This window comes from Eublepharis macularius, chromosome 12 (genome assembly GCF_028583425.1).
Source record: "Eublepharis macularius isolate TG4126 chromosome 12, MPM_Emac_v1.0, whole genome shotgun sequence".
NCBI classification, from domain to species: domain Eukaryota; kingdom Metazoa; phylum Chordata; class Lepidosauria; order Squamata; family Eublepharidae; genus Eublepharis; species Eublepharis macularius.
In genome coordinates, this window is record NC_072801.1 from 53829413 (window position 1) to 53945978 (window position 116566).

At 45.2% G+C, this 116566-nt stretch overlaps 3 protein-coding genes across 10 annotated transcripts; all 3 read right to left on the reverse strand.

Moving 5' to 3' along the window:
* Positions 1 to 1589: 1589 nt before the first annotated feature.
* On the reverse strand, positions 1590 to 36448 carry LOC129338728 (uncharacterized). 4 transcript variants are annotated; one of them, XM_054993166.1, is made up of 15 exons: positions 36332 to 36448; positions 26569 to 26932; positions 24146 to 24187; positions 21658 to 21867; positions 21199 to 21282; positions 19241 to 19330; positions 17053 to 17394; positions 14761 to 14871; positions 12598 to 12828; positions 10403 to 10501; positions 8445 to 8675; positions 7143 to 7202; positions 5759 to 5854; positions 4473 to 5027; positions 1590 to 3876 (listed from the first exon to the last, which is right to left on the reverse strand). In XM_054993166.1, the coding sequence occupies exons 1-15, from the start codon at positions 36350 to 36352 to the stop codon at positions 2009 to 2011; spliced, it is 4404 nt and encodes a 1467-aa protein (XP_054849141.1). In that variant the 5' UTR covers positions 36353 to 36448; the 3' UTR covers positions 1590 to 2008. The 4 variants fall into 4 exon arrangements, with proteins under 4 accessions (XP_054849141.1, XP_054849143.1, XP_054849142.1 ...); XM_054993168.1 differs by lacking the exon at positions 21658 to 21867; XM_054993167.1 differs by lacking the exon at positions 19241 to 19330.
* A 3449-nt stretch (positions 36449 to 39897) lies between these two features.
* On the reverse strand, positions 39898 to 64792 carry LOC129340682 (uncharacterized). Of its 2 annotated transcripts, XM_054995614.1 has the most exons (10): positions 64578 to 64792; positions 59644 to 59959; positions 57150 to 57356; positions 55739 to 55957; positions 51278 to 51319; positions 48713 to 48931; positions 42665 to 42802; positions 42089 to 42232; positions 40862 to 41034; positions 39898 to 40443 (listed from the first exon to the last, which is right to left on the reverse strand). In XM_054995614.1, the coding sequence occupies exons 1-9, from the start codon at positions 64611 to 64613 to the stop codon at positions 40877 to 40879; spliced, it is 1479 nt and encodes a 492-aa protein (XP_054851589.1). In that variant the 5' UTR covers positions 64614 to 64792; the 3' UTR covers positions 39898 to 40443; positions 40862 to 40876. The 2 variants fall into 2 exon arrangements, with proteins under 2 accessions (XP_054851589.1, XP_054851588.1); XM_054995613.1 differs by having other exon boundaries at positions 39898 to 41034.
* A 19227-nt stretch (positions 64793 to 84019) lies between these two features.
* On the reverse strand, positions 84020 to 101727 carry LOC129340202 (serine/threonine-protein kinase SBK2-like). Of its 4 annotated transcripts, none has more exons than XM_054994838.1 (4): positions 101640 to 101727; positions 88236 to 88410; positions 87179 to 87381; positions 84020 to 86025 (listed from the first exon to the last, which is right to left on the reverse strand). In XM_054994838.1, the coding sequence occupies exons 2-4, from the start codon at positions 88399 to 88401 to the stop codon at positions 85468 to 85470; spliced, it is 927 nt and encodes a 308-aa protein (XP_054850813.1). In that variant the 5' UTR covers positions 88402 to 88410; positions 101640 to 101727; the 3' UTR covers positions 84020 to 85467. The 4 variants fall into 4 exon arrangements, with proteins under 4 accessions (XP_054850813.1, XP_054850812.1, XP_054850814.1 ...); XM_054994837.1 differs by lacking the exon at positions 101640 to 101727 and adding an exon at positions 98052 to 98113; XM_054994839.1 differs by lacking the exon at positions 101640 to 101727 and adding an exon at positions 92392 to 92460.
* Positions 101728 to 116566: the final 14839 nt, after the last annotated feature.

The window sequence follows — 116566 nt, forward strand, 5'->3', positions numbered from 1 at the left end:
TGTTCCAACCTTGAATTGCTTTTATCTGCATGTATTTGAGAATATTGGCAATAATGACATGAACTATGTAATTAATCTCAAGATGGTTCACAGGGTTCTGTCATCCTTACCACCATTATAGCCATTTTTTCCAGCCTGCTTCCAGTTGGTTCTGCAGAAATTGCCAGCAGGTATTCCTGGGTACTATAGTTGACCAAACCTTGCTTGTTTCCTTATGCATACAAAACACATCTGAAGGACTGTAGTCCAATACTGGCATTACAATGACTTCCCACTGCATTCTCTTTGGTGTGCTAATTAAATGTCTAGACATACCTGGTTGGCAACTTAAAATAACCACAAAGTCTGTCTCAGTAAATGTATTTTACAGTCAATAAAGCAGCATAAATAAAATATCCAAAATGAAAGACTGCAGATGTTGGAGAAGCAGATATTTCCCCATGTCCCCCTTCCTACAGCAGCCTACTGCTTCTCAAAATTGTCTGAAGGGTCAGAGTAACCAATATAAACAAAATACACTGCAGTACAAGTGACTGCAGTAAGGGAGAATGATTCCAGCAGGTACGTTTCATCTGAATATTATTAGAAACTTGATTTTGAAGTCGATAGTTTCAGCAAGAGGTAGAGCCATTAAGCAGCTTTGGATCCAATCTATTAAGATGATTAAAAAGAACTCAATCTTAATCAAATCAATAAATAGACTTTATTAATCAACAAAAGAATGAGGTCAAGGTAAAAACAAAAGGAAGCAAAGATCATCTCTGGAAAAATTGCTACTCTTAAGCATACAAGTGGGTGTAAATCCTTTGTATCACTTTCATCATATCACTTCCTTTCCCACAATAGCACCAAACGCAAATCACTATCACATGGCTCTCATTAGATTCAATAATGAAAGGTACAATAAGACAAACTAGTAGATCTTAATCTAGAATGTACCTTTTAATTTCAAAAACAAGCTTGAAAACTTTATTTTAAAAAGTTCTTATCCCTCATGACTGCCAGGCAACCTGATAAAAACACATGGAGCTCTCACCTGATAAAATCAGAGAGGTGCAGGACTAATTAGGATTTCCAGAGCTGAAAGGGGCTTCAGCACTCCATGCATTAATGGCAAAATTAGGTAAAATATGTGCAGATTAATTTCAACTATACAATGCACACAGATGACAAAACTAACGCTCTCGATGCAAGAGTAATATTTGGCTGTTATTTAGCATACTAAGGACACGCCAAAAGACCGCTGCTGCAGTCCAAAGCTTTATTCACAAATGCCGAGGGTCACATCAAGAAGACGGGAGCGCCCTCACTCTCCGGCTGCTCCCGGCGGGAGATTGGCAACGGGTTTGCCTGGCTAAATTGTCCCGTTTCGCAAGGCTCACAGCTTCATCAAAAGCCACAAATAAATTCTTAGTGTAAAGCGTATTTCTTTTACTGAAAAATAACCTGCTAGAATCAAGTTTCTTCTTAGTTTTAGTTGAACAGAATTTCCTCTCTTGTCCGGCCAATCTCCTGCCGGGAGCAGCCGGAGAGTGTGGGCGCTCCCGTCTTCTTGATTTGACCCTCGGTATTTGTGAATAAAGCTTTGGATTGCAGCAGCGGCCTTTTGGCATGTCCTTAGTGTGCCTTTGCCTTGGCGTTTGGGACCGTTCCCCCTGTCCTTTTGCCTTGTTATTTAGCATAGACATCATGCCTTCCTAGTGGAAAACCTGGCCCACTTCTGTTTTGGACCTTCCCTGGCTGCAGGGGATCTCCCTGTTTGATGCCTCATCAAGGGAAGCACACCTAAGGTGCCTGTGGAATGATGATGAGGCTCATGTGGCATCCTCCCATCCCAAGAATGAATTGCAACATCCATACATGAAGCAAGATTCCCTGCTCCTTGTATACAGACAATCGAAGCCGACAGGATGTACCAAGCTGTGCGGCTTGCGAGTTTTGAATGCACTAAAAGACAAAAATATCTTTCCGTAAGTTTCATCGCAGGGCACCTCAGAACTCCTTGTTCTTATAGTATGACACATCTGTCAGAGTTTTGGGGAGGTGGGCTAGTCTGGAAAGCGTAAGGCTTTGTTGGCTCCTGCACGTGGTACTTTTGGTTATCTGGCAAAGTGAACCAGTGACTGTCTCGTTCACTACCCTCACTGGAAATTCCTGGCAAGGTTTTTCTTTGGGGGGAGGCATCATAATCTGTATTAGCTCTAAAAGAAAAAGAGGAGGGCTGGTTTGCCCTCCTGGCAGGGGAACCTCTAGAAGGTAACAAGGGGGACTGCTGTGAGTTTGAAGAGGCTAAGGCAGAATTCACAAGGGTGTGGTGTGGCTGAGGCATGGAGACTATGGGCTTAGAAGTTTGAGTATCGGATTCAGTGCAAATATTAAAGGGAGAAGAGGCAGACTGATGGGATGCACTAGATTGTGTACTGGTGGTGGTTACAAGAGAGTTCACAGAAACATACTGCTTCTGACATACCGGTACTACAGGCTTTGAATGTAGTCTGGCTGAGGGTGCAGCAACCACACTATTATCAGCTGTGGAAACTGAGCTGCACAACCTGGTATGGTGAACACATTCTGAAGACTCGACAGAGTGGGATTTGAAGGGTTGATGGCTGGTTGGGTTTACAGAAGGCGAAGAAATAGGATGCCTGTCTGTAGAGAAAAGAGGAGCCGGGCTATGCTTTTGCAGCTGTGTACTGGAAGCTCTCTGTAAGTGATCAATCCTGTGGGTGGTGCGAGTACGGTCAATCTGTTCCATACGCCGGATGGGAGATGTCGGCTGGGCAGGTCTGCTTTGAGGCACTGGCTGAGCAAGAGAGGGATTTGCAGAAGTTCCTGGAAGACGTGTGTCTGGTGGATAGACAACTGGCTGTGCCATGGCTACAAAATTAGTAAGGACAGGCTGAAAGAGGGAAGGAACTGGGATGTTGACAAAAAATGGATTAGCTTGAACCATGGGCCTGGATGGAAGGCCATCTGATGTACAGTCTCCACTCAGCCTTTTAACTTGGGGCTCTATGGGGAAGACCACAGGGGAGTGGGGAATCAAAATATTCTTTCTTGGCCTGACTCTGGCCTTTACATTCTCTCCCACAAGAGCTACTGGCTGGGATGGCCTTGGGAGCTGAGAATCTGGAAGGAAAGAACTCTCCTTGTTACTTGGTGCTCTGACATATGCTGATGTTGAGGAGGCAGAAGGATACAGCTGAGTCACAGGCTCCGCTCCAGCCTCAGAAGAGGAAGGCTTAACGCTAGGTTTTGGAAACACCACAGGTGCAGGCAAAGAATAACAAGGATTCATTGCAGCTTCTTCTGATTTACACAAATCAGGCTGACCTCCTAAGCTGGCTTTGGGTCTTACAGACTGCTGTAAAGGTGTCCTCTGGAGTTGCCCCTTGGGGAGAACACAGTTCTCCTTGAGGTCTGGTATTCTGAAGTGGTCTGGAGCCAGGGGCAGAATAGAGCAGGGCTGAGGCTCCACTGGAGTCTTGGGAAGAGAGGGCTTGGAAGCCACCACAGGTTCAACTTTCACCACAGGTTTAGGCAAAGTATAATCAAGATTCACTGAAGTATTTTCTGATTTACACAGATCAGGCTGGCCTCCTAAGCTGGCTTTGGGCCTCGCAGGATCCTGTAAAGGAGCTACCATTTTTGCATCTCTTGGGAGTTGTCCCTCAGGGAACACACACTTCTCCTCCATGTCCGGTGCTCTGGGGTGATCCAAAGACGGAGAGCAAATGGAGTGAGAATGAGGCTCCACTGGATACTTGGGAGTAGAAGGCACGGGAAGAACCACAGGTCCAGGACTTGCCACAGTGTTAGGCAAAGAGCCAGCAGGAACCCTTGCAGCGTTTTCCACCCTGGAAACAACAGGCAGGCCTGAAAGATATAAAACAATTACTGTTGAGAGACCACACTGCAGACAGTACATCAGCTGCAGTTAAGCCTGTGAAGGCAAGGAATCCCCGGGACATGTGTGCCTTCCCCAAAGCCCAATACAAGGAAAACTGGAATCTGAAGCAAGTGTTGGGCCCATAGAGAATGCAATGAGCAGAGATCCCTCCTCAGGCCAAAGCCAGGAACTGCAGTCCCAGTTCTGGGACTAAAAAATGTGGTAGTGATTATTAGGTGCCAGGCAGGGTTCTAATTTGTCATTTCTGTCTCTTTCTTACCATATCTACTCAGTCAAAGGGACTGCCAAGCACTAGTAAAATAAGTAAGCTTTATTTTTGCTGGGCACTCTTGAGCCTTCAGACTGCCCCTCCAGTGCCCATTTAAGTTGTTTAAGTTGACCGGGGGGGGGGGGTCATACCGTGGAGGCCGCCCCAAGTTTGAATGAATAGCTCCCCAATTTGTATCTGGCCCCATTGTAGGGTTTTTTTAAAAAAAAAAATTAGCACGCTGCGAGTTCAAAATTAGATGTAAGATGTAACTCACACAGAATGTAAAAGTAGATTGGGCATGATGGCACTTACCAAGTTTTGGAGGTAGTTCTTCAGGGGATACAGGGAGTAACAACGTCTGAACCCCGTAGCCCTTCATGCAGACGATGTCTGACATTTCCAGCAGACGCTGCTTGGCAGAGGATGCATTTCCCAGGGGCAGGGGATGCTGAAAGGTGATGCTGTAGGCAGCACGGAACTGGAACAGTGACATGCCCTCAGGGTGCATGGCGAGGATACGGGCTACCTGCCGTTTCACCTGCTGTTCACTCAAATCTTCAAAGTGAGGGGGTTTGGTCAGGCTGGATTGGCTTAGCAGCTGGGCATCTGTGGGACAGGATAACTCTCTAGCTGGAGGCGGTCCGCCAAAATGGCCTGCACTCGACGGCTGGGCTGGAATATCAGAGGGAGCCTGAAATGAACTCTTAGCCTCGCCGGAAGAGGCACCATGGTGCTCCTTAGAGAATGGATGGATTGGAATTGCAGTGAATGGGACAGGAATGCTGGCTTGAGACCTCTTCTGTGCTAAAATTTCAGGAACAGAGACATCACCAAAGATGAAGGAAGGCTTGGAGACGCCTCCAACATCTAGGAAGGGGAAAAAAAAACAATTATTACCAAATTAGCAGGCAGAGGGCACTGGAAAAGAATCTGAGTACCTATGTCCTGTACTAACTAGTACAATAAAATAGACCCTAAACACCAATCCAATCGTCACTGAAGAAACACAAAGAATTTTCACTTTCTAAATCATCATCAGCCATTCCCTCCCCCCCCCCCCGCCACCACCACAGAGCAAATCTCAAGCAATCTACAATATTCAGTAAAACCAGGTAAATGATAGAAAGCAGTATCAGCAGTATGTTCTGCCTAGGAGTTCTCAGGAGCAACTGGCTGGCCCCCACTGAGAAGAGAACAAAGGACTAGATAGATCTCAGTCTAATCTAGCAAGGCATTCTCCTTCTTCCTAAACAAGAAGCATTCAGTCTCCATCATTCAGTTAAAATCTGCCGATCTGCTTCAAAAACAGATCACAGAATTAGGGGTCAGAAATCCACACCTAAAGTGGAGAAGGGAATGTGGGAGCAGAGGCGGGAAAGAATGAGGAGGATGGTATTTCCCTTCCCCTGAGAAGCAATGCCAAGGCTGTCTGTCAATCCATAAACAACAGAGCAGAGAAAGACCTGTTCAAAAGCAAGTAATCATTTGCACAGTTCCTAGTTACCTTGCTGAAAAATCTTTCCTGTAAGAGCCATTCTAGTCAAGAAACAAGCATGAAGAACTGTACCCATCAAGACATTTGGAGATTGGAGATTTACCTGGTGTGGCATTTTGCGGTCCCACTGTTCTTGTTGGCTCCGCCCCTACCTGTGGCTGGACATCAGGCGAGGGAGGGACAGAGTTAACTGCAGGACCTGACAAGGTGAGAGGAATTCATCAAGGGTCACATTAGCAAGGAAAGATGACTGCATGCTCCAGTCATTGTATAGGATGGAATACAGATTAAATTGTTTCCAGCCACACAAAGACTGCCCTACAAACATGTATTTTCAATCACTTGATTTACAGTGCTGGTCTAAGAATATTTGCCTAGGACTGAGTCCCACTAAATAGATATGAGTAGGATTCTGCGAAGACTTACTTAGTATTGCACGGCCACTTAACTACCTAAGGGTGGAAACAGACTTTCAAAAGGAGTCACAGGGTTCTCAAACCCGTATTTTCCTCCTGCAAGGCAGGAAAATTTGGTCCTTTTGTCGGCGGATTCTCCTCCTTGAAAATGCCCACCTGGCCTCTGGACTAGTCAGAGGGGTGAAACAAAGTGCTTCTGACTCACAGTTCTTGACTGACAGCCTACAGCCCTGAGTGAAAAATATCAGCCAAAAGAAACAGCACCATCTCTGGAGAACCTTATAAAACCACTAGCCTGCCTCAGGTGTGTACTAAGGGCCTGTTGTGTCATTCTTCACTTAACTGCATTTTATTACATCAGCTGGGCTGTATCGACATGCCACTGGGCATTATGAATAGCAGTCATTCACAACAGCATTTCCCTGTGTGGAAACAAGCCAATCCAGTTGTAAATGATGGCTGTAGTGGAACAAGGATGCAATATCCCATGAACTGTGGATGCAGCCCTGCACGGAGTCTCCAAAGTGTGGGAAAAATAGGGTAAACATTATTTAAACCAATGAATTAAAAAAACAGGCCTGTAGGGTTGAATCGAACTAAGCTGATCAGTCAAAGATTTTCCACCCCAGGTTTCTTGATATAGCTCAGCTTCTTAACTGCATGAGTTTTTCCCCTCCCTGGGTCATTGCTCTCCTGTTCTTTTCAAGTTTTTCCACTTTTGGTCTAGAAAAATGTGGGGAAAATATCTGCAAGAGCAACAAACGGCAAGTGATGCTGTCTGAAAGAGAAGGGGAAACCCAGTGCAGTTACGAAAGCTAAGCTGTATCAAAAATCTGATGTGGAAAAGCCCTCAATATAGTAAGGTAGCAGTCATGACAAAGTAAGGAGGAGGTTGACTGATCCCATGGTACAGAGGGAATGAGGCTGCAATGGGTTGGGGAAAGCCCTGGAAAAAATGAAGAGATAACAGAAAGGCTGTTATTACAGGCTGTGTCGTATGGCACTTCTGCATAGATTACAGTGAAAGGAGATTGAACTGTGCATAGTTAACATTGCCAATTGCCAGCTTACATTTTTTTGTTTTCTCTTGAGAACCCTGACACTCCTCCTGCTTCTTCCTTTTGCTTTGTCCTAAGACCAAGAAAAGAATTTCCTTGTTCAAAGAAAGTCAAAATAATGAAGTCAAAATAATAACAATAACATTGAATTTATATACCATCTTTCAGGACAACTTAATACCCACTCAGAGCGCTTTACAAAGTGTGTTGTTATTATTATCCTCACAACAATCACCCTGTGAGGTGGGTGGGGCTGACAGAGCTCCCAGAAGCTGTGACTGACCCAAGGTCACCCATCTAGCTTCAACTGGAAGAATCGGGAATCAAACACGGTTCTCCAGATTACATTCCTACCACTCTTAACCACTACACCAAACTGACTCATGCTCAATTGCAGCTAACCTCACACAGTCCTCCAAAATCAACCAGAGCTAACAGCAACCTATTGTTGATCAACTGAAAGTCCAAGAATTGTTTCCTGAAGATCCATTTGCTAGAGTAAATTAACAGTGCAATCCTGAGCAGTGTTACCAAGCCCACTGACGTCAACAAACTTAGGGAAAAACTAGATGTTACTAGTTCAGACTCGGCCCTCAATGTAGTGAGTCCAGATAACCTTGTTTCCTCCCCCCTGCCCTTTTTCAAATTCTGAAACAGCCATGGCTGTTTCACCTCTTGAAAAAGTGTGAAGGAGTAGAAGCAAGCTTGCTTGGGCCTGCTTCACTGTAGACATGATTAGGATTATGCCCTCTCAGCATTTCTAAATGGTTAAGTTCAGTTCTAAACTGGTGTTGACATCCATAAGTCGGACCTGTGGATACTGTAATGGGTATTTTGGCCCTTAGGCAAGTACAATTCTGCTTAGGGTGGCACTCTAAATAAACTTTTACTGAAAGAATAGAGCAAACAGAACCTTCTAATTCAAGAAATTCTTTCTAAGATTATTCCCAACAGTCAAAAAGCACAAATAGTGTCAATGCAATGACAGGTTGCTGCATTTTTAAAAAACATTTTATAATTATTTGGAGAACAAATATTATCTGACTGCTGTTGTAATGGTCTACTTGTATTACACAGATGGAAACGAGAATTACAGGAAGTCAAGGGTGCAAAATAACATTATTGAAACAAGGGCTTCACGTTGCAATGCTATCACTAATGGTAGTGGCTCAGCATCACGAGGCACTGAATCATGGATTCGAGTCTAGGAGGCATTTAGGATTTAGAAGCTTTAAGCAAGACTAGAAACACAAGGTCAAGTAAACTGGGTTGCAAGCTGTAAGGAACTTCATGCTTTATTCCCTCCTTGCTTTACCTGCTTTTATTTTAACAACACACTTGAGTCGGTTCTCGTCGTATCTGATCTTTAATTCAGAGATATGGTGCTCTAAAAAATCCAGTGTGTCCTTGTAGCCTTGGGCAATGCTGAACTTCTCTAGATCAAATCCCTTCAAAGTTAGAAGGAACTTCTGCAGTTTTTTAACACACAGTCCTGATTCATAGGAATGTAGGAGATCAGTGACCAATGCCATGACTTCTGCTGAGGCTGTAAGATGGGGGAGGGGGGGAAGTATATCAATAAAAAATTCTGATAATCAAGCATACAGACGGTCAACATAACATTTTCTTTACAGACTCCTATGAATGCTGAAACCTTTCACCAATTAGGAAAATTATCAGCAGATTATATGCACACGTAGCGGTTCTGTACCACTATCCAGGAATTCAGACAAGAGCTTGCTAGCAAAATTAAGCTTGTAAGTATTACAAAAAAATCTCAGAACTATGTTGTGAAGGTATCTGCATGAACATATGAGAAAGAAACAAATGTCTATGATATCAGATCCAAGTTCAAATCTCCATCTTGCTGTGAAGCCAACTTTGGACCAGGCACTCTTTCAACTTCACCTATCATCTAGAGTTGTTGTGGGGATAAAATGGAGACAGGAAAATCATTTATGCTTCCCTGCATGCCTTGGTGGAAGAGTAGGACAACCGTGTACCACATAAAACTCAGTACATTCCACTGAATGTTTTAGGCTGTGACCACTGGGCATCTGCCAGATAATAAAATTTGAAGGGGAGGGATGGCAAACCCCGTAACAAACTGGTGTGAAAGAAGGGCAGGCCCACGGGGAATACAATAGAACAATATTTCACAAACTATTCGATCTTTAAAGTGCCAGTGCTGTATGATTTAAACATTCATACATATTTGTGTTGTTCTTACAGGAACAAGAGTAAATCCCATATACAAAAAGTGCATTCAAGATAAATATACAGAAAGTGCATTCAAGGTTATTGCAACATGTCCGGGTGTAATAGAGTTTGTATGAATATAGATCCTTGCATTAGACTCTTTCCTTCTTTCTGGTGTCTTTTCCTTACACAGAGCAAATGCAGAGGTGGGAGAGATGTAAAAATCCTCCTCAGGCCCAATCTGGGGCCGACTTAGAAACCTCAGATTTCGTGTCCTCTTCTACGGGAGCACTGCCTCTGGTTCCATGTGGTTGAAGATTCTCATATTACAACAACCGGATAGAGCGGCCGTCTATTCATACAAACTCTATTGCTGGGCTATGAGAGTTCCACTCACACTGTGGCATGGATTTGAAAGAGGGGCACTTCCATTTACAGCCAGAAAGCAATTTTTATTTTCTTTTATTTCTATTAAACTCACATATTATGAAATGAGTTTTCAGTTTGGCAGCCAAAAAGGCAGCTTCCTGGGCCTGGCTATTCTTTGAAAAGCTAACTCCATCAAACACAAGCCCACAGGGACAGAACTTAACATTACCCCTGTATTGTAGCCTAACTTCGTTTTTAGAGAAAACCAACTTCTATGATAAAGTAAACGTCAACCTTAAATTTTGAATATGAAATGCAAAGATGTCCTTTTTTCAGGTGTTTCTAGAAGCCTCTGTATCTTTTTGTTTATGTACAAATCTTCAGCTTTCTGAGTAGACTGAAAGCACCTTAACCCTTTTTGGTGGGGGGGGGGCAGCAGGAAGGGAAATGCAAGATGGGCCTAATACCCCACTCAAAACCAGCACCACAAACTGTGATCTGGCCCAATCACTATTATACATTGGCACAACAATGAGAGAGAGAGAGAAAGCAGTTTTACATTACAGATATTTTTTCAGCAATACTGAGGTACAGCCACTGAGGAGGGCACTACTAAAAGTACACAAACAAGCAGGCCCACATATTAGCTCTCTTTACGCCTGAAATTAATCCTCAGAATCCTTCAGAGTCACAACGCAATCCTACCAGGCTTCTTTTTTAGTACATTTTGGTTCACGGTTTTAGACTTGCTTGCAGAACCAGCATTTAGTTGGGATGCAGGAGAACTGGTGGGATCTGGAAGAGCTGAAAAGTGAAATGAGAAATGTGGGAAAACATGACGGTGCGCGCACACACATGCACACACACACACCTTTAGACAAATGTGTGTGTTCTATGGCACTCTACATCTTCTAATCAATACCTCCACTATAACAGTAATATCAATAGTATTGGGCCTATCAATAGAACAGTGATATGTGTGCGCCCCACCCCCGGCCAAAACATGGAGAACACTTTTGTAAATTAAAATATACCCAGCCTTCTCAAAAATGGGCCCACAAGTACCAAGCAGACACACTGTATCCTCCAAGAGCCGTGGAATGTTTATGGCAGTTGGAGCAGCACTTAAAGAAAACAAAAAGTGGCGGGTAGGAAGATACTAGTCTTCTCCAGTCACTCACACACAATGTATAGTATGTGGAGAGCTGGTGGGGATTAGAGTTGAGAAATGCAGGCAGTGAGGTTTCCTTTGATATAATTAACTTCTCCCAAAGGGATCTTCAGCTGTAATGAGGGGGAAAACTCCTAACATATTCTAGTATCCAAGAAAGGAGGGCAGGGGCAGGGATGTGTGCTCAATCTGAATTCTTCCACCAAGCCACCCCCATTCTATCACAAACAAGAAGAAAAGGAAATGGGAAAACAGCCCCAAGTGTACAGGAATGCCCAGGTTTTGTGTTAGAGCTCTGAGCATTACAGCGCAACTGCAGTGCTTGGCTTCCAAGGTTTTGGGCTCGGTGAACAGGTCTACAGCCAGATGTCAGAAAACATGCTATTTGTTGTGGGAAAAATCTCAAGTGCTTATTTCCTCACTCATCACCCACAATTCCTCATGGACGCCCTACCCAAGTTGGATCACTACTGCTGCAGAAAGTAGTAGAAAAAACAAGAGGAGAAAACCTACCTAAAAGCTTAGGGAAACAAAACTGGCTCTCATTTAGCATTTACAGGATAATGAAGTTAGTGGTAGATTAATGTATTTAGGGAGGGAGTTCCACAGCCAGGGTACCACCAAAGAAAAAACTCCTTTCATGGTAGACTACAAACTTTCATCCAAACGTAGAGGAGCCTAAAGTGGTGCCTCAGCTGAGTTTCTTAGTAGTGGTGCAGAAATATATACAAACAAGCAGTCCCTCAAATGCTCCGTGTCTAGACAGTTCACACACTAAACCTAGGAGCCAGCATACTGTAGACATATTACAAAGTATGGGCAGTGAAAAACTGGATTGCAATGATATTCATCATCCAAGTACTGAGGCATACTTTATGAGGTGGGTTTTGCCAAAAATTACGACAAGAGGCCCACAAGCCAGCTCTCATCTTCTGTTCCTGTACCTAGTGCCCAGGCCAGATCCCTTTAGAGTTACAATGCAATCTTACCAGGATTGTTTCCTAGCACAGTTTGGTTGAGGGTTTTAGATTTGCTGGCAGAGAATTCCAAGTCACAGGAAAGAGAAGCATTGGACTGGGCTGTTGCGGAGCTGTGGGAGGCTTGAGGAACAAAAAAGGATGACGAGGAATACGGAAAAAACTTGAATGAGCGACTCCTGCAGGAGGATGTCTAAAACAATGGAAGATGATGGTTTGTGCAAAGAAGAACCGGCACTGAGTGACAAGGCTGGACATCTAAGGCTATGTGAAAAAAACGGACAAAATCCACAACAACCACTGGACCATATAGTTCAGAGGTGCCATGACATACAAAAAAGTCAAATGGAGACCTGGCATATCAATCAGACAGTACATTGTGTCACTGTAACACATAGCTTGGCTAGAATTGTCCAAGTTGGACCCACACTTCTACAAGTTCTAGACCATTTGGGTCGCCTCCAGAATATCTAGGATAGGCATTACAGCCATTTCCACTTTACTATTATACAGATGGAAATGGCAACTGCAGCAAATCAAGGGTGCAAAATACCATCATTATTCAAACAAGGGCTTCATGTTGCAATGCTATCGCTAATCGTAGTGGCTGAGTCAAGAGGCAGTGAATCATGGATTCGAGTCTAGGAGGCATTTTGGATTTAGAAGCTTTAAGCAAGACTGGATATACAAGATCAAGTAAACTGGGTTGCATGCCGTAAGAAACTTCGTGCTTTATTCGCTCCTTGCTTTACCTTCTTTTCCTTTAACAACACATTTCTCTCGGTTCTCGTCATATCTGATCTTTAGTTCAGGCATTTGGTGCTCCAAAAATTCCAGTGTGTCCTTGTAGCCGTGGGCAATACTGCACTTCTCTAGATCAAATCCTTTCAAGGTCAGAAGGAACTTTTTCAATTTTTTAATGCTCAGTCCTAATGTATAGTTATTTAGGACATCAGTGACCAATGCCATGACTTCTGCCGGGACTGTAAGATGGGGTGGGTGGGTAGGGGAAGCATATCAATATAAAATTTTCACAAACAAGCATACAACCAGTCAACACAACATTTTCTTTAGAGACTCCTATAAATGCTGAAACCCTTCACCACTTAGGAAAATTATCAGCAGATTATATACACATGTAGCAGTTTTACAGCTGTCCAGGAATTCTGGCAAGAGCTTGCTAGAGAAATTCAGCTGGTAAGTATTACAAAAGCATCCCAAAACTATCTTGTGAAGGTATCTGCATGAACATATGAGAAAGAAATAAACCTCTATGAGATCAGATTGAAGTTCCATCCTGCTATGAAGCTATGAAGCCAGCTTTGGGCTAGTTACTCTCTCTCAACCTCATCTATCATCTAGGGTTGTTGTGGGGATGAAATGGAGACAGGAGAACCATTTTACGGTTCTCCAGCATGCCTTGGTGGAAGAGTAGGACAACCGTGTACCACATAAAACTCAGTACGTTCCACTGAATGTTTTAGGCTGTGACCACTGGGCATCTGCCAGATAATAAAATTTGGCTGTCTAACCCAAACCAGTTTGACAGACTGGTTTCAAGAGCATGCTGTGGCCCTCACTCCACCACAACAATTTTTTTTTACCTAAACTCCTTGGGCGATATAAAATAAGAGAACCAGGATATTCCACAAATCGTTTAGAGACGCTTCAACTTCACTAACAGGTTGACTGAGCTATTATAGTACTTTCCCATTAACTTAGAGCCTTGAAATTAAGTAGACATATTCAACTGAAACATTCAAACACGTGAGGAATGAAATTTAAATCTCATAATACAGGTCAACGTTAAAGCACAGGAACGAACAAATGGAAGCCAAATTGCTGGGCTATGAGAGTTCCATTCACACTGTGGCATGGATTTGAAAGAGGGGCACTTCCATTTACAGCCGGAAAGCAATTTTTATTTTATTTTGTTTCTATTAAACTCATATATTATGAAATGAGTTTTCGGTTTGGCAGCCAAAGAGGCAACTTTCTGGGTATTCTTTGAAAGGCTAACTCCACCAAACCCAAGCCCACAGGCGACAGAACTTAACATTATCTCCACATTGTAGCCTAGCTTAGTTTTTAGAGAAAACCAGTTTCTATGATGAGGTAAACTTCAACCCTTTCAATATGAAATGCAAAGATGTACTTTTTTCAGGTGTTTTCAGAGCTATAAAAATGTCCCGTTATCAGATTTTTCCAGTATTAAGGGTGCTTTGGACTATACTGGCATTGAGTATTGCAAAGCAACTACAGTGAAATTAGGAATCCAAGATTTAGGGCTCCGTGAACAGATAGTTAATAGTCTACAGCCAGTTGTCAAAAAATGTGCTATTTGTGGTGGAGAAGCTCAAGTGCTCATTTCCTAACTCTGCACCAACAATTCTTCATGGGCCCTCTCCCAGGTTGTATCAGTATTGTTGGAGAAAGCAGTAGAAAAAACAGGGAGTACAATACCTAGCTAAAAGCTTTGGGAAACAAAAATAGGCTCTCACTTAGCATCTAACCTATAATGAAGTTAGAAGTAGATGGATGTATTTTGGGAGGGAGTTCCACAACCAGAGTGCCAAAAAAGAAGGAGCTCCATCCCTTTCCTCTGAAGATGGAGGCGCCTAGAGCAGGGCCTCAACCGAATTTCTTAGTAGCAGTGCAAGAATACATATGAACAAGGAGTCCTTCAAATGCTCTGTATCCAAACAGTTCATACACTAGACCTAAGAGCTCACACACTGCAGAGCATGGACACTGAGTAACTGGACTGCAAGGACATTCATCAACTGAGTGCTGATGCATACCTGATTAAGGGTGGATTTTGTCAAAAATTGTGGCAGGTGGCCCACACGCCAGCTCCCCTCTTCTGTGCCTGGACCTATTACCCAGAACCCTTCAGAGTTACAACGCAGACTTACCAAGTTTCTTTCTCATGCCATTTTGGTTGAGGGTTTTAGATGTTCTGGCAGAGCATTCCGAGTCACAGGAAAGAGAAGCATTGGACTGGGCTGTTGCAGAGCTGTGGGCAGCTGGAAGAGTAAAGGAGGAGGAGAAATATGGGAAAACTTGAATGAATACACACACACACTCCAAAATCAAGACATCTGCATAACAGCAGCCACACTGGTGTAATACTGTAGCTACTTAAGTACGGAACAGTGAAGCATCCATCAAATCCAGAATTTCCATTTGTAAAAAAGAACATGTTAGTAGTCCACAAAATCTCTGGGGAAAAAACTTGATCAGCTACTTGCACAATTAGAAGGGATCCGATTGGAATGGTGACTGGCTAGAAAACTTCTTGGAAAGTTCACCATCATCATCACCTTTGGTTGCTTTATGGATGGGAAGGTGCACATTTTTTTCCAGCTCCCACCCACACCGACATCATTTTCCCAACCTCAGTCCCTGTAACAGCCATTCTACCCTCAATCACTGGAGAAGTGTTATTTTTTTAAAGCAACTCCTATAGTATTATAACATTTTGATGATGTACTGCAACAACATCCCAGATTTCCTTTAAGTATCTAGCCATTTTGGTTGTTAAGTTATACAGGGAAAGGTACTGGTTGAACATTTCACCTTATAATGACATGACCAAAAAGGCTTGAGATTTACTTTATTTTTTTAAGGGGGATGGGGAAGCTGGGAACTAGTAGAGCCAGTTTGGTGTAGTGGGTAAGAGCGTGAGACTCTAATCTGGAGAAGTGGGTTTAATTCTCAACTCCTCCACTTGAAGCCAGTCGGGTGACCTTGGGTCAGTCAGCTTCTAGGAGCTCTCTCAGCCCCACCCACCTCACAGGGTGTTTGTTGTGGGGATAATAATAACATACTTTGTAAACCACTTTGATTGGGTGTTAAGTCATCCTGAGGGGTGGTATATAAATCATATATTATTAGATTGCTGTAAATATAGTTATTCCTAATTAATTTTAAACAAAGTCAGTAAAAGCACTTTGCGGAAGGAGGGAAATGGAAAGTATGGAGGGTGAGGCAAGGGAAAGGTAGGGAAGACTGCCACATAGATGGTCCACTGTAGGGGTGCGCATGCCAAAAATATTCGGATTTCCTGCTTTGGGTTTACCCGAAGCAAGAAAAACATTCGGAAATACCCAAAACCCGAAGTGGCAAGACGCTTCGGATTTGGGTATTTGAATCACTTTGGAATGCTCCGTAAATATTTGAAGCATTCCAAAGTGATTCAGGGGGCTTGGTTTTCTCCGTCTCTTTGACATTGGGGAGAAGCAGCCTGGCAGCGCAGACCTCCCCGGGGCGAAAGGGAGGGGGGATTTCCTCCTCTCTGTCACACCGGGAAGGTGAGCGCTGGGCTGTTTCTCCCTGGTGTCAAAGAGACAGGGAAAAAACTCCTCTCTGTCACACCGGGAGGGCGAGAGAGTTCCCCAGCCCCATCTGTGATGGCTGAAGGGCATGCCCGGTGGGGAATCGCAGGCATTTGCCTGCATCCCCACTAGGCGCTCCCTTCAGCCACCGCGAACGGGGCCAGAGAGTTCCCTGGCTCCTACAGTGGTGCCGGCACTCAGCTGATTGTTGGGGAAGCCCCTGATGAGCAGCTGATTCAGGGGTTTAAATACCTTTCCCTGCCGCTGCGCAGTCGCAGGGAAACGGGCATTTAAACTCCTTGACCCAAAGCTTTCCGAAGCATTACAAATGCTTCGGGAAGCTTTGCTTCGGGACTTCCGAACAGGGGCCAGCCTGCTGGCCCCTATTCGGAAATCCTGGAGCTTTCCAAATCGGGTCCAATTCAGGCATTTTACCCGAATCAGATTTCCAAAGTGCACACCCCTACTCCACTGCTACTGGGAATGCCTCTACATTTGCAGCAGCACAAGAGCTACTCATCTCCATGCTGAAGCAACTATTTTCTACTCATAAAATAATTTTATTGTTTTGAACCACTTTGAAAACATGAGGGTTAAAGAGCAGCACAAAAACACCTCAAACAACCAGCTTAGGGGGCAATGTCATGCAGGTCTTGGGCAACTTTTAAAAGCCCTTCACTGATTATGCCATGGGTTTCCACATCACTCCTGGAATACAAAACTCTGTTTGGCAGCCTCAGAAAGAGAGAAACCTGCAGCTTGTAAGGCAGGGCAGCAGTCCTCATTCGTATCTGTCATTAATTCAGTCTTGCTTAGAACTCAGGTTTGGTTGTAAAACAACAAAATCCCCTTCAGATAAGGAGATTGCACCTGGCTTTGTCTTCATCAACTCCTGCGGGAGGATGTCTGAACCACTGGAAGGTAAGGGTTTGTGCAAAGAAGAACCAGCACTGAGTGGCAAGTCTGGACGTCCAAGGCTATGTGAAAGAAGCTGGACCACACAGCTGAAGGGTGCCATGCCACACGAAAAAGTCAAATGGAGCCCTGGCATTTCGAGCAGACAGTATACTGTGTCATCGTAACCCATATCTTGGCTGAAATTCTCCAAGTCGAACCCACGCTTCTTCAAGTTCTCCTTCAGCGTTTGTAGATCTAGACCGTTCGGGTGGCCTCTAAGAGTATCTACGATAGGCACTAAGGCAGCAGCCAAGACTGAAAAGATAAGAAATATTATTTCATTCTCTGAAGTGTTGTGTCAGCTTCTTTATAAATGGAAGGCATACACTGGACTTGCCATGAAGGTTCCTTTTACTTGAAGAAGAGGAGAATTCTCAAATGATCAGGTAATCCCCTGCCCACAAAGATGGGAGGCAGGAAGGCTGTTGCTTTTGTCTCCAGTAGGGAGGGAGCGCCCACCACCCTCAGTTCAGAGACTTCCATAGCTAATGGAGCTCCTCATAGAGTATGCCTTATCAAAAATGAAATGTGACTCTGTAGAAGAATATACTTACAGAGTGTAGCACACAAGAGGGAAAACAGCATGTAGGGGAAAAAAGAGTCTCAGCCAACAGAGACAAGTATAAACTGGAAGAATACACTCAGAGATTAATAGTAGTCAACATGAACTGAACTAGCCTTGATTCCTCCCCCCCCCATCATGAAGCAACACCTCCCCCCCCTCCAAACCCAGGGTGGGTCCAAAGTGTCTACCTCTTCTTCAAATGAAAGGAACCTCCATGGCAAGTCCCATGTTCTGTTTTCACTTGAAGAGAGCAGAACATTCCGACAAGTGGCATATTACCAAGCAGAACACTCAAGATTAGGGACAGAAGAAGAATGTCGGCCAGTCAGTAAAGCAGAGGAATCAGCCCATCACCCAAATGCTGCAGCTACTGAGGCAACAGTATTTTATGTTTAAGGAATGTAGAAGCTGAAGCCCACCTAGCATCTTTAAAGGTATTGGAGACTGGAGCGCTGGTGTTGAAAGCGACAGCAGTAGCTGCACATCTGAGTGAGCTCTGCTATCTACTGGAGCCTGAAGACCTTAAGAACATGACAAAGCTATACACTCTGTAATCCGCCTGCATAGAATTATCTTATACACTTTTACTCTTTTGCTATTGGTTGGTAAGCCACAAAACACACAGTCTGCTTTTCTGAAAGGAGTGGTGTGCCTGATGTAGATATGCAGAACCCGTCTAAGGAGTGCCAGCTCTTTTTCCCTTGGATGAGAGAAATTTTAGGGTGCAAAGGATGTAGATTGATTTCCTGTGAATGATCACTTCTGAACAGCCTAGTTCCTGCCTCCAGGAAGTAGGTAGGAGATGCCCAGTTGTCAAAGTGTCCTCATCTCTTAAAGTGAAAATGGGTTCTACGTAGATAAACACTAAATTTTAAGGGGCTTTGCAGACCTGTGGCATAGCTGAGAGGTTTAGCAGCACAGTAGAAATTTCCAAACCTTTACTGCCAGATCCAATGCACTCTGGCTTGGAAGAGTGTCTACTGAGTTCAGTGGGATTTCCTCCTGGGGCATAGGACTGCAGTCTCAGGAACACAGGACTCTCCCTAGCTGTATTGATAACCATCAATACAAAGTCTAGTTGATGTTAAACACCACCGATAGATGATCCTTTTGCTCATGCTAATATAAACTACCGATATTGCTCCAGACCTAGATACTTCACTGACCAGTTTCAGAATTATTTGTTACGACGTCTTTTGACCTTGATTTTGTCAATTTACTCTGCTTTTATTTCGTACATTGTGATAACCACAAAGAGCTGACAACAAACCTTTTAAACTGCAGCCTCAGTATCACAGCATTCTTTAAACCCAGTGCAGGAGAGATTATCAGCAGCTTTTCTGCAGGCACATAACACGGTGCACTTTATCACTTCTAAATGCCTGTAGTGTATGATCAAGCATTCATACAGCACTTTAAGCATGCAAAACGCTTCATAGACGTTATCTCAATAATCCTACAGGCAAACCATTTGTGGAGTGAATCCCAAATGTTATGTTACTCAGAATCCCCTAAGGTCCAAAAATGTGACTTTACCAGCTTTCTTTGCCTTCAACTCCCAGGCTGCAGTGTTGAAGTTACAGGCAGAGAAATCGGTGTCCAAAGAAGGGGTTGGGCTAAGATATTCTACCAAAGAGAAAGGGGAGGGAATTAACACAGAGTCCAGGATGATAAAAAGGAAGGAGCTGTTGCAGTGAGTTACCAAACAGCTGCTGCAGGAGACACAGCCAGCCCCCAAATGTCTGGGAACTCTTCAGCAGGTAAAGCAAAAGCTCTGCTTAAAATGATGCCTTTTAAAATGAACATATTGATTTAAAATATTTTCTTCCATACACACAGCTTTCCTTCATTCAGAGTGGAGGTGCCAGTGCTGTGGTGGCAGTTATTGCTAAAGCAAAATCTGCGCAGCCAAGCAGAAGGACTCTTGAGCAAAAGCCCCACTTGGCCCCATCCACGTTCTATGGTTAGTGGCCGTAACAGGCCCACACTTTAACACATGCTGCCCGGCAAGGCAGGAATACAGTTGCCATCTCCTGGCTAGGAGACTGGAAAGGTACTGAACTGCGGGGCCATGGGAAAGGCTAGGCAACAGCCCCTCACACACCCCAGAGATGGGCAGGTTTGCAGATCAAAATAGTCATCTTTCTGCAGTTCCTGAGTTATTCTCTCCTAATCGCAGGCACTCAGGAATCCAAGTGTTTTTCCTGCCCCACACTCAGTGAGTCATCAATCAGCCCTTTTGATAGCAATAGATGGGCCTGATCAAACCTTCTATTGGTTTAATGTTTTACAGTAAATCAGTAAAACAACCTTTTGAATTATTGCGATAGGCAAAAGGTTCCATCCTGCCCAAAAGCATGGGCTTTACCTTATAAAAAGGGCAGCTTTCTAGCAGCCATGTGTGTCCTGGGATCTTTCCCCACGAACCCTCAGACTTCCAGCTGATTCCCCTCCTTCCCCTTGCCACGGAGTGCTGGTCTCTCAAGGCTGCTACTCTGCAGGACGTCCTGCCTTCTCCTCTTTTCGACTGGTAACTATAAGCCTTCCTTGGAACTGCTTTCCCATTTACTCACTGTTTTCTAGTTAGAACTGTGTGCATTCTGTGCAATTGCTCTCATCTTTAATTAGAAACCACTCCTGTTGAACATCTGCCTGTTTCTTGAAAAGTTCTCTAGAGGAAGCAATCCTTGTAGACACTGGTGAAAAGATCCTAGTTCCCTCCTCTTGCAGCCTCTCCTTACTACTAATTCCCTCAACTCACAAGGAGACCATCTATTTGGGGAACACTACAAACACTTGGCAGGCATGAGGAAAGCTGTCAGTAGGCACTATAGCACCTGTGGATACCACATTAAGAACCCCTCAGCTAAGCTAAAGAAGCAGAGCACAAAAAAAAAGACAAAAGCAGTCACACAGTAGAGAAGTTTGTGCTCAGTCAAGGAAAGGGGGCATATCAGTCAGTCGCAGACGGGGACCGGCATCAGAAAGGGAAGCTCTGACTTACTTTCCACTGGGTCAACATTGCCATCACCACTCTGGGTGTGCAAAGGTGGTTCCCACCTCCAATGAACAGGAAGTCTTGTCCACGTTGTAGTAATTTGGTCATGCTTATCTTTCATGCTAGCAGGACTCTGTATGTCAGCCACGTGTGTCCTTCCCCCAAACGGACATGCTAACAGCACCAACCCCCCCCCCTCCACACAGCTCAAGAGACTGGATATACCAATCGGGCCAAGAGGATGTGGCTTTGGCTAGAATCTCCTTCCAGCTCCTGCGCTACTCCGGCAGAGATGCAGTAGCATTGCTGGACAGAAACCTGCATAGACAATCCAACATCCTCATTTTGCAAAGATGCGACAGGTCTTACTTGAAGAAGGTTGTTGAAAGAGAAATACTCCCTCTAAAGGGTAAAGCTGACTCTTCTTTGCTATTTAGTTCAATACACATGGCAAGGAGATAGAAAGATGTTTACAGAATCCCAAACAGTGCCTCACCAGATTTCTTTCCCATCATCTTTTGTGGTACGGAGTTGCACGCAGAGAAATCTGTATCCAGGGAAGAAGCAGGACCACAAGGATCTGGTAGAAGACAGAAAGAAAGAGCATGAGATGCAATGCACGTTCTGCCCACAAAGTAGCCTATCAGACTCTATTTGTATCCTTTGCAGGGGGTGCATCTGAGACTTTCCTGAGTTATAAAACAGATCTATTTTGTGCATTACCACTGAGCTCTGGCTAAAGATGCAAACAGCAGAAAGGGAAAAAAACTATGAATGGGGTTCATATCAAAAACCAACCCAATAGCTGCTGGCTCTTAGTAAAGCCCACCTCACCTAGCTTTGCTCTACTCTTTTATCTTCTGACAGGCCATCTATTCTGATAGAGCGGCTGACTCCCATCTGCCTATCGACAGAAGGAGCCACTCAGTCAGTAAGATCATAACTTCTGCCCCACCTGATTGCCGCTGGATGACCCAATTTTTGCGCTTCTGGAGAAGGAGCCCAGGAATCCCCTCCAGTAAGGATAATGTGTCCTCGCAGCCCAGAGAAACCCTGAATTTCTCCAGGTCAAATCCGTGCTTTTCATTCAGAATCTGCTTCAGTTTACTCAGCTTCAGTCCATGGGGATGCTCTCCGATGACATCCCGGATTAGCACAAAGCTGTCTGTAACAAAGACAGATGTTTATCTACCTTCCAAAAGGCCACTCTATAGAACACGGCTGATTCCCAACTTCATATCATAAGGAGGGAGCCACATATGACAGCATCACATACGGCAGCATCACTTTAGTCATCTAGTCATTTACCCTGCCTGATTTGAAGAAAACACCATAATTCCAGATGACATTGCAACTTTGGAGAAGCAGTCCAGGAATGTCTTGCAGACAGGACAACACATTAAAGTAGACCAGCGTACACAGGAATGTCTCCAAGTTAAATCCATGCTTGTTTATCAGGGTCTCCTTTACATTGCCCTGACCTGGATGGCCCAAGCTAGCCCAATCTAATTGGGTCTTAGAAAATAAGCAGGATCAGCCCTGTTTAGTACTTGGATGGGAGGCCACCAAGAGATTCTAATACACAGAGGCAGGCAATGGCAAACAAACCACTTCTGTCCAGCTCTTGCCATGATAGTCTCATGATGGGCCATCATAAAGCAGCTGGGACTTGACAGTACTTTCCACCATCCTTTAGATTCTTTAACTTCAAACCACGAGGCTGATATTGAAGAAGATTCCAAACTGGCATCAAGGCACCAGACGAACCTCTAATGAAGAGTGGCTTCAATTCTCCGGTCTGTCCTACATGCTTATGTGTAGGTCACGACCTTTTCAGTCTCCCTTTAACCCTCCAGCCTGGTGCCAAATTTATCAACCTCCCACTGCCACGTCAATATTCCTGTATCCGCCCAGCACTCTGTAAATTATTGATTTTTCTGGCTCCGGGGTCATTTGCTTATTTGCATTTTTTTAGCATTAGTTTAGAGCCAAACTAAAGGCGATGGCAGGCACAGGGACAACCTGTGGCTGCCAACACCACTGTAAAGGAGAATTTAGCCATTTAAAAATTGCTGCAAGACAAATGCCCTCCTGCATTTTCTGAAGTGCTGAAACAGCGGGGGGGGGGAGCTATTTTAGCACTTTAATTGACGCAAAGGTGGGACGAGATCATCTATTGCTGCTGTGCTGAAGATCGGGCCCTCGCAACCATCTTTAAATGCCTAAATTCTCCTTCAAAATGGTGTCAGAAACCATGAGGTGTCCCCATGGCCACCCTCACATCTATTTTGGCCTTTAGTTGAGGTGGTTTGGTTGCCTTTTATTACTGTTGTAGATTTCCAGTTTTGTGCTGTTTTCTGCTTGTATCATTCCAACTGCTTTCACTGTTTTTACTAGAAATAAGTAGCTCACTCAAGTTCCTGGGCAAATGCAGCTTAGAAGAACATTCATGAGGGGAATACATATCTAGCATAGCCAGTACTGGAAAAGAACCTCATGACCTGAGAGTGGGAATAAATAGAGGGGGAAATTAGCCATGGATGCCAGTCCAGCTACCAATCACATTTCCATCCTGTTTCTCTGCCAAGGAGTCCAGGGCAGCATTTGTGATTTCTCTCCTCATTATAACCCTGTAAGTTAGATTAGGCTGAGAGAGAAGGACTGAGCTTCATGGCTGAAATAGGGATTTAAACCTGGGTCTCCCAAACCCTAGACTAACCACCACACTACTCCACCCCTACAATGACAAGCTCAGGGAAGCTGAATTGGCAAAGACAGAGAGAGAACTATTGCAGTATCTAATCTAAATTGGGTTGGATCCAACAACCTTCCTTCCTACTGCCCCCATCCCATATTATTAACACAATTTTTATTCCCTCTTTTTGCACTCACAGGGCCACCAAAGTGGCTAACACATTAAAACAAAGATTAAAATTATCTTAAAACCCCTTTAAAACAGCATACAAGTGCATCATTAAAACAATTTAAAACCAGAGATTAAAATTAGTACAAAAATAAAAACAAAAGTTAAAACACAGAAGAGTAAGGAGGGATCACTAAGAAACAAAAACTGAAATAAAAACAGAAGACAACAATGGATTGGGACAGGTGACTCTCCCTCAGGAGAGAGTCCCAGTGTTTTAGTGCCACTACCAAGCAGGCCCTGTCCCAAATTGCCACCCACCAAATCTCTTCTGAATAGGGCCTCTGAACATGACTGCAGTAGCTTTTGTTCACACAGGGTCAACTATTCCCAGCACAGCCTTTTTGACCATCAAAAACGCTCTCTCCTTCCTTTTTCACTCAAATAAGAGCTACTTGGATCCAACCCTTGATCTGTGGTCAATTGGCCAGCGCGTAGGGGACAGCACGGCCCCACTGAGCTATGAAACTTTTCAAGCATATCTCCCATCACCACCTCCAGCAAATGTTCAGTGTTGTACCTGGTTCTTGGCTTCTTGGTCCTTCTGTAAAACACCAACTTCCTGCAGAAATGGAAGCAGCAGTGAGAACAAAATCCTAGTAAAAAAAATTTTTTTTTTACAGGATATATCAGCACAACACAGTTGATAACTTGGAACAGAAAAAGGAAATCCTGAAGTGTACAAATTGCTGTTGGTTGCCCAGTAGTGAAGGAAAAGACCCTCCGCATTGTTTTTATTTATTAGAATATTTATACCCTACCTTTCCATTTTGTACTCAAGGGATGTTAAAATGTTAAAATCATATAAAACAGTTACAAAATTAAAAGCAGCAGCCATTTTTAAAAATAACTTGCCAGCTCCACCTGAGCTGTTTCATACAAGGGGATTTGTGAGAGTTCAAAGCTTAAAAAACAAGGGGATCCAGACACGGAACCCAGATCATCATATGACTGTTCCACTTTACAATAACACTTGAAGTGCAAGTTTCAGTCACTCACAATGCAATCCTAAGAAGAGTCACTCTAATCTAAGCCCACTGGAATTAATGGTCTTAGACTGGAGTAACTCCTCTGAGGATTGCACTGTCAGAGTGCAAGACTGAAGCTTAAAATGTGTGGGAACAGACACACACATTGGCTTGGATCCAGCCTGCTTTCTTGTTCAAAGTGGCCCAGTCCCCCTGCTTGCTACAGTCCCTGTCTCACATCACTCTTTGTCCCAGGATACTCTGCATAGCCTTTTTGGGTGGTCAAAGAGTATCCTATTGTGATGAATGGAAAAGCAGCTTGGATCCAACCCATTAACTTAATGAAGCAATCAAGGATAAAAGCAGAAGTACCCCACAGAAAGAGGCGTTACTCCAAATGCGCTGGATTTGGTACCTTCTCTTAAATGGTTTGCTACTCACTGTTTAAATTTCTGCCGTCACCAGCTTTAAGACACGCTTTAAGTAACTTGAAAATCTTATCTAAAATTCACACTTCCAAGTGTTGAATTTTCCATGAAATTACAGCCAAAACACAAATTTGAAAATGCTTGTTTTAAAATTAAAGAGAACCATTCAGGGATAGTTCTGGGTGATAAACACACAACCCTTTATTGAGTCCGTATCATAAGAAAGGGCTCCCATTTATTTTTAGCCCTGTGACGAATTGTATGAAAAGAACTTACACAAACCGAATAGGCTGAGTGTCATTCACCATCTCAAGCCAAATTCTAACATACCTCAGGGTAGTCAAATGTCCAAATACCCAAAGCCTTGATATGCACTTTCATGTAAGGCAAAATGTCTCTGTTTTAGACCCAGCCACTCACAAACTTTCTGTGGATCATTAACCAGTCACTTTCTGTGAACTGAAGAAGAGGCTGTCTATTCTCCAGAGCTCTCTCCCCTGAGCTTCCCGGGATCGATATTCTCTCAAAAAGCTTGTGGGAGTGTTTTCACCCAAATATTCACAATGCATCATCTTGGATAACACATTCACCCAACACAATCTAATGGAATCACCTGGGGGTAAAAAACCAAGATAAAAACAGATGATTTTTGTATAGTTTTTATACGGGGGGAAAAAAATCTTGTAAAAGATAAAAAGTTGCACTTTGGGGACATTGTTTACTAATGTGCAGATAGCAATGTCCTGAGAGGACACAAAGTTCTAGAACCACATGTGTATGCATTCTGCCAAAAAACTCCAACTAGGTCAGGAAGGATTAGAACTATATTATAATGAAAGAGCTCTGAAGGACATTTTTAGAAGGGAATAGGATTTACTCTATTGCAATGGTTTTGTATGGTTTTTTTGTGTGTGTATTCCCAGTTCTCCTATATCTTATTTCCAGTCGTTGTATCTGCACTTTGGCTGTGAGAGAGATATTCTGGTCCCAGTTTCCTGTCTTGTTGGATTAGGGTTGCCAGATCTGGGTTGGGAAATTCCTGGAGATTTAAGGGTGGAGCCTGAGGAGGGAGAGAACCTCAACAGGGTATAATGCCAGAGAGTCCATCCTCCAAAGCAAGCATTTTCTCCAGGGGGGCTGATCTCTAGTCTGGAGATCAGTTGTAATTCCAGGAGATCTCCAGGCCCCACCTGGAGGTTGACAACCCTATGTTGGACAGGTGCTGAGCGATGTGACAAGACCTGACAAAGAATGACCTGTATGTCCCATGCATCCTTAGCAGGGAAGTTGTTTTAGACAATCCTTTCCGGTCCTCACACTCACTGTGCAGAGAGAGCAGCCAGCCAATGGTCACTGTGCTGGATCCAACCATTTTTTCCCCTTTGACCACTGAAAAATGCTATGCTGAGAATCCTGGGACCAAACCCATGTAGGATAGGGGCTGAAATAAGGAGAATCGGGTGAGATGGAGCAAAAATGCTGGCTGGATCCAATCCATTGTGTACAGCCAAATCTGGCTGCCAGCTTCTAGCAAATTATACATTTACCTGCTTCATTATCCATTTCATCTATCAGGCTCTGCATTTCCTCGTCAATGCTGTCCAATCCTTCTTCAGAGCTGCTCCATCCATCTTGTTCATCGAACCAGCGATTAAGATGAAAGCCATTGGCCACCTTGATTACTGTTTCCAGGGAATTCTTTTCTAGAACCACCATGTCTTTCATGTCAGTCAGCAAGAACTTGAGTGAGCTATACCCATGAAGAGCCAGTTGGGGGTGGTGACCATGGAGCTTGTAGAAGGCTCCAGAAAAATCGCCATATTTGATCCCCTGAGGGTGTCGGAGCAACAAATGCACCACATTGCGCTTCAGGGCACCAGCGTCTACCCCATCCAGAGCCATCAGATCATCCTGAAAGAAACAGATGTGTCAGGAGCATCTGGCATAGCTTAACAACATGATTGAACGTCCTCCCTGCCATATTTTATCTGGGCACATGACCTAGCTCTAAGGCTCTAAGAATAGCTGAAATATTCCCTGTACCTGCACACTGGGAGAACAATGGGAGAACTGAGAAACATTTTTTCACGGCTGTGTCACAGATGATAGACTTCTCCTCCCCTGAAATCTTGCCAAATCTTGCCATTAATTCAACCTAGGCTTTAGAGGCCCAAGGTGAAGTTGGTTCATACAGCATGTTCATTCATTCATTCATTCATTCATTCAATCATTCATTCATTCATTCATTGCCTTTCTCACCGAGACTCAATGCAAATTACTGAATATAAAATCAATACCGCCAAATAGCATAAAACATCCAGCAAACAATGAGACAGGACTAGTATTACAAAATTAGAAGGCAATGAAAAAAAAAAGACGCTGTAGGATATGACATACTATAAACCACAGATAATGGATTACAAAACTACAATGTAGAAAAACACGAAACCCATCTGTAACTGACTGTAAGCAATCAAATGAAGTAACCCGCTAACGTCAGACCAGCCATTAAACTATAATGTAATAAAAGCAATATTATTGTAATACTTATAATAAGCAGTTCAATAGGCTACAATCCTATTTCCTTATAAATGCCCTCCTCAACAATTCTATTGTATACATTCTATGGAATGATAAATGTGTGGGAGCCTTCCAGACCCCTCATGTACACCATTCCAAAAGGTGGGGTGTGTGACAGAGAATGTTCAGGAACAGGCTGCTGTTGTTTCCAGCCATTTGCAACAGGCTTTGCTCAGATTAGCAAATGTGTTGCAGGAGACCATAGCAGGAGAGACAGCCCTTTAAATATGTGAGTCCAAAGCTATGAAGGACTTTGTAGGCAAAAGCCAGCACCTTGAACTGAACCTGATAATTCACTCGTAACCAAATGAGTGACTGAAGAATAGGGGCAATATTCTCCGTAGCTCCCAATAGTACCCAAACTGCACCAATTTGTACCAAGTTGACTTACAAGGGCAGACCCATGTGAAGTATATTATAGTAGTCTAGTCTCAATGTTAGTATGGCATGAATCCACAACATCTGCCTTTTCAGGCTTCAGTTTCAGCTTGTTCACCTTCAGCCATTTAACCACAGCAGTCAGCCAATCCTATTCAGTGATTTGGATAAAGAAATAGAGTTGGTTGTCCCTCTTTTATTGAGGACAGCCAAACATAAAACCACAAACATTTCTCCTAAAAGCTTTACATGGAAAATAAACAGGAGGAGGAAATAACATGGGACCTTGGGAAGCTCCACAAGACAAGTCTGTGGGAGAGGTGAAAAGTACATTCACAGTTCAAATCTATGCATTTAGTATACTCCACTGAGTTAGCATGCATAGGACAGAGCTCCTGGAATAGAAGGAGCACCCTGAATACAAGGTTGAACTTAGTTCCCAGTTCCTTATCTGAGAATCCAGCCACAAATATTGATGATTGCAATCCCACTTGCCAACCCTGTAGCCTGCTGCGTGTGTGATTTTCAGCATGTTTGAAAGCTGCACGTGCAGTTCTGACTCCTCCTTAAAAAGCTGTAGCAATACCACCAGGTGGCGTAACAGCAATCATCCTTTGTTGGAAAGCTGCAGGCAAAATTAGGTGTATAGCAAATGCCAGACCCCACCTTTCTCCCCAATGAGGACTTAATGCGGTTTATGTAATTCTTCTGCACTCCACTTCTTCCTCACAGCAACAACCCTGTGAGGTAGACTAGAGTGAGAGGATGTGAGAGGCCCAAGATCTCCCAGCAAGCCTTCATGGCCATTTTGAGGTAAGAACCTGGCTTTCCTAGATCCTGGTCAGACAATCTAACCAGTACACATGCTAGGATAGTTCAAGGGATATTCTTAAACCCTCTTTGTTTCATAAAAGGAGGGAAATACATTCCATTCTCCACATCTGCGCTGTCTTTCTCCCCAGTGGGGCTTAAACAGGCTTACATTATTCTCCTTTCTGCCATTTATCCTCACAACAACCCTGTGAGGTAGGTCTGGCTGTGAGTGCTTAACTAGTCCAAAGTCAGCCAGCAACTTTTCTTCTAAGAGTGGGGATTTGAACCTGTACCTCTGGGATCCTAGTCCAACCTTTTAACCATTAAACCAACAGGATCTGACAGTCCGGGGAAGTTGTTAAACTCCCTTTGTTTTGTCACAAACTGATATTTTCCACTCTCCCTATCTGTGTTGTCTGCATTTTCCTGGCTTCTCATGAGTAAGCCTTTTCTTCCACTGCAAATACCAGAAGGATGTTGTGAAACTTGTGTGCGCCAAAATAAGCTCCATAACATCTTCCCTTCATTTTTGGCACTTCCTTTTTGACAGATGTATTCTTATACTATTATTCTAGATGCTTCAAAAGCTATGCATCCCACAATAAGCTTTGAACTCTCACAAATCATTCTGCTTTCTGCATTCTGCTTTCATAGTGACATGTAGTGGTGCCTGGTCCAAAACATGGATTTAGCATGAACTACTCCATAGCAGAAGACATTAAAATTAAACATCTGGGGGCAACTGCATCCCAAAATATAACTCAAGCAAAAAAGCTTGAGACATGTTGCTCTGGGAACTCAAAATCTTGCCCTTGCCCAAAAACAAATCCTTGAATTAAAATCCGCCTTTTAATGTTAAAAGAAAACTTTGAGAATTCTATACTGCTTAGCAATCATATTGTTCACCCCTGGAGCCTTTCTGCCAGTCCTGGTAAGTCCATGTAGATAAGGGTGTCCTTGTGGCTGCTAAGTCGAGTAGCAGTGCACACACACCGAGGAACTCTCTTCTTTATTGCTTTCTTCTGGGACTCAGTTCTGCTTTCTTGTCAGAATAAGCCCCACAGAGCTTCATAGGACTGGCCTGAAAGTGTACACAAAGATAACAGCAACCCTACACCCATTTCCATGGGAGGAGGCCCACTGATTACAGCATACAAACATCCATAAGCAATCCTATCCAAAAGCGATTATTCTTGGGTCCTAGCTGCTACTGCCTGGCATTGCCTGTTTGCTTTTCTCCCTCCTCAGGGCAGCATAGTTAGAGTGTCAGACTAGGATCCGAGAGATCCAGGTTTAAATCCCCACACTGCCATGGAAGTTTGCTGGGTGACTTTGGGCCAGTCACACCCTCTTGGCCTAACGTAACCTACCTCACAGGGTTGCTGTGGAATAAAATGGAGGAGAGGTGAATTGCACAAGCCACTTTGGGTCCCCACTGGGAGGAAAGGTGCAGTATCAATACAGTAAACAAATAAAAAGGGACGTGAGAAATTAGACTAAATCCCAAATCAAACAGCTGATTCCTCTGGCACACAGCTACAAAGAAGGGAAACGATGAGTTCAGAGAAACCAGGGTTTTTCAGAATCCAGAAGATCTCCTGAAATTGCAGGGGATCTCCAGGTTACAGAAATCAGTTCCCCTGGAGAAAATGGCTACTTTGGAGGGTGGACCCTATGGAACTATACCCCACTGAAGTCTCTCTCCTCCCCAGGCTCCTACCTCCAAAATCTCCAGGAATTTCCCTACCGGGAACTGGCAACCCTAGCTAACTCCAGTGCGGAGAAGGGGGTTCAAACTAACCTGGACCGTAAATCTACAAGCAAGTAACAGATCCAAATGAAATCAATCCCCTTACCTCCCTTATGCTCTCTACCTCCCAGCCTGAGACATCGCAAGGCTTAAAAACAGGAAGAACCGCATAGACAGCAGGAAAAAAAGGGAAGCCGCGGCGAAGTTTCGTTTTGTCACGTGACCGTGAGAGCAGCATGTCACGTGACCAAACAAGTGACGCCCAGCGCAAGCCAAAAAGGAGGAGGTGGCTGCAAAGTCTGCCTATGCGCGTCTCCCCTCACTACCTTTTGAGCCCCCTTCAGTGGCTCGCTTGGTTTTCAAGCCGGGAGCTTGAAGGGGCTTGGCCTGCCTTGAAAATAAACGCAGCTGTAAGAAAAGCCCTGCAGAAGGTGGTTGCATCCAGTCGAATATCCTAAACCGCAGGATCTGGGCTAACTCCAGGGGCACCTTAGAGACCACCAAGAATCTTGCATCTGACGAAGAGAACTGTGGTTCTCGAAAGCTTATGCTACAGTAAAGTTGATTAGTCTTAAAGGTGGTACTGAACTCTTTACCAAGAATCTCAGGGCATGAGCTTTCCAGAGTCAAAGCTCCCTTCCACTACCTTCCTCTTTCCAGCATCCTGTTTTCTCTCAATGACTGTGCAGATGCCCCCTCCCTGAAGCCCACCAGGAGGGTGTCAAGACTGCATGCCATCTGTATGCATTCAAGGCAGTTCACAACACTTGCAAAGCCATTTGCAATAATTTTAGAAGGCAGGATCAAACACACAGCAAATGGAGAGCGAAGTGCCACCCTCAGTCAGGGAGCAGAGAGACATTAGGTCTCTGGAGAGGCAGCACACTTAAAATTTCTAAATCAGTATTTTAAGATTTATTTTTGCATGTTTGGACAACAAACTAGTTGCTTTAGGTTTTGTTGAATGGCTATCACATGAAAACTTGTCCCCCCTCCCCCCACAAATGTGCAATAGCCTGTCTTGGTATGACTTTGATTTTTATTCTGATTGTTGCTCTCTAATGCCTATTTTCATTCCTTTTATACATGAAACTTGTTTTTTCCCTCCAACCATCTTTCCAAGGCTCCATGCAACCTCAGCCTCTCTGTAACATACTCTTCTAATGCCCCTTGTAACTCTTCCTCTTTGGTTTTCCCCCTTCTACCAGCTCTTCTCATATAACCTTGTGTGTCTTCCTCTTCCTGATTAGTTTTTTAACATGTTCAACTTTCCTGACATCTTTCACAGCAAGGATTATTCTGAAAATGAGTCATTCACCTTCTAGGTTTCTGGAATAGTTATGGCATGACTTTTTCAGTTTCTTCAGATAGTGTTGATTACAGTCCATCTGTCCCCTCACACACCTAGATCCCTTTCCTCTTGATCTCAGGCACAACACAGAAACAAACCTCTTTGGTTGTCAAGATTGATCTACACAGGACAGCTAATGGGACATATGTCCTCACTGGTTCTCCTGGGCCCGTCAGCAGTCTTTAGTACCATTGAGCACGGTATCATTCTCCACTGCCTAGGCAGGATTTGTTTGTACCACACTATTTAAACACCAGTTCTGCTTTCTTAGAGCTGTGCTCTTTTCTCCCTTTTGTTGTTGGCATTGTGCGAAACCAAATTATTCAGGACAGCTTTCTTACACAGATAACCAACCGGCTGTACTGTAAGGAAATGGTTCAAATAGATGCTTTTACATGGGATGGGCTGTAGACTATATTACTGTGCACTGTTTGTTACTGTAAGTTTGATCCTACTGGGTTGCTTCCACTTCCTTTATTTGGTTGTGTCAAATTGCTTATGTTTGTTTCAACGTTGTTTCAGCTGTCTGATTTCTGCTTGTTTTCAAATTTCTGAAACCTATAATCTATTGTAATGTTTACTGAACGTCCCAACTGCTCATTGTTTGAATATGTAATTTGCCCTGAGCATCAGCAAGAAAAGCGATCTGTAAATAACATAAATAAATAACAATCTGGAACGGAAATATATTGTCGAAGGCTTTCACGGCCGGAGAACGATGGTTGTTGTGGATTTTCCGGGCTGTATAACCATGGTCTTGGCATTGTAGTTCAGTGTCACAGTGTGGAAAAGGTATCTTTTCCACACTGTGACACTGAGAGATCTCTGTCTTTTGGTGCTACACCTCTGAAGATGCCAGCCACAGCTGCTGGCGAAACATCAGGAACTACAATGCCAAGACCACGGCAATACAGCCCGGAAAACCCACAACAACCACGGAACAGAAATGTTTTCACCCTCACCCCCTGCCCCCAACCGTCTGGAGAGACAGGGCCAGTCTCACTGCCTGTGGGAAGGAGTATCACAACCTGGGGAAATGAGAGCTGAAAAAGCATTCCCTCAAGTCCCTACCAATCTTAGACAAGGCAGGTTCCCACAGGAGGGCACTCATTTCACCAGTCAATCATGTTGGTATAGCTCCCCCTTTGTTACTCCTAGAAATTGGTATTCAAAGGCAGACCATCTCTGAATGAGGTTCCATCATGTCAAATAGTGACAGAGTCAATTGTCTACTTCAGTTTTAAAGATGCCTGTGCGGTGCCCAACAGGATAACCTGTGGCAGTCTGTTCCACAGGTTAACCATTTTATTTATTAGATTATCTCCCACCTGTCAGTCAAACATTATATTCCAAAGGAAGCTCCTAGGAATTGAATTCTCATAGAAACACTTCAAGTTCAGTACAAAATGTTCCTCAAGGAAGCATTTCTGGATTATGGCCCAGTTCAGGAGAACTGCCTGTTTTCTCCTTCTTCTTGCCCTCTTAGGGCCAAGCTACACATGACGAAAGACACTTGCCTCGCAAGTGGATTGAGTGGAGGGCAAGTGAACAGGGAGAAATACACTTGCCATTCAAGTGTCATTTGTCACTTGTAGCTTGGCCCTTAGTCTTGCTGGGAGATCTCAATCATAAATGGATCCATCATAATACCTAGGCTGTGTGTAAAAGAATGCCTTCATTTCTATGAACTGAAACTGTTGTCTTATTAGGAGGCTACAATGGAGGAGAGGGGAACGTCAGCCAATTTGGATCCCTATGGGGGGAGAAACGTGAGATACAATTGAAGTAAATAAAATAAATTATATAACCCTGAGTGGGTTATTTTTAAAAGAGGAGTAAAAAAAACTACCACTTATTCTCCTCCCCCAGTATAATTTTATAAAGCTCTATCATTCCCGACTGCTCACCATGTTGCCTTTTCTCTAAATTAAGCAGCCCCAAACAGAATCATAGGGTTGTTAGGGACCTCTAGAATCATCTAGTCCAACCTCCTGCACAATGCAGGAATGTCACAACTGCCCCCCTAATTGCCCCAGTGACCCCTGCTCCATTTCCAGAAGATGTCGAAAAACCTCCAGGATCCCTAGCCAAACTGGCCTGTGGAAAACTGCTACTCAACCCCAAAGTAGTAATTGGCATTACCCTGGGCATCTAAGAAGGGCCACGAAAACCAAGCACTGATGCAACCCCTTCTGCCCTTTCTCACGATCTGCCCAGGTTCACAGAACCAGCATTGCTGTCATATGGCCATCTAGCCTCTGCTTAGAAACCTCCAAAGGAGAGCCCACCACCTCCCGAGGAAACATGTTCCACTGAGAGACCGCTCTGTCGAGAAGTTCTTCCTAATGTTTAGCCGAAAGCTCTTTTGATTTAATTTCAAGCCGTTGGATCTGGTCTGAGCTTCTGGGGCAGTGGAAAACAACTCCACACCATCAGGGCTTTTTTTCAGGGGTACGCGGGGGAACGGAGTTCTGGCATCTTTTGAAAATACTCAGCAATAGTGCTTGAAAATAATACGATTTCAAAGAATCCCGTGTGTTTCTTCCTCATTTCCTTCAAAAGTTCCACCACCTCTTTCCCCAGAAAAAAAACCCTGTGCACCACCCTCTATATTGCAGCCCTTCAAGTATGGGAAGATGGTTATATCACCTCTCAGTTGTCTCCTCTCCAGGCTAAGCATTCTGAGCTCCTTCAACCTTTCCTCATAGGTCTTGGTCTCCAGACCCATCACCATCTTTGTTGCCTTCCTCTGGACATGTTCCAGCTTGTCTATGTTCTTCTTAAATTGTGGTGCCCAAAACTGAACACAATACTCTAGGTGAGGTCTAACCAGAGCAGAGTAGAGCGATACCATCACTTCTCATGATCTGGACACTATGCTTCTGTTGATACAGCCCAAAACCGCACTTGCCTTTTTAGCTATCACATCACACTGCTGACTCCTGTTCAGTATATGTTCTACTAAAACTTCTAGATCCTTTTCAAACATACTACTGCCAAGATAAGTCTCCCTCATCCTATAATTATGCTTTTGATTTTTCCTTCCTAAATGCAGAACTTTGCATTTGCTTCTGTTGACATTCATTCGTTTTAGCCCAGTTTTCCAGCCTGTCAAGATCATCCTGTATCCTTACTCTGTCTTTGATCGCATTTGCCACCCCTCCCAACTTAGTATCATCTGTAAATGTAATAAGCATTCCCTCTATTACTTCACCCGAATCCAGTAGGTGGTCTTCTAGATGAACAGAGCTTTGACTCTGGAAAGCTCATACCCTGGAAATCTAATTAATCTTTAAGGTGCTACTGGACCTGAATCTTGCACTTCCAACAGATTTGGCACTGCAACTACCTCTTTAAATGTCCTAGGAGCTTCGATCCAGGATTGTGGCAGGAGAACGGAAAATCAACTTAGCACAGTTTTGCTTGTGCAAGCAATATCGCAAGCACGACAGCAACACAGGGCACTTCAATATACTTTTGAAGCAAACAATGTGCACACAGAGAAGTGGAATTCAGTGCATAACAGAAGTTTGCAGTTTTATTTAATTTGCTTTAGAAACTGCATCTGAAGTACTTTGCACACATGGAAAAGGTAGTTAGGGGTACAATTTTTCTTTACTGTAAGCAGACATCGGGGGATAATTTTATTTATACCCTGCTTTTCTCTCCAATGAAGAGGACCCAAAGTAGCTTACATCATTATCATCTTATTTTATCTCCTCACAAGAACCCGGTGAAGTGATTTTAGTAATTGGTGCACCATCAGAGAGGTTTAATAGCACAGTGGGGATTCAAATGAAAGCCTCCCACATCCTAGTAGACACTCTAACCACTAACCGTGCAAGAACAATCGCACATGCGTATAACCACCCTCTTGTGAACTCCAACCCTGGGGTCTGTCTCTACTTTTGATGCAGGACTGCACGTTTTCCCTTGCTCTTGCGCTTTTAAAGCAAGTTCAGCAAGAGAAGCTTTCGCTACCATGATGGTAAAAGGTGGGGCAGGGAACTTGGTTTTGACTCCTGCTGCCCAAAATAATCTTTGAACCCCTCCAAATCATGTACTCCCAACAAATTTTGCTGCAGACCCAGTTGTTTGCATACAGGATAAGAGAGGCAGAGATTTTTTTAATCAACGTTCTTTTGTTTGTTAACTAGCAAAATGAAAAAAAGATACTGATTGTAGATGCAGAGGTGCCAGCCTGGAGATTTAGGGCGAAGCCTGGGGGTATGGGGAGGCGAGGGACCTCAGCGGGGTATAATGCCATGGGCTCCGCCCTCCAAATTTGCCATTTCCTCCAATTGATCCTGGTAACCTGGAGTTCAGTTGTAATTCCATGAGATCTCCAGTCCCCACCTGGAGGATGGTAACCCTGTGAGGAGAAAGAGACGCCTAATGAGTTCCAGACCCGTCTCTGGCTTTCCTTCCCGGGGCTTACCTTTAAGCGAGGCCCCTTCATCCTCCCACAAGGGCAAGGAAGTTTTGACAAGGAGAGATATGGAGCCTTGCTATCCTCCCCTTCCCAGCTCAGAGTTGTCTGCGGTGGTTCAGCCACTCAAACCTTTTACACTCTGGGAAATCTCGTTGGTCCAAAGGTGCTCCCGGGCTGGAGTCTTGCTCCGCTACCCAAACAGCACCATCGCCCAATCAGCTGACTCGCTGCACTTTCGCCTGGCAACGGCAGGGATGCGCATCAGTCTTAGGTTTCGATTTCGTTTTCTTCATCACAGCAGGAAAAAATTGTTCACGTCGGTGTGATGAGAACGCGTTCCGGGCAGGGCAAGTTGCGCAGCGGATTTTGGCTCGCCGCAGTATGAAGGCAAACAAGCCTTTAAAAAAACAAACAAACTGGGTGCGCTGCTGGACCTTAACCTGCAACTTAACACAGACCTTTAACAAGTGGGTTTGGGACGGGGAGGTGATGAATAACGTAAAAGAAGTTTTCCCTACTTGAAGGAAAGCGGATTACGTCCTAGTTAGGACAGTGAACAGTGCATTCTTAAACAGACTGACACCAGTCTAAATCCTTTGAAATCCTCCTTTTTTCCCAATTACAAGCACTGCCTAGAGGTCCGTCCACCCTCTTTGTCTCTGTGAAATGGTTAGTGCTTAATAGTTAATAAAAATTAATCTTATGTTGTACTGCATCTTGGATCCAGAAAGTTATTTATAATGAATGTAACACACTCCTGTCCTCCCCCACTCCCCTTTCTAACACTTATTTTTAAATGAGGAATTGTGTTGCTGTGTTATTGTGTAAGTGTCAAACTTAACCCTTTCAATACCAATAATCTCCGAAATTCTTTATGGGGGGGGGGGTTCATTTTTGTGTTTATTCCTTTTTTTAAAAAAAAAAGATGGCACTATAGAACAAATGCAAGTCTCAGATGTAGCACAACTTTTTTTTTAAAGGAACTGTTAAAAGGTTCTAGCACTTATTCTCTGATGCAAAACTTTTTTACAATACACTTACAGCAATAGAGCACATGAGTCACAGAACTGGCCAATCATTGGCCTTCTGCATAACAACAAGCTACTTTGAAGAGCATTTTGGGTGGGATTTTTGAATGCCCCAAAAGCCTATACAGCGAATCTGCCATTTCCCCGGGGTAGTTCTTGCTAGGCAAGAGATGCAGAAATGATGTCTGGGCAGTGAAAAACAAGGGGTACAAGGATGTCATGGTGGGAAAAGGAGACCAGAGATTTATTAAGTTTTTGGGGAGAGGAGAAGGTACAGAACACACACTGCATTTCTTGCACCAGAATGTAAGACTGTTTGAGAGAATAGCAGAACAAATGCTGGCCTTGGATCACAACTGTTCTGCATTTCGGTGCTTTTCACTACTTTAAGGAGTCTCAGAGCAGCTTACAATCCCCTTCCCTTCATCTCCCCACAACAGACACCCTGTGAGGTAGGTGGGGCTGAGATAGCAGTGACTGACTCAAGGTGTCACCCACCTGGCTTCAAGCGGAGGAATGGGGAATCAAACCCGGTTCTCCAGATTAGAGTCCTGCCACTCTTAACCACTACATAACTGCTGCTCTTAATCACGACACCAAACAGATTCTCTGAGGCTAGGAGTTTGGAATACAAGCACACTGTTGCCCACAATGGGTGGTCTGGCAACACCTTTAAATGTGCCCATTTTATAGGAAACTCGGGATCCATCTAGTTCTAGGGGATGCCAGTGTTAATCTATCTATGTATTTACTAGCAAAAAAGCCTGTTGTAGGAAAAAATACAACGGGCTCTAGAGAGAGGAGGGTGGGCAGGCGGGCATTCCCTCCTCCTCCGTCTCTGATCCTGGATGAAGGCAGAGGGTGGGCATGGCCACCCTCCTCTGTGCCTGATCTCAGCTGGGTGAAGGGGGGACCATCACCTGCTCCATGCTGCAGTATTGCAGCACAAGCTGTGCTCACGACCTGAGTTCGATCCTGGCGGAAACCAGATTCAGGAAGCCTGCTCAAGGTTGACTTAGCCTTCCATCCTTCCAAAGTCGGTAAAATGAGTACTCAGTTTCCTGGGGATAAAGTGTAGGGGAAGGGAATGACAAACCACCCTGTAAAAGTCTGCCAAGAAAACATTGTGATGTGATGTCCTCTCCATGGGTCAATAATGACTCGGTGCTTGTACCTTTACTACCCCACTAAAGTGGAGAGGACATTGCCGCCTGCTCTGCAACTGATTCTGGCTGGTTGAATTGGGGGCGGGCATTGCCTCCTGCTCTGCACCTGATCTTGGACAAGTGAAGGCAGGGAGCAGGAATTGCCACCTGATCCACTCCTGATCCCTGCCGGCTGAAGTCAGGGGGGCAGGCATTGTCACCTGCATTGCACCTGATCCTGGCCAGGTGAAGGGGGTGGGCATTGACTCATGCTCCACTCCTAATCCTGGCCAGGTTAAGGGGGTGGGCGTTGCCACCTGCACCTCGACTGATCCCGGCCAGGTGAACTGGGGCAAGTATTGCCGCTTGCTCTGCTCTTGATCCCAGCTGAGTGAAGGAGGGGAGGGCATTTCCTCCTGCTTCATGGCTGATCCCATGTGAAAGAACTTATGTCCCCATAAATAATATCAATTCTATAAATATTATAAAAATATATATTTTAGTTTTCAATTAAAGTGCAAGGTGCTAAAAAATCTAAATGAAGGGGGGTGGGCATTGCTGCCTGCTCCACGGCTGATCCCAGTCATGTGAAGGGGCCGCCTGCTCCACACCTGCTCCTGGCCAGGTGAAGGGTGGGCAGGCATTGCCTTCTGCTCAACACCTGCTCCTAGCTGGGTGAAGGGTGGGTGGGCATTGCCTCCTGTTCCACACCTGATCCTGACCGGGTGAAGGATGGGTGGGCATTGCCTGCTGCTCTGTGCCTGATCCCAGCCAAGTGAATGCAGGGGGCGTGCATTGCTCCGCACCTGATCTTGGCCAGGTGAAGAAAGGACAGGCAATGCTTTCTACTATGCATCTGACTCCAGCTGGGTGAAGTGAGGGGGGCATTGCCGCCTGCTCTGCACCTGAATCTGACAGGTTGAACGGGGGGGAGGGCAGGCATTGCCTCTTGCTCTGCGCCTGATCCAGGCTTGGTGAAGGGGATTGGGCTTGATCCTGGCCGGGGGAAGGGCATTGTCACCTTCTCATCGCCTGATCCTAGCTAGGTGAAGTGAGGCAGGGTGGGTATTGCCACCTACTCTGCTCCTGATCCCATCTGGGTGATAGTGGGATCTCGGCTGGGTGAAAGGGGGAGCAGGCATTGCCACCTGCTTTGTTCCTGATCCAAGCTGGGTGAAGAAGGGTTGGGCATTTCCACCTGCTCCGCTCCTGATCCCAGCTGGGTGTATGTGGGGGCAGGCACCGCCACCTGCTTAGCACCTGTTTTCAGCCTGGGCTTCCTGCCACAGCATGCTCTCTGGAGGTCTGGCTGCCTCATCTGGGTTTCCCTCCACAGCAGCGCCCTCTGGAGGCACATCAGGGTAGGAAGTGTGTTGTCTTGAATATGCTTAGACTTTTATATAGTAGGATGAGAAGTGCTGTTAACACTTTGCACAGCCTGGGAAAAGCTCTGCTTCGGCAGCAACAACCGTCAAACCCCAAAATGCAACAATTCCTTCTGAAAACAGCAGTCAGTCAGACAGGTCCGGTTACCCCAAATGTTCCTGTGTGGGAAGATCCCAGGACCGCCTCACACTCAAGTTTTGTTGTGTTTCTCTAAAACAGTTTCATGCCGTGAAGCCAACAGCAGTTGTGCATGTTTCAGGAAAAAAATTTTTCGTGTTCCTAATGTTTGTACAATTAAAGAAGTTGATTGTTTAGGAGTCCAAAATATTTTTATTTAAATTCCAACTATCAAACTCAGTATCTGTTTTTAACTCTTAAATGCGAACCATATAATGCAGAAACTAGGGAAGGTTTTTATCGGGGTCCTCCTGTCCACAGGACAGAGTCTCAGCAGTTTCACTTCTCCTCTCCCTTTCATTCCTCTCCAGGATCCTCAGCCGACCGCTGTTTTGGGCAACCCTCTTCTCAAGACGAGACATCCTGGTATGAAACTTGTTAACTGTAAAGGGAAAGGGGGATTCCCTTGAATATGCTTAGACTTTTATATAGTAGGATGAGAAGTGCTGTTAACACTTTGCACAGCCTGGGAAAAGCTCTGCTTCGGCAGCAACAACCGTCAAACCCCAAAATGCAACAATTCCTTCTGAAAACAGCAGTCAGTCAGACAGGTCCGGTTACCCCAAATGTTCCTGTGTGGGAAGATCCCAGGACCGCCTCACACTCAAGTTTTGTTGTGTTTCTCTAAAACAGTTTCATGCCGTGAAGCCAACAGCAGTTGTGCATGTTTCAGGAAAAAAATTTTTCGTGTTCCTAATGTTTGTACAATTAAAGAAGTTGATTGTTTAGGAGTCCAAAATATTTTTATTTAAATTCCAACTATCAAACTCAGTATCTGTTTTTAACTCTTAAATGCGAACCATATAATGCAGAAACTAGGGAAGGTTTTTATCGGGGTCCTCCTGTCCACAGGACAGAGTCTCAGCAGTTTCACTTCTCCTCTCCCTTTCATTCCTCTCCAGGATCCTCAGCCGACCGCTGTTTTGGGCAACCCTCTTCTCAAGACGAGACATCCTGGTATGAAACTTGTTAACTGTAAAGGGAAAGGGGGATTCATTAGAGAACTCTCTCCCAAAATGCCTTCTGTGGGTGGCCATATCAGTTTCTAAAATTAACTGTCACCGCTGGCAGACTTGGAATTCCTATGATGATGTCTTAATAATGGTCACATCATCATTGCAGTATGAGCCAAAACAGACGTGACGAGATACCCAGGTTCAACTCATGTTCTCTTACCTCACGGTTTGTTGGGAAGTATAAGCGTCCTTACAGCTTAAAGTTTATGCATCTCCGAGCCGCGCGGCTTCAGGTGGGGGCCAGGCAAGCGAGGGGGAAGATGCAGCAATGCCCTCGCCCAGCCCCCGCAGAACGACACCAGGCTACATGGGGAAAGCAGGAGGAAAGGCGCCCAGAGCATTGCTGCATCTTCCACCCCCACTCCCCGCTCGCCGCTCGCCTGGCCCCCACCTGAAACCGTGCGGCTCGGAGCTGCATCGGAGCTGCATCGGAGCTGCATCGCCGTCGCTCTGTGGGGGCTGGGCAAGGGGTGGGTGGAGCAACGGTCCATGTGATCGGCGTAAAGGCAGAGCACGCCAAGCTATGCAGCTCTGGGCCATGTGGCTTTGGGCAGGGGCCAGGCGAGCGAGGGGGGGAGATGCTCTGGGCGCCTTTCCTCCCCGCTCTCCCAGTGCAACCAGGCGTCGCTCTGCAGGTGCCAGGCTGGGTGAGGGGGGGAGATGAAGTGATACTCCATGTAAGCGGGGAAGGGAAAATGCCGCGATGCACCTCGAGAGCGGGAGGAAAGGCGCCCCACGCCTGCACTTCCTGCTGCTCTGTAAATGCTAAACTTTAAGCTGCAAGGACGCCTACACTTCCCGACAAACCTTGAGGTAAGAGAACACGAGTTGAACCTAGGTATCTCATTACGTCTGTTTCGGCTCTATAACGGCAGAACACCCATGAGATATAGAAATCAGAGTTAGGGAGACATTTGTGTTTGCTTCCTGATCACTGACTTTGAAAATTCCTGCCAAGCAAGATACTCTTAAGACCAGGTGTGTGGTCAGGACATATGCTGTTGAACTCACATGTTTGAATCATGCGTTGCTCCATCCCCACAATGGTGGCGCAAACATCTTCAAAACCTTTTGCTGATGTTGAGGGATTGGTCACCTGCCTGCTTGTCAAGGGTCTTGATTCTTGGTCCTCCACCTCATCTGGAAGACTCTGCCCTGTATTATATTGGGATTGATAGTTCAGGTTGTTATATCTTACCATAATGACTGCACTGAATGTGCCTTCTCTCCAGATGCCAAGCTGCTGTATTTTAAAATTCATTTGCTGAGAACCCGAATTTGGACTACAATGTCAAAACAATGGAGATCACCTGTTAACAGTTTTTTCCCAAAAATCCAGCCATGTTTTTAATTCTTGAATGTGTAATAAAGCTGTCCAGTCACTGGAAAATAGCTGGGACTGTTGCCTGACCGCAGAGGGGGACAAAGGGCCACAAAGTCACCTACTGTAGGCCTGCAATTTGAGGGGCAGCTGAGGGACAGAAGCATTGAGTACCACTGTGGCACACACATGACAAATTAAATCTGATATATACATTCTTTCCTGAAATGGAGAAATGACCTCGAAATCAGTATTGGCAAACCAACCTCTGGGAGCATCAATGTTCTCAGGTTGCTCTTCAAGAACAGGACTGTCACCCACTTTCTGTTGCTGCACTTCCGCCCTTTTGGAGTCTTCCTCATCTTGCCTTCCCTCTTGTGTCCTGTCTTGTCCTCGCAGAACAGCTGTGAAGATTGTGATCAGCAACAGGTCAAAAACATGAAACAGGCTATTGTCAAGTAACACAATTAATACTTACCAATCTTAGTTCTGCATAAGCTTCTGAGAAACACTGCTCTGTTTGTCAGATCCAAATGCATCTGAAAAATGGAGAGCAGTTTTTTCTAGAAGGCTAGAGCAAAAATGAACTTGATTAGTCTGTACTGGTGCCTCAACAATGAAGCCACCATTTCTGAGAATAAATACTTATTCTTGTATTGGGGCCATTTTGGGCACATACTCTAAATTTCCCTGCCCTGGTACAGTGAAACTAGCCACCTCCTTTGTAGGTGCTATGATTCCCCGTTTTTTCCTTGAAGGGTTCTGTTTCTCCTTTCTTACATGGGCATGTATAGCAGAATATCAATATCGTTCTTTTGAATTAATTTTCCCTAGTAAGATTTGCACAGCCAACCTGAGTATGATTCTACTTTGTTGGGGCAAGGACCTGTGGTTGCTGAGTGAGTGTGGTGAGACGGTGGCTAGTTCCCTCTGCATGAAATTAGCTTAAGAGTGGAATGCCACATTCCTAATGTCAACTTTTAGGAAACCTCAAAATCCGATGAGTCTATGATTTCCTGCTAAAAAGGGAGGTGGGGAGCATGCACCCATTGAAAAGCCGTAAGTAACATCACTTGAGTAATGTAAGAAGGGGGGCAGTAAATACACAACCCTTATTCAATCTCACATCTTTCAGAAAATATACTCAGAGGCATGACGATGGCCCTGCCAACTTGGTCGCCTGGCACTTTCCCACAACCGTATCATCGATGTGAAATATGGAGGTTTGCCACTTTGTCTGGGAATGCCCTGCCAAGCCTCCAGAGCTTCAAAAAAAGAGAGGACTTCACTCTTTTAAATTTAGAGCGGCATTGCTTGGCCGTTCTTGGGTAGTCCTGCTCGGAAAGTTTATGAGCAGTATTCAAAAATATTGTCCTTGTAGGCAGATGAGTGCTGCTCATTTGGTGACTTGCTCTCCCTGATTGCAGAAGCAATGAAAGAAGGATTTCCATCTCCTCGCCTTTCCAGAAAACCCCTCTGCACTTTGCCATTATTTCTGCAATGAGAACCTCTGCCTAGTGCAAATTTGGTAGACCATTACTGAGCATGCTCCCAAAGGTGTGAAATAAATCACTGCATGGGAGATGTAGTCCCTAAACCCCAGATTATTAGCCTAGTAACTCCTGTCACTTTTTGAAAACGGGATATTTCCCCTGCACCACCACTTTTCTTCAATGAGTTGAATGTGGGGGTACATTGCAGTGTTGTGTCATGTCTTTGAAAACTCAATCTGCAATGTAAGCATCCCTCTTCAGCTTTGACTGTGCCTAAACCCCCAACCTATGACTACCCTTTTCAAAATATTCCAGTTGTGTTCTGCCATGGTTCTTGACGCCCCCACGGCATTCCACAATGGAGCCCTGCCATCATCACAGCACTCTTTTTGGCGTTGGGAAAAAAAAGTTTAATAAATTTTTAATTCCCTCTCAAGCCCACCCTGGTTCCTCAGGGGCTCCTTTTTTGCATGAAGCACATAAAGTGCTGATTTCTGAAGAAAGTGCACACTTATGCATGGGTTGCTGCCATTCACGAGTGTGTTGGGGGGAGGGAATAACTTGAAAAATAGCAGCTGCTCGCTATATAGAGAGGTCTGACCTGGTTAAATAACTATAATCACAGGAAATTATTCGGTTGTCATTGCCATTTTCAAAAAAGTGGTACTTTTGCTGAGAGGAATGGTTTTAATCTTGCCCCACAGACAGGATGTCTGTATTCTTCATCCCATTAACAAGGCAGAGTGGTTCAACATCAGAAAGATTTTAGTTTTAAACAACAAAGAGAGCTGTCGATCCATACTTGACTAGTTTAACTATATACAAGATGTTTCAGCAGGCAGACATCCCAAAAAGGCCACTCATCCCCTGGCATTTGCCATCATAAATTCTGCTAAGGTCTCTTGGACAACTTTTCCCTCTTTGAGGTCTCCCCTATTGTTGGCAAAAAGCTCCTCCCCTCCACTGGAATTTGCACAGGTGTGGGATCTCTCATGTCAGTTATCAAGGAATTTCCCCTCTCCTCCCAGATATTGTAGAGGATAACACATGCTGTCACAGTGCTGACAATGTTCTTTTCTCTACAATTGAGTCATAAGGCCAGGCACCACCATCTCGCCTTCAGACATCCAAAAGAGCAGTTCACCACATTTCTAGCCTGGCATAGCAACCTATCAAAGTTTCTGTGAGTACCAGTGACAACAGTTGACCCATAAGGCTTCATCAGCCAACGCCTAAGGGGGTATGCACCGTCCAATACAAGTAATGGTGGCACAGATACGCCATCCAAATTCAATGTAGGGTTTCCCGGAATGAAGGTCCCTGCATCCACTGCAGCCCATATTACTGAATTCTTAACAACAAAAGCATCATGGTTTTTACCACTCCACCCGATTTCAACGTTGATGAACTTGCCACAATGATCAACCATTCCCTGAAACAATCTTGAGGGGTAGTTTTTCCTATTACCATCCTGCTCCGGTCTACCACCAGGAGCACATATGAGAATGTATGTCCCATTGATCTCACCCGCACAGTGCAGGAAATCCCACCAGCCCCAGCTTCTAGGGAAAACCCAGCAGTCCCTGGGTTCATGTAGCTCTGCCAAGGCATACTAGGGTTGCTAGGTCCCCTCAATCTCCCAGCGGGAGATTTGGGGCCCTGGCTCTTACCTGGGAGGGTGGGGGTGCGTGCGCATGGAGTGCGTCCTCCAAGCACAATGACATCACATTGAAGTGACGTCATCATGCAGCCCCCTGGCTTGCGCCGTTGGGGGCTGCTGCGGAGCGCAGGAACGCTCCTGCACTTCCCAGCAGCCCAAAATGGGCTCAATCCATGCCAAAACGAGTGCGTATTGGGCCCGTTTTGGTGCGGATCGGGCCCGTTGTGGGCCCCTGCAGAGTGCAGGAACGCTTCCGTGCTCCGCAGCGGCCCCGATCCAGGCCAAAACAGGCCTTGGGTGGCTGTGTGCGGGGGGGCGCAGCACCGCGAGGGGCACGCGCATGGAAGGTGCACACACCCCCACTGGTCAGGTAAGTGGGGCGGGGGTGGGAGCGTGGGGGCGGGGAATCCCCCGCCCCCACCAGGGGTCTGGCAGCCCTAAGGCATACCATCTTGTTCTAAGCCTTCGTCTCCTGCCAAATCCGCAACATTCTCTCTATTTCTGCCAACAATGTTGGGCAACTTGGAATTGGACATAAAATTTCCACTTTCTGGCAATGTGTTGGAGACAAGCCATGTACAGGTTCAGTGAGCTCTGGATCATCAGGAGAACCAATTGGGCAACCACAAGCAATACTGCCACGTGCGGTGCCATGGTTGAGAGTATACATAGCTGTGGATCTCCAAAGACAACGGCTCTTCCAAGTAGAAAATTCCTTTTAATCAGTTCAAAACTTCTCCAAACAGAAATGCACCAAGGGTTGTTGTAGGAAAGGGGCGGACAAAGCCTATCATGAGTTTTCTGGGGAGCGGAACCAATTTGGGTATATTGATTGATATAGTGCTATTCTAGCTTTTAGAAAAGAAAAAAAGAGTGCCGCTGTGATTTCGTCAGCACTGACACCAGCGAAACCAGCAGAGAAAATGGCACTCTTTTGAGTGGCATGAGTACATGGGGAAGTGCAACAGAAGCGGGATGTTCATGAGAGTGGACACAATTACTAAAAAAAATGGGTTTGATAATAGCGCTACCGTGCTGCAAAAATAAGGCAGTGTGGAAATGGCAAATGTCAGGAAATGAGGTTATGCATAACTCTAAAAGTAACTCATCAACATTCCAAGCAGAAGCTCAGTTTAACAGGATACCTATTAAAATGAAATGTTTTTAAATGTTTTCCTGCATACACAGTTTTTATTCATGCAGTAAAGATGCTAGTACTTTGGTGGCAGCCACTGACAAAACAACATTTTTCAAAATCTTCAGTCAATCATATATCCATTGGCCAAACAGAAGCCCTGTCGAGCAAAAGCCCTACCTGGCCCCACACACTTTCTAAAAACACTTTAAGGAAAGGCATCAGCAGGCAATAAAGTGCTCGTGGGAGCCACACTGGAAACTCCTGGCCTGAGGTAAAGTGGCAGACTGTGAGGAAGAGACAAAAGCAGTCACCCAGTAGAGAATGTCAGGGCTTGCCGCGGCTGCCGCTGGGCATGGCACTGGGCGGTCTGCTCCTGACATCACAGGGGGGCCAGGGACTCTGCAGGACCCTGCTCTGTGGAAGGAGGGGCGGTATACCTCACCCAGACTCCCTCTCAGTCCACTCGCTGGCCTGCTCAACCTGGCCTGCTTACCCTCTGCATCCTCCTTCATCTCCTCCTTCCAGAACTCTCCTCCAAGCCTCCACCCTTGCATCCTACTGCTCTCACTCCACATCATCACTCCTCACTCACACCCACCACCTCAGAGCTCTTCCTAGCCACCTTATATAGGGCTTCCTTTCCCCGCCCCACCCTCCTTCTAGGCTTGTGCCCTCTCCTGACTTGGCCCAGCTGTGCCTTCCCTCGGGTGTTTCCCTCCTACCACTAATCCCTTCTTGGCTTCCTTGCCTTGCTGGCAGGGTGGGATTGAATGCGAGCCATCCCCAGCTGAGGTCTCCTTGGCCTTGCTCATGAGGAGCTGCCCCAGCCGGCTTCTTTGCTGCTGAGCCTGCCTGGCCTTGCTCACGAGGAGCTGCCCCAGCCGGCTTCTGTGCTGCTGAGCCTGCCTGGCCTTGCTCGCGAGGAGCTGCCCTGGCCAGCTTCTGTGCTGCCTGTTCATTGATGCCAGGCAGGGCTACCCATCTCCTCCCCCAGAATGCCTGTGGCAGCTCCACCTGGAGGGGCTTGGCTCCTGGCACCTCCTGAGCCAGGCTGCTGTCCTCTAGCAAGGGTGTGGCTCTGGGCTGTAGTGGCTGCTTCTCCTCCTTGGAAGGTACGGGCTCTGTTTGGGCTGTTGCTGGGTCCCTATTCCCCTTGCCTTGGCCCTTTTCCTCTAGCCTGCTTAGCCCCCTCTCTTCCCCATGGGGGGTGGGACTAGCTGGCTTCTCCCTGCTCCCTCCAGCCTTCTGAGGCTTTGGCCTTTCGCCCCTTCCCCCTGGAGTAGGCAGGTTCTGGCTCTGTTTGCCAGACAGAGCGGTTGAACTGCTGTCTCCCGGCTGCCCCCTGCTGCTGTCTGTCAGCAAGTCCGGGGGCTGGGCTGCTGACCACGGACAGAGAACTTTGTGCTTAATCAAGGGGCGGGGGAGGCATTTTATCCAATTGCAGGTGGGCACCGGGGTTGGAGAGGGGAGCACTGGTTTACTTTCCACTGCATCAATAGTACCATCATCACTCTTGATATGCAAAGGCAATTCACACTTCCATTGTACAGGGAGTGTTGTCCACATTTTAGTAATTGGGCTGTGCTTTCCTTTCATGCTACCAAGACTCTGTCGGCCAGCCAGTTTATGAAGAGGTTCATCCTCACATGGCCTCCCCAAAAAACACACAAAAAAGCCACACTAAGAAAAGCCACCCCTGGCTCCCCCCCCCCCCAATCATGCACAGAGCAAAAGGGTAATGCTGACTTTTCTTTGGTATTTAGCTCAAAACACTTGCCAAGAAGATAGCAAAATGTTTACAGGTGAATTGCAGGTCCCTCTTTGTTACACAGAATCCCAAACAGAGGCCCACCAGATTTCTTTCCCCCCATCTGCTGTGATACAGAATTACATGCAAAGAAATCTGGATCAAGGGAAGGAGCAGGACTACAAAGCCAACCATTCTGACAGAGTAGCTGACTCCCATCCGCCTCTCAACGAAAGGAGCCACTCACAGTCAACAGGATCTCAATTTCTGCCCCACCTGATTGAAGCCGGATGCCACAATGATTGCGATTTTGGCACTTCTGGAGGAAAAGCCCAGGAATCCCCTCCAGGAAGGATACTGTGTTCTTGTAGCCCAGAGAAACCCTGAATTTCTCCAGGTCAAATCCGTGCTTTTCATTCAGAATCTTCCTCAGTTTCCTCAGCTTCAGTCCTTGAAGACGCTTTCCAATGATATCCCGGATTAGCCCAAAGCCATCTGTAACAAGACAGAAGTTTACTTTCCAAAAGGCCATGCCATATAATGTAGCTGATTCCCATCTCCATATAATAAGGAGGGAGCCACATATGACAGCATCACTACCTTTGCCCTGCTGATTTAAGGAAGACAACACAATTCCAGATGACATTGCAACTTTGAAGAAGCAGTTCAGGAGTGTCCTGCAGACAGGACAACACATTAATGTAGCTCATCTCCAGGAATGTCTCCAAGTTAAATCCATGCTTGTTTATCAGGATCTTCTTTACATTGCCCTGATCTGGATGGACCAAGCCAGCCCAATTGCATGGGGCCTTAGAAGATAAGCAGGGTCGGACCTCATTAGTACTTGGATGGGAGGCCACCAAGGGAGTCCACTACACAGAGGCAGGCAATGGCAAACAAACCACTTCTGTTCAACTCTTGACCGGAAAATTTAATGATGGGTTGCCATAAGTCAGCTATGACTCAATGGCACTTTCCACCATCCTTTAGATTCTTTAACTTCAAACCACGAGGTAGGTATTGAAGACGATTCCAAACTGGCATCAAGGCAACAGACAAATCTCTTATGAAGAGTGGCTTCAATTCTCCAGTCTGTCCTACATGCTTATGTGAAGGTCACGACCATTTCAGTCTCCCTCTCATCCTCCAGCCTGGTGCCAAATCTATCAACCTCCCACTGCCACGTCAATATTCTTGTATCCTCCAAGCAAATTGTTGATTTTTCTGGCTCCTGGGTCATTTGCTTATTTGCATTTTTTTAGCATTAGTTTAGAGCCAAACTAAAGGTGATGGCAGGCACAGGGACAACCTGTAGCTGCCAACACCACTGTAAAGGAGAATTTAGTCATTTAAAAATTTATGCAAGACAAATGCCCTCCTGCATTTTCTGAAGTGCTGAAACAGCTGGGGGGGGGAAGCTATTTTAGCACTTTAATTGACGCAAAGGTGGGACGAGATCATCTATTGCTGCTGTGCTGAAGATCGGGCCCTCGCAACCATTTTTAAATGCCTAAATTCTCCTTCAAGATGGTGCCAGAAACCAAGGGTTGTCCCCATGGCCACCCTCACATCTGTTTTGGCCTTTAGTTGGCAGTGCTTTGGTTGCCTTTTATTAATGCTGTTGATTTCGAGTTTTGTGCTGTTTTCTACGTGTATCATTCCAACGGCTTTCACTGTTTTTACTGGAAATAAGTAGCTTACTCAAATTCCTGAAAAAGTGCAGCATAGAAGAACAGTCATTAGGGGAATACATATCTAGCATAGCCAGCATTGGAAAAGGACCTGAGAGTGGGAATAAATAGAGGGGGAAATTAGCCATGGATGCCAGTCCAGCTACCAATCACATTTCCATCCTGCTTCTCTGCCAAGGAGTCCAGGGCAGCATTTGTGATTTCTCCCGTATCCATTTTATCCTCATTATAACCCTGTAAGTTAGATTAGGCTGAGAGAGAAGGACTGAGCTTCATGGCTGAAATAGGGATTTAAACCTGGGTCTCCCAAACCCTAGACTAACCACCACACTACTCCACCCCTACAATGACAAGCTCAGGGAAGCTGAATTGGCAAAGACACAGAGAGAACTACTGCAGAATCTAATCTAAATTGGGTTGGATCCAACAATGTTGGCCAAACTCCCTTCCTTCCTACTGCCTCCATCCCATATTATTAACACGATTTTTATTCCCTCTTTCTGCACTCACAGGGCTAACACATTAAAACTAAGATTAAAATTATCTTAAAACCCATTAAAACTAGCATACAAATACATCATTAAAACAATTTAAAACCAGAGATTAAAATTAGTACAAAAATAAAAACAAAAGTTAAAATACTGAAGAGTAAGGAGGGATCAATGAGAGAACAGCAACTGAAACAAAAACAGAAGACAGAAATGGAATGGGACAGGTGACTCTCCCTCAGGAGAGTTCCAGTGAAGGCCTTGTCTCAACTTGCCACCCACCAAATCTCTTCTGAGGGCCAAGCTACACATGACGAATGACACTTGAATGGCAAGTGTATTTCTCCCTGTTCACTTGCCCTCCACTCAATCCACTTGCCGTTCAAGTGTCATTCGTCATGTGTAGCTTGGCCCTGAGTAGAGCCTCTGAACATGACTGCGGTAGCTTTTGTTCACACAGGGTCAACTATTCTCAGCACAGACTTTTTGACAATCAAAAATGCTCTCTCCTTCCTTTTTCACTCAGATAAAAGCTATTTGGATCCAACTCTTTATCTGTGGTCAATTGGCCAGCACATAGGGGACAGCACGGCCCCACTGAGCTATGAAAATTTTCAAGCATATCTCCCATCACCACCTCCAGCAAATGTTCAGTGTTGTACCTGGTTCTTGGCTTCTTGGTCCTTCTGTAAAACACCAACTTCCTGCAGAAATGGAAGCAGCACAGAGAACAAAATCCTAGTCAATAAAAAAAAATTGTTCCAGATATAGCAGCACAGCACAGTTGATAACTTGAACAGAAAAAGGAAATCCTGAGGTGTACAAATTGCTGTTGGTTGCCCAGTAGTGAAGGAAAAGACCCTCCACATTGTTTTTGAGCAGAACCACAAGTGACAAAAGGCACAGATTGGACACTTGTCTGCTTCCCTCAAGTTTTGATGGGAAATGTAGGCATCCTAGTCTTGCAGCTTGGCTCTCTGACTGCTGTCCAATGGACTTTTCAACTGTCACTTGTCCAGCATTCCGCCAAGCTGCCTACATTTCCCATCAAAACTTGAGGGAAGCTGACAAGTGTCCAACCTGTGCCTTTTGTCACTTGTGGTTCTGCTCTTTATTTATTAGAATATTTATACCCTACCTTTCCATTTTGTACTCAAGGAATCATAAAATGTTAAAATCATATAAAACAGTTACAAAATAAAAAGCAGCAGCCATTTTTAAAAATAACTTGCCAGCTCCACCTCAGCTGTTTCATACTAGAGTTCTAATGCTTTTATTTAAAAATATCCTAAAAAACAAGGGGATCCAGACACAGAACCCAGATCATAATATGACTGTTCCACTTTACAATAACACTTGATGTGCAAGTTTCAGTCACTCAGAGTCCAAGACTGAAGCTTAAAATGTGTGGAAACAGACATACACATTGGCTTGGATCCAGCCTGCTTTCCTGTTCAGAGTGGCCCAGTCCCCCTCCTTGCTACAGTCCCTGTCCCACATGACTCTTGGTACAATACATCCTAGGATACTCCGCATAGCCTTTTGGGGTGGTCAAAGAGGATCCTTTTGTGATGAATGGAAAAGCTGCTTGGATCCAACCCATTAACTTAATGAAGCAATCAAGGATAAAAGCAGAAGTACCCCACAGAAAGAGGCGTTACTCCAAATGCGCTGGATTTGGTCCCTTCTCTTAAATGGCATGCTACCTACTGTTTAAATCTCTGCCATCAGCTTTAAGACACAAGTGACCTGAAAACCTTATCTAAACTTCACAGTTGCAAGTGTTGAGTTTTCCATGAAATTACAGCCAAAACACAAATTTGAAAATTCTTCTGTTTTTAAATGAAAGAGAACAATTCAGGGATAGTTCTGGGTGATAAACACACAACACAACCCTTTATTACGTCTGTATCATAAGAAAGGCTCCCACTTATTTTTAGCCCTGTGACAAATTGTATGAAAAGAACTTACACAAACTGAATAGGGAGAGTGTTCACCATCCCAACTGGGACTGGGAATACCCCACAGAGCGCCAGTCCATTAATTTTCATGGACCGCAGAGCACAGACCGCTCCCCGTGGAACAGCCTTGGTTTGTGGGATGGTCCATTGGTCAGTGGTCCGTCTTTTCCAGAGGCCCTGTCCCTGTCCCCGGAGCATTCACAGACGCCAAACTCACAGTGAGTCTTTGGCAGGCTGTCCTCCAGCCACCCTACAAATTTGCCCAAGATTGCACCTCACACATCTGACTTTCAGACCCTCAAAGAGGCTGCCCCCACGAAACTTCCAGTACACAGAATAGGAGCTGGAAATGCCACAAGTAGTCCACACAGCCTCAGGTAGCCCACACAGGCTCAGCCAGATCTAAGGTTGCCCGCGCCCGGGGCAACCCTCACCTGGCCACTTCGCATGCGCGCGCAGCACACGCACACTCCCGCGCTGCATGATGACATCACTTCGGTGACATCATCACACGGGGCGGAGTGGAGGCAGCGTGCGGGGCTGGGAAGCCGCCGCTCCATTCGCCTCCCTGCAGGCAAATGGCGCAGGCGGCCTCGCAGCCCTCCACGCTGCTTTCACCTGCCCCGCAGGACAGGGAGGGGCCAGCTTGCCGGGCAAAAGGCAGTGCGGCCCTCCATGCTGCTTTCGCCTGCCCCACAGGACAGGGGGCGGCCAGCTTGCCGCACACCCCCTGCCCTACAGGGCAGGCAAAAGCAGCGCGGGGGGCTGTGAGGCCACCCGCGCCATTCGCCTGCCCTGCAGGACGGGGCGGCCAGATTGCCACGTACCCCCTGCCCTGCTGGGCAGGCAAAAGGCAGCGCGGGCGGCCCCACAGCCCCCCACGCTGCCTTTTGCCTGCCCTGCAGGACAGGGGGTGCGTGGCAAGCCTGCCTGCGTTGCTGCCTGCGCCCTCTGGCAGCCGGCCCCTGCTCCCGGCACCCCCTCCCTGGTTGGCACCAGGGCAGACTACCCCCCTGCCCCCCCTCAATCCAGCCCTGCAGGCAGTCCACTACCTCAGAAGCAAAAGAGGAATGGAAAGAAATTTATGAAACAGAAGGAGCACAAGCCCTTAGCCAAGGAAGCTTGCCTTACACCCAGAGACTGGAATGGAGCACAGCCCAAGGTAGCCCACTGCCTCAGAAGCAAATGAGAATAGAAAGAAAAAATTATCAAACAGAAAAATGGCGAGCCGTCTTCTGAGGAAGCTTGCCTTGCATCCAGAGACTGGAAAGCAGCACAGGCCCAGCCTAGCCTTCCATCTCAGAAGCAAATGAAAATGGAAAGAAAAAAAGGAGAAACAAGAATGAGTCATCAGGCGAGAAACCCAAATAAGCTTGCTTCTACCCAGAGCCTTGTTGCAACACAAGCCCCTATCCTCCCTCCCTCTGGCACAGTACGAAATAAACACTCGGCCACAAGCAGTTCCTGGCTAGGAAGTGAAAGAACAGCTCCATGGTTGTCTTATATACTAGATGCCAACACAGAGAATAATGGGGGCTCTTGGGTTGGCAGCCAGAGCTGCCTACCAAGGTATTTGCAATTATGAATTGTGTGTTTCAAGGGCTACCGAAGGTCTGCAAGCAGCCTCTGTATTGCCTAGGAAATACATTGCTCAGCGCTGGGATGTCGGGTTTGACAGAACGACGGACCAGCCAAAGTTCATTGCAGCTGTGAAAAACAGCGTGGTCCATGGACCGTCGGTTCACAAATGCTGAACTGGCCCAGAATGTGTATATTTTTGGTCCGTTATCTGGTCCGTGCCTACCTCTAATCCCAAATCAGATTCTAACATACCTCAAGGTAGTTAAATGTCCAATTACTCAAAGTCTTGATATGCACTTTCATGTGAGTCAAAATGTCTCTTTGGTTTAGACCCACCCACACACCCACACTTGGTTCATGATCCATCTGTGGATCATTAACCAGTCATCTTTCTGTGAAATGAAGAAGAGACTGTCTATCTCCAGAGCTCTCTCCCCAGAGCTTCCCTGGATCAATATTCTCTTTAAAAGCTTGTGGGAGAGTTTTCACCCAAATATTCACAATGCATCCTTGGTTAAAGCATTCATTCAACACAATCTAATGGAATCACTTGGAGGTTAAAAACTAAGATGAAAGTTGATTTTTGTATGGTTTTTATACAGCAATAAAATCCTGTAAAAGATAAAAAGTTGCACTTCGGGGACATTGTTTACTAATGCACAGGTAGAAATGTCCTAAGAGGACAAAGTTCTAGAATCACATCTGTACGCATTCTGCCAAAAAACTGCAGCTAGGTCAGGAAGGATTAGAACTATATTATAATGAAAGAGCTCTGAAAGACATTTGTAGAAGGAAATAGGATTTACTGTATTGCAATGGTTTTGTATGTGTTTATGTATGTGTATTCCCAGTTCTCCTATATCTTATTTCCAGTCGTTGTATCTGCACTTTGGCTGTAAGAGAGAGATTCTGGTCCCAGTTCTGTGTTTCTTTTCCTGTCTTGTTGGATTAGGGTTGCCAGATCTGGGTTGGGAAATTCCTGGAGATTTAAGGGTGGAGCCTGAGGAGGGAGAGACCCTCAACAGGGTATAATGCCAGAGAGTCCATCCTCCAAAGCAAGCATTTTCTCCAGGGGGGCTGATCTCTAGTCTGGAGATCAGTTGTAATTCCAGGAGATCCCCAGGCCCCACCTGGAGGTTGACAACCCTATGTTGGACAGGTGCTGAGCGATGTGACAAGACCTGACAAAGAATGACCTGTATGTCCCATGCATCCTTGCGTGGCCCTCAAAAAAGCCACACAAAAAAGCCACTCCTGGCTCCCCCCCCCCCCAATCATGCACAGAGCAAAAGGGTAATGCTGACTCTTCTTTGGTATTTAGCTCAAAACACTTGCCAAGAAGACAGCAAAATGTTTACAGGTGAATTGCAGGTCCCTCTTTGTTACACAGAATCCCAAACAGAGGCCCACCAGATTTCTTTCCCCCCATCTGCTGTGATACAGAATTACATGCAAAGAAATCTGGATCAAGGGAAGGAGCAGGACTACAAAGCCAACCATTCTGACAGAGTAGCTGACTCCCATCCGCCTCTCAACGAAAGGAGCCACTCACAGTCAACAGGATCTCAATTTCTGCCCCACCTGATTGAAGCCGGATGCCACAATGATTGCGATTTTGGCACTTCTGGAGGAAAAGCCCAGGAATCCCCTCCAGGAAGGATACTGTGTTCTTGTAGCCCAGAGAAATCCTGAATTTCTCCAGGTCAAATCCGTGCTTTTCATTCAGAATCTTCCTCAGTTTCCTCAGCTTCAGTCCTTGAAGACGCTTTCCAATGATATCCCGGATTAGCACAATGCCATCTATAACAAAGGCAACGGATTAGATACCTTTCAAAAAGCCTCTTCATATAATGCGGCTGATTCTTATCCCAACAATTTCCATTTTTTTTGTTTACAGAGTGCTCCCACTCTTAACTTCAGTCCTGGTGCCAAATCTGTCAAATTCCCACTGCTAGGTCAATGCTCTGCTATTCTTCCAGAAATTTGCAAATTGTTGATTCTTCAGGCTCCTTTATTATTTGCTTACTAGCAACAAAGCCCATGGGAAAAAATAAAATGGGCTCTAGAAGGGGAGGGTGGGCAGGTGGGCATTCCCTCCTCCTCCATCACTGATCCCAGCCAGATGAAGGCAGGGGGTGGGCATGGCTACCTTCTCTGCACCTGATCCAAAAGGGGGTGGGCATGGCCGGGTGAATGGGGGGGGCATTGCTTGCTGCCCTGCAACTGATCCCTGCTGGGTGAAGTTGGGGGTTGGAGTACCTCCTGCTCTGCACCTGATCCCAACCCCCGTGATGGGAGGCGGGCATTGCCACCTGCTCCGCTCCTGATACCTGCTGGGTGAAGTAGGTGGCGAGCATTACCTCCTGCTCTGCTCTTGATCCCACACGGGTGAAGGGGGAGGGCATTGTCACCTGCTCCTCGCCTGATCACAGCTAGGTGAAGCATGGGCAGGTATTGTCACTTGCTCCACTCCTGATCCCAGCTGGGTGAAGGCTGGGAGCAGGCATTGCCCCCTCTCTGCTCCTGATCTCAGCTGGGTGAAGACGGTGAGCAAGCAGTGCCACCTGCTTCACTCCTGATCCAGGCAAAAAAAAGGGAAGCTCTCCCAGAAAAACAAACCTAAACCAAGAACGGTGCCCCACAACTTGGAGATATAGTAATATAATGTAATAATTTAATCTGTGAAAAAGTCCAAAGTGTAAGGTTGCATCTTATACTGCCACACAAGAGGGTGCATGTGTGACAGTGAGTGAATGTTCATTATTATATTATGAAATAAGAGTTTGGCTTGTTTTTCAGAATGTTTGCTATATTAGCTTTTTGTTACAGATGCATGGTGAATCATGTGTGTTAAATAGATGAAACGAGAGATTTATTAGCTGGCTGCTTGTTGGAATGTGACATCTCCTTCCATATATCCCAGCTCCACCTGCAATAAAAAACAAACATCATCAAGATATGTATGATTATTGATACCTTGAAAGATATTTACCTGCTGGACACTCTTTTAAACTTTCTTCTGTTGTTCTGTCTCCACCTATAGAGAGCTCGGGATCCCAGCTGGGTGAAGGTGGGGGGCAGGTATTGCCGCCTTCTTTGCGCTTGATTTCGGCATGGGCTTCCCGCTGCAGCATGCTCTCTGAAGGTCTAGCTGCCTCATCTGGGCTTCCCTCCACAGCAGCGCCCTCTGGAGGTGCACCTGGGTACAAAATGAGTTGTCTTGAATATGCTTAGCCATTTATATAGTAGGATTTGAACTTTTTAGCACTGGCCTGCTTATAGCCAAACATGACCTGACAGCAGCCATTGGGGAAAAATCTGTGGCTGCCAATACCACATTAAAAGAATTTAGCTAGTTAAAAATTGCTGCATGGCCAATGTCCCCCCCGCCCCCCCCCCCGGCCCTCGATAGACACATTCTTTTTAAAAGTGCTGAACCAGCTGTAGTGGAGCTGTTTGTGAACTTCAAAAGGTGCAGAAGGGGTCAAGATTGCAGCAATTTTTAAATGGCTAAATTCTCATTTAAAATGGCATCAGCAGACATGGGTTGCCCCGTGGCCACCATCTCGTCTAGTTTGGCCTTAGTTCTTGGTAGTTTGGTTGCCTTTTTGTTTAGAGTTTACTGCTATTGGTTTCTGGTTTTGTGCTTGTATTGACTTGTATCTTTCCAACCGGTTTCATTGTTTTCTTTTTTCAATGGAAATAAACATATTACACAAATCCTTGGCCAAATGCAGCATGTCTAGCATAGCCAGCACTGGGAAGGTGCCTCAAACAGATGTTTATCTTCCAAAAGGCCATGCCATGTAATGCGGCTGATTCCCATCTACAAATCGTAAGGAGGGAGCCATGTATGACAGCATCAGTATCTTTGCCCTGCCTGATTTAAGGAGGACAACACAATTCCAGATGACATTGCAACTTTGGAGAAACAGTTCATGGATGTCCTGCAGACAGGACAACACATTAATGCAGCTGAGCTTACACAGGAATGACTCCAAATTAAATCCATGCTTGTTTATCAGGATCTCCTTAACATTGTCCTGACCTGGATGGCCCATGAAGATAAACAGGGTTGGACCTGGTTAGTACTTGGATGGGAGGCCACCAAGGGAGTCCATTACTAGACATGGGCACAAACAGGGGGAAAAAACCCAAACACCCTGTTCGTCGTTCGGTGCCATCCACGAACAACAAACAATGAACATGGACGAACATGAACTGTTCCCAGACATGTTTGTTGTTCATTGTTCATGGGGGGCAGAACCCCCCCACACACACACTTAGTGCCCCCTTCCCTCAAACTCACTTACCTGGCCCTGCCAGGTCAATACTCTTGTATCCTCTCAGCACTCTGTAAATTGTTGATTTTTCTGGCTCCTGGGTCATTTGCTTATTTGCTTTTTTTTTTAGAATTGGCCTGCTTAGAGCCAAACTAAATGTAATAGCAGACACAGGGACAACCTGTGGCTGCCCACACCATTGTAAAGGAGAATTTGGCCATTTAAAAATTGCTGTAAGACAAATGCCCTCCCGTATTTTTGAGGTTCTGAAACAGCTGAAACAGCACTTTAAATGGTGCAAAGGGGGGACAAGATCATCTATTGCCACTGTGCTGAGGACTTGATTGAGCTCTTGCAACAATTTTTAAATGCCTAAATTCTCCTTCAAAATGAGGCCAGAAACCAAGGGTTGTCCCCGTGGCCACCCTCACATCTATTTTGGCCTTTCGTTGGCAGTGCTTTGGTTGCCTTTTATCACTGCTATTGATTTCCAGTTTTGTGCTGTTTTCTACGTGTATCATTCCAATTGCTTTCACTGTTTTTACTGGAAATAAGTAGCTCACTCAAATTCCTGGGCAAATGCAGCATAGAAGAACATTCATTACGGGAATATATATCTAGCATAGCCAGTAAGGGTGTGCACCCTGAAAACTGGGTTTACCCAAAGCAGGAAAAACATTCGGAAATACCCAAAACCAAAAGCAACAAGCCGCTTTGGATTCAGGTATTTGAATTGCTTCAAAATGCTCCATAAAGATTCGGAGCATTCCAAAGTGATTCAGGGGGATGGGTTTTCTTCCAGCATGCCCCCATCCCTCACACACACCCCACTTAGCCCCCATCCCCTCCAACCCACTTACCTGGCCCTTGCAAGCGGTAGGGTCCTTTAAATGGCTCAAACCCCACAAACATGGGATTGGCACTGAGCCAGGTGACAAGACGTAGCAAAGAATTACTTGTATGTCCCACTCAGCCTTGCATTCTTGTTTCAGACAATCCTTTGTAGTCCTCAAACTCACTGTGCAGTGAGTGCAGACAGCAAATGGTCATTGGGTTCTGTCCAACCAGTTTTTCCCTTTGACCACTAAAAAAAAGGCTACGCTGAGAATCATAGCACCTGCATGGACAAACCCCATGTGGGATAGGGGCTGAAATAAGGAGGAGAATGAGCAAGATTGAGCTTCTAGCAAATTATACATTTACCTGTTTCTTCATCCATTAGGCAGTCCAATCCTTGTCTTTCCTTGAGCCAATGATTAAGAGGAGCACCATAGGCTATCTTGACCACTGTTGCCTGGGAATTTTTTTCCAGAACCACCACATTCTTCATGTCAGTCAACAAGTCTGTGAGCGAGTGATACCCATGAAGAGCCAGTTGGGGGTGGTGGCCATGGAGCTTGTAGAAGGCACCAGAAAAATCTCCATATTTGATCCCCTGAGGGTGCTGGAGCAACAAATGCACCACGTTGCTTTTCAAGGTACTAGCATCTGCCACATCCAGAGCCATCAGATGCTCAAGCTGGAAGAAGCAGATGTGTCAGGAACAGCATAACAATATGATTCACCCCCTTGAACATTCTCCCAGCTATACTTTATCTGGGTGTACATCTTTACCCCTCTCCCAGGCTTGGGAATAGTTAAAACACTCCCTATACTCTGAACCTACATGATGGGAGAACTAAGTACCTAGGAATATTCAAATGCAGGATTGTATATGTGGTCCTCAATACATGTGCAGGCTGTTCTTGCTTGGCACACGTGAATGCTGCTTTCACAGGAGCTCCCCTTGTGTGATTTCATCTGCAAGTTATTCCAGAGGGCAGAGCACCAATTCAGCTCTGTTTTCACTGTGAGAAGTACTGTAGGCTCTTTTGATTTGCAAATTCACATTTCTTTAAGGTATAAGAAAGTGTCAAGATCTTCATTTCTATGAACAGATGTGGGGGAAAATGGGATACTATTAGCAGTTGAAGAGGAGGAACGGATATCTAACATGAATGTATTCACATGGAGCAAATTGAAATGTGACTGTGCAAGTGAGTGCATGGAAAGCTGGAGGAGGGACATATGAAATGAGGTTCAGTTGAGCATCCCTTGGTATTTAGTGACATGTATTTCTTTCCTCAGATCCAGTTCCTGAAGACTGGATCTGAGGAAAGTTGTCAAACCTCCTTTGTTTTCTCACAGAGGGGATTTTTTCTACCCTCCTTATCTGTGTTGCCTGCACTTTCCTAGCTTCTTATTAGTAAACCTTTGCTTACCATTGCAAATACCCAAGGGACGTTGTGGAGCTTATCTTGGCCAACATGGTCCGATTCCATTCATATTTGGCCCTGCAAGTCCCACCATCATCCTGAAGCTCGTTGATAATTTTGAAATCCTTAGTTTTATTTTCTGACAATGTGTGCCTGCTACGAATAGAGTACCTTTGCTTCCATTGAAAATGTGGGTGGGGCAGTCGCAGTTTGTCTCAATAACCTGGGCAAAGATATCCCAGTTCATCATCCTGAATTATCGCCCGGTTTCGAACCTCCCATTTCTGGGAAAGGTGATTCCTGAAGGATGTCTCAGCCCTAGAACCCTTCCAGTCCGGGTTCCATTCGGGACATGGGACGGAGACGTGATTGGTTGAGGCAGAGTCGGCTGAAACTGAACCCTACGAAGACAGAGGTCCTGTACTTGAGCCATGGGGGATTAGGTTCAGGACTCCGGCTCCCGGCCCTCAATGGGGCACCATCAGTGCCCGTTCCGAGGGTTAAGAGCCTAGGGGTGATCTTGGATACCTCCCTGAAAATGGAGGCACAGGTCACAGCGGTTGTCAGGTCCTCTTTTTTCCATCTGCAGCAGACCAGGCAACTTGTCCCTTACCTGTCAAGCCGTGACTTAACTACAGTGATCCAAGCAATGGTCATCTCTAGGCTAGATTACTGTAACTCGCTCTACACGGGGCTGCCCTTGAGCCTGACTCAGAGATTACAGCTAATATAAAATGCAGCAGCGCATGTTATTACAAGAGTGCCAAATAAGGCACATATAACACCATTCTTAACGCAAGCAGCATTGGTTGCCAGTGGAGTACCGGATCAGATTCAAGGTTCTGGTATTGACCTATAAGGCCCTGTGCGGACTGAGACCAGCGTATCTATGGGACCATCTCTCTCCATATATTCCCCAGAGGACACTCTGATCAGGGGACAAACAGCTGTCGGTGGTCCCTGGTCCCAAGGAGGCCCGCCTAGCCTCAACTAGAGCCAGGGCCCTTTTGGTCCTGGTTCCCACCTGGTGGAATGCTCTGTCTGTTGAAATCAGGGTCCGGCAGGACCTACTATCTTTTCTATGGGCCTGCAAGACAAAGTTGGCTGGGCCTCCACCGGCCTGGATAAAGGGGTATATAAATCTTAACCCTTCCTGTGAAGGTTGTCCACCATCCTGTTTTAAATGTGTTGTTTTTAATGTACATGATTTTTAATTGTATTTTTAATATGTTGCTATCCGCCCTGAGCTCTCTCACAGGGAGGGCAGAATACAAATCTGAAATAAATAAATAAATAAATAAATAAATAAATAAATAAATAAATAAATAAATAAACTTGGTAGCCAGTTTTCAAAAGCCTAACTTTATTGTTCGGTGAGTTACACCTGCTTAAGACAACCACAGCTTCCAAAACAAAAAGCAGGAGTACGTGGGAGGTCTAGAGATAAACTGAGCCAGGATGTTACATAATTCCTTTCATATTGAACACTGCGACTCCAACCATCATTTTGAAGCTAGTGGCAAATGTTGAGGTGCCTAACATTATAGGCTGCAAAGTTATGCCTCCCAGATAGATGGGATTCACCTCTGAGACCCAGTTTGGTGTAGTGGTTAAGAGCAGCAGGACTCTAATCTGGAAAGCCGGCTTTGATTTCCCACACCTCCACCTAAAGCCAGCTGGGTGATCTAATGTCCGCCTAGCTCTCTGAGACATAACACGCACTTATGAGTAGCAAAATCATAAGCCCTCTCACTAATGTACTCCAAGCCGCAGTAGCAAACCACCTGACAGGGTGAGACATTGCCTGCTCCCACCTGGCAATGTCAGCTCCCACCTGTGAACAGAATGTGAATGGAATGCAGAGTGATTAGGTGTGGCTGGTTCCTGCCCTCCCTGCTGCGGACATGCAAGATGACTAACATTAAAGGTGCTTGAGAGATTATCCTTGACAAAACACCTTGGACGTTCTCTCCTCCATTTCCTATTCAGAGTTGATTGGAACTCTGAATGATCAAATCCTATCAAGCAATCTAGAACCATCAATTATCTCTGATAAGTTTAGACACTTCCTGGGAAAACCTAATCTAAAATTTAAATTCATTGTCCAGCCCTGGAGATTATTAATTAGAACTGTAGCTTTGTCCTCTGGCACTGGGAACAATTAATCTAAGCCTCTCCAGCTCCCACTGTCACACCCCGGTACACCAATCAATGTTTCTCAAGCCCTTTGTCTGTCCAAGGAGACAATCATTAAAGTCATCGTTTTTCAGGCTGAAGTCACCTTCTTGCTGCAGGGCCCATTTTTGTCCCATAATTGGTCAGGCCTTGCCCCAGCCAAATGGTGCACATTTACTCGGATCCAAGCGCCAAGAGGCTCAAATCCCTCTGAGCCTCTTGGCAAAGGATGCTGGTCGTTCGAGCCTTCTTCCTCCGCAGACTTCTCTACTCCTCTGATGATAACTATAACTCAAATTCCATAATTCTATATCCAGCCTCCTCACTGCATTTCCTAGGACTCTTGTATGCTTGTGTTTTGCATTGTCTTTTGCTATGTGTTTGAATTTTCCCTTTAAATAAAGATTCCTTGCTTTGGAAAATACCCGTCTAGTCAGTTTCCTCAGGGAAGGAACCTGGTAAAAATGGGTGGAGGATCTCGCTTGTTACCAACCTCTCACAGCTTTTCCTTGCTTGCTAATTCCCCCTACTCACGAGGAGACCCATCTGACTAACACTTGGGTCAGTCACAGCTTCTCAGAGCTCTCTCAGTCCCACTACCTCATAGGGTGATTGTCTTGAGGATAATAACTCATTTTGTAAACCGCTCTGAGTGGGAATTAAGTTGTCTTGAAGGATGGTATATAAATCAAATGTCGTTGTTGTTATCATCATCATCATTAAAGATACTTCAAAAGCTATGTACCCCAACATAAGCTTTGAACTCTCACAAATCATACAGATTCTGCCTTACAAGGTGGCACATGCTGGTGCCTGGTCCAAAACATGGTGCCTAGTGCAAAACATTTTGCACTAACTACTCCAAAACAGGATAAATTAAAATTAAGCAACCGTGGGCAGCTGCACTCTAAAATGCAACTTGAATGCAAAAAGCTTGAGACGTGTTGCTCTATAAACTCAAAATCTCACTCCCACCCAAAAATAAAAGCATGAAGTAAGAGCAGCACTTTTAAGCTAAAATAAATGTTTGAGGAATCAATAATGTCTAGCAATCATATTTTTTCCCTTGGGAGCTTTCCCCCACAAACCTAGGTAAGCTTATGCAGTTACACGTGTACTTTGTGGCTACTAAATGGAACAGAACTGTGCATCCACAAAGGAACTCTATTTCTTGTTTCAAGGACTCAGATGTGCTCTTTTAGTCAAAATAAGGTCCACGGTGTTTCATGGGACTGGCTCAAAAGCTTATGTAAAGATCACTGTGCAAACCAACAGACATATCCTTGGGGGGAGTCCTGCTGATAACAGCGAACAAACATCTGCAGCAGCGAGTGTATCCCAAACTGATTACTTTTAGGTTCTAGCTAGGGATCCCTTTCCTCCAGTGAGGGCAGGGTCTCCCCTGCTTCCAACCTCTGCCTCCTGAGATCTCTCACCTGGCTAAGGTGCGGGGGGGGGGCAGGGGGATGGGTTGAAAATCACCAGCAGTGCACTCCATGATGCCGCCCCCGGCAGATTCTGCTGCCATGGTGGTAAAAGAAGAGGCAGGGAACCCAAATAATCTTTGGATTGCTCCAAATCATCTACTCCAAACACATTTTGTCAAACCCAGCCATATGCATGCAGGCAAAGAGGCAGAGATGTTTAAATCTCTCTTCTTTTCCTTGTTTACTAGCAGTGTCTCTGGATTTCCTTCCCAACACTTACCTTAAAGCGCGGTGCCTTAACGTCCCACAAAGACATGAGATTCCAAAAATGAATCTTGCTCTTCTACCCAAACAGTATCACCACTCAAACAGCTGACTCTCTGCACTCAGCCTTTCTCCCAGCCACACAGCTTAGGGGAGGGAATATATGCATCAGCCTTAGGTTTCAGTTTTGCTTTCATCAGATGAGGAATACAAAGCTGCCCGAAGAAGTGATGGTGGAGGAGGAGTTCCAGGCTGGACAAGTTGTGTGGTGGATTTTGCTTTGCCAGAGCATGAAAGCAAACAAGACTTTTTAGAACCCCCCCCCCTTTTAAGAAAACAAACCGGCTGCCCTGTTGTACCTTGCCCCGCAACTTAACACAGACATTTAATAAGTAGAGGGAAATGGGGCGTGAAGATGAATAACTTTAGAAGTGTGAGTTTTATGTTGTTTAATACGTCTGTCTTACAATCACTTGTGCTCTGCTCTGTTTCAGTATTTCATCAACTCCATTGGATTTCCACTGATTTTAAAGCTTTACAAATTTGCATTATGTACTCTATTAAATTGCTTATTGAAATGTCTTTGAAATTGACTGTACTGACTCACACAGTGTAATCCACCTTGAGTCTGAGGGCGAAGCTACAAGTGACGAATGACACTTGAACGGCAAGTGTATTTCTCCCTGTTCACTTGCGCTCCACTCAATCCACTTGCCCTTCAAGTTTCATTCGTCACTTGTAGCTTGGCCCTCAGTGAGCAAGACAGGTTATTCTAAATAATGTATTATAAAAAAAATAGAAAAGCTTCCCCTGGTAAACCAATGTGGGTCATGCTACAGTTAAAAGACAGAGTAGAAAGACTTTAAAACGTTAGCAGCCTTCCCCCGCCCCGCCCCCCCACTGAGAAATTGACAAAACCTTTTATTGCACGTGGAAGTGGGATCGGGAAATATTACATTGCGTGCCCAGTCTGATGTTTTTGGACATCTTCTGGTTTTCCGGGGGACGGGGTGGGGGGGGGGTGTAATTTTTTTAAAAAAATTGCCTGGATCATCATAGAAACATACTTGGATGCTCTCAGAAACGCATATTTTCTACCCTGGCTGAACGACCAGAAATTCAAGACAGCTTTTAATGGGCGGGTTTCTGTTGGAAGACGGCACTGAAAATATAGTCCAAATCGACTGATTTGTAAATATACCAGTCGAGGAGGAGGATAAATCGCTAGGACGAGAGATTAAAAATGACGGTGTTTTAGATGTTGGCCACTAGGTGACAGCAGAAACCAGTCTATGGAAATAAACCTGTTATCTTGGAATTAGTCCGGGAGCGGGGAATATATATCTCAATTGACTTAAAATTGCATCAACAATTTCTCTCAAAATACACAATTGAATGTACGAGGATCTTAAAACCCTGCAACTGATTCTGTAATTTTGGTGGCATTTGCCAGCTTTTCAGCTGGTCTCCTGCTTTTAAAATGAGCAGGGAATGCAGGTTAAGCAGGTGAGGCTTTTCACAGCGTGGAAATGAATTTTGACTCAGTAAAGGAAGCCACGTCCTCTAGTGTGCAAGATCTGAGCAAGGACATTTTGGAGGTCTTCCATTCATATGCCTTCCTTTGAATCTGGTTCTCCTGTGAAGAACACACCTGCACACCATGCTAGACAGTAAACTAATGCAGAGGAGAATTTCCGAGGCCATTTGTGATTGGCCATGACAGTCCTGTTCCCAAAAGGCAGAACAGTCCTGTTTCTTCTGGAACACTTCGATACAATCATCTAGCAGGTTAACCAGGGCTACGCCAGGTTGCTGGTACAATTGTGCATGGAACTGCCTTTTGCAACAGAGATTCCAGACAGCACGCAATAATCTGTTTTCTCTCCATTGTTAGGTTTCCCTTTTTAGCAGTACCGAAAGGTAGGCAGCCCCTTTCTGGCAGTGATAAATACACTCATGACTCCTATTTCATTGAGTAATTGCACTGTTCTGTAGTATCCATCACCCTTCCTCCTTCCCCACCAAAAGGAAAATTAATCATGAAATATGGTGGGAGGAAGACATACTAACAGATTCCATGGGTTGGAAAAGTTGCATTGTATTGTTGAAACAGCACCAAAGTTTTGTTCTGATTTGACCCCCAAAACAATTTTAAAGTTGTATTGGTGCCAATAAGACCAGGCAATTGCAGGCGAGGGGAGGGTTCTCAGTAAGTACTGGGCAGTTCACTGGCAAACTGCAGAGGAAGAAAAGGAGCAAATGGGGCATTTCCTTTCCTTCAAATACAAGGCAAAGTTTCTCTCAGACACGAACCTGCTCATGCCAATACTGTCCTGCCAGGGAAACACTTTTTTTCTTACATATTTAAAATAAAGGAGAGTTTGGGGCAGAAAGAATGGATTGTTCATTATTTGAGCATGAATGAAGGATGATGTCATATGGAAACAGAAAGAAAAGTGCATGTATTGTGTGGCTGAAATGGGGACAACTCTCCATGGGAAAGCACCCTAAATTATTACACAAGTAGGAGACATTTCTCTGCAATATTGTTAATATAAGGACTGTGGCACTTTTCTTGTGCTCCTTGCCTTTTAAGGGAGCAGTTAGTTCTGTTGGGCATTGAAGAGACATTTCTGTTGTTGTATTTTCAACTTCATGGCATCCATTGTTGTGTCTTCAATCTCATCATGCTGAGAGCAGAACTTGGTATTAGCTAACTCACACCCTGTGCCCATCGAAATCAAGAGAGCATCCTACCCAGCATGCAGACAGAAAGAGCTATACCATAGCTAAAAGATTTCCCCACCACACACACCTTTTCTTGCTTAGCCTGGTGAACAGTTCTGGAGAACTCAAAAGCATGCACAACACATCTGGTTGGTCTTACAAACAGTATTACCTGTCTTCTGTTTTTGCGTTTTGCATTTTGTTTTCTGCACAGAAAAAAGGGGGGGGGGAAACCCTCTGTTTTACGACAAAAACCACACCTCACCTGTCCCACAGAAAGATAGCACCAGAACCTGTGGGGGAAAAGTCTCTTTCCTGGGTGTTTAGTCATAAGATATGATAATTCAATGCACTCCAATTGAGATCTGGTCACAGGTCTAGCAACAAACCTCCTACTCGGAATAAATTTACAACCTGATACTGACATCTATTCAGTTTCCTTCCCTATGCAAGAAACCTCAAGCTGTCCTGGTTTTTGTGGTTGTTCATACCAATCCTCCTAACTCTTTAAGAAGAACCCAATGTCTTGTTTCCAGTAAAGGGTCAGTCAGATGCCTCCAGCAAGCCCTCCTCCCCAAATCTCTCCTCTGCTTTTGCCCCCAGAATCTGCTATTCAGAGGTATAGATGTAGCTCTCATGACCAGTCACTGAGCTCTCGCACACTGGTTTACGCTGAATGGGTGAATCCCAGAATATTATTCATGACATTCTTTTATCCCACTCTTCCTCCGAGGAGATAGATCAGGATGTGTAGCCGTGTTTGTCTGTAGCAGTAGAAAAGAGCAAGAGTCCAGTAGTAGCACCTATAAGGCTAACAAACTTTGTGGTAGGGTATGAGCTTTTGTGAGCCACAGCTTTGGTATCTGAAGAAGTGAGCTGAGGCTCACAAAAGTTCATATCCTACCCCAAATTTTGTTAGTCTTACAGGTGGCGCTACTGGACTCTTGCTCTTCCCTCCAAGAGCTCAGATATGACCTTTTATCCTCACAACATCTGTGGGAAGTAGGTTATGAGGTAGCAGAGGGAGAGGCAGAGGGTCATCCAGTGATCTTCAGGGCAGATATTTGGACCTCTCTCTATTCCATATCACACCATGGCTGTTTCCACACTACTTACCTTCATCCAGAACGCCGCGGAACGTCGCGAAAAAAGCACGGAAGATAGCGTCTTCTCACGCGAGTTTTGCGCGATGTTGCACAAAACTCACATGAGAAAATGCTATCTTCCGCGGGTTTTTTGCGACGCTCCGCAGCACTCCGGATGAAGGTAAGTAGTGTGGAAACGGCCCATCTCTCCCCTCCCCCACTAGTTCACCTCATATCTTTCCTTCATCCGCCTCCTGTCTGTGAGGGAGATGCCACGGAGAGATGACACAGTCCACATACCAAGTTAATAGGAATTTGTTTTGTGTTAAACTGGACAATTTGGGAAGGGACTGTGGCTCAGTGACAGCATCTGCTTTGCATGGCATCTCCAGTTAAAAGGATCAGATAGTAGGCCATGTGAAAGATCTCTGCCTGAGATCCTGGAGAGCTTCTGCCATTCTGAGTGGAGTATCCCGACCTTGGTGGATCAACGGACCGATTCAGTAGAAGGCAGCTTCATGGGTTCATATGACTAAATAAGGAACCAAACGGAATAGGTAATTTTGTTTTTAGAACATTGACTGGACACATGGAGTGTGGACACAAGCCTGCTGGCCCTGCCTCCTGGCACCTACAATGGGGGTAAGAACTGGGAGAAATCAAGGTTGCTAACTTTTTTAGCACCTTTGGCTCCTGTGCCCTGTCACAATGCTGTGGAAAGCTTCGTTCATCTGCAGATCAAGTTGCCATTAAAAGAGAGGAGCATGGCAAACACACACACACCCTGCTGCCCTGGTCATTTGGTAACTGGATGAGAGGACAATTGAAGGAGGACAAGAGCTGTGTGAACTTCTTGGGAAAGGTTCACAAAAACCACAAGAAGATGTTGCGTAGGTGGGCCAGAGGGTGTCAAGCTTGGGTGCTCTGTGGTAGAGATGAGGCAAGAAAGGAGAGACCTCTGTAGCCTTGCTTCTCAGGTGTCAGAGCTCTCTCCTCAGGATATGGAAATGCAACGTCCCAGTCCCAGGAAAGCTTAGCACTGGCCCAGAGGGTAACACGGCTGCAGGGCTATTTTAGATCCTGGGACAGATTGTGGTAATTATTAAAGCACCTTCTGTCACCACCTTGAGGCTTGCCAATCTTTTCCCAATTTGTGCCCCCAGGCCTCCCACACAGGTTGCCTCAGTGCTTGTAAATAGACCCTACCATCCATCACTCACGCAGCCACCACCTCCAGATAGCAAACCACATATGACGTTTGTGTGTATGGCCCCTTTTCTTGGATGGGAGAAGGCCAAGGGGTATCAAAGAGCTGAAAAGTCACAAGGAAGATCCTGTTCCTTCGCACTTCCTCAGATGGACCAAGCTCTGGGGTCCTCGCTTGTCCTCAGAAGTAGCCTGCTTGGCTTGAGATGGCTTAGACAGACATGGCTGTGTAGGAGGTCTTTGTAAACATTTCCTAATTTGAAGTACAGGTACAGATTTAAAATAAATGACAGTAGGGGAAGTGTCTGAACTGAAGCAAGGGCTGAGATAGTTCACAGATGGTCAGACCAGAAATCGTAAGCTCCCACCCACTTCCAGTTACGTCAGAAGCAACGCCATCATGCCAGGGTGAATTCTTTTAGAATTGACTCCAAACATGGTTCTTTTGCAAAACCAACTCTCCCTCTTGCCCAAACCCTCAAACAAGCTTGCCTTGGAAGCTTTTATAAAGAACTGACTCACCTTTATCATGCTGGTCTTCTTCCAAGATGCTCAGGGTTTTCCCCTCCCTCATTTTATCCTCACAATAACCTTGTAAAGTAGGTTGAGCTGAAACAGTGTGATTAGCCCAGTTATGAAAGTAATAGCTAAGTGCTGACTTGAACTCAGGTCTCCCCTGTCCTAGCCCAGCTCTAGCCACTACACACACTGACCTTCAGAGCGTATCTCCTGATCTGCTCTAACATAAAGGTGCAAATAAGTTTCCTTGACTGATGCAGCTGGTCTCCGTGCAAGAGCCAGCATGGTGTAATGGTTACAACATCACATTAGGATCTGAAAGATCCAAGTTTGAATCTCCACTTGTGGGTGACTCTGGGCCTGTCACTCTCCCTCAGACTAATCTACTTCACTGGGATATTGATGGGGAAGTTAAAATGGGACAAGGGAGAACAATCTTGTAAGTCACTTTGGGTTCCCACTGGGGAGAAAAGCTGGCTATTAATAAGTAAAATATCTCTTTGGGCCAGAGGTGCAGAGGGCAAGGAGATACAGACTGGCACAAAACTTCCCCACTTGCCCATCCCAGATCACCAGCCCTAACATATGTTCACTACCCAGAAAGTGCAACAACAAGTGATGACTGGTATGAAAGAAAACTGGATCCCTTCATCTCATAGCAACACAATTCTTCCCCCAGGAGAAGCATTACATACATTCAGCTATGAGTCATCCTACTATATAAAAGGCTACGCGTATTCAAGACAACTCACTTGCTATCCTGGTGAGACTCCAGAGGGCGCTGCTGTGGAGGGAAGCCCAGATGAGGCAGCCAGACCTCCAGAGAGTGTGCCGAGACGAGAAGCCCAGGCCGGGAGCAGGCGCAGAGCAGGCAGCTGAGATCCAGAGCATAGCAGGTGGCAATGCCCACCCCACCTTCACCCAGCTGGGATCAGGAGCGGAGCAGGTGGCAATGCCCACCCTCTCCTTCACCCAGCTGGGATCAGAAGCAAAGCAGGTGGCATTGCCTGCTCCCTGTCTTCACCGAGCTGGGATTAGGAGCAAAGAGGGGCAATGCCCAACTCATGCCTTCACCCAGCTGGGATCAGGAGCAGAGAAGGTGGCAATGCCCATCCCTCGCCTTCACCCAGCCAGGATCAGGTGTGGAGCAGATGGCAATGCCCATCCCCTGCCTTCACTCAGCTGGGATCAGGAGCAAAGGAGGTAGCCATGCCCACCCTCCACCTTCACCCACCTGGGATCAGGAGCAGAGCAGGTAGCAATGCCCATCCCCTGCCTTCACCAAGCTGAGATCAGGAGCAGAGCAGGTGGCAATGCCTGCCTGCCCTTCACTCAGCTGGGATCAGGAGCAGAGCAGGTGCAATGCCCACCCCCTGCATTCATCCAGCTGGGATCAGGCGTGGAGTAGGTGGCAATGCCCATCCCCTCCAGCAGGAATCAGGAGCAGAGCATGATGCAGTGCCTATCCCCTTCACCCAGCTTGGATCAGGCGCAGAGCAGGAGGTAATGCCCTCCCCCATCTTCACCCCACAGGGATCAGACAAGAAGAAGGTGACAATGCCCACCCTGTTCACCCAGCCAGGATGAGGGGCGGAGCAGATGGCAATACCTCCCCCACTTCACCCAGCCGGAATCAGGTGTAGAGTAGGAAGCAATGCCCACCCTTACTCACCCAGCCGGGATCAGGAGCGGAGAAGGTGGCAATCCCCTCCCCCTTCATCCAGCTGGGATCAGGTGTGGAGCAGGTGGCAATGCCCGCCCGCCTTCTCCCACCTTCATCCAGCCAGGATCAGTGATGGAGGAGGAGGGAATGCCTGCCTGCCCACTCTCTCCTTTCTTGAGTCCATTGTATTTTTTCCCACAACAAGCTTTATTGCTGAGCAATAAGATTGAAATCCAGGTATGCCTCAGCCCTTAAAAGAAAGATAAAAATGTGAAGTTAGTTTTTAAATAGATGATTGTGCTTAAAAAGAGACACTCTCCAGTGTTGGTTGTAGCAGATATTCTCTCGTCCTCCCCTCTGCATATTCCACAGCTCAGAATCCCGCCAAAGACTACAGTAAGCATGCATATCACAAGGCACGTAAAAACATGCCAGATTCATCCCCATCTCTGTTTACTCACCAAACCTGACCATTCTCTCCAGAATTTGTTCCCGGTTCTGTCTATCTCTGCTCAGCATTTCTGAGATCAAAAGTTGGCAACTCTACCCACAGGGTAAAATAAAAATAGCAGAGCCCCACAATGGGAATGTTAAAAAGGGAAGTTACCCCTCATGTGCAGATATCCAGGGTGGAAACAAGGCCTCTGTCAGGTGCTGTGGCCTATGAACAGATTGGATGGACATTGGTCATGCTCAGTCATCCCCTGAGTGACAAATTGCCCGGGCTAAGGAAAATAACAGCTTTGGGGACTTTACATGCATCTGTGGCATCAGATTGGATCTCTGGTGTCACCTGACTTGCGAGGTCAGAAGGACTACGGATCTGTGGTGTGTAGAATGCCCCAGCTGGAACTGTCTGTAATCTTCAGGCATAGGGAGCCAGTGCCTGACTCACAAGGATCCTGTTTTGAGCCCAACAGTACCATGACAACCTCCCTTTGCTCCATTCTCTGGTCCTCCCAAGTGGAAACAGCCACTACATCCCATTCCACTCCCTATTGTCATCATGTCCCCCTTGCATCTTCACTAAGTTGGCCTCTGTTCCTGTGGCAGATTGCCTGGAACAGATGTGGGTTGCTGTTTATGTGGTTTTTCCATTGTGAGCCTCTGTTGTGTGCTTGTCATTGGCCTTGTACGGTCAAGTGTCTAAGTGCATGTTTCTACCCTTATTCCCCAGGCCAACAAAACTCAAGTATCAACCTTCTAAGAATAGCCACAGGAGATTTTTGGGGTGGAAATAAAGTGGCAAGGTAATGTATAGAGCCTGCTGAGCCTTTACTACAGGCGATCTTGATGGAGAACTTACACATGGAGGCATCAACTTCAGTAAAAAAATGTCAAGGTGGGGCTGAGGCCAGCAGGCCTCATGCAATATATCTGTAGGATAAAGATTCAGAAGGTATGCAAGGAGTTGCCATCTCACAATACAAAGTCCAGGCAGCAAGCTCCAAGAGGAAGTATTTTGAGAGGGGCAGTAAGCAAGACCAAGGGTGAGAGGTAAAAGAACTCAGGTAAAAGATGGTTCGGAATAAAGCTACTGTAGCTAGAGGCAAAAAACAATGCACAATATGTAACTAAATTAGATTTGGGAGCAGATATATCATTCCTTTGCAAGAGGTGCAACAAGGGGTCTCATTTTCATGCCTTGCATAGAATTTCATGGACTGGAGAATGGGGCATAGTCCAAAAGGACTCAATAAAGCATCCCTTTTTCTTGAGGGTGAGTTTCCAATTGGCATAAAAGAAAAAGTTCACCAAAAAGATAGTGTCAGATAGAGCTGTGTGCTTCTGACAGAAGAACAGAGGCAGGCTGGAGAGGAAAACCATCTGATGTTTTTATCCCACTCCTCCTCCACAGAACTCAAGGGTGTCTATACGGTTCTAGCATGCTCACAACAAACCTATGAGGTCAGATAGTCTGAGAGTATGAGCGGACTCAGGTAACACACCTAGCTGAGTGAGGCTTTGCATCTGGGCCTTCTAGTCTGACACATCACTGCTGGTTGCCATTCTTCAGGTTTGGCCTGAAGTTCTCCTGGAACTACAGCTGATCTCTAGACTAGAGAGATCAGCTGAGAAAATGGCAGTTTCAGAGAGTAAGTTGTAGGAAATGACATCCCTGCTGAGCTCTTTCCCCAGCCCGTACTCTGCCCTCTCCAGACTTCACCCCCAAATCTCTACATCAGGGCTTTTTTTCTGGGAAAAGAGGTGGTGGAACTCAGTGCGTTGCCCTCGGTGAAAATGTTCACATGGCTGGTGGCCCCGCCCCCTGATCTCCAGACAGAGGGGAGTTTAGATTGCCCTCTGCGCTGCTGGCACAGAGGGCAATCTAAACTCCCCTCTGTCTGGAGATCAGGGGGCGGGGCCACCAGCCATGTGACCATTTTCAAGAGGTTCAGGAACTCCGTTCCACCGCGTTCCTGCTGAAAAAAAGCCCTGCTCTACATACACATGAAGCTACCTTATACTGAATCAGACCATTGGTCCGTGGAGGTCTGCATTGTCTATTCAGACTGGCAGCAGCTCTCTGGGACCCCAGGCAGAGGTCTTTTACATCTCCTATTACCTGATCCTTTTCACGGGAGATGTCATGGACTGATCTTGGGGACCTTTTGCATGCCAAGCTATAGCCCTTCCTCAGGAATTTCCCAAGTTAGAGTTGGCAAGCCCACTTTCACCTCTACGTGACAGTAGCTCCATGTGGGAAGCAGGTCCAGTTGGCAAACAGGATCCAGAACAGCATGTCTAAAGAGGGAAAGATTAGGTAGTGGGCTGAGAATGAAGAACCGGAAGGGTGTCTGGGAGAGACACCTGAGGAAAAAAGATAGCACAAAGGAGGAATGAGGAAATCCTCATACAGGGCCTAGTAGAGACCACACATTGTATGCAGTTGGCAGCAGAAAGAGGTTTTGGAAACAGGACTACTGTGAATTAGACAAGGGAACCCAAATAATGTATGGGAAGCGGGGCTGAGATTTATATATTGATTTGAACTGATCAAGCAAACCTTTGGCTACACTTCTGCACCCTCCTGAATTCTTGGAGGCCTCCTCTTTTCAATCCCGAGTCATTATCAAATTGCTATGCCATAGCCCCAAACGCAGATGGGTTCCTGGGGAGTTAAAAATGCATTTCCCTGCAGCAGCAGGTTTCCTTTACTAACCACAGCCAGTATGCACGGATGGACCCCTCTTCCATAAATCTGTCTAACCCTCTTTTAAAGCCAAATATGCTCATGGTCATCATCACTATGCCCACTGGCAGTGAATTCCACAACTGAATTACTGGTTGAGCAAAGAAGTTGGTTATCATGCCACGACTAGACGTATGTGTTCCATCAGCTGGGATAGTTCCAACTCTGATGTGAAGCCTAGGGTCTTATTTTAATAATTGCATTCATTTATACAGACCTACCATGATTTTCATGCCAACATTCATTAGGGATGAGGAAGTGGAAAACAACTGGGCAGAGATTACGAGATCAGGAAAACAATGCTAAATTTTCAAAAATACATAAAGCTGTTGCAATACTAAACACCACTGGTCTTTCAAAGTCAGGATTGTGTACTCTGATTGGCAGCAGCACTCAGGGGTCTCAGACAGAGGCCTTCCCCATCATTTACAACTGGATTCTTTTACTTTAGGATGCCAGGGATTGAACGTGGGACCTTCTGCATGCCAAGCAGATGTTCTGCCACTGTGCCACAATCCAACCATAGGCTCAGAGCTGGCTCCTGTGCTTTCTTCCCATTAGCTTTTCCATCCCTCAGTCTCAACATAGCAAGTGCCTCTGTCTTTTGCCCTTGTACCCCTTCTTGGCGACAACCCATTGCTACCTTTTATGTGAAATATTCAGTTTCAGTTATCATTTGCAAGTATTTATATTGCAAAGGACAGTAAATTCCTCCTGTTAACCATTTCTTCTCTTGCCACAACACTGAGAATTTCATAAGCTCTTCTGTTTATTTGCATCAAATGCTGCTCATTAAAAAACAAATCCCTACTCAGAGTCGACAATCTTTTGTAAGGGAGAACACAGACTTTTTTTTAGATCAGTGCTGTGAACTCACTCTGACCTCTCTTTTTATTATTATTTAATTAACGATTAATGTATTTACATTATTTATAATTCATTCACCTTTCTCATTGAAACTCAAGGCAGATTACACAGTATGAGTCAGTACAGTTATTTCAAAGACTTTTCAATAAACAATGTAATAGAGTATACAAATTTGCAAAGATTTAAAACTAGCAAGAATCCTATACAGAGTTGAAGAAATGCTAAAAAAAAAAAGCATAAACAATTCTAAGACGGGCATATTAAACAACATAGGAATTATCTAGTAGGATCATACTTCGGCAAAACAAAGTGACAGCAGTTTTGTATAGCGGCGGTTAAGAATGGCAGGACTCTAATCTGAAGAAACCGGTATGATTCCCCACTCCTCCGCTTGAAGTCAGCTTGGTGACCATGGGTCAGTCACAGCTTCTCAGAGCTCTCTCAGCCCAACCCACTTCACAGGGTGATTGTCATGAGGATAATAATAACACACTTTGTAAACCACTCTGAGTGGGTGTTAAGTTGTCCTGAAGGATGGTATATAAATCAAATGTTGTTGTTGTTATCATCATCATCATCATCATTAAAGATACTTCAAAACTATGTACCCCAAAATAAGCTTTGAACTTCCACAAATCATACAGATTCTGCATTACAAGGTGGCACATGCTGGTGCCTGGTCCAAAACATGGTTTTTGCACTAACTACTCCAAAACAGGAGAATTTAAAATTAAGCAACCGGGGGCAGCTGCACTCCAAAATGCAACTTGCTCTGTAAACTAAAAATCTCACCCCCCCACACACACACACCCAAAAATAAATCTATAAATTAAGAACAGCCCTTTTAAGCTAAAATAAACTTTTGGAGAATCAATAATGCCTAGAAAGGGCAGTATATAAATTGATGCTGTTGTTGTTGCTATTGTTGTTATCACTCACAGCCATTTTTTATTTTGCAGAATAGCCAGATGTAGAACAGACAGTTATTAATACTTTTTCTCTCCATTCTGGAAAGATGTAAGAGGAGTTTCTTTTACACCTTGTTGAAGATTCAAATTCATGAAAACAGGCTGAAGAGAAGCTTGATCAAGTGACAATTTGTGTTCTCCCTGAATTCCTATGCTTGCTTTCTCCCCCTCCCCCCCCCAATTGTAGCAACTGTGTGAGGCTCAAGGAATGCACTTTCTGCAGTCCTAATGCTCTGGCCAGTTCAGTAGAGATAGGGCCACAGGGACTTCTGGGGGAAACAGGTGAGGATAGGGGCCTAAACGAGGGTTGCCAGCTCCAGGTGGGAAATTCCTAGAGATTTAGGAGGTGGGATCTGCAGAGGGCAGGGTTTGGGAGGGGAGAAACTTCAGCAGTGTATAATGCCATACAGTCCACTCTCCAAAACAGCCATTTTCTCCAAGGGGACTAATCTCCAGGGGAACTGGCCTGAAGATAAGTTGTAATTTTGGGAGATCTCCAGCCGCCACCTGGAGGCTGGCAAGCCTAGTCTAAACCCCTTCTCCCTGTGTTCTACGGTCTCAGACTGAACTGGGCCCTCTGCATGGCTGGAAAGCACAGAGCTCCCAGTCTGTGGCTGAGGGGTGCCAGCAGGCCTGGAGAAAAAAAATGTCCTGCCCCTTTAATAGAAGTTTAACATCTGGAAATGGACAGCTGAAGCTTTTCATGGCATGAAGGTAAGTAACATTGTGTAATAAATAACATCCCATTAAGCCTCTAATTAAAGGGACAAAATATTTTGTCTCCAGACAACTGGCAACCCTACAATGTAAGCCAACCCCCCAAAAAAAGAACAAGTCAGACCCTTTGAAGTCCTCCATTCACTGCTTATTTGAATCAAGGCAAGGAACCATGGTCTCACTTTGTGCAATGTTACTTGCAGACTGTAACAAAAGTTTATGTTTTATTTTTAAAAACTAGCAAGCAGGAAGGACTACAACTGTTCTCCCTGCTGGGAAGTATTTGTAAGAACAAATATTCAAAAATGGCAACTGTATGTGCTGTCTGAAACAGTGGCACAATCCTTTCTATCCCCTCATTCCACTCAATGCATAGGCCAGGCTGGAGTGTGAAGAGCCGACACAACATAATGCATGGAGGGGTGGACTCTTTCGAGACAAAGAGGGGCCATAGCCATGAGAAAACAAAGCCGGAGTGAATGCTCAGGGGACCTGGGGGGACTTCTTTTACTGTGAGGGGAAAGGACTGGGAGGAGGGCTGTGGAGGCCAGTGGGACTGCAAATTAGGGATGCCAGAGAAGCAACAGGTGGCATTTTGCATACTGATTTGAGTTACCAGTCAGATCATTGGCTGAGGACTCTGAAATTTAGACATCAAGGCAAAATCCCATGACTTCCTGAGCATTTGGACTAGAAGTATCAAGGGTCTTGATTATTCCAGTTGGCTGGAAAACTCAACCAGTGAAACTGGAGTTGTCTACCACCACTGAGATCTATTGCATTCATGGAAATAATCCTGAGTATGTACAAAGAGCATATGCAAATGAGCCGTGGCCCTCTGACTCCTGATGGACTTCAAACAAGACCCTAGACGCCAAGGAACAAGCAGACTTGCTCTTGGATACGGAGTTTCTTTACAAGTTCTTGAGGTTGCAGGGGCCACCAGGCAGACGCCAAGCCCCTGCCTTTCTTTCTTTTTTTTTTTAACATAGAAGCCTTGCTCCTTAATCCCAGGCATGCTTTTAGCTAATTTTTGTTTATTTATACTCTGCTTTTCTCCTTAATAGGCAACCAAAGCAGCTTACAACATTATTCTCCTCCATTTATTCTCACAGCAACCCTATGAGGTAGGTTAGCTGGAAGGTAGCTGGCCCAAGGTCACCCTCTGAGCTTTCATGGGGACCAGCTGTGTTACTGAGCAGGGAGAGGCATCCCTGAAGATAACACTTAGCATTTAGATGCCACTTTTTGAGTGCTCAAAGGACTTTGCATGCAGCTGTCCAGTAGTTCTCTCAACCCCATAAGATAAAGTTCCATTATTATCCCCGTACTGTCTTCTACACGCTGCCCTGGATAGCCCAGGTAAGCCCAATCTCATTAGATCTTGGAAGTCAAGCAGAGTCGGCCTTGGTTAGTAATTGGATGACAGACCTCCAACAAAATCCAGAGTTGCAGGCAATGGCAAACCACTTCTGTTAGTCTCTTGCCACAAAACCCCCAGCAAGGGTCCGCTATGACTTGACAGCACTTTCCACCACTACAATGTCTTCCAGAGACCTCCCTGATCATTTAATAACCAGCCATTCTGCTGATACTTACCTAACTGGTATATTAATGATCAGGGAGGGAGGATTTGAACTGGGTACTTCCCTGGCTCACCACCCAAATACACTGCCCACTGAACCAACACTAGAGAGTCCCTCTCTTTGTATAAGCTGCAAATACCAGGTGGGGTTATTTACCATGCCATAAAAGCATCAACTGTCCATCACCACACATTAAGTCTCTAGTAAAGGGACAGGACACTTTCCTCCTGGCCAGTTGGTAGTCCTAGCTTTGTGCTGCTCACCAAACCGTACTTACTTCAGAAGTAAGTAAGTACTGCAGAGGGACTTGAGGAGTGTAGAATCTTTTGCTACCTATCCCTCCCTGTAACCTTGGATTCTGAGGCACTAGGCATGCTGGGGACTACACTTTTAGGTGCACACCTGAAGCCTCAGAACTGGCTTTCACACATGCTCAAACATGGGGAAATCCACTTGCAAATTATTGCAATTTCAATGCACTTCATAATAGCGGTGCGCAAAAACAAAACAAAGTGGAAATACACCTGGAAATCACTGTTTCATTTTATTATAGCAGCTTCCAGAACGGGAACCACAGCCATTTCCACACATACTTAAAGGGACAGTGCACTCATCGAATGCTGCCAGCTTTTCTTCTTCACTCCACACATCTCCAGTTCCAGAACAGCAGCAGGCTGTCTGGCTTCCATTTTTTTGGCGCCTTTTCTGAGAACGCACTTTCCCACGGTCCCTGAAAAAATGCCAACAAAACAGAAGCTAAACAGCCTGCTACCATTTTGAAACTGGAGACGTGGAGTGAAGGGGAAACGCCGGCAGTGTTCAGTGGGTGGGCCGTCCCTTTAAGGATTTGTGGAAATGGCCCAAATCTGGGAAACCAAGTTATAACCATATCCTCCCCCCAAAAAAGTTTGTGTGTTTTGTTTCTGTTTGTACCATACAGCGGCGGCGGTGGCAAAAGGCAAGAACTGGGCCATGAAGGCAGCATCTTGCTTTCCTTAACAGTATTCACCAACCGGATCCCAATGGGAGAGAGCCACTGCCACCTCACTACCCTTTTGCCAGCCAGTTTCCCGCCACAGTGTGCACCCGCCAACACAACCTTAGAATAGAGAAACAAAGAAAGGACCGTGAACAAGTAAGCGCCTATTTCTGAAGGCTGCACGTACAAACAACCCTCTAACCTTCAAAGCCTGCTTTTGCGTGCAATTTTTTGTGGAACTGTTGAAGAACATAGCCTTTGCCTCTTGAACCAAACCGAGAAGTGGGAACTGCAAATAAGGAACTGAGAACCAATTTCCACCATGTCTTGGTACTTAGATTCATCATCCTCTTTATTTACACCTTTAAAAGTATTCGCCATGACTGTAGACTCAGAAGTCTTTGCCGTTCTCTTGTGTTTTTAGCGGCTTTGACAACTGTGCACCTGAAAGATGGCATATCTAGGGAAATCAGCGAATGTATTGCTTTCGCCAAGAATGATGTTCTGTCTTGCTTTACCCTCCTTGTTATCTCTTTATTCCGTCCTCAAGAGGAATGAATTCCTGATCCTTCCCTCCCCCTTAACAGCCACTCGATGCCTCTTTGGGGATGTTACTGGATCCGCCCCGCTGCATTAGCCGGAGTGTTGCCCTTTCACGGATCCAGGCACAAGGCCAGTGGCCTCCCATCCCACAAGTGGTAAAGCTGTGAACAGTCCAGCATATTTACAAACACCTCCGCTTTGCTGTGCAGCCACAGCAGCTGCTACTATGCCAGGGTGACGAGGGTGAAAAGATCCATTTCCAGACACCTGATGTCCACCCCTTCCCCTGCCAATGCCTTCCCCTCCCACACCCCTTCTTTGGTGAATGGATTACAGCAAGCCTGTTTGAGTTGATTTAAGCAATCCAATTGTCACTGCTGAGCAGGGAGGACACTGCATACGAAAACTAGCACCTGCTGACGGATGTATTTGTGAAAATGGCCCCATCTGTTGGGGAAGCCAGGGGTCTGAACCCCTTCCTTGCCCATAAGAAATATTTCCAGGCAGAGACTTTCCTTACAGCCCTGAAATGAATTTGGGGAAAAACTTCCCAAGCCAGTTTTCCTTATTCAAAGCTGCTTGCAAAACTTTACATTTTATAATCTCCCAATGGAATTTGCTTTTTGGGATATTGTTGAATGCAGGGACTTTAGTGGGGAAGGGGCTGAATTTGCCAGTGTGTTATAGTGCTTAGAATGGCAGGCTAGAAGTGGAGAGAGATGGGCTCATATCCCCACACAGAAGTTCACTGGGTAACTTTAGGCCAGTCATACACTCTCAATCTAATCTACTTCACAAGGTTGCTGTTGTGAGGATACACTGGAGGCTGCTTCAAGTTTCATTGGGGATGCAAGTGGAGTACAAATGCCTGAAGAAATAAATGAAGCTGAAGCTCACTGACTTTCTCACTGTAAACAGTGATTCAAGTAGGGCTGCCACTCTCCAGGTGGTAGCTGGAGATCTCCTGGAATCACAACTGATCCAGATAACAGAAATCACTTCCCCTGGAGAAAATGGCTGCTTTGGAGGGTACACTCTATGGCTTATACCCCATTGAGGTCTCTCCTCTCCCCAAACCCTGATCTCTCCATGCCCCACCCCTTAAATCTCAAGGAGTTTCCCAATCTGGAGCTAGCAATCCTAGACTCAAGGTAGATTACAAAACCAAGTTATAGTTGCAGTCAGGGACTTTCCACCCTCAATGCCTTTCCCACATTGCAAAAATTATCATGCCACATGTTGTCCATGTGCTACAGAACTCCTTGGTTGTTATGACCTTAGAGATGGCCTGGACAACCAACAAGGAGAAAGTAGGTGAGCGACAGGAAAGCTGCAGAAAGGCCAAAAGGAAATGTCAACTGGAACTGATTTGCATTGGAGTTTGCAGAAGAGGATGTTCAAATTCTAGCCCACCCTATACTCATCTTCCTTAAGCCCCCTGTAATGAAGCTCAAGGCATTTGTCCAGTGCAGGGGAAACAGTGTTCCAGTCCTTCTGGCACTTCTTCAGAGCAGCAAATGGATTAACGATGCACCACACCCGTGGTCGAGTTACCAACCGGCCAGCAGAAAAATGTCTTCTGCTCCAGTAGGAAAACAAACAAATATACTGCAACAGTAGGGTAATACTTTTATTGGGAACAACTAACAAGTCACAAAGAAACCAGCAAGCTTTCAAGTCAATCAGAACTCTTCTTCAGGCTGGATACTAAGGCAAAGCAAAAAATTAAAAGGGCGGAAAGAGTGTCACCTGTTGCCAAGTATGCTGAAAATCTCCACTCTGCAGTTTGTAAAAAGGTAAAGGTAGTCCCCTGTGCAGGCACCGAGTCATTACTACCTGCAGTTTGTAATAGTCTTTAAAATGGAATGGAGGCGGTATTTTGGAGGATTAGTTAGATTAGACTGTGCTAGGTGCAAAAAAGATCTCGGGTTACAGCAAGACATGCTGGAGGAAAGGAGTAAGAGGCTTGGAAAATGTAAAGCCAGCAGTTATTCGGCTCTTGTTCTCTGTTGCTCTCGATATTAAATGGAACACACAGCTCCTCTTGTGCAGGACTGAAGTAAATTACTGATGAAAATTATTATTTGCTACTGGGTTTTAATCTTACGCTGCTGTTTGAATAGACTGGTTTTACTGCATTTTATTTCTTACTGTTGTTTTTATTTGTTGTAAACTAAAGAGCATCTCAGGAACTTCATTGAGAGTGCAGTACAGAAGGATGTAAAATTAATATATTCCCAGCTTTGTGCTAATCTAAAAGCTATCTCCCATACTGTAATTTCAGAGTGGTAGTGTGTTACAGGGCCACCTTTGCCACCCTGGGGTTAGAAAGGTGTAATTCTGCTTAGGAGGGCACAATAAGTTTGACAGCTTTCCCGGTAGTATTCAGTTATGATTTCAGGAGCTCCTTTGGAGCAAAGTATCAGAGGAATAATATAAGATGCAAGGTATTTTTCCAGTACTTCTCTCTCTTGAAGAAAAGTTGCTTGCTCAAGGAATACTGGGTTTTGCAATAGCAGTTTCAATACATTTTCTCCTTGCACCTGTTGGATTTCTGCCTTTTCCAATTTTTTTTTAGATGTACCTACTGAAGGCATTAAGTACCATACAGAGCTCTACAGCTCTTAGTTATGCTAATGGCTCTGGCCCAAGAGAAAACAAAAGGTTTACCATTTCACATCTTGCTGGAATATCATATCTAAAAAGGAACAGATTAGGACAGTGAAAAGGCTTTCTCAAATCCTGATGGTTTTTACCATTGAGATTTCAGGGGGTTCCTAGAGTGTCAACAGGAAGTAGTGTCACTTCCAGGGTCGGATGTTGCCTTGCCCTCAAAATCTCCTTGGGGTGTCAGGCACAGACCTGGCAACCTAAGCTGGAGTGGGGCACAGTGAGATTTGCCTAAGGTTGTCTAGTGAGTTTGTGGCAGAAATAACTGGGAATTTCCTGACTCCCCATCTCCGATCAAGATGTGATAATACATCACCATGGGACTTCAGTGAAGTCTGAGAAAATGTCTGATTAATGATATATGAGGTTTGTTGTAGGGAGGTTGGAAACTATAGAAATCAGGTTTAACATCAGTATGGATAGTAGACATATATGTGGTCTGCTTTAAAAGTGCTGAATGAAAGAGAAAGACTGTAAAAATAGAAAACGAGGCACAGGACAATATCTAAAAGTAAAGGAACTGCAAAACGTTTGTCTAAAGGTCATTCAGAGCACTAGGGGACATCATGGGCCGTTTCCACACGGCTTACCGCTGCTCGTAACAACCCGGAAGATCACGCAAAAAACGCGGAAGATCGCGTTTTCTCACGCAAGATTTGCGCAATGTCACATGACGTCGCGCAAATCTCGCGCGAGAAAACACGATCGTCTGCGTTTTTTGCATGATCTTCCGGGTTGTTACGAGAAGCGGTAAGCCGTGTGGAAACGGCCAAAGTAAAGACAGTACCTATTTTATGAAGTACTAACTACAGTGTGAAATTGGGGAGCACTAATCAAGAAGACAGAATGCTAGATTGTGTTTATTGGGGGGGGGGAAATCTTGGGGCAGGAGAAATGCCAAACTCTTGAGAGGTGTTCAAAAGCTGTCTTTTCTAGCTTTCTTTTTTAATTTCTGTTTTCATACTTAGTTTTGATGTAATACATTTAGGATAGTTAGCTGTGTCATTTTAAGCAGAGTTACACCCTTCCACGCCAATTGACTTCGAAGGGTCTAGCTCTGCTTTGGGTGGCACTGCACGTCTCCTGCGCTCAGGAGTTTTTTTCTGGGGTGCGGGGAGATGGGATGAGAGGTCAGGGGAAGAAGCAAGCTCTGCCTAGCCCCTCAGGTATTCCTGACGGTCATGGAATGACAGAATGCCAAGTGAACAATAAAAACAAAAACTTTCCAACCAGAAAACATTCTGGCTCCCCACCTTGAAATATTGCTTCTTTCCTTGGAGGCTAAAGCCCTGAAAGACAAATCAGACCCTTGGGACCTTGCAGTCACTATACTGAGGAAAGAGCTACTTGCTATGCTTAGTTTTGTGGTCACTTTGGAAGACTTTTTTTTTTCTAAGAACATCCACCAGGGCTGCTTTTTCAAGGGTGAAAACAGGATGGATGAAGAAAAGCCTTTTTTCTTCCCATTTTTGCTGAAAATGAGAGAAATTTACAGCTCATCAAATGGTAGGAAACTATGCAGATAGTGAAAGAAAATATACAACATACATGGTAAGGATAAATGTGTGACAGAGTTCATAACTCTGATATAACCATTTTTAACAGTCTGGATAATCTCAGTGAAATGTCCATACATTTTATTTTTTTTCCTTTTAAAAATGCACTCATGAAAAATTGGGAATAACTCTGGAATCTTGTTGGCCAGAAGACGATCACCTGAGCATATGTCCGGACATCCATGCCACAGCTGTGATCTTGCGCTTCGTCACTGGTAAAAAGAAATTCAGGGGCATAAGGAAGAGGACAACTAGAGCAGGCCTTGTAGACTGGAGTTCTGTCTCATGAAACTGGGGAAAAATTCTATTAAAATATTTAAAACAGGCATATTTTCAAAATCTGAATCCAAAATTTCAGATGGGAAGCCTAGGGTTATCAATTTTTCAAGAAATCTAAAGGCTAAGATTCAAATAAAAGGATAGCTTGTGATCATTTCTATCCCTTGCAAAATTATAAGGTCAGGATAAGAAATGCAGATGCACTGAAGTTTTATGTAACCAACTTGTGCTCCTCTCTATAAGAAAAAGAAATATAAATTCAATTTTTTTACAAGCAAATATGAGACAGGAAAAAAGTGCTTAACTTTTTTTACCCATCAAATTCATTTCAGCACAATGGTGTGACTGCTAGTGGCCTTTGGCTACCATCTCAGCTCGCCACGGCCGATCAAGGTAGCTGAGTACACAGCGGAGAGGGCCACGTTTTGATGGCTCCACGGCCAGGAGTTTCCGCAGCATAGAGATGGCATCATTTGAGAGTGGCCGCCAGTGAAATGGCAGGTCTTCATCCAAACCAGATTCTTGCCATTCCACAAAGTCCTCAAAGAAGGAATCTTCAGGAAGCGTCTTCTCCCAAGGGAAGTAACCAGTGAGCAGGCAGAAGATCAGCACTCCCAAAGCCCAAGCATCCAGGCTGGCGTCAATGGGAAGGCCGGGCGTGTCACCAGTGCCACGGCTCAGTTCAGGTGCGGTGTAGGGGATTACCCCAGTCACGAGACGCAGCAGGGTGCCCTGGGGACGTGTCAGGCCAAAATCTGTCAGTTTGATGCAGTGGCAATGGCGGTCAAAAAGCAAGATGTTCTCAGGCTTGACATCTCGGTACACAAGGCCCCGGCTATGGATGAAGTCCAGTGCACTCACCAGCTGTTTAGCACAGAGTTTAGCTGCCGGCTCCGGGATGCCAGCCTAGTCGGAGAAAAGAGGCATTACGTTTACTGCAACTGGTCTAGAAAGCGGCTGCCAGATTGTTGAAAGCAGCAAGCTGCTAGGCCCCTGTTAATCTTAATCTGTTCCATCTAAACTGATTTCTAGACAGTTTCCAAGATCTGGCCCTATCCCTATTGACGTTCCACCAATTGCTAGAAACTTCTTCAAAGGTCTCCTTAGAGTTGTAAGAAGTCTTTTGTTCAAGCTGGGGAATGGTAGTTTTAGTTTAGCTAACTGTTTTAATACTGATTAAAGAGGGTTTTTTAATGATGTTGCTGATTTTCTTATTAGAGCAGGAAACCAGAGGCTACTTTGGTCTGGATCATCGTCATTCTTTGTCTATGTTTGTGCCTTTATGTTATTCATAAACATACTGTAACCTGCCATGGGGATCTATTTGAGAATGGAAGGATGGGAAATAAATAAAATAATAAATTTGTATAGAGTCAGGACTCTTTTTGTGCTAGTGACTTGGTAGGCAAAGCACAAGGCCATTTTATGGATAGGCATAAGCACACACACAAGGCTATTTCTAGTAAAATATATATGTACATGGATTTCCCCCACCATGGTGCTTAATTTGAACCTTAAAACATTTTAATTTGGCGTAATCAGCAGACCTGAGAAGGGAGTCCCTGCTATGACAAACTGGTGATGTTTACTGTTTAGTTATTTATGTACTTTATAGTCCACCGTTCTCACTGGGACTCAAGGGGGATTACACAGAGTAAATCAATACAATCAACAGGATACGACATTCAATAAAAAATGCAATGGGATTTGAATTGTAGAAATCTGGAACCAACCAGAAATCTGTCATATTCCGAACATGCTAGCTCTTTCCTTGCTAGCAGCTATGTTAGAAGTAGGTTGCTTAGAAGCATGAATGGAGCTGGTATGCTTTGCTGTTCTGTCACAATAATTAACAGTTGCATTTTCCTGCTGGACAAGACAAGTTGCAAATGACTACTGCAGTGCAATGATAGCACAGTATCAGCCTTGTATGGATGTAGCCTTTGAGAGCAATCCTAAGCAGGTCTGCTCAGAAGTCAGCCTCATGTTATTCCTCCCAGGAAATTGTCCTTAGGACTGTAGTCTCAGTGTTGGCATAGCAAGCCTTTGTATGTCTTACCTTTGGCTTGATAATGGAGATGAGATCTCTGTGCAGGGCTGCCTCGTACAGGAAGCCATAGTGCTGGCTAGATTCTATGGCAATGCCAAACATGCCGATGATGGCAGGGTGGGCAGAGAGTGAAAGGGCCACGCAATATTCATATAAGAAGTTCTGCAGCTTGGTACTGGCTTTAGGAAGAAGCTTGAGAGCCATGGGGGTCCCTGAGGAAGGTAGGTAGGTAGGACACAGGCACATGAGTGTTTATATCAATACATGCACTTGCACAAATAGACGGGCAGCTGAAATATAGTACACATGCAGCCTAAGACAGCCTCATGGTTAAAAAAAAACCTTTGGAAATTAGTATTTTTTTCCTACAACACTGAAACATATGACATTGCATTATCTTGAATTGCCATTGGTCTCTCAAGGGCAGGATTATCTACTCATGCTGGCAGCAGCTCTGCAGGCTTTTGGGCACAGGTTTTTTCATATCATTTCCTATATGTTCCTTAGTAGGAGATGACAAAGATTTAAGCTGGGACCTTTTGCATGTCAAGTGGATTCTCTACTGCTGAGCCATGGCCCCTCCCCATTCTCAATCACTGTGTGTGAAAACAATCAATTCACTGTTACGCTACAGCCCCAAGGAGAGATCAAAGTATGTTCCCAGCAGTGCCATGAAATTCTTTGGGGCATATGTCTCACTTCAACAGCATTTTTTCTCACGTTTAGTTCCTCATCTGTAATACACAGAGAACATTTTGAAGAGCTGATTAGGAATTTCAAATGCATTATGGTTTCCCAAAGTCACCTGCAGTCTTGAGATTAATCAGTGGCCATTTCTGTAACAGACTGGATGTCCATCAAACCAACAGGCAATTTCACAAAGACCACTGGGTTTGCCACAGTCAGTAAGCAGAGTAATTTGAATTGGCCACTCCATCTTCGAGAATAACCATAATACGAGGAAATCCCCTGCATTTTCAGGCATTTTTTTGCTGATACATGTTCAATGTAAATGGTTTATGGGTGAATAGAATTACCTGAGCACACAATGCAGTTAAATCCTTACCCCTCTGCCTGTGTGTCACAAGGACCACCTGGCCGTATTTCCCCTTGCCCAACTCCTTGATGATCTGGTAGTGCTCAGTCACTTCCATGTGCACCAGATTCTGAGAAGTGATCTTCAACATCTCTTCTAGAAGAGCCTGAGCCTCCGTTCCCAAGGTCAGATCCATAGCCAGAGACTGAAAGAAATACAAAAGCACACCTCCCAAAGTTTCAGAACTGCAAATAGGGCCAGTCTTGTATAGGCACACCTCTGTAGTCACATCACACTTTGATATAAACTCTTGAACTCATGAAGCTTCCTGTGTGTAATGTGGGTTTGGGGTTTCTGGGAAGACATGTCAAACTGGCAGCAGGACAAACAGCCAGACTCCATGGCTGTTTTCTGCTGCCTGAAACAGCGTTGGGTGTAAGGGGGAGGGTGAAGCCCCTCCCGCAGCTGTAGTGCGCTTGGCAGACAGTTGGTGGAGCACCAGTTTTTAAGGTGAGTCCCAGTCAGATGTGTACTGTGTGTTTGATCAGGGAACATCTTGTGTGACAAGGATCTTCTATTGGGTCAGACCATTGGTCTATCCAGGTCAGTGTTGTCTATTGACTGAAGGTAGCTCTCTGGGTTCTTGGATATAGTTGTTTCACCTCACCTACTCGCTGGTCCTTTTTTTCCGCTGGAAATGCTAGAGACTGACCATCACTCTACACATTACTTCTTGTATGAGTTCTCCATGGAGCCAACCCATGCTCCCTGCAGACACACATTACCTCGGGGATTGGCTTCTATTTAAAAAAAAACCGAGCATTCAAATGGAAAGCTGCTGATGAGGGAGGGAGAGCTCCTGCTTTTCTCCCAAGCCTTTGCCCCCTTCCATTTTCCCAATAAATTGTTTAAGAGTCAGAAAAAAGAAGAATTCCTGGAATCAGGAAAGGAAATCAAGTAGTTTACGCAGAACAAGAAATGAAGGTGCAAATTAAAAAAAAAATCTTTATAAAGAAGAATTTATAAATGAAGTAGAGATGGAGAAATATTTATCTGAGGTATCAATAACACAATGAAGAAAACCTATACAAAACAGCACACAATATCAACCAAAACAATAAAAATCCAAGAAAATTATGTAGAACAACCAAAAAGCCTGGGCAAAAAGGAAAGTCTGCGGTTTGGATAAAGCAATGCAGAAGCAGAAATGTAAATTAATTTAGCACAGTTCTGTTCATACAATTCTTGTGCAACACCTAGCACTTTCCTTCCTATGTGTAACAGTGCCCAGAAATTGATTGCACAACATCTTGCACAAGCAGATACGCAAGTGAGAATGCAGTAACTTAGCTTTAGTGCAAGCGACTATGTCAGTCTCTTTCTTGTGTTTCTGCTCACGCAAGCAGAAACTCTGTGCTGGACCCAAACCTGTATCTGGTACCTAAAATTTCAGCATCCCTTGTAGATACACAACAACCCTCGGCAATTAGCAGAAAACCTTGATCACGACAGAATTTCATCGTGACCAAGAAACACAACCTCTAAATTGCCTTATTTAGATATGGCATATACAGATTGAGACTGCCTCCACCATACCCAATGCATGGACAAGGGAAAGTCAGTCAGTATCCACACAGAGAAATGCTTTGTCTGACTTTCCCAATAAATGTTCTCAAATATTTCCTATTAGGCTTACTTTGAAGCCATCTCCATGTCAAAATGAGGCATGAGCTCGCTCCCGCAGGGCAAAAAGGGCTGCTGCCGGCCTCATGTTTTCCTTCAATGTACGCTTCATGTTTTATAGATCATGGAGGGTTGCCATGAAGATGGGAAACAAAAGATAAATTATCTGGAACCAATTCTATCCATACCAGACTCTTCTCTGTCTGTCATCTGCACCCTCCACCTCACTCTGGGTCTCCTAGACCTTCCTTGAATGAACCTAAAGAAATCACAAAACCTTTCAGAAGATTTCCAAAATATTGATGTGAGGCAGGGTACACTGTGAAAGAAACACATGCAATTCCTTAATTTATGTGCTATCCTCTTAAATCCCGTGGAGGGCTGTGAAAAGCAGCTAGCAGCTACCATAGCAGTGTGACTCATAGCATGGTAGCTGGCATACTGTTCTTAGGTAGCATTGGTATCTTGGGGTCTGTTTGGCCCATCATATATTAAATTTATTTATTTATTTATTTATTAAATGTATAGCCTGCCTTTCTTCCATTATGGTAAACAGGTCTCCCATCTAGGCAGACCCAAATGTACTTAGCTTCAGCCATATTGCTATATCATTATGCCTCCCATTTATCTACCTGGAGTGGGGATTTACCTGTCTCCAATCCCAATTTCCTGGTCCCAAGGAGATTGGTGTGGGGGGCGGGGAGCCACTCACCAGAATAGTGACCTATGATGTCATGAAGTAATTTCTGGCTACATAACCAGAAATAACGGCCATTTCCACACAGCGTACCTTGTTCCGGAAAACAGCGAAATCTCACGAGAAGATGCTGTTATCGCATCTTCGTGCGAGATTTCGCTGTTTTCTGGAACAAGGTAAGCCGTGTAGAAATGGCCAACGTCACTGCATTGTGGGATGCTCTAGGATTAACCTGAAATTCTATGGCAAAATCCAGTTCAATTTCTTGCATTTCCCCCCTGCCATTCACTTAGAGATCCCAGGTCCCCGAGTGGAGGTGTGGGATCCCCCACTCCCACCCTCCACCACCCACCATGACCCACCTGGCCAGCGAAAGGGAAAGGCGGGGGAGCAGACCTCCCTGGCATGCTCCCAGGGCAGCACAATGACATTACTCCTGGGAATTATGTCATCGTGCTATCCCAGAAGCATGAATATGCTTTGCAGTAGGCCAATTTGGGCCCCAATGTGCCAAATCAGGCCATTTAAGGCCCAAACCAGCCTGTTGCAAAGCACAGGAGTGCTTCCCAGAAGTAACATCATTGCACTGCCCCAGGAGTGTGCGCAAAGACATCGCAAAAGGTGAGTGCTGGGTCCCCCCTCACCCCCCAGGAATGTAAGGGGACTTGGCAACCCTACATTTGACAGAGTGTGTGGGGGGGGGATGGAGGGCAGGATGGGGACAGGAGCTCCCCCACTCCTACCAGGTAAAGAGCAACCATAGTTTAGAATGTTGGGGATTATAACAAGGATGATCTGGGTTCAACCGTCCTTTTGTTTTTGAATCTCACTGGATGACCTTGAGCCAGTCACTTTCAGTCTAACCTACCTCACAGGGTTCTTGCAGATAAAACAGAAGATGGGAGATCTATGTATGCCACTCTGCATTTCATGAGGGCTAAGCAGTACCAAGATAAAAGATCTGAAGAGACAGAGCAAAATCTTTATCAAAATGTGGAACTTGAGGTCCTTGGAGCAGAAATACCAAGGGTTGACCTTTTGACCTTCTTCATGTACCACATCATTACTGCCACTAAACCACACATCCCTCCTCCCTAGTTCATATTTTCTCAGCAGTTCCCTTTGTCTTAGGACATTATTGACCTAATCAGATCTCAGAAGCTAAGGAGGCTGGCTTTGGACAGTAATTGAATGGGAGACCTTCAGAGAAGACCATGGTTGCTATGTAGAGGCAGGCAATAGCCAACACCTCTGTTGGTCTCTTGCCTTGAAAACCCCAGCAAGGGTCACACCATAAGTCGACTATGATTTGGTGGCACTTTTCATCACCATGCCTGGTACAGCATGCTGCCAGCTCTAGGGCTTGGACCAGCTCTGCTTGGGTAAAACAAAACCCACTGGGTTTTTTTTTACAATCTTGCTGCAATCATGAGCTTTTAAAATGCCTTTTTCAATAAGGAGAGTGATTTTGTGGTTCAGGTAAGCCACGCTTGCAAAATGGGGGAGAGGCTGAATACTTAGGTGGATAATCTACAAGACATGCAAAAAAGCCACAGAGCAACATGTGAAGATTCTCTGCACACATGCTAAGATGCATGCACAATGTGCAAAATGAAACACACATTTGAACTGAGGCTTTCTTTCCCTGTGCTACCGTTTGGCATGCAGTCAGCCATGCAGATAAAAAGATTGCAAAAGTATAGCACGCACAAATTTCTGCGAGAGCCCCTAAGGCTTATCCACAAATGTGTTTGCACAGCCAACTCACAATGTCAAACAGGATCTTAGATGTACATGCTCACTCACATTCACACAATCTTTTCTGGCGCCTCCTCTTTTGCACAGGCACGTTGCAGTGTCCTTGTGTGGTTCTGCTTCTCCTCTACCCTGCTACGCCTGTCCTAAATCTTGCATGAGGCTGCAAGGGCTGATTTCTTCTGCATTCACTGCACCTCGACAGAGGTTCATTTCAGTCTGCAGCCTACCAGGAATAAATATGCGAGCACGTTTTTCCAAATCAGACAGATCCCACTTCCGACCACAATTGGGTCACATTTGCAGAGCAAGGGGAAGGAGTGCCTTGCACTCCCCCCTCCCCTAAACACATGGCGATGACGCATCCTCCTCACTATGTGGTCTCCCTTGGGCCGAAGCAATAAATAGAGCCATCCTATAGCTGCAGAGGCCTCTAGGATGAAACCTTGCCTGAGCCCTTCTTCGCCTCCCCGCAGCTCTCCAGGGTGTCCAAATCCAGGAAACCTCTCAGTGACCTTGAAACAGAGGAGCACAGCATTCCCAGCACCCTCTTAGCCAAGGCCAGATTAAGACATGCAAAAGCCCTAAACTAAGTCAAGTTTAAGAGACCCCCATAGCATTACCCCTCCCCCAAAAGGGGGAATTTAGGTTTCAAGGGTTTTTTGCATTTAGAGGCCTCTCATCAGCTGAGGTCCTAAACTGTAGTTTACTTGGCTTATGCATAAATCTTAATTGGTTCTGTTCACACAGTCACAAACAAACTGGTTGGGATGGGTGCAAAGCAGAAACCAGAAGTCACTCTGCATTTAGCTTGAGTTTTGCTTATCTCAATGGACATCAAATTGATAGATTCAAGTTCTGATTGTTTTTATAAGTAGCCACTCTGGGCACTTGATCCTTTCAAGAGGAAAGGTAGAAATTATTTCAAATTAAGATCAGTTTGCACAAGGTGAGCACATGGACTGAACAGAGATGAACTGAAGTGTCCTCACAGTCAAGTTGTTGTGTGATTATTTACTCAGTGAACAACACAATACACAATCCATTCAGACCTGCTACCACACCATATCAGTTCCATTTTACCGTTTGCAGTGAAATCGCAAGTGTGAATTGAGTTGCATGATAATAGTTTTGTAGCTTAAAAAGTACCATTTGCTCAACACAGTTGTTCATTTACTCTGGCTGTGCTTGCAGGAAGTAATCCTAGAATTGCCAACAGAGTTTTTATATCCCTGCCACAAGCTCATCTTCCTGGCCAGTTTCCAGAACAGGAGGATATAAAGCCGGGGGTGGGGTGGGGGTAAAAAGTGTTACGGTAGTTCTGTTCTCATTGATGCATTAATGTGCTATCATGCACATGAAGCACCTGGAAATGTATATGTTCTCATAAGAAGCATACAGAGGTGGCTGATGCCATTTTCCACTAAGAAGTTTTTGTATATAATCTCATCTCCATGAACTGCTACTCAGCCAGTTGATCATATTAAGTCTGCCTCTATTTGGGTTGGGCTGCCTCTTAACTGAATCATAGCAACAGCTAAAAACAATGAAAAGCATTTTGCACATGCTCAGAGGCCACCCCAACTATCTTGGGATAAAGCAAATAACTTTCATCCTGTAAATCTTGCATGCCAGTTTCAGGATGTCTGGCATGCAAATGTCACAGTTCTTCAGCTGTTCCCATCAATAGACAATCAGGCTGAAACTCTCTAGACTGGGCAAACTGCAGAGACTGGATGCCCTGAAGTGATGTTGGCTTGGATCCTATGAATGAGTTCCTTGCTCACTAGACAGCCTTTGCTGTGGAGCTTGTTTCCCCTTGCACCGGTGCTTCCATTTGGTGAGATCAATGGCATTCAATGACCACTTTTGTAAACTGAAGTGCTAGCACAAGTGTCTCCAACTTCTTTGAGCCTGTGGGGACAGTTGGAGCTCTGACACAGTGTGGTGGTGCAGCAACAAAATGGCTGGCACAAAATGGCTGGCACAGGAGGCAGAGCCAGGCACAAAATGGCTGCTACAGCTTGCCTTCAGTCACACAATGAAGATCCTTGTGCTGTGGATGCAGCTTCTGCCAAAGCAATATATTAAAAAATCTGCACAGCCAATCAAATTTCCAGTAGTTAATCAGAAGCTATACTTAGCAAAAGCCTCACCTGGCCACACTCACTTTCTTAAAACATTTGGTGAGCACCATTAAGGGTGTTGGCAGGCACAATCATGCCCACAGTAGGGCTGTCAGTCCCCCAGTGGGGGCAGGGGATCCTCTGCTCCCAGCCTCTGCCCCCCCACCACTTATCTAGCGGGAGGGAGGGAAAGGCCTGTGGAACAGGCCCAGGAAGCAAAAAAACCTCACTTCCAGAAGTGACATCATTGTGCCCCACCGGGAGCATGTGCGTTTTTTGCATGCAAGAGAGAAGAGGTAAGTGCCTCTCCCAACCAGGAGGGCAAGAAAATCTGGCAACTCTCTCCACAGGTACCGTGTTGGGGACTCTGTGCTAGTGCAAGAGGAAGAGCACTCCACAGCAGAGCCATCAGTAGCGCACATGGAACTGGTTCATAGTATCCAAGTCCGTCATCTATTATGTCTGCCACAACCTTCCACATCTTGAAGCCTGCCCATCACACGCGTGCAGCAAAATCAAAACAAATTATGCCCTCTTAAGCCTATTCCACAGTCAAAATGCTATTGTGCTGGTTACAGAAGCCAGTTGGACCGGGGATGGCAGAGCGGAAAACTGTTTTGATCACGGTCACTTTTGAGGCACTCTTGTTTTTCCCCAAGTCCAGCAGGTGGGAGCCGTGCAGACTGGCTCCATGTTATATTACATTTCGGGTGCCCCGCTGAAGATGGACATAGCCCCCTGCAGCCCCCTCGCTTAGCTGCCACTTGAGTGCCTGCTCTCTGATTCCTTGCCAAGCGTCCTCTCTTACACGCTAGGAAAGTTCATGGGGATTTGGGCCTAAATGGGATTGACACGCTCCTAATGCCACTAGAGATCCATTTCCAAGCTTCTGGAGGCAGAGTGAAAGGGCATGAGCCAGCTAGGTCCAGCCACCCTCGCCTTTTCCTTTCACATGCCTAGAAATTCCTGGAGACGGACTCTTTCAGTAACAGATGCAAGTGTAGAAATGGAGGCAATTGTCAGTGCTTTTTTTTAAAAAAAAAGAAAAGAAAGAAAGATGTTATGGTTCAAGCCAGGATGGAAGCTATTCCTAGAATTCTTCATCCTGAGGTTTTCATTTCAGGGTTTCATTTCTGTTATTGATTGGCAAGCAAAGGGCACTTTGTACATGCTCAAGGGTGTTCTGCTATTTATCACTAAAACAAATTTGTTACCATGCTCATTTAACATTCCTTCTGATAATTTTTTCCAAATTTTTACTGGGAAGAGTGAAAATTTCCACCCAATGAGACAATATAATCATCGGCTTGGATCTTACGAACAAGTCCCATGTAAAGTTACCAGCAGGTATCTGACACCAGTAGGAGATTGGGTAGGCAGGGAAATGGAGGTGGGGGAGCACTGTCACTCTGATGTTGTGACATCATTTTTGCGGCAAACTCAGAATTGGCATCATTACAGCAACATGACATTCTAGGATTCACTATGTCATATTGTAACGATGATGTCACTTCCAGGTTCACCCCAGAAATGATGTCATGTTGTCAGTCAGGGTGACAGTAATTTTCACACACACCCTCTGCACTATTGAGCAGCAATGGAGGCTGGGGGTTGTATAGTTATAGCAGGGAGACCTAGCAGCCCTAGTTCTGTACATGCTAGATAGACTCAGTTGTGGAGGGTGCTTCCTCTTCTGCTAGCACTTCCATTTGCACCAAATCAGTGGTTTTCCATGAGCCTCTGTACTCATGGATGTGCTAACAGAAGGGGAAAGTGTTCATGGCACAGGCTGCCTAAATTACCTGGAACTAGCAGATTCTTCCTTTTTAAAAAAAAATTATTAAAGAAATCTTTAAATCTCAAACTTTTGTTATCACTGGTTATTGCAGTCATACAACTTGTTAAACTTCAGTTGGAAAGGAAAAATGCCCCTTCTTTTACTGATGCGGTAGCCATTTCTCAGAGACCCTACTAAGGCTTCATAGAATATTCTCCTGTTACAAGTAAAGCCAGAAATGTTTGCCCTTCCTATACTGAGCTGCTCTTGCATACCACTTGCTATGATCGATCGTATGTGTCTGCAAGGAACCCAATCTCAGGACAATCCTTGCACGCAAAGCAGGGCAAAGGGGATGTATAGGAAGGGGAGGTGATTGCCAAGGCAACTGGGTAAACCTCTGTAGCCAGTGCTGCTCAGGTCCAACTTGTTTGCCTCAGGCATGAGGCAGAGAAGGCTATTTTTTCCGTTGGCTAAGCAAAAGGCCCCTTCTGTTCTTCACTGTTGAGTTTCCCCTACTCACTTTCACAGGACAAGAGATGGATATTGCCTAGATGATAGATCTTGCTGCGACCTAAGCTGAGTAACAAGGCAATCCTACACATACTTTCCTGGCATGAAGACCTATTGAGTAGACCTAAGATTTTGAGTAAATCTGTTTAGACTTTTAAAGGCAGGTTCAAATAGCCTGCTCTAGAGTACTTCCTGTTTTGCCACCTTTTCTGTAAATCTCTGCTAATTCCTGGTTTAAAAGATAAGTGAGGACTACATTGAATCATTACATGAGATCGCACCACATGCCCCTGACCCACTCAGTGTGTTTTCTCCTGTACCAGTATTCCTCTGAGACAGAGAGAATGAGCACAGGAATCTATTCTCCCCTTTGAGTGGGAATTATCTGAATTAGGGTTGACAGCCAATGGCAGGCAACCAGTGGGAGCTGGGGAGCGGGGAAGCACAACTGATTCAACAGTGTCATGTTACTTCTGGGGAAAACTCAGAAGTGATAACACAGCACTCTAGGAATTGCCAGAAGCTACATGGTTTTACCATAGTGTTTCCAGTGATTCCTAGAGCTATGTGATGTTACTTCCGGATGTAATCCTGTTGAGCTGACAAGGAATTTTTACTTTATTTTTCTCCTGTCAGCTAATGGAATGGCAGCGGGCAACAGGAGCTGGAGGTGGGAGATCTACCACCCCTAGCAGGTAACTGACAAACATACGTAAGAGTTGTGTTCACAGCAGCAGATTTCCCATGTCCTCTGGAACTAAAATGTTCCCATTAAGGAACAAGAGGACTCACACATTGCTGAAGTATCATTTTCCTTGCTGATGCTGACTGGAGGCACTCAGTGTGCTCACTCCCAAGGAAAGGTTTCCAATGGGGAAAGCATGGGTTTATGACGACAACCAGGAAGCTGCAATGTGTTCTTGCCCGGAGGCTAGTCTAGGAGGGTGTCAATGTAGCAGAGCACCTAGGAATCAAATGTAGGATCCTCTCTTTTCCCTTGGAGTCACTTTGGTTGGGAGACTTGGGTCAGATGACACTTGTTGCAGGAGGTTCCAAGATGCATTCACTGGTTTTATTATTATTTTTAAAAATGGGACTGAAAATGTTATTATAGCAAGTGTGTGTGTGTGTGTGTGTTTCGCTCACTGTTTTCTCATCCTAATCTTTTGCACCACATAAAGTTGTCAATCTCAAAGTGGGGTCAGGAGATCTCCTGGAATTACAACTGATTTCCAGACTACAGAGCTCACTTCTGGAGAAATTGGCAGTTTTGGAGGGGGGACTCTATAGCATACCATAGAGTCTAGGAGAAATAGAAGTCCGTCCCCAAATCTCCAGGAATTTCCCAAGCCAGAGTTGGTAGCCCTACACAGGAGAGTAAAACAGATTAGGAGAGATTCGGAAAAAATGATAAAATGGTTAAGCACCCTCTCCCCTCCACATCACTGTTCCCATCGCATTTGAACCCCCCCCCCCTCTGCTTTTTCATTTTTAAAAGTGGAGAGTTTTGTGGGGGAGGGTCTCCCATTTCACACACAATTTGGTTCACATTTGAAGTAACCTATTTTTGCTGTTCTGGAAGGGAGCTGGTGCTTTTTCAAAACTGAAAGAAGTATTGTTCTCTGTACTAAAAAGTTTTTGTAATGCTGGCCACCCCTTTACTGAACAGAGCAGGCCACCTAAGGTCACTCTAGAAAAACAGGCACCTGCAGAGGGCACTTGCCTCTTGACATCAAAGGGGCAAAGGGCGTGCAAGGCTGCACAGTGGCTCAGAGTGAAAGACAAGGAGGGGGTCGAAACGTCATCCTCACTGGCAACAGCTCTTTTGCTACAAGAATGCCCCTCCACAGCAAAAAGAGTGTCTCCTGGACAGAGAACAAGCCGCTGGGTTATACAAGGGCACAGCTAACAAGCCACAGCTTCCCTTACTTCTAAATACTCTCTGATGGGACGATCTGCCAAGGAAATTCTCTCTTTGGTTTCCCTTTTAACACGCACACAATGGCTTGCCAGCCGTGCACTGGCAAGTCATGGGGGCTTGTAAGGGTTAGAGCAGGGGAGGGGGAGCATCATCTGCATGATACTATCACTCCCAGAAGTGGCATCAACACACTGCTGTGGAGCTCTAAAAATTTCCCCAACCTCTATGACCATAGAGATTGGGGGAAATCCTAGAGAGCTGCATAATGTGATGACATCACTTCGGGTCTTCAGCCAGAGGTGACGTTATTGCATCACACAACACCATTTCCCTTGCCTTTCTTTTTTGTACTGCTTGGATCACTGAGCATACGTAATGGAGGGTGGCGGCAGGATCTTTCCTGCCAATGTCAGGCAAGAGGCAACCGTATCACGTAGCCACCAGATATGTCATTAGGTGCTTTTGTGGTAAATGGACCCTCCGAAAACTTTATCATCCTTACATTTGGTGTTCCAGCCCATCAGTGCACGTCAGGCAAATGACAGCTTGAAACAGTCTAGATTCACAAGCTAATTTTGATATTAATTTCAAATACATGGCTTTCTCCTAAACAACTCAGGACTCAAGGTGGGAATGGAACGGGTAGATGAAGTGAGTGAAGTGGCATCTCGGACAGAACAATCTTTCACTTTTCCTGTGGGTTTCACAAACCACTAGAATGGTTCATTTATTAAATTTATTTATTAAATTTAAAATTTATTAAATTTAAAATTATTAAAATTATTCCCACCTTTCCCATTATGGAACACAACAATATGCATAAAGTTCCCAGGCAGTCAGCCATGCAAGAGAATCAAAGCTTCTGCCAGGTTGCTGTATCCTGTACCATACAACCATATCTTAGAATTACAGACCTGTCTAGACATAGCATAAAATAAAATGCAAAGAAGCGCAGGTTGGGCTGCTAGCAGGAAGAACCCTGGGCAGATCTACTGCCCCATTTCAATCTATCTGATTCAGTCCCACCCGAAGGTCCTTTTACTCTGGGTATAGTGTAGAAACGGAGAGGCTTATGTGGCATTTGCTGGTTGCTTGATCTTGAAATGTTTGCAAGAAAACATTTTTTCTGTTGCAAGTTGTTTTTAACAATTAATTTGGAAAAGAGGGTGTCAGTATATAAGTATTTCATATATATTTCCTAAATGGTCATTCTTGGACTTTGGGTACTCTCAGGAGTGGAATTTCCATATTGTGCAAAATACTTGGGAACAACCATTCTACATTTTGTGGCTGTGTAAACCTGGGTGGAATCCGTCACATTGCATAACTACCCTAATGACTGAATGGTGTGAAATGCAGGATGTACCACACAATTAAAGAGTGCGCAAACTTAGAAATAACCTATATTATAGCTTAGCTATACTGGGCCTTAGCTTTCCTTAGCATCCTGAAAAATCAGCCATCTTTTAAAAAGCAATATTGTAGCTCTTGAATCTCTGGACGGCCTTGCAAAGCCTTTAAGTCTTAAAAAAAGAGAAGGGGCTAAGGAGGATTTTCAAGGGTCAGGGCTTCAGTGCCTTGCATAGCTTTTTGTTTCTCTTCACTTTGAGAAGTAGGGAGGCCATTGCCCAGAGGGCATCAGGAACATGAAGAGACAATTGGTGCAGAAGAAAAAGAATCTTTAATAACTTGACAACCCCTATGCATTTCGCATCCAGCTTCATCAGTGGGAACCTTCAAGATTATTTTTAGTTCTGTTCCCATATATTACACTTTAGCAAAGTGTGATAGACAGATGCAGAGATGTCTAGGGGCACCAATTCCTTAGGGAGCATCATATGTTCATATATGGATATGAACAGATTTACATAATTGAAGAAATCAAGCTGCAACCATGCTCACTCTGTTTGGGTTAAAGTTACAGTCTCCCCTGCAGTGTTGACCTAAGAACAATCTCTTCTGTAGTTTCCACCAAAAGCCAGCTGTACCCAGCAATGACTGGCCATCATTTGTGATATTACAAATGCCTCCTCCCTAGAACAGTTTTCAAGGTTTTATTTTAACTGAGTTTGTTACTGGACAGATATTTAACTAGACTTTTTCATAATATGAACAGTGATGAGGAAACCTGCACCGAACTTGAAAGCAAGTGTGTGCATCATTTGAGATGTGCAAGTAAGGGAAGTTGCAGGACATTCATTTTGTACATTCATTTTGCTGCAACGTGTGTTTACATACTGCTCTCAGACACCAGAAGATCATCTTTGATCAACGTTCACTGTGAGCACTGATTGTGATTGTGTCTTTTGCCAATTATCTTAGGATGCAACTAGTTGTTCCAAGAAAAATGGAGCTGCTGCCACTCCATGTTTCTTTCCCTCCTTTTCCTGAGAACATGTCCTATAACACAACTCATGATGGCATTACTGTGCTCTGTGTTTCACCCACTACTGACAGCCAGTTATGTGATCCGGGGCAGCAAATCGCATGGCTCAATGGCATCATGTCATACCGTGCATTCGGTCCTCGTAAACATCACTGAGGAAGCCGGGAGAAAGAAATATGGCAGCTTGGTGATTTAACCTGAGTGAAAAAATATTGTGCTGGAATTCCATCATCTTTGATCATTTCTCCACATCTGCCCACTTTGGCTGCCGCGCTGTAATCCTCATATATCAAGTCCCCGGACAGAGACGTTGCTAAGAACGAAAGTTACAGGCTGAACGCTCCGTATAGGTATTATTTTTTTCCTCTCTTTGGCTTCAGCGGTACACTGTTTGACTCCCCGCCCCCATATCTGATATACCTTTGCAACCTGCCAGACTGCACTGGGTAAAACAGGCAAAGTCCCAATTGTTGTATGCAACCATACTTGACCCTTTGTAGTTCAGGTAAGGAAGGTGACCCAGGGCCAAGCTCTCTCTGTCTATCACTGGCACTATAGGCAACACCTGGTACTTACCCACTTCCTGCTGTGCTGCTAAAGGACCTCTGGGGTGCCCAGTCTCTCTCTCTCTCTTGCTCCTGCTGCTGTCTGGTGTGACTGTGTGGAGTGCAGCTGGGGTGTCTGCCAGGCATTACCAGGCTAAGCGTGACGCTCCGCCTCTTCTCCTGTGCCACACGGCCTGTAGAACTGGAGTCTGGACGAGGGGGGGAGCGCAAGGGAGGGATTGTCATCTATCTCTTCAGGACAGATGAAAGAGTGAGCATACCAGGCAGGCTGCTCCGCCCAACAGCATTCAGGCCGGGCTGTGGCATCTGCCAGGATACCTAACGCCACAGCAACAGTTTGGGCTCCTGTTCCTGGGGCTTCAGTGGCCTTTCACCTCTTTCCCATAGTCCTCTACCATGCCCCATAATCCTTCATGCTGTACTTGTGATACAGTGACATCCTGTGTCTGTGTATCTTCATTACAGGGAGAGGGGGAGAGGCAAATTAGAAAAAAAAGATAGCATTTCTCTGTGTGTGCAATCCATATGTCCCATCTTCCCCACCACACTATTCATGCCGCTTTGAAGGCACTAGGTAGGCCACATGAGTTAGCCTGCTTCATGCTCTGTGACTCTCAAGAGCTGGCCACCTCACTGGGGGGGGGGGGTTACCATGGAGACAAGGCTGCTGTGGCTTACCTCACATCTGCAATAAACCCGGGCCACATGAGAGAGAGGCTGGAGGCCCAGAAAACCAATACTTCTGTAAGGGAGATGGATCATCTTCTTTACCGAGGGGAAAAATGAAGCAGCTGGAGCTTTGGGGCATGAAAGACAACTGAGCTTGGGGCACATGAAAACAATTTATATAACTGTGACTTGTGCAGAGAGAATTCATGAGAAGAATCTGCCACGCTTTGGAAACACTAGAATGTGGAGTTATCCTGACAGTGTTTTGCATAACAACAACAACAACAACAACAACAACAACAACATTCAATTTATATACTGCCCTTCAGGACAACTTAATGTCCACTCAGAGTGGTTTACAAAGTATGTTATTATTATCCCCACCCTGTGAGGTGGGTGGGGCTGAGCAAGGTTCAAGATGGACAATACGTCATTTTTAAAAAGCATGACGAGAGAGAAAACAAAACTTTTTTTAAAAAAAATGAAAATTCTGCAGAAGTTTGGGATGAACCCAATTTGATAAACTTTCAATGCAATCCTAACACTTTCCTGGGAATAAATTTAACAGGTCCATCCAGAATGCTATTAAGATCAATTCGACAGGACTTTCTCCCAGGAAAGTGTTCGTAAGATTGCACTGATAGTATATTAAGATATAGTTTATTTCTAAAATGACAGATTCCATACTGCATGACTTCAAACTCTGCCCCAGTTCCAGATTTATCAGGGCTAGCTGTGGTTCTTGGTGGCAATGGAAATATGCTCTGCATGTAACTCAGAAGCTCCTCTTCTTTTTATCATCTCACATATTCTTGGGCAGGTATCTGGAATACAAAACAGGTTCTGCAGCTGAACCCCAGGCTTAGATTAAGCACCACAGCCAAGTGAAACGAGGCTTTCAGCCACATGCTGCTGCCTGTCTGATTGTAACAGGATAAGCTTTTGGAACAGCATTTGCAGAATTCCAAAATTTCAACTGATCACTTTAGGAATGGCCAGAACTTTTGTTGATTTGGGCAAAGCCAAGGAATTTTACACACCTGTATCATCCCCTTTATGCTACGATGGCCAATAGACAGGGGTCGAATCCACATTCACCCATTACCTGCATGTTTATCGGATACCTTCCGTTTCCCTCCAATCCACGATTTTTTCCTCTTCGTTCACATTCCTGCTTCCAATCCGTCTTTCTCGCGCGTCCCTCCAGTTACACGGCTGCTCGAAAACCGCTTTTTTGGGCGGGACCTTTTTTCCCGCCCATTTTTTTAAAAAATTTTTGAGCGCACTTTTCCGTTATTTCGATCTTGCCTTATAAAGAAACATCATTGAAGATAATGATGCCTCTCTTTCCCCCACTGACAGCACTGATGGCTCTCTCCCGTTTCTTTTTTGGAAATTTGGAAGCATGTGGGAAGCTTTCGTGGGCATTTCCTATGGAGGACAGTTCAGTGCCTGAATTTTACTGAAGTTTCACTTCCTTGGAGTGTCATTATTTCGATATTTCGTAATTTCGATATTACAGTAATATAAAATAAAAAAGATAAAAAACAGTTAAAAAGGAAGTTTCGCGAGTCCATTCTGAGGATGGATTCACCCCAAAATGATTTTTCAAACTACCAGATTTGATTCAGAAACAGCATAATCAATAAATCCAATGCTATGAAGTCAAAAACAGTCTTTTGCAGACTACGGAGCACTTGCAAGTTGAATCAGCCAATAGGAACTCTCGGAACACCCGGAGAGACAGGAAGGGGGGTGGTTTTTAAAAAAACCGCGTAAATTGCGCATTGGCCTGTTCACGGCCACCGTGAAACTCCCGTTGAAAACCTGTGACCACATATTCGGGAGAAATGTGAATGAAATGCGTCTGTTTAATGAGGTAATGTGACCGGCACTCGGGATTGCGTGGGGAATGCGGGGAACATGCGACTTAGAATGAGTAATGTGGATTCAACCATGGTATCTGCAAAAGAGCTGCTCCCTTCATTCAACTCTGATTTGTGGCTTCATTTAATGCAGGCAACCAACGAGAGCCCCCATAATGGAGGTAGATGATTTTAAACCAACCCCATCAGACAGGCTTAGAGTCAATACTTCAGAATGATTACTCAGTCTTGTTTTATTCTTGCAATAACTCTATATGGGAAAGGGTTTCCAACCTCCAGGTAGTAGCTGGAAATCTCCTGGAATTACAGCTGATCTCCAGGCCACAAAGATCAGTTCCCCTGGGCAAAATGGCTGCTTCAGAGAGTAGACTCTGGCACTGAACCCCACTGAGGTCCCTTCCCTCCCAAACTCTGCCATCTTCAGGCTCAACCACCTCAAATCTCCTGGAATTTCCCAACCTGGAGCTGGCAACCCTAGTCTCCAGCCTTGTTGAGCCTCTAGGCACTTTTGACATTTTGAAAATGTGAAGTGGGTAGTGCTGCAAAATGGCTGCTGGGTGAAGCCATTAACAAAATGGTCCAGTGCCAAATGTTGAATTCACAAGTCAAAGCCCAACTGTTTTGTACTACATTTATGGATGACTTTACCCTGAGGGCACAACATCCATAGAATGGTTTGCTCAGGGTTGCCAGCCTTCAGGTGGTGGCTGGAGATATCCCAGAATTACAACTGATCTCCAGGTGACAAAGATAAGTTCCCCTGGAGAAAATGGTGGCTTTGCAGTGTGGACTCTGTAGAATTATATCCCACTATGATCCGTTTCCTCCCCAAACCCCACCATCTCCAGGCTCCATACCCCAAATCTCCAGGAATTTTCCAATCTGGACTTTGCAACCCTAGATTTTCTTGACCACTCCTCTGCCAGCTGTTTTTCAGCTGAAACGCCTTCTATCTCCTTCCCATCACCACTCACATTCATCCACACTGTTCATCATGCAAATTCAGGATGAAGTATTACTGTCAAGTACTACTACTTCACTACTAAGTGTTCACTCCCAACAGAGCTCTGCTACACAAAGTCTGCCACTATGGTGATACATGGCTGTGGACCCAAGATCACTTTCTTTATACAAGACAAGTCTGAACAGTTAGTGCCCAAGGATAAAAGGAAACTTCTCCAAGAACCCCTTCATGACTTGAGTGTTACTAAGGCCAATTGTTTCCTCAGGAACTGAAGCCAGCTGTGTTTCAATGCCATAGAGAATTTCAAGAAAGGCAAACTTTTGTTATCCTCCCATTTAAAGAGTACAGATTGCAGGCAATCTTACAGGTCCATCTTCTTGGCAGCTATTCTAGCATCGTATCTCTTTTCACTCTGCTCTCTAATAGAGGCCGAGCTCTTCCCCAGCAAGCGCTAATCTCATCATTCAGCTGGTTAGCAGAACAGCAGGTGGATGGAAACGTTCCCAAGGTGCAAAGAAGCTCCTCCATCAGCACTTGCACATGAGATCTGGAAAAGCCACTGTTTGCCTTGAAGGCATATTTGATCTTTGGGGTGAGGGAAAAGATGCAGGACTGAATTTCATGGAATTAGCACAGCCTATTAGATGTCTGTTTGATTTGAAGTGCTGTTGTAATTTTTCACTGTGCAGCCAGCTTTGGATCCAGCTGTTCTACTTTGGAAGAATTTGATATGTGCCCCCCCACGCCCACATCTGGATATTTAAAAATGCCTCTGAAGCCCAAATGGTACAGCTACATTAATGTGCACAAAAAAGGATACAAGTTGAAAACACTTTCGTGTTTATACCAGGGCAGTCTTGAGCATGTTTACTCAGAAATAATCTCTCTGACTGTAAGCCTCAAAGAACATACCTGAGTATGATTCTGAGTAGACCTACTTAGGATTGTTATCCTACTCCTTAGTAAGTGTGTTTAGGATTGCAGCCTAAGCCAATCTCCAAGGTATCCAAAACCTTCCTCAAAGGGCTGCCAGCTCCTGTTACCACCTTCTGTCTTGTGCCTGTTACAGCGGCTTGAAGGGTAGTCATTAGCAGGTGATAATGCTTGTCTCCAGGCTGTGAAAAGCTTCACCTGCTGATTCCTGAATACCAAGTTCCTGTGAAAAGCAAAGGGCCAAGCTTGGCCTTTCCCCCATCCCCTACCCCAGGCTCACTGGAAATCCTACTGCCCAAATGTATAGCAAAGAGTTCCTCCTGCCCCAGGGATGTTTCTGTCACTCACTATTGCTCAATGCTGTTAGGATTCACTGGCATAGAAAGATGTTATTCAGCTATTGCCCTCATGTGGTCCAATTCAGATCAAGACCACAGCATACGTAAAGAGGGGTGTTAGACCTTCCATACACACAATTTTCCTGAACTGAAATGGCCCTACAGTCTACTGTTGGCAAATACACACCAATACATGCACCATCTCTAGACCATTGTAGTATGGGGGAAGTCTGAAGGAGTGTTTAACGGAAGGTGTTTAGCAGAAGGTGGCACTATTGTAGGAGATATATTATCGAGACCTATTTCAATAGGTCTTCAAGCCTGGGTTTCACCCTCACTGATCACCTTTACCAGGAAAGTAACAGTGGGAATATGTCTCTGTTGATTTCCCAGGACATCTTTGTGGCTTTTGATACTACTGACCATATATTTCTGGATTGGCTGGTTGGTTTGGGATTGGGGGCATCGTACTGGGGTGGTTCGACTCTTACTTGACTGTCCAATTCCAGAGACTGGTGCTGGGAGACTTGGCCCCAAGGCATTCTGGTATGGGTCTTGCAGGGTTCCATCCCCCCATGCTGCTTAACATCTACATGAAACTGTTGGGAGAGGTGCCCAGGGATTTGGAGCAAGGTGTTATTATGGTGATGACACCCAGTGGTACTTCTCTTTAATAGCTGAATCTTTGAAAGTCCTGAATAGGTGCCTGGAAAAGGTAATAAGATGGATGAGGGCCAATAAGCTGAAGTTCACTCCAGACAAGACTGTGGTGCTGTTGGTCAATGGAAACGCTGCTCAAGGACTGCACAGCCAGCTGTTCCTGGAGTGGGTTGCAAAATCATTCCTCAGAAAGCATGAACGCACCATCATGATCCCTGTTCTGATCACATCCAGCTTAGATTAGTGTAATGACATCTAGAAAAATAGTCTAGAATTATTGGTCCAAAATGCAGCATGCAGACGATTGTGAGAGATGATTACAGGTATCATATCATCCGTATGCTGAAAAATTTACACTGGCTGCTTATCAGTTTCCAGGCCCAATTCAAAGTGTTAATTATTACCTTTAAGGGCTTGAAGGGCAGGGCTGTCTCTGTGTCCCTGCCTTCAGAGGCGGGATGGGTGGCAACTACAGAGGGCAGTTTCAGTTTTGACACCTCACTTTTGAAATGCCCTTCACTTAAGTCTTGAGGCTTACGGCTTGCCTCAGTGTCTTTTAGATGGCAGGCCCAAACCTGGGATTTTAATTAGGAGTTTATCCTTTTTTAGCCATTTTATGGTTGGCTTCCGGTCTGAGGTCTGTTTAATGGCTTGCTTTGTGTTTATATTGATAATTATGATGATTTTATTTATAAGCTTTCTGCCGCAAGACTCTGGAAAGGCTATGGTTGCCAACTCCAGCTTGGGCAATTCCTAGAGATTGTGGGGATGAAGCTTGGGAGGGTTTGGGGAGGGGAGGCACCTCAGCTGGGTATAATGCTGTAACGAAATGGTTACCAGGGGTGAAATGAGTGCCAGTTGCTGTTATCCTGTCTTTAAAGAAAGGGGAGGAAATGTTCCCCCTGAGGGTCGATGGGCTGTGGGGCCAGGGAGAGGCCTGCAGGAGTCTTGGTGTGGGATGCCCTTCTTCCTGGACTACAACTCCCAGCTGCCCCGGGCCAAGAAAGTGCGGGAAAAATAAGGGGTGGAGCGGGAATTGAGAGACTCAGCCGATCCTGAGGGGAAAAGAGTTAGTTAGGCTCCTTCTTGGTTGAAGAAGGAGAGGCTCCCGCTGCTGGGTGATACCCGGGTGCCTAGGCCCTAAGTGTGGAGGGCCTGGGAGGCAGCAGAAAGGAAATAAAAGGTGAACCTTCCCTCAGACCACCAGCCCCTTAAGGTAGAGTAAGGAACAGTGTGGTAGGGAAAGCAGATGGCGGTTCTCTTCAGTTTGATTTTCTGCCCTATGAGTTCTGAACAGGGGGGTCTACCCCTATGTGTTGTGCCTTTACTTGCTTTGTATATAGTGCTCTGTATATAGTTATTAAATTATACTTTTTTGGAATATAAAGGACCTTGTGGTGCTCTGACTACGTAAGCTCCCCCACTTGGCACGCTACAGGAAGGGAGGGAGCCCAGGAGAACTGATCAGGCCAGACCTTGGTGGGTTGCCAATTCTCCAGGGCCCACCCAAAGATTGGGGAATTCACTTCCCAGTAGGGAATTTCAGCCAGAGGGGTCTCACTGCCCCTCAGTCAGGTGGTGTACTGCCCCTCAGTGAGTGGTGGCAGCGACGAAGAGTGTGAGCCACGCCCACCAGGGACGGTGGGAGGCGGATAGCGGGGCTAGCAGGCCATTGACGGCGGCTCAGTTGCCTAGACTGAGAGCCAGCGCCCGTTCCGCCACAAATGCCATGAACTCCCCCTTCCAAGGTAGCCATTTTCTCCAAATATCTGAATAAGGAAGCTCTGATTCTCAAAAGCTCATATCCTGAAAACCTTGTTGGTTTCTAAGGTGCCAGTGGACATAAATCCTAATTTTCTTTAGAAGAATTGATCTCTGTTGCCTGGAGATCAGCTGTAATTCTGGGAGATCTCCAGCCAGCACCTGGGGGTTGGGAACCCTAGGGAAGGCAGCATTAAAATATTCCAAACAAACATTCATGCTGGACTAAACCAGTGCTCCATCTATTTCACACAGCAGTCAACAGTTGCTTGGAAGGCCAACAAACAGGGCATGATGGCCAAGACCTTCCCCTAAGACTGGACCCTATCACTGGCAAAAGTTTGGTCTCTTTGTTTAATGGACATTTACTTTACTCACCATGACAGTAGCCATTAATGGTCCTGTCCTCCATTAATCTAACTCCCTTTTAAAGCCATCTACACTCATGACCATCACTATGTCCATGGGTAGTTAATTTCACAGTTTAATTATTCATTGTGTAGAAGTGGTTCCTGTTGTCTGTCTTGAACTTATTTCCCAACAGCTTCATTGGGTGCCCCCAAGGTCTAGTATTGTAGGAGGGGGAGAAAAAGCTCGACTTTCTCTACCCTGTGCATAATTTTATAAACCTTATAAAACCTTTATAAAAGCCTTCTTTTTTGACTTGTGCCAATCCAAAGCAGGTTTGTATAGAAAATTAGATACCCAAAAGACGTACTTCATGCACACCTTTGCATAAATTCTAAAAAAATAGCTTTCAAAATGCCAAAAGACTTATTTCATCATGCTACATTACTAGTAGGAAGGGTGGCCAGGACCAGCATGGCAACCAACAGGAGACCAGGACTGGGGACGTTGGTGTGTGTGTGGGGGGGGGGGTGTCAGCAACAATGTGACATCAGTTTCAGCATTTCCTAGAGAGCACTGACATCAGGGCAGTTTCCACACGTCTTACCATTTGCCGGCACATCGCGGAAGACAGTGTCTTCGCTCACAAAATCACGCCAGCAAGACGCTGTTATTGTGGAAGACAGTGTCTTCTTGTGCGATAACAGCATCTTCCTGGCGCAATTTCGCGTGCGAAGGAGTTGTCTTCCGCGATGTGCTAGCAAAAGGTAAGACGTGTGGAAATGGTCCAGGTCTGGGTTTCCCCTGGAAGTGCCAGAAGTCTTCTCTAGGAGTTGCTGAAAACTCAATGGTTTTATCATAGAGTTTCTGCTAATGATTAGACAGGTGTGACATTATTTCTGGGTTCTTCTTGAAAGTAACAGCACGTCACTGGACCAATGACCATTCACTCTATTTTTCAGCGCTGCCATCATCACTCCATCAGCAGCAAGAAACAAGATCCCCTTCCCTCACCAAGTGGCTTAGGAGGTATTCAAAGGCTTGGATTCTCACATCTGTATGCAATCTTCCCTTCTGGGGTCATCAGAATCCAACTGAATGCTTTCTGGATTGTGGCTAAGATTAAGCACATATGAGGGAATTTCAACATAATTGGGATTTTCATTTGGTGTTTTTGGCTTTCAAGATTTGTTACCCTCAGCCCTTGTAAATGGGTGAGATAAAAATGGAACAAAATAAGTTGCAAGAAATACCTGACTTGGCACTCAGTAGTCCTTGGGCCATTTTTCCTCCTTGGGCCACTATTGCTTTCCAAAGGCACTTGTATCAGTCAGGCCACAGAGGTCACACGTTTCTCCTGCTTCCCTCCACAGGCTGTATCTAATTTGCCTTGCCACAGCAGAACCTTCAGTTTAGTTCAGGCTGATTAACTCCATCCAAACTTGGAATGTGTGACAGTCTAGTGGGCCTATTCGTTGATCCATCGGTAGCTGAGGTCATTGTTGAGCTTTTCAATTAGCTATTGAATGATCTGGATCAGGTATCACCCTGACAGCTGTCCAGTCCTGGGGGCGGGAGGTGATGTAGTTCAAGGGGGTGACTGGAGCTCTGTTCCCAATGATGTAATCACATCAAATGTGGAGTTTGCCCACTAATGTTTTAACAACACATATAAGGGAGCAAGCCCAGAAGTGGCTGAAAGGTTCACATCTTAACAATGGGCACAGACCACTGGAAGTTCTCCAGAGGAATCTTTGTTGAATGGAATAGCAATCTTACTCATCTCCTGGCCAGTTGCTGGGACTTCTGCCATTGAAATTCCTGGTAGATTAAGCCCAAAAGGGAGTTTAGCCATCTAGTTAGTTAAGCCATCTAGGGAGTTTTCTGAAAAATGGGAGATCTCATACTGGCATCAAATCCTTCTGTGATTAAAACAGAGTGTCTCCAAACCTAGACTTCCCTTCTTCTTTCTTCCAAAGTTGCACAGATTTGAGTATCATTCCAGAGTAAAATAAAATATTGTGGTGCAGGCCAGTATTTCATGAGCAAAAGAGAGCCCAAGTCCTAGGACCCACTTTCAGTGCCAGCACCCAGCCTTAGAATATATGCAAAGTGCCTTTTGCTCACAACTGAGTAACCACATGCTACATATTTCAGAGAGTGTTCCTATGCTCACTGGCTCAAGGCACTTTGCAAGTGTCTTCACATGAGCGTGAACCCAACCAGGCCCAACAGGGGCTCCAGATACAGAGTTTCTGCAGCCTTCTTCATGACTCGAGCAGGGGTGTAGAGAGCATGTGCCTCCTCCTGTGAGACCCCTGCTAGGGGGCCCTCTGCTTCAGAAGGATCATCTCTGCAGCCTGCAGTGCATCCATACCAAGTGGTAGTGGCCCGGGTGTATGTGTGAGAGTTTCATGTCACTTCCTGTGCTGCCCCTGCTGATTTGGTACCCCAAGCAGTCATTTGGGTTGTGAACTGGTCCTGCTTGGGTGTATTTTGCCTGAGTAAATAGGTCAAGGCCCTGACAGAGATAGCCCAAGCAAACCTGATCTCATTAGATCTCAAAAGCTAAGCAGGGTTGACCTTGGTTAGTAACTGGATGGGAGACCTTCAACAAAGACCAGAGTTGCAGAGGCAGGCCATGGCAAACCACCTCTGTTAGTCTCTTGCCTTGAAAACACCACCAGGGTTTGCCGTAAGCTATTCCTTTTTGGCACTTCCCCCCATCAAACAGGCCTAGGCCAAATGGATTGCTGTCCTGAGCAGGAACATGTAAATATAAATGGTTTATTATTACAGCAAAAGCCAGTAAAACAAGACAATTCTGAGAAAGGGGATAAATTATCACATGAAAACAGCGATAAGTGAAACATTAATAGTAATTAATGAGATAACAACAGTGGGAATAGAAAAAAAGGGGGGCAATTAAACCACCTGGTTAGGGACTTGTCTTTCAAACTGACTTGAGCTTTTGGTACATCTCACTGTGGAAATACGGCTCATAAGCAGGGCTGATTTAAAGGGGAAACTCTGGGACAAAGAAGACAAATCAAATTCATCTTTATACCAAACAGAGATCTGGCTGTCAGTGTAAAACTTTAAATACAGAAGCAAGGAAATACAAAGATTTGTAAAGGATGGCCTCTTCAAGTGCACCTTTTTGCAGTCTGGGCCTGATTCTGTCCAGTTCACATCACAGGAAATCTGGCAGAACCCCCCCCCCCCTTAGCATTCCCTTAGCCTCCTGCTGTTAATAAATCACCAGCCAGCAGCTAAGCACTCTCCTCCACCTCTCCCCCCTCCTTTCTGGGCATTCTCCCCCCCCCCATCCACATCCACAAGCAGGTGGGGAGAGTGGATGCAAGGAACAGCAGGGGTAGGCAGCCCAGTGACTCCCCTTAGGATCCTTTTTTCAACTGCCAGGTCTTGAGAGCAGCCAGCTGCTGCCAATGCCGACTGACAGGGCCTCTTGTGGTCTGAGGTCATCTTTTTTGAGCTCATTGCTCTGGAATCTTCTGGCTTCACTCCTGAGCTCTTGGCATTCACAGCCACAACACCCAGGGATAGTGGGAACAGCCACCTCAGTGCTCCGGTTTGGTAGGCCTGTAACATTTGCAGATTTACACAGCCCTGCTGCTGTCCCAGGATGCATTGCTGTTTTCACTAATTGTGCACTAGGAATGCAGTGACAGTATTTATATAATGGAGACCAATATATGGGTCTGGATTCAGCAGCTTTTCCACTGGTGACACCCTTTCACTCCTAAGAAGACTATAGTCAGTCTCCTGGGACCTGGAGAGATGAAAGCCGTGTGCAAAACAGGATTGTAATAACTTGATAAGGAAGCAAATTGTACAAAACTTGGATGGAAAAGCTGAATGGATCAAACCCATGATGTATTCCATAGCCAATACATACTGCAGAACTACTGAGTCCATCATACATTGGATCAATGGAATGGGTGTCCCTTTGATTCTCATGGTAACTGGGAAAGTTAATGCCTTACTGAGAACAAGAAGACATCTGGATCCATTCAAAAATTTACGATCCAAGGGCAAAATCCACTGGGGTTATTCAAGATGATTATCAAACTGTCTTTATTGTTGGAATATCCTGTTAAAGGATCTAGTAGGATTTTAGGTAGCAGGTAGGGTTACCAGGTCCCATTACACTCCTGGTGGGAGACACTCACCTTCTCTTTGTCCATCCTGCACACGCACCCCTGTGCGATGATGTCACTTCCGGTGATGTCACTTGCGGGTGACATCATTGGGTAGGCAGAGAAGTGCACGCGTGCTTTGCAGCAGGCCGATTTGAGCCTTGAAAAGGCCCAGTTCAACCCATTTGGTGCCCACTTTGGCACCAAATGGGTTGAAGGCCCGTTCCCATACCATTTCCCTTGCCAGCCAGGTGAGTGGTGGCAGGGAGCGGAGGGTCAAAGCTACTACTGGGGGTAACCCAGTAGCAGGGCTGAAAAAGGCCTCTATGAACTGCGGCCAGCAGATAACATTGATCTGAATGGGTGTCATTAGACAATACACTTTCGCACAAACATGCACTGGTTTTAACATGCTTACTGCAGACATATATCAGATAAATGGAACGGCTTCTTTTTTTTAAAAAGAGAGCTCAAACTCAGAAAGCCCCCCCCAAAGAAGAGGGGGGGGGCTTTCTGCATGAAAACAACATGTGGGGGAGTTTTTGTCATCTTTGCTGCTCCATGTAGAAAATCTGTGCATAGATTCTCCACATGGAGCTGCAAAATCACTGAAATAACTTCCCTTGCATGTAGTTTTCATGAGAGAAAATGGTACCGGGGTGAGGGCAGAACCAATTCCTTCCCCTGTGACCCTGTTCTGGGCTTGTTTTTAAAAATAAGCAGTTCCCCATAGCTGACACACAATAATAATAATAATAATATTTGACTTATATACCGCCCTTCAGGATGACTTAACACCCACTCAGAGCGGTTTACAAAGTATGTTACTATTATCCCCACAACAAAACACCCTGTGAGGTAGGTGAGGCTGAGAGAGCTCCAGAGAACTGTGACTAGCCCAAGGTCACCCAGCTGGCTTCAAGTGGAAGAGTGGGGAATCAAACCTGGTTCTCCAGATTAGAGTCCCGCACTCTTAACCACTACACCAAACATGTCTATAAGCACTTTAAAACCAGTGACTGTCCAACCTGTTTGTCTAGCGAGACCTTCAGGATCTCTAGACAAGTAGGTTTTTAAAAAGTTGAGTCCAGTTTCCCCAGACCGAATTTAGGTTCCTGCAGCCACAGCAGCTGTGGGAAATGGCTGTTAAAAAATAAAGGAGAGCCCAAACTGCCTCAGCATGCCACCGCAAGGGGACGAAGGGTTCCTATCTCCCCCTCAAGCCATATTCCAAAATAAGTGAGGAGAAGGGTCTCTGTTTTTGCTGTTCCATGTAGGGTATTCTGTGCCCGTAGAGCAGGAAAAACAGGGATATAGCCTTCCCCCATGCTATTTTGACAAGGGAGTATCAGACATAGTGTCCAGCATTTGGATGTTTTCATGATTGCCTGGTATCTCCCATATCATGTCTATAATAAAAAAGGATTGATTTGTCTATCTGCCTTTCCATATGTGGCATAAATAACGCCTCTGAAAATGAAGCTAGGAGTCTCAAAATGGGCCACCAGATTCAGGATGGTCATGAGACCCGAAGAGGCAAAAATGAAGAGAATTAGAACATTCTCTCCCACATAGTCACAACACTCCCCTCCCCCTCCCCCTTTTTACATTGAAAGTTGTTGTCTGTTGAAGGCAGAAATCAGAAAACAAAGCTAGTAAACACAATTCAGGACAATGATTTGAAGAGAATCAAGAGATCCTGGCCTGGGATATGTGTAAATATGTGCAGTACCCCCACCCCCACCCCCTTCAACTGAAGCTAAAGTTGTCTGTGACAAGCCTAATTAAGCAGAAAATCAAAAAGAGTCCAGTAGCACCTTTAAGACTAACCAACTTTATTGTAGCATAAGCTTTCGAGAATCACAGTTCTCTTTGTCAGATGCATGGAGGGCAAGAAGAAACTGGTCAGATATAGAGGAGGAGAGGGGAGGGAGGAGTAGATGCAAACAGCTCCTTCTGATATGGAGATCAGTTTGCTTCTGTAAAGGAAATCAGTTACTTTTGATAATGAGATAACCATTCATAGTTCAACCATTCAACTATGAATGGTTATCTCATTATCAAATGTAACTGATTTCCTTTACAGAAGCAAACTGATCTCCATATCAGAAGGAGCTGTTTGCATCTACTCCTCCCTCCCCTCTCCTCCTCTATATCTGACCAGTTTCTTCTTGCCCTCCATGCATCTGACAAAGAGAACTGTGATTCTCGAAAGCTTATGCTACAATAAAGTTGGTTAGTCTTAAAGGTGCTACTGGACTCTTTGATTTTGCTACTACAGACTAACACGGCTAACTCCTCTGGATCTAAGCAGAAAATAAAACTGAGAATCTCAAAACTGGTCACCAGCTTCATGATCATGGTAGGACTTGCAGTGCCATAAACGAAAGGAAGCAGCCTACAGAGCTTGCCAACAACAGATGATCCCAACAGCTGTTGCATCCTCAGATATTGCTACAACTCTTAGCAGGAGGCAGAACTGCTCATTTAGTATTCAAAGTACCATAAAATATCGCGAGAGCGGTGAGCTACGGGGTTGGTCAGCAGATCCCTAATCTTCAGAATATAACTGTCACTGAACATCTTTAAAGAAAGGAACAACTGCTGTGCTGGGTTTGACCCGGAGTCCTGCTGCGCCTCCTGCTGGTCTCGCCAATACGGTGTCTATCCTGCTTTGTGCCAGAAGATGGCGGTAGGCGTCCTTGTATGTAACGCGAGGCTCTGGTTTCTGCAGTTAACCGTCCCTGTCACCATTAAACAGTTAACACAAAGGATTTTACTGGAAGAGGTTTGTTGTAGGGGAAACATGAGCCAAAAGAGAGAGGTTTCTGTTAAGAAGTTTATAACTTTTGAAAAGTCAAAAAATAATAAGCAGGGCAGTAACTAGCATGAATATAACTGAATTTCTGCTAGAGTTGGGGACTAGAGATGTTAAGTCAAATGCAGAATATAATGGTTGGTTGATTGGTTTGAGCATTCTACCGCACTTTTCCTCATGGTTCAAAGTGGTTTGCAATAGTTTTATTTATGTATGTAGTTAGATATTTATATCCTACTTTTCTCCACAATGGGGATCCCAAATGGCTTATAACACTGTTCTTCTCCATTTTCTAGTGAGTTTTGAGTAGGGGTGTGCAATAGGGGGGTGGGTAGGATTCAGGTTCGGTTCTTCTGTCATTTGAACATCTTGTTTCCCAAATCATCTCCCTCCCAAAGGT

Bases quoted from the DNA above. Each gene is read 5' to 3' on its own strand.
- LOC129338728 (XM_054993166.1), bottom strand. From the start codon at position 36,352: ATGAAGGGGCCTCGCTTAAAG. The intron at 21,868-24,145 runs GTACAACACTGA...TCTTTGTTACAG, and splicing joins ACCAAGAAGCCAAGAACCAG to ACAGCTTTGTGCTAATCCGG. The intron at 14,872-17,052 runs GTGCAATCTCCT...TTACTCTTCCAG, and splicing joins GTTGATGAAGACAAAGCCAG to CTGCCCACAGCTCTGCAACA.
- LOC129340202 (XM_054994837.1), bottom strand. The intron at 87,382-88,235 runs GTAAGGATTTAA...TACCTTCCTCAG, and splicing joins TGTGACACACAGGCAGAGGG to GGACCCCCATGGCTCTCAAG. The intron at 86,026-87,178 runs GTAAGACATACA...TTCTCCGACTAG, and splicing joins TCTCCATTATCAAGCCAAAG to GCTGGCATCCCGGAGCCGGC.
- LOC129340682 (XM_054995614.1), bottom strand. From the start codon at position 64,613: ATGTCTTTGTGGGACGTTAAGGCACCGCGCTTTAAG. The intron at 57,357-59,643 runs GTAAATGTATAA...TTTTGTACCCAG, and splicing joins CCTAATGGATGAAGAAACAG to GTGCACCTCCAGAGGGCGCT. The intron at 41,035-42,088 runs GTGAGTTCAACA...TTCCCTTTACAG, and splicing joins GCAACGCATGATTCAAACAT to TTAACAAGTTTCATACCAGG.